The 144,179-nt window shown below is 40.0% G+C and overlaps 1 protein-coding gene and 1 long non-coding RNA gene across 4 annotated transcripts; both read left to right on the top strand.

Moving 5' to 3' along the window:
• Window positions 1-50,324: 50,324 nt before the first annotated feature.
• On the top strand, window positions 50,325-117,687 carry SLC38A4 (solute carrier family 38 member 4). 3 transcript variants are annotated; one of them, XM_059682657.1, is made up of 17 exons: window positions 50,325-50,345; window positions 80,966-81,022; window positions 88,999-89,229; window positions 93,926-94,016; window positions 94,529-94,644; window positions 97,387-97,460; window positions 97,917-98,009; window positions 101,776-101,857; window positions 101,948-102,030; window positions 102,128-102,186; window positions 103,057-103,332; window positions 103,465-103,544; window positions 104,800-104,900; window positions 106,791-106,915; window positions 112,428-112,572; window positions 113,882-113,979; window positions 115,462-117,687. In XM_059682657.1, the coding sequence occupies exons 3-17, from the start codon at window positions 89,111-89,113 to the stop codon at window positions 115,561-115,563; spliced, it is 1,644 nt and encodes a 547-aa protein (XP_059538640.1). In that variant the 5' UTR covers window positions 50,325-50,345; window positions 80,966-81,022; window positions 88,999-89,110; the 3' UTR covers window positions 115,564-117,687. The 3 variants fall into 3 exon arrangements, with proteins under 3 accessions (XP_059538640.1, XP_059538641.1, XP_059538639.1); XM_059682656.1 differs by lacking the exon at window positions 50,325-50,345 and adding an exon at window positions 56,755-56,992; XM_059682658.1 differs by lacking the exons at window positions 50,325-50,345; window positions 80,966-81,022 and adding an exon at window positions 56,754-56,992.
• Window positions 65,993-67,206, top strand: LOC132226092 (uncharacterized). The gene is made up of 2 exons (XR_009451006.1): window positions 65,993-66,948; window positions 67,008-67,206. It is a non-coding gene; the product is annotated as an uncharacterized LOC132226092 (long non-coding RNA).
• Window positions 117,688-144,179: the final 26,492 nt, after the last annotated feature.

The following is a 144,179-nucleotide window of genomic DNA, read 5'->3' as shown; positions in this document are numbered from 1 at the left end:
AGTTGTTTGTTTTCTTACTGTTGAGTTTTTAGAGTTCTTTGTAAGTTGTGGATAACAGATCTTTATCAGATATGTCTTTAATAAATATTTTCTCCCAGTCTGTGGCCATACTTTATTTCTCCTTACAGTTCTATTAGTTTTTGTCCTATGTATTTTCACTCTGTTGTTTGGTACATATACATTAAGGATTTTATGTCTTCTTGGAAAATTGCTCCCTCTATCATTATGTAATTCCTCTTTTTATCCCTCAAAACATTCCTTCTCTGAAATCTGCTGTCTAAAACAAATACAGCTACTCCCTTTCTTTTGATTAATGTTAGCATAGTATAGCTTCTCCGTACCTTTATTTTTACTTTATATGTATCTATATACTTAAAATGAGTTTCTTGTAGACAACATATAGGTAAGTCTCATTTTTCTTAACAATTCTGACAACTTCTGTCTTTTAATAAGTGTACTTAGATAATTGATGTTTAAAGTGACTATTGATATAGTTGGATTAATTTCTACCATATTTGTTACTGTTTTCTATTCATTTTCTTTGTTCTTTATTCCTATTTTTTTCTGTCCATTGTGTATGTGTTTTTAAAATATATTTTTAATCGTTTCAGAGAAGAAGGGAGAGGGAGAGAAAGATAGAAACATCAATGATGAGAGAGAATCATTGTTTGACTGCTTCCTGAACTGAGCCGGCAACCGAGGCATGAGCCTGACTAGGAATCAAACCGTGACCTTCTGGTTCATAGGTCGACGCTCAACCACTGAGTCATGCCAGTTGGGCTGCCCATTGTGGTTTTAAGTGAGCATTTTACATGATTCCATTTTGTCTCCTTTCTTAGCATATCAGTTCTATTTGTTGTTGTTGTGGTTTTTAAGTGGCTGCCCTGGGGTTTGCAATGTGCACTTACAATTAATCCAAATCCATTTTCAAATAACAGTATACTGTACCTCTTCATGGGTAGTTCCGTACCTTATAATAACAAATAATCCTAATTCAACCCTCCCCTCTCTTATAAAATGGCTGTTATTAATTTCACTTATATAGAAGTATACATATTTAAATATATCATTGATATTATTTTGAACAATTTTTTATCAGGTCAATGAAGACTAAGAATGTTATAAAAAATAAGAAAAGTAAAAGTTTTTATTTTATTTTCACTTATTTTTACTCCACCAATGCTCTTTCCTTTTTTTTTTTTTTTAAATGTTTTTATTGATTTTTAGAGAGAGAGGAAGGGAGAGGAGAAGAGAGATAGAAACATCAATGAAGACATAAATTGGCTGCCTCCTGCGTGCCCCCTACTGGGGAGCGAGTCCATAAGCCAGGCATATGCTCTGACTGGGAATCCAACCAGTGACCTCTTAGCGCATGGGTTGACACTGAACCACTGAGCCATGCCGTTTGGATTGCTCTTCCTTTCTTTATGCAAACCTGAGTTTCTGACCTATATAATTTTCTTTCCCTCTCAAGGACTTTTAAAATAATTTCTTGCAGGCTTACTGGCAACAATTTTTGTTTGTCTTAGAAAGTCTTCATTTCTCCTTTATTTTTGAAGGAGAATTTTGTAGGGCTTTAGAATTCTAGGTTGGTGTTTACTAATCTTAACATTTTAAAAATGTCATTGCAACTTAGAAGACTTGACTTGAGGTGGTGAACAAACAACACAATATGCAGATGATTTCTTATAGAATTGTACACTTGAAACCTATATAATTTTATTAACCAGTATTACCCCAATAAATTTAATGAAAAAAATAAAATAAAAATTTACTCCACTTTCTTCTTGCTTGTATGATTTCTGAGAAATTGGGTGTAATTCTTATCTTTGTTCCTAAATAGGTAAGATATTTTTCCCTCTGGATTCTTTCAAGATTTTTTCTTTGTTTTTAATTTTCTGCATTTGAATATGATATACCTAGGTAGAGGGTTTTTGGTTTTTTTTGTTTTGTCTTGTTTTCACCCCCCTCCCCTTAATTTATCTTCTTGGTATTCTGAGCTTCCCGAATCTGTGGTTTGATATCTAACATTAATTAGGGAGAAATTATCAGTCATTATTGCTTCAAATATTTTCTGTTTCTTTCTCTCTCTCTCTTTTTTTCCTTCTGGTATTCCCAGTGTGAGTATGAGTAGTTGTCCCATATTTCCTGGATATCCTGTTCTTTTTTCCCCCCAGTCTTTTTTTTCTCCTTGGCTTGCAATTTTGGAAGTTTATTTTGACATATCTTCAAGCTCAGAGAATCTTTCCTCAGCTGTGTTCAGTCTACTAGTGAGCCCATTAAAAACACTCTTTTGTTACAGTGTTTTTTAATCTCTACCATCTCTTTTTTATTCTTCTTTGGATTTTCATCCCTCTGCTTACATTTCCCATCTGTTCTCACATTTATTTACTTTATCCATTACAGCCCTTACAATATTAATCATAGTTGTTTTAAATTTCTAGTTCTGATAAGTACAACATTCCTGTCATAGCTCAGTCTGGTTCTAATGCTTGTGCTGTCTATTCAAACTGTATTAATTAATTAATTTATTTTTTTTGCTTTTTAGTATTCCTTGTAATTTTTTGTTGAAAACTAACACGGTGTACTGGTATTCTGGTAATGGGCCTTTAGTGGTGTAGTGGGGTGGGGGTGGGGGGATGTTCTTTAATCTTATGATCGCGTCTCAGTCTTTTAGTGAGCCTATGCCACTGAGCTCTGAATTTCACGAGCGCATCTTGGTTACCTCCTTAAGGTTGAGGATGGAGAGAGGTGGCTGGAATTGGGTATTTTCCTTCTCCCACGTGGAAGGCTAGGGGTAGGTATTTCTCTTCCCTCAGGTCATTCGGACTCTGATAAAATCTCAATCGTTTATGCTCTGATAAAGTAGTTTCTCTCTTGAGGACAGACTTATGAAGAAAGACAATTCTGGAGTATTTTCCCATCCATCTGCAGGAAGCACAAAGGTGTGTGTGTGTGTGTGTGTGTGTGTGTGTGTGTGTGTGTGTGTGTGTGTGTGTGTGTGACGGGGGAGGTTCTCTGATCTTCACTAAGAACCTGGGAGAGCTCTTGCAGGTACAATTCACACAAGTGTGTGCACATGGGGAGCAGCTCCCCTATAACTGGGCCCCTCCCACTGGAGAGGACCACACTGATCCTTCAGCAGTTTAAGTTCTCCCACCCTGGCATTGGTTCCCAGGGAGGTTTCTGCTCTCTACTCATAGGTGTGTTTGTTGTTGTTGTTCCAGAACGTTGTGAGTCTCTGTATCCACCTGTCTGTCTCTCCAGTTTTAGGTGCAGCACATTGCCTTTGATCTCACTTCTGACAGGTATAAGAAGGACTGTTGATTTTTCCATTTGTTTAGCCCTTTACCTGTCACTAGAATGGAGTGACAACTTCCGGCCTCTTCACATGCCTGACAAACACCGGGAAGTCCTTCTTATACTTTTAAAGCATTTGCCTTTATTGATGTCTGCACTGTAGAATTATTTACTCTGAGAGGCAGCCTCCCAAATACCATGTTGTTCATTTTATTTATTTTTATAGAGAGCATAGTAAATAGCGATTACAGGCTAATAAGCTATTAATATTGGAAGTGATCTTAGAAACCACCTAGGTCAACTCTTAGTTTTGTAGGTGAAAAATTAATGAGGGCTAGAAAAAGCTCAAGGTCATTCAATGTAGAGCCCAATCTCTTGGTTGGTCTTGTGCTTTGTAAACTATACTCCACGTCTCTCAGTTTTTAAGTTGCTTTATTTGCCAGTCTTTCTACTTGGACTTCATGTTCACACGGTCCACTGTTTTATGTAAAAGTCTGATTTAATCTCAGAGAAATGTCTGATTAAAAACAGTTTGTTTTTGCAGACTCGACTGTTTGATTACTTAATGCTCATTTCCCACCTCCACCCCAGTGTGGAGCAGCACCCAGCCTGTCTCTCATGTCTCAGGACGGTGACCCCGTCCTCCAGGCAGATACTGTTTCCTCCTAGAGGTCCTACTTTCTTTCCAATGTGTAGCTTAGGAATGAACATGTGGCCAATTTAGGGCACTGGGACATAGGGGAAGAGGTTTGTGGAAAAGGTCTCCTTATTCCTGGAGGTAAAAACAAGAACGACTGGTTGCTACATCTGAGCGTGAGGCCCAGAACTTCTGCTGGCCTTTTGGGGTGTAAGGAGAGCTAGCCAGAGGGCAAAGGTGACCCCTGAAGAAGGTGGGACAGGGAGATGAAAAGAACCCAGCTCCGTAAGGACATCATTAAGCTAGATTTCCTGTTATGTCAGATACTGAATTGCCTTATTGTTTAAACCAGTTTATATGGAGGTTTTTTGTAGTTTGCAGCCAGTTCGCCTAGTGAAACAATTATCAAATGTATATTATCTTACTTTCAAATTTATCTTCAATACATACTTTTGTTAAATTTACTGTAAACCTAATGCCTAAATATAGTGACTGGTCCACAATAGGGCTATTTTCAGAGAATTCTAAGCACTAATTTTTATGCTTACAAATCACGGCCATAGTTCTCTGCTCTTCCACGTCCAGATGGTCCAATCTGAAGACCCACTGTCCCCAAATCAACCTGCCAATTTTGGACTGTTCAGGAGAATATTTTAAAATCTGAATTATATGGCCTTAAAAAAATACATATTCCCACCATACCCTGTTATCTTATGTTTGCTGCTTTACAAAGTTATATAACTTGCTGGACCCTTGAAATATCTGTATCTTGGACCTTAGTAAACTGCTTTTCTCAGAGATGCTTTTAAAATACACACACTCGATCCTAATGCCCTTCACTCCAACAAGTTACCACAGTGATGGGTAAGTGATGGGTTCAGCCCTGAGTGCACATGAGAATCAAAGGAGAGTTTCAAGTCCTGAAGCCCACACCTTTGATGAAGTAAGTCAGAACCCTGGGAATGGGAACCAGGCACCAGGACTTTAAATTTAAAACCATTTTTTAATTTTAAAATAATATAACAATTTCAAAAAAAGTTGCAAAAGTAGTATAAGTATTTCCTGGATTTCACCCATCCAGGTTTTCCATAGGACCTTTATATTCTCTTCTCCCCTCTCTCTATATCTCTCTAAATATACATATTTATACTTCTCTCTATAAATGCATATTTTTTCTGAAATATTTGAAAGTAAGTTTGAGGACACAACTCCCCTCTACCTCAAAACATTCTCATGTGTATTTCAGTGCACATTCCCAAAAAACAAGAACATTCTCTTACATAATCATAGTACTATTATCAACATCAAGAAATCCACAGTGATATAACTACATTATATAATCCACCAACCTCATTCAGATTTCTCCAAATGTCCCACTGATGTCATTTTCTGGCCCAGTGTCTAGTCTAGGATCCAATTCAACATCACCATTGCATTTAGTTATCATGTCTCTTTAGTCTCCTTTAATACGAAATGTTTCTTCATATTTTTTTTATGACCTGGAAAAATTTAAATAACAAATTTGTTACTTTTTTATTTACAACATTTTTTAAAGTTACATTTTACACTTAATATTATTTTGTATAAGTTTCAGGAGTGCAGCATGGTGGTTAGATGATCATATACTTTAAAAATATTCCCCTTAATATTTCCAGTACCCACCTGGCACCATGCACAATTATTACAAAATTATCGACTGTATTTCCCATGCTGTACTTTATATTCCCATGACTATTTTGTAACTACCAACAGATTCGTCAATTTGGGTTTTTCATACATTTTCTTATGATTCAATTCAGGTTCTACATTTTTGGCAGAAATACCCCCAAGTGATACTGTGTCCTCAGTGCATGATTACCAGGAGGCAAATGACAGGTGTCATATTTTTTAAGTTTCCCCATGTGATTTCAACATGGGGGAACTTAAAAAATAAAGACTCCTCAGCTTGAAATATAAAGATCTGCATATATTTGGCCAACTCATTTAATTTTTAAGCTGAGTAGCCTTTTAATAGGTGGGACCAGAAAGCAACCAGGAAAGAATTTTTACCTCTGCAAGGGGCAAGTCAAACCAACAAGTCAAGTGGTGATGTCAAAATGCGGGGAAGGTTGGTGACAAGACTGAAGGAGAGATAAGGGATGAAGGAGTAATGACCTGTCTTCATTTTCTATCCAACTTAAGTCTGGTCCTTAAACTGGATACATTACATTCTCAAAGGTGCTGAAGTACATTTGGGTCCTTCTCTCAATCATCCAGTCCTTCCACAGTTATAAAGCCCCTTCCCTCCTGTGTGCCCATAGACTGTGTTCTTTTCAGGTTGTACTTATCATACATTCTCTTGTATTTGACGTACTTACCTATGATAAGTACAACTAGTGCACAGCTTTCCAGGGTATGAAAATTTCATTTTACTAAAATTTTACCCCCTATACCATATAGATCAGTGGTTCTCAACCTTCCTAATGCTGCGACCCTTTAATACAGTTCCTCATGTTGTGGTGACCCCCAACCATAAAATTATTTTCATTGCTACTTCATAACTGTAATGTTGCTACTGTTATGAATCGTAATGTAAATATCTGATATGCAGGGTGTATTTTCATTGTTACAAATTGAACATAATTAAAGCATAGTGATTAATCACAAAAACAATATGTAATTATATATGTGTTTTCTGATGGTCTTAGGTGACCCCTGTGAAAGGGTCGTTTGACCCCCAAAGGGGTCATTACCCACAGGTTGAGAACCGCTGATATAGATGATTGTTAGATTATTAGACATTCAATAACTGCTTGTTAAGATAGATTACAAGAGTTGCTAGCTCATATTTTCTTTTCTTTTTCATTTAAACAAGAAGTTTATTTAAACAACAGAACACTTGACTTGAAGGGAAAACTGTCTAGGATTCATTTCTTGTAGAGTAATTTATCCTATTTACATACAGATTGTTCTGCATTAAATAGCTACATACAAAAAAGTTATAACATTTTCCAGGGATTCACAATGATAAATGAAAAATATTAAAATTCTCTAATCAAATATAGTACACAAGGATTTTATTATTATTATTATTATTGTTAAACTCTGAGTGCAAAATAACTTACTGGAATCTATATATATAAAAGCCTAAGCTACCAAACAAGCAGTCGACCGGTCGCTATCACACGCACTGACCACCAGGGGGCAGATGCTCAATGCAGGAGCTGCCCCCTGGTGGTCAGTGCACTCCCACAGCAGGAGTGCCGCTCAGCTGACCATTGGGTGCCAGACGCTGGGCTCAATGCTGGCAAGTGCAGCTGTGGCGGCACGAGCCTCTCCCGCCTCCACGGCAGTGGTACTGAGTGGTGGTGGCAGGTGCAGCAGGGCAAGATGAGCAGGAGCAGCGTGGCACCTGGCCTGGGCTTGGGCTCCTCCGGGCCGCCTGCCGCTTCACGCACTACTACTTCCCTTGGGGGATATTGGACTGCTGGTTTCGGCCTGATCCCCAACCTGGCCTGCGGGGATCAGGCTGAAACCGGCAGTCCAACATCCTCCGAGGGGTCCTGGATTGCGAGAGGGTACAGGCCAGGCTGAGGGACTGCACCAGTGCATGAATCTATGCACCGGGCCTCTAGTATAAAGATAAAAGTTGAATGAGCAAGCCACTAGTGGATAAAGGGGTATTTTCACAGAAGCAGTATTTTCCCCATCCCATCTCCATATGATGTTGATCAATACGTACCATTGGTCATTTGGGAAAAAAACAATTCACTTGTGCACATACATGAGTTATTTTATTTATAGTAAAAGAATGAGGAGGGAGAAAATGAAAGAATAGAGAAAACTGTACTGTTGTTGTCAGGATGTGATGAAACTAAATTGTAATTTTTTAATTGAGAATGTCTTCTTGGTTAGTAGGAACAAAGTTCTGGAGTAAAATAGCAGGTTCCCTTTTTACTGGACACCTCCTGCCTGCTGCTGGAACACACCAATTGTATCTCCAGCCTCCATTCCCACCTGTGCAGTGTCTTTGCTTCATGGTTTGCCTACCTGCCCATTTGGAATCTGATCTGCTTCACTGACAATTCACAATAGGTTTTCATTAGTTTATTAAGTAGTGTAACCCTCTTAATCTCAAACTGTGCCACAAAAACATCTGCCCTACCACCTAAAATGCCTAGCTGCAGGCATTCGTGGTACGCCCTACCCCTTGCCTGGATTCATATCAAGAACTGAGGGTTACAAATAGTGTCCAAGGATAAGTAACTAGAGGCAGGAACAAGGAGAGATGAGAGTCTTCTCTTCCAGTGATTGTTTCCTGTCTGCACCTTCCCACTGAGATGACAATGATCTTTGTTCCCATTGTCTAAACAGGTTGGATGGCTCTCTGTGGCTTCCATATCACAGGACTTGATTATAAAGCAAATTATGTCTCTATATTGCCCCGGAGCCCAGGAGAGGCAAGTTTGGTTCACACATATTTTTGTGACAAGCAAAGCTTTTCACAACCTCCCATCCTCCCCCCAAAAGCCCCCAAACCCACAAAACACCCCAGCACCCATTTTGCCTTCAGTCAGGTCATGTGCTCTCTGGTTAGTCCCAGTTGCCACCACACCACATCTCAGTGGGAAGGTGCAGACAGGAAACAATCACTGGAAGAGAAGACTCTGACCTCTCCTTGTTCCTGCCTCTAGTTACTTATCCTTGGACTCTATTTATAACCCTCAGTTCTTGATATGAACCCAGGCAAAGGGTAGGACGTTCCATGAATGCCTGCAGCTAGGCTTCTCGACTGTCTCCATGTTAATTTGAAGGTGGTAGGGCAGATGTTTTTGTGGTACAGTTTGAGATTAAGAGGGTTACACTACTTAATAAACTAATGGAAACCTATTGTGAATTGTCAGTGAAGCAGATCAGATTCCAAATGGGCAAGTAGGCAAACAATGAAGCAAAGACACTGCACAGGTGGGAATGGAGGCAGGAGATACAATTGGTGTGTTCCAGCAGCGGACAGGAGGTGTCCACTCAAAAGGGAACCTGCTATTTTATATACGCACTTGACACATTGCATTCCTTCTTGGTCCTGAAGACACGTGACTCCCCCCTTGGCTCTCAGGCTTCAGCCCTCTCAGCACCTCCAGGAGTCAGAGTTTGGTCTTCTCTCCCCTGGAAACCGCAGACCCCTCTTCTCCCCTATCCTAGAGCCTGAAAGACCTTTTTGTCTCCAGGGAAGCATTCTTCCTTTAAGTCACCCTGGTTCTTCCTACACTTCATTCTCATTCTTCCACCTAACCCCACGGACCACCATCATCTACCGCTTCTGCATTTCTGCATATTGTTGCCTCCTTTTGTTTTCCATCCTATCACATTTATGTCCCAAGGCCGTGGGGTCTAATGCTGCCTTTCTCTTTGAATGGGAGGAAAATAATATAGTCAGAAAGACCAGGAGACAAAATTGTTTATATTTCAAAATGCTTTTCCACTATCCATCTATAGTTCACTTAGTGCAGGTTCCTATGCTGTAGGGTAACAATAAGTGAGTTATTTTTGTCTCCTACCTGAACTTGTCTACCGTCACATCATTACATCTAATGAGTCAAATGCACAAGCAGTTTTAAAAGATACAATATTTTGAAAATACAGTCAATCCTTGCACAACACGGGAATTAAAGGTGCTGACCCTGCCCTGCCCCAGTAAAAAATCTGCATATAACGTTTGACTCTACAGTTGGCCTTTTGCATCTGCAATTCAACCAACTGCAGACCTGAAACAGTATTTTGAGACTTTCCGTTTAGCTATCTCAAACCAAGGTCACCCTTCAAATCCCTGGTCAGCAAAAACTAAGCCTTATCTGCCAAAGGCTAAAAAGAATGGATGCGTGCAAAAAGGGAAAGCTTACCAGATTTTAAATGTACCGCTGACAAATGAACATGGATTGAACGGCACAGGTCAACATATAGGCGGATTTTTTAAATACGTACAGTCAGTCCTTCCTATCTGCAGTCTTGCAGCTGGGGATTCAACCAAACACTGAGGGAGAATGCCACTTTCACAGTCCCAGCCCTGGGTTCCCAGCCTCAGACTCCCAACCTTGAATGGAAAAGAGCATTTTTGCATTCCCAACCACAGATTCCAAACCGAACCTTGAAATGTCCATCTTTTATTCTTTAAAGCCTTGGCCTCTCCCATCAAGCCCTTCTGTGGCTGAGAAATCGGGGGGTTAGGAGACCCACCTGAGCTTCCTCTTTCTTGCTGCCTTTTTGGGCCCCTTAAAGTTGGAGTATATGGGAAGAGGAAGACATAATGGTGGAAATCTGTTCTAACTGTACTAGGATTAGTATTCTTTGGTCATAATCTGGTATTGGCATTCTCTGGATGTGTCAGATGCATAATTCCAGACTCTTAGGATGTGACCTTCCTTTGACCCAACCCCCCAACACTATTCTGAAGAGTTTCTCCCCTATGGTTCTTTGACTTGGGTGAAGATGCCTCCTTGACTGGCCACTGTCATTCCCCCAGATGCCTCCTGGATCCAAGGCAGCCCACATGTTGAGCCACCTTGGCCCTTCACACCATCCTTGAAATGGTCCACTCAGCTCCCTTCTGAAGGATCTACTCAGGCCCATGGCAAATACTTCTGAACTGGTGCCCATCCAAAACAACTATTTTGTTGTTTTTCAGCAATTTCAGCCACACAGTGTCTTCCCTCTAAATTTTCAAGTGTAAGTCTCTATGTCCTTGAATCTCTATGGGACTCACATAAAGTTCTCACATAAAGGTCTCATGAAATCTCTCATTTGACTTGGGGTAGGAGGGTAACACCCCCATCTGCACCCCCATGGAGAGGGGTGTCCTTAATACCAACAACCCCTCTAAGAAAATGCAAACTTCCAGATTTCCAACTTCCCAATCAATGCTAAACATTCAATTACAAAGTATAGATAGATATCTTGTAGTAACTGGATTACAGCTACATGACATTGATTGATACTTTTCCAAATGGATTATTAAGTGAAAAACACTGATCAGTAGTTTTTTATTCAACATGTGTATCAGTAGGAGTGCTTTTGGATGTAATCAGTGATGTGCTGGGACATGTTTAACAATCAGATTTCCAGTGAAGGAAAAATCTCCAGTTCACCGGATTGTAGTCAATTTCCAAGTTATACATGGTTTTGTCATGGTTAATCTCAGGCTAACAAGGTAACACCACTGAAGACACTTGGGAAGAGATGGACAGTGTCAGCTCTAGTGAGCCCATATGAGCTGGCTCCAGCACTTACTGGTAACAAATCAAACTGGCTTACATAATAAGGGCAGATACTGGTTTACATTACAGGAAATCTGGAGTAGGGTGAGATTTAGGGCTTTCTTATCTATTGGTTCATGGAACTCATAAAAGATCCAAGTTCTTTCTGGCTCTCTGTGCTGCTGGTGTGACTCTGAGGTTATTAATTTTAATAGAGTCAACTCACTCTGAATCTTTTCTTGGTCTGAGCTTTGAAACTTTAAAGTAACTTACATCAAAGACCTTCTAAGTAAATGTTCCCTTAGAGTCTAATTTTTATCTTCATCTCTTAGTCTCAATATAATTTTCAGGTGAAAAAAAAATTCTGTGCCGGATGATCTGCAAGGTCCTATCAGCTTTAAAAGAACCATGACCTGCTCCCCCAACTTGTTTCCACATATCCCTGTTTTTATGCATTCTTTTTCATGAGGATCGCATCTTCTCACATGGTTTTAATTATTGTTTCTACGTACTATAGATAATTCTCAAATATCTAACTTTAGTTCTAAAATATCCTCATAACTTCAGTATCTACATTTTCAAATGCCCAGTCAACATTTTTTACATAGCTATCCCAGTGGGTTTAAACTCAACCTATCTAATCCAAATAAATCACTCTTCCCTTGTCCATAGAAAATAAACAAAACAATGTAAAAGTTTTCCTGAAAGTGTCAGTTGCTGTTAAGGGCACCACTATTCTCCAAGGTATACAAATAAACTTGTCTATTGATAATAAAGGGTGGTGTTCATATAAAAATCTGATTAAAAAACGAGATGTCTGGGGGTTTACCTCACTGAGATAGGAGTGGAGAATAAAATGATAAAATGGTTCGTGATAGTAGGGTGGTGGAGAAGAGTAGAGTACCCATGATGAGTTTAGTTTGGGACATTTTAAATTTGAAGTGTGATTGTGATGTTCAAGACAGGGTGTGGGGGGACAATTATACTTGTTGGTCTGGTACTTAGGAGAGAGGTCCAGCCTGCAGAGAAAGGTGGACTTGGTGATATTGACATGGGTGAGCACACCCAGGCAGAGCAGGCAGGATAAGAAAAGGAGAGGAGCTGGGCTAGAGCCTGGAGTATGACATTAAAGGGAAGGCAAGAGGGGGTGGGGGGTGGAATCCTGAAAATTCAACTGAAAAGAAGCAAAGAGGTAACTTTTATATTTGAATTAGGCCATATCCTTTTCCTCCTTTCTCAAAAATTAGCAGAAAATGTAGTTTAAGTGGTTAATTTTAGGTCCTGATTGAGGCATTTAAGTCTTTGAAAGCATCCATCATTGTGCCACACTTCAATTCAAGAAATCTTTACTAAATACCTCCTAAGGGTAGGTGTGACCGTCTCCAAGACTTCCGAGCCATCCAGCATGTTCCCTGTGCCATATGGCACCCCGGTGAAATGTCCTAATCTGCCTCTAAGAGCTTCTGCCCTTCCTCTCTATCACTGGACCACACATCACTCTTCTTCAGTCAAGCTCATTTCTCTGCTTCTATTGAGTCCATTACAGAATTCTCTCCACATTATCAAATCATGGTCGTCCTTCAAGCCCCAACTCAGAACTTTCTCCTTGTGCCTTTCCTAAAATCCTAGGTGTTCACTGTTATTCATCGTCTTTGAACATTCAGAGTTTACAGCCTGTCACAGAACTTTGCTGTGTGTTGTTCATCCTTTCCTGTTGTAAGGCCTGACTCTCCACTGGACTGTAAACTCCAAAGAAGCTCATAGCAGGAGCTCCCTAAACTCTGAGTGACTCAGTATCCCCTGACTAAGTGGCCTGAGGGAGGTCTGAAGTTCAGAGTCATGTTCATGCAATATAATAGCAAAGGATCCTAAGGGCTCTTCTTAAAAACCTCATCATATTCTCCACCTACGCTAAGCAATGCTCTCCGGCATAGTCACAAAAGTCTCTTCTTCCATTATGGACAAACGTGCTCCATTTGGGATGGTCCAGTGACCCTGCGTACTCTCCCACTCTCTCCTCCTCCCACCCTCCAACATGCTGGGCCTATATCACCTATGATTAAATAGACAACCAAGTGTTGTCTATTTAAAATGACAAGATGGAGGAAAGGTGAGGAGGAAATGGGATGGTTTGGATACTTTTTTCATGTAGAGAAATGTGACAGTATATTAACTTATCCACTCTGCGTCTAACTTCTGAAAAAGATTTCAGTGGGAAAAGAAATGGGATTGCAACCCCTCTCATCTTTCACACATTCAGCACTGAACGTGTGTGTGTGTGTGTGTGTGTGTATGCGTGTGTGTGTTTCCTGTCTAAATTAACAGTGAACAAGGAAGGATTCCAAAGCTGTTGGTGTCATGATGCCAAAATATCCAGATGAAGAATTTAATCAATTGTGCAGATGTTCCAAATATATAATGCCAAACACCCCAATCTGTGGAACATCCAGTGACAGTTTTTTCATTTTGCTCTTGATACCTTGGCAGGGCACAGCTGCAGCCGGTTGGCCGAGCTTAAGAGCCAAAACCACATTTGCTCTCCGAAGTTGTTAGGTGGACACTCTGGAAAGGGTTTTCTGTGTCCTAAAGATTTGCGTTGTCTTTTCCTAGGGTACTCTTCAGGCAGGGATTATATTTCTGACTTTTATTACTTATTTAGTCAGAAGAGAGAAAAAAGATAGACAAAGCTTCAGAAATTGCTACAGAAATAAACAAACATTGTGTTCTCAAAAACCAATGGTATATATCAGGTCAAAAAATTTAAAAGAGAATAAAATAGTCCTAAGGGAAAAAATGTACAGGCTATTATGAATTAAGTTTTCTCACATCAGCATACTGAGTGTTAATAACACCACCTCTCTAAGCGCTGATCTGTTTCAGCAATGCTCTAATTTGGCTTTAACTGTCCAGGTCCTCAAATATCTAACAGGTCACTCTTGCTCCTACGAGAGCAACTCAACACCAGAGCTTCATTTGGAATTTTGTGTCCAGCTAATCCCACCCAGTTCACATGCTGGGTCACTGCCCAGACTGAAAGCCCTGTGGTCATCTGTCTCCTTCCTTCCTCACCCCTGTCTGCTCTTGGTTTTCTTCCTCCCGTCCCAACCTCCCAAAAGTCTCCTCCTACCTGAATCCTTGATTATATGGGGACAAGGGAGACAAAAAACAAAGGTTCTTCATGCTCACTTTTGAAACAGTGAAGGTTCTTTTTAATAATGTTACAATCTATTGTCACAATCTTTTAAAAAATATTTTATTGTCTTATGATTAGATAGACAATCAAGTGTTGTTTTTAAGACACCCATGGCTGTCTTAAGCAAGTGCCCAAATTTCCTGACAATTTTATTTTAATTTTCTTTCCAAAAATTGGGTCCTAAATCTCTAAGATGTAAAGCAAAAATTTTAAGCTATCTTTTATACCTAAAACTATCTTTGAGATTTCTAAGATGGCCCCTGAAAAATTAGCAATCCTGGTTCTTTCACCTTATAAAAAGAGGGGTGCTGGAAATAACTAGGTTTGTTTGATGAGTTGCATGGGGAGAGCTGTTGAATCAGAAGAGACAGTCAGCCATTCCTAAGTTAACTCTGTTGTAGATAAATTTTGATCAGAATTGAACGCTTTAATGGAAATCCTGGAGATTTGTCAGTATCTCCACTCTCCACATATATGTTAGCCTTCAGGGATAACACTGATCAAAACTCTAAGGCAGCAGTTCTCAACCTGTGGGTTGCGACCCCTTTGGTGGTCGAAGGACCCTTTCACGGGGGTCGCCTAAGACCATCCTGCATATCAGATATTTACATTACAATTCATAACAGTAGCAACATTATAGCTATGAAGTAGCAACGAAAATAATTTTATGGTTGGGTCACAACATGAGGAACTGTATTTAAAGGGCCAGAAGGTTGAGAACCACTGCTCTAAGAAATAGTTGTGTTGGGTTTTCCTGTACTTATGAGCCCTGCTATTAATGGTTGCCTGATGACCTGATGTTGTTAGTCAAACATAGTGTTATCAGCTATAACTTCAGTTACTGTTTCAATTTTTACTTGACTGCAACCCCACTTCTTTAATTTCAATGTAGTATCTTCTAGGTCAGTTGCTCTCAATTGAGTATGTACATCCAACTTAGTTATGGAGTTTTATAACAATACTAGAGGCCCAGTGCACAAAAATTTGTGCACTCGGGGGGGAGAGGGGTCCCTCAGCCCAGCCTGTGCCCTCTCGCAGTCTGGGACCCGCTGGCTTAGGCCTGCTCCCGGGTGGCAGAGGGCAGGCCCAATCCCTAGATGCAGACCCTGGTCGGGCTCAGAGCAGGGCTGATTGGGGAGTTGGGGCGCCGCCCCCTGTCATGCACAGAGCAGGGCGGATTGGGAGGTTGCAATGCCACCCTCAGTCACGCTCAGGGTAAGGCCAATTGGGGGGTTGGGGCACTGCCCCCTGTCACACTCAACGCAGGGTTGATGGGGAGGTTGCCGTGCTGCCCCCTGTCACGCACAGAGCAGGGCCAATCAGGAGGTTGGGGTGCTGCCTCCTGTCACTCACAGAGCAGGGCCCATCAGGGGGTTGGGGAGTTCCCCCCAGTCACGCACAGAGCAGGGCCGATCAGGGGGTTGAGGAGCTCCCCTCTGTCACTCACAGAGTAGGGCCGATAGGGGAGTTGGGGCACCGCCCCCTGTCATACACAGAGCCACAGGGTGATCAGGGGGTTTGGGCACTGCCCCCTGTCACGCTGATCCCAGTGCCGGGAGGCCTCATGGCTCTGGGGATCCCGGTGCTGGGAGGCATATTACCCTTTTACTATATAGGATAGAGGCCTGGTGCATGGGTGGGGGCCGGCTGGTTTTCCCTGAAGGGTGTCCTGGATCAGGGTGGGGGTCCCGCTTGGGTGCCTGGACAGCCTGGGTGAGGGGCTGAGGGCTGTTTTCAGGCTGGCGGGTGACTGAAGCTCCCAACCGCTCCTTTTTTTCTTTTTTTTTTTTTTATTCTGGGCAAGCTTTAGCTCTGAGGCTCGGCTCCAGCTCTGAGGCCTTGGCTGCTGAAAGCAGGTATCTGGTTTGTTTGGGTTCTATAATCAAAACACTGTTTCAACTCCAGCTCTGAGATCCCGGCTGGCTGAAAGCAGGTTTCTGGAGTTTGTTTAGATTCTATATTTGTAACAATGTTTCAAATGCAAGCTCAGAGGCCAGCAGCGACAGGCGGGGAACGTTGGCTTCCTCCGTCACTGAAGCAAGCAAGCCTCATGTTTGCTTCAAGCTGCCTGGCTGCCAGCCGCCATCTTGGCTGGCAGTTAATTTGCATATCGCCCTGATTAGCCAATGGGAAGGATAGTGGATGTACGGCTAATTACCATGTTTCTCTTTTATTAGATAGGATTGTCTATGCCCTACTTCAGACTTACTAAAACTCTCCAGTTGATATTCTTGGCATTATGGGTCAGGATTATTAAATATTATATCTCAAAAAGTTTTCCTCTATAAAAATTACATTAATCTATTTATGTATAAATCAGATGTAACATCCATTGACTTCATTGAAAATAGACTTTTTATCCTTAGAGATATTTTACCTAAAAGAAAAATTGTAATGACTATTATCTTTGCCACATAACTTAACCTAATCACAGAAGTGAGGTCCATCCTGCTCACAGGTCTCATCCACACGCAAGGGGAGGAAATTATGCAGGGCGTGTACACCAGTGAGCAGGAACCTTAGCAGCCAACTTCAAATTCTGCCTCCTCCATTTCTCAACCCATCTTCATCAATACTTAAGTTAGCAGAAACTTTTCTTTTTAATCCTTAATTGACAGTGCAACTGGCAGTGTTAAATTTATTTATTCAGTATTTATTTCTTTTTGTACCTTCTTGTACTTGGAGGTTGGAAGAGGCATACGTGACTTCAGGCTTGTCCCCTTGCTCTGGGAGAGTGTAGACACTGTTCTAGTTCCTCTCTCTGCTTCTGCCCGTCTCTGCTGCTCCAGCTCAGGCTCATTCATTGCTCTTCTTTCCATTCATTAATGTTGATATTCTCTAGGGTTCCACACTTATCTCTACTTTCTTCTCCCTGGATTTATTTTAACTGAATGATTTCATGTATTCCCATAGCTTCAACACCCACCTTCATGCAAACACTTCCCCAATTTATATCTCTTGCTCAGTCGTTTCTCCTGTTTAAACATTATCCTCATTTTCCTTAATAAAACCAAATTAGTTGTTAAAATGTTATTCATCATATTTACATGTTAGAGATTCAATAATCTGCACTTTTAATAAACCTTGACTTATTTTGAAATCTATTTCCTGTTACTGTTGGTTTTATTAATAAAGATGTAACTTTTTAAAATATTTTTATTGATTTTTTTACAGAGAGGAAGGGAGAGGGACAGAGAGTTAGTAACATCGATGAGAGAGAAACATCGATCAGCTGCCTCCTGCACACTTTCCACTGGGCATGTGCCCGCAACCAAGGTACATGCCCTTGACCGGAATCAAACCTGGGACCCTTGAGTCCGCAGGCCGACGCTCTATCCACTGAGCCAAACCAGTTAGGGCAAGATGTAACATTTTTAACCTATATTCGCTCAGGGGCTGATAAATGGGATAATTATCATATGAAAGCCATATTGCAAATTCAAGATCTTCAAGATAACTCTTGAATCATTGCAAGTATGTTTTATAACGGATGGTGGGGAATATTTTAATGGTTAAGATAGCTAAGTAACATTTTCACAGGAATATTTCATTTCTTGGAGTCTTTGTATCAGTCTCAAAATAGTCTGGTAGATGTTATCAATTCTAATAAAAAAGTCTGAAATAAAAGGTATATTTTGATAATATTACTGTCATCAAGATCATCATCATAACCACAATATATGCAGCTAGACTAAGGAAATATTTCTTCTGTTTTGAGAGTGGAGAGAGATGGGGGAATAAAAGGAGGAACATGTAAAAATGGAGGTAAAGAAGCAGAGAAAGAAGTAAAAATACCAACTGAGGACATTGGTAAGGATTCCTTCTCACTGAACTCTTTGCCTCATTGTTTGTGGCCGGGGAAACCCCTTCATTACTCAGGTGGAAACATAAGTTGCAATTTAGGAGGGTGTTTAACAGGCAGCTAGAAAAGGCAGTGTTTATGGAATTAGAACTGCCCAAGTATTTGGAGATAATGAGCAAATTGAGGTGGTGAGGGGAGATAAGGAGAGAACAAAAGAGAAGTAAAGAGGAGACACACTCAGAAAGAGGATCAGAGAACACGCCAGGCAAAGCCCACAGCAGAGTCACACAGGCAGGAATCTGGCTCAAAATTATGGTGTTCTGGGATGAGAAAGCCACCAGGAATTAAGGCCTCGTTATAACAAGCCCATCTCAAATGTGCTGGAAGGAATACCTGTCTTTCCAGTTTGCATGAAATAGAATATTTTTGTTAGTGCCGGGGTCCAGCCCCAGCGGGTCCAGGGGTCCCCAAAGGTGTGGACGGAGTCGGCGAAGAAGGAAGGGCACAGAGACAGCGTTCAGTTGATCAGCAGCCTAGCCAGGATCTCTAGCCCGGATCTCCTGCCAAGTTCTGGTCTGGATCTCCAGAGAGGTTCTGCTTCGGATCTCCAGCGAGGTTCTGTAGCCATGTTCCCTCGCTAGGTTCTCCAGCCAGGTTCTGTCCAGGCTCTCCAGTCAGGTTCAGTGTCCAGGTTCCAGTCAGGTTCTCCTGCCAATCTCTGTAGTCAGGTTCAGTCCAGGATCCCTTGCCATGTTCTCCTGCTAGGCTCTGTCTCTAGGCTCCGAGGCTCTGTCTCTGTCCAGGATCCTCCAGCATGCTCTCGCCAGCGAAGTTCTTCTGTCTCTAGAGAACGTTCTGTGTAGGTTCTGTGCCTAGGCTCTGTCTCTCTTGGTCCTGTCTTCCAAGCCCTGTGTCCTTAGTTCTGTGTTCTGAGTTCTGTCTTCTTGATTCTGTTCTAAGTTCTGAGTGTTTCTGTCTTGTTACAACTGTATTTATACCAGTTGATTCAATCCTATCAATCTCTATTACAAAGGTTAGGGCGTTTCTTATCTCCATTCCAGGGAGAAAAGATTATGTAGTTTAAGCATGATTGTTCGTAGTTAAAGGGATTAATTACCCGCCTGGCACTTAGTTGAGGGGTTTTATTCCCTCCCTAACTTCAGGGGAAAATCCCTACCTGGGGAAAACAACCTTTCTCAGAGACCTTGGTTAAAACACATAGTGCCAAGAAGGTGAGCAAACATATTAAGAACAGTATGCCATATATACCAGGTCCCTTGAAACAGCAAGCATGGACCGGCTCCCGGCATGTTAGCACATTTTTGTCCAACATTTTGAAAAATAAAATAACTAAAATTTTAATAAACAGCTTCAGATGTTAAAAACTTAATGCTTTTGTCATATGTAAAACTATACAAAGTGGATAATGATAGACCACACATCTATACAGTACCACTTCCAAAGGTCAAAGTATCCTTCAGACCCTGAGACCGCCTTGACCAATGGCAGCTTCCATAAAGTTTACTGTATTGAAGACCCTCTAAACTTGTTTGTAGTTTTGAAAATATGTTACTAGAACTAATGTGAACTATTGCATCAGAAACACAGGAAGTGAGTTATTAATCACAAAAATGTCCCAAGTTTTGAGTGACATTTTAAAAAAATACTACATTGTTCTACTGAAACTTGTTCTGGAAGTGCTCTGCTTCCCTCCCTAAAAATATATGCCAGTGGCTAAGTTTGTCAGCACTGACACTTTACATTTTCATATGTACAGAAAGACAACAACAACAATAATAGCCATTATGGACTGAGCACTTACTATGAAGCAGGTATTCCAAGCATTTCACATGTACTAGCTCATTTAATGCTTACAAAAGCCAACGTGTTTGATATTATCATTATCCCCATTTTACAGATATGAAAATCAAGACACAAAGAGGCTAAATAATTTGCCTCTCGTTACGCAGCTATGGTAAATGGCTAGGCTCTTGCTCATGCTGTTACACATGCCTACAATGCTCTCTCTTTTTTAGCATGTCTGCCCATCAGTATCCCACTTTTTTTCAAGGTCTAGTTAAAAAACCAATATTCTCAGTAAAGCTTTTCCTAGTACCTCCACCCTGACTCCCACCCCCAGGAGAAAGAATGATCTCCTCATCCTTAATCTCCCAGCACTTTTTCATCCTTGCAGCAGAACTTGTCTTTATACTTTCCATTTCCTCTGATACAGCCTTTGGCATAGCACTCAGCAGATGCTCCACACCTCCTGCATAAAATTATTTAATAAGCTCTGTACATACCTACTCCAACTAGATATAATTTATAGCCCCTCCAACCACCTTCTCTTATACATTTAGTGCTTCTCTTACATAACTTAACTTTAACCCATTTCTACCATTTTAACTCCTCATCCTTGTCCAGTCTCTTCCCACCGTTTATAGATTCCTTCACATTAGGGGCCTTATTTGATCCATAGCACACAAAACCTGCGTACAAGCAATGACTTGGAAACTGTGTGTTGAAGTGAATGGATGGGAGCATCATCCTGTCAGAGCATTCACAGTCTTAAAGAGATACATTTTTATGATCCATTTCTTAATTATATCTCCTAAGTCAGATTCTTAATGATCCTGTGCTCTACTTAGCTGGATAATTACACATACACTATACCAGGTATACCGGTTAATAATGCGAATTTTGTAATAAAAGAAAACATGATAATTTCAAGAGAAACATCAAAAGTGCTTTATTCAAAGTAATGTCCATCGCTAGCTACACATTTCCCCCATCTTCCAGGTAATTTGTGGATACCGTCCCAATAGAACTTTTGTTTTGAGGCAAACCATTCAGAGACCCAGTTTTCTACTTCTTCGTATGTTTTGAAGTGCTGCCCAGAAAGTGCCTGTGCCATCAATCGGAACAAGTGGTAATCTGAAGGAGCAAGGACTGGTGAATACAGCAGGTGAGTTAATACTTTCCAGGCAACATCTTTTAACATTTCTTTAACTGGTTTTGAAGTGTGTGATGGTGCGTCATCATGAAGCAAAATTACTTTGCTGCATCTATACCCCACACAGTGCTTTTTCAGTGCTATCATTAAAAATGGATTAAAAATGTTCATCCAAATTAATTCATGTGCATGGTTTAAAAAACCAAGCAATACTATAAACAGTTTATTAAAATCAGCAGTTGGTTAAGCCACTTTTTTCCATCCATCCCCCAAACAAATTTCAATTTCTTTAACTTTTTCTTATGGGTTTTATTTTTATGTTTGAAAATTATAACTTCTCCATCTTGATATTGCTCAACTTTAGCAATAGTTACTGACATTATTTAGCTCTTAAAGTCTCACCTTCTTATGCACTTTCCCTTGCCCATTGCCCCAGTGCAACTATAGCACAGTTTCTAAAATTAAATTATTAGTTCATGATTGCACTATTACCGCTATTTAAACCTAGCCACTGCTGAGTCAAACACCATAGTCTGAAGTTTTCATTCTTGTTTAAATAGCTCTTTAGTTTTCCTTCCCTTTTTTTTTGTAGTTTCTCATATGTCTATTCAACTGCTCCATGAGATCTGTAAAATACTTATTAAGTTACCCAAATGCCTACAGCACATATTTATTGATTTCATCCCTCATCCCACCCCAAATCTCCACCCCCAGGGCTTCTTTTCTCTGAACTAGTTTACATGAGTCACTTTCTAGTCTTGAGTGCAGTTCTCATCCTGATCCTCCCCTTTGCTGTTTTCCTGTGTCGGGCCTCTGGTGTCCTGGGTCACATAACTTCTTCTTTCTTGGTTTATTTCCTCATTTTTAAAGCATATTCTCCCATACATTCCTAAGAAAGGGTGTATGGGTGATTATTTCTCTGAGTCCTAGTATATCTAAAAATGGCTTTTGCCCTCATACTTTTGGCCTAAAGTCTTTTTCCCCTCTCAGATTTTAAAGGCATTGATTCATTGTCTTATAGTTTCCAGTGTTACAACTGAAAGGTCTATGACATGTCATTGATTTTATATGTATACTAGAGGCCCAGTGCACAAAATTCATGCACTGGTGGGGAGGTGTCCCTCAGCCTGGCCTGCGTCCTCTTGCAGTCTGGGAGCCCTCAGGGAATGTCTGCCTGCCGGCTTAGGCCCGCTCCTGGGGATTGGGCCTAAGCTGGCAGTCAGACATCGCTCTTGCAGTCTGGGACCCCTTGGTCCTTACCACCTGCCAGCTCGCTGCTCCTTACCACTTGGCTTGCTGCTCCTTAGTGCTGTTGTGGAGGTGGGAGAGGCTCCTGCCACCGCCACTGTGCCCACCAGCCTTAAGCCCAGCTGCTGGCTGAGCGGTGCTCCCCCTGTGGGAGCACACTGACCACCAGGGGGCAGCTCCTGCATTGAGTGTCTGCCCCCTGGTGGTCAGTGCGCATCATAGTGACTGGTTGTTCTGGTCGTTCTGCCATAATGGTTGCTTAGGCTTTTATTATATAGATTCATAGAAATGTATGTATGCTCATATGTGTACATGTTAAGATATATGTATGTTCAGGGAGTTTAAATCTTCTCTAGGAAATATATGTATGTTCTTAAATCTCAAAATGCCTTGAAGTAAACATTTTAATAATGTGTTATTCAAAGTGCTCTGTGATGTATTTAAATCTGGGAGCTCATGTCCTTTAGTCATAGGCATTATTATTATTGCTATTTTACCTTCCATTACTCCATATTCTCTGCTCTTTGGTTTTTAGAAATCTTATTATTGAAATTCTTGGGTTGATCCTCTATCAGGTTACAATTCTTTGTCTTTTTGTTTCACTTTCTGGGATAGTTCCTTTGATTTGATTGTAATCCTGTTTTGTTTTGTTTTCCAGGAGCATTTTCTTTATTTTATAGCTTGGTCTGCTATGAAATATTGAGATGCAATATTTTCTCATATCTTTCTGAGGATACTAATAAAGCATGTTTAATTTGACCTTTTGTTCTGTTTATTATATTGTATCTTCTTTCTCCAAGTTACCGTCTTTTGTGTTGTAGGCTTTCCACAGATGTTTGGTAATATGTGGCTGTCCATTAACAGTTTTCTAACAGCTCTCTTAAGATATACTGCACATGCCATACAATTCACCCATGTGAGGTATACACTTCAATGTCTTTTAGTGTAGTGTGACTACATCACCACAATAAGCTTTAGAACATTTTATCACCCCAAAAGGAACCCTATAACCATTGGTAGTCATTTACCATTTTCTCTCGATTAATCTGCTCTCTCCTGCCCACCCCTGACCCAGTGCTAGGAAACCACTAATTTACTTTCCATTTTTGTATATTTTTCCTATTCTGGACATTTCATATAAATGGAATTACACAATATGTGGTCTTTTGTGACTGACTTTTTTCTCTTACAATGTTTTCAAGAGTCATCTATGTTGCGGCCTGTATTAATACTTCATTCCTTTAAACTACTGAATAGTATTTCATCATATGGATATGCCACATTTTTAAATCCATTTATCAGTTTATGGACATTTGGATCCTTTCCACTTTTGACTATTATGACTAAAGCTGGTATAAATATCCATGTACAAGCTTTTATGTGGATATATGTTTTCATTTCTCTTAACTTTTTATCTAGGAGTGAAACTGCTGGATCATATGATAACTCTAAGAGTAATATTTTAAGGACCTGCCAGAAGTATTTCCAAAGTGCTGCACCATTTTACATTAATTTCTACCAGCAATGTATGAAGGTTTAAATTTTTTCTACATCCTTGCCAATAGCATTATTTTCTGTCCTTCTGATTAGAGCCAGTCTAGTGGGTATGAAGTGGTATCTCTTGGTTTTGATTTGAATTTCTCTAATTGCTAGTGATACTGAGCATCTTCTCACGTGTTTATTGGATATGTGTAATATTTATTTTGGAGAAATTTCTCTTGAGATCCCTTCTGCATCTTTAAAAATATGTTTTTATTGATTTTTAGAGAGAAAGGGAGAGGGATAGAGAGATAGAAACATTGATGAGGGAGAAACATCATCAATAGGCTGCCTCCTGTACAACCCCCACTGGGGACCAAGCCCATAACCTGGGCATGTACCCTGACCAGGAATCAAACCAGTGACTTCTTGGTTACTGGGTCAATGCTCAACTGCTGAGCAACACTGGCCAGGCCCTCGTTCATTTTTACTTTCTATTAATGAGTTACAAAAGTTTATTATATATTGTTAAGTCCCTTAACAAATATATGATTTGCAAGTCCCTCCCTCCCAATTCTGTGGGTTGTCTTTTTCACTTTCTTGATGGTATCCTTTGAAACACAAACGTTTTTAATTTTAATGAAATCTAATTTATTTTTTGTTTTATTTTGCTATCACATTTAAGAAGGCTTTGCCCAACCAATGGTTACAAAGATTTAATCCTATATTTTCTTCTATCAGTTTTATCGTTTATTCTTACATTTAGGGCCATGATCCATTTTGAGTTATTTTTGTGTGTGTGAAGAAGCAGTCCAATTTTATTCTTTTGCATGTAGATATAAATTGTCCCATCACCATTCTAAGGCTAATTGGGAATGCTCATTGAGAGGGGCTTTTCTCTAGGGTTATTATGCAGTGAGTTGGCCTTTTCCTTGAATTCCCTAAAAAGGGTAATATTCAGAGATATTTCATTTTGTCCTCAACCCTGCACCTTATCCCATTGTCTGTGTTACTTTCCGGTCCAGAACATTTCTTGCTTAATTTCTTAAGAATTAGCCTGTGGTCACTTAGAGAGAGATGATGGGTAGGTGGTTAGGAGAAGTTCGTCATGTGTACAGTGTGGGTTGGAGGAGAAGGTCTGTGGGTGTTCAACCACTTCAAATACAGACTTCCAACTTATTTTGCTAATTTTAACCGTTTGCTATAGTCACGCCTTGGTGCCTCCAAGTCTTGAGACTTTGTATGTTTCAGTGGAGCAAATTGATTCATTCCTCATCAGTGTCCCTTTCAGCGGGCACTTCAGTGGTGGCTTCTTGCACTCTGCCAAGTCACAACCATACCTCCTCTTAATGCTATCTTCTGAAAATCTATTGGAAGCCTTTGTCTTCTGATGTCTCATCTCCCTTTCTTGTTTCATGGTGTTCAGGAGCAAAAGAAGATAACCAAGTGATAAGTATGTTACATTTAACAGGCAATTTCTCTTCAGTTCTGATTGCACAGCTTTCAAGAGAACTTCATTTGAAATCAGAGGATAGCTAATTTCAGGAGGAGACTCTGAGTTAACAAATATAAACTTACAGTAAAAAAGAGAGTGACAGAGAATAATTTTCCTAAGTTAGAGTCCATATTCTGTATTAGATGCCATCTAATTGACAAGTTTAGTTTCCCTTGAAATAACATGTCTTTTTATTTCACCATTGATTTCTCAGAGTTTAACGCTGTTTAATTCACAGGGACCTCTCAATAAATGTTTGTAAATGAATAGAAGGATTAGTGAGTAACCAACCATATGACACCCATCAAAGTTTTCAATTACTTTTGGTAGTCTCCTGTTATACACCAACTTTGACTTTTACATCTTGACTTGGGAAGTAGATGAAGTGTATTAGTTTCTCAACTATAGCTCCAAAGCTAATCTGTATTTTACCCATATGCAAGTCAACCCAGACAGATGAGGTAAAAGAATATACTCTTAGTTCAAAGAACTCTGACTTCAAAGCAAGTTAAACTTACTCTTAAATCATCTTCCCACATTCTTCCTCCCACCAACTCCAGAAGACAAAGAGATATTATTCACCAATATGACACTGACATTTAATTTATTAATTCAATCCACTTTGGTGGTTATAAAGAGATAACTAAATTTGTAACAGCATACTAATATTTTAAAATTATTAATCTTTATAAGCCTATTGGGACATATAAGAGATAAAAGCAATATTTTCTTTTGAGTGAGATTTGCTTTCATTTTATTGTGAAGATTCATACCACCTTGAAACACTTGCTCTGAGTTTGATATTTTTCTTATAGGAGGTTATGAAGATACCATGATAGCTATAAATAAGTTATTGAAGTTGAGGAAGCAGGAGAAAAATAGGCAGAAAACATTATAATATATGATTATAATTTTATATGGTATTAGCCAATATGTTTACCACATCTTAATTTAATCTGTCTATTCTGTCAATTTATTTATTTTTTATTTTTTTAAAATATATTTTATTGATTTTTTACAGAGAGGAAGGGAGAAGGATAGAGAGTAGAAACATCGATCAGCTGCCTCCTGCACACCCTCTACTGGGGATGTGCCCACAACCCAGGCACATGCCCTTGACCAGAATTGAACCTGGGACCCTTGAGTCCCCAGGATGACGCTCTATCCACTGAGCCAAACAGGTTAGGGCTACTCTGTCAATTTAGATAGAGCACATCTAAATTGTTAAGTTGGTCTCAAGCCACAAGGAAATTGCTAGGATTACTGCCTAGCAATTTCCTTGTGGTGGCTGGGAGGTGTTGTTGCTTGTCTTTTTCAAGAATAGTTGAGACACTGTTCTTGAAAAAATTTGTTCTCATTATCTAGTAAAGAAAGAAAGAAAGAAAGAAAGAAAGAAAGAAAGAAAGAAAGAAAGAAAGAAAGAAAGAAAGAAAGGAAATGTAGAAGCAAAGTGTTTCCCACCCTTCCCAAAGTGGGGAAAGGTTGTTTGATTTCAGACAAATTCTGCTTGATAACTCTAATCTGTTTTGTTTGTGTTTTTGTTTTTTGGCTTAAATTTCTTTGTAACTAATGGTCCTCAGTGATTTTTTGTTGTTGTTATTAATTGGGTATTTTAAAAATTATATGAGCATTATTTTAAACTCATTTACATTAGATTAGTTACACTATGATTATGTAACTATTTTGCTGGTAGCACCAAATACTGATTAGAGGTAAATATATTTTTGTCTTTTTTTTTTTAAGAGAACTTTTCATAAGCCCCAGCCAAATGAATTCACTTTTAATTTTTTTCTGGAGTCTTTCATTTCTGAATCATCCTTAACTGCTGATGTTCCTTGTATCTCAAGTCCTCCTGTTTTTTAAGAATTAGTTTGCTATAGACTGAATGCTTTTGTCCCCCCCAAATTCATATGTTGAAACCTAATCCCCAAAGTGATGGTGTTGGAGGTGGGGCCTTTGGGAGGTGGTTAGGTCTTGAGGGTGGAGCCCCCCTGAATGGGATTAGTGCTCTTACAAAAGGCACCCTCAGAGCTCTCTCACCCCTTCTGCCATGTGAGGACACAGGGAGGAGACAGCTGTCTATGAATCAGGAATCAGGCTTATATGAGGTCACCAAGGCTCACCAGACAACGAATCTGCTGGCTCCTTGCTCCTGGACTTCCCAACCTCCAGGCTGTGAGAAAAAAATGTCTGTTGTCCATGGTATTGTGTTCCAAAGCCCAAGCTGACTAAGGCACATTTTATACTTTGTTGGTTTGTCTGTTTGAAGCAATGGATGCAAGATATCTGAATCTTGCATGTCCAAAATGTTTTTATTTTACCTACCAATTTGATTAATATCTATCTACATATACAGTTTTAAATCCAAAACTTCAGAATTTACAAACCATTATGCCATTGCTATATGTGAAACAGCTAATGTTAATTTGATTTACAGTACTCTGTAGCTAGCTATTTTTTCTCTTTACCTGGAGTTCTAAAGCTTTACAAGTGTCTGTTTTGATATGTTACTTATTTAAAAATTATTATATTTATATGTTATTTATATTTAAAATTATTATCTTCAGCACCTTTCAAATCTTTCTTCAGCTAAGTACATTTTCTACTATTGTTTCTCAATTAATTATTTCCTTTTACTTATCTTGTTTGTTTCTATTGCAACTCCAGACAAGTGGCTATTGGACTTCCTGAATATATCTTCCATCTCTTACATACTACTTTTTAAATAGACAATGTAGAATACTAGTTAACAGTAAGGTCTCTAGGGTCAGAGTCCCTGGATTTGAATTTCAGCTTTGCTATCTCATCAGCTGTGTGACTTTGGGCATGTTACTTAACATCTATGTGACTATAACTCTCAGCAGAGAGTTGTTATGAAAATTAAATAAGCTATTATCACTAAAGCGCTCAGAACACTCAGGATAGTATGACACATAGTAAGTGCTACTATTTTTTCCTACCTCATTGATTCTTTATGTTTTCTAAAGAGTTCCTTGAATTTCTTTCCATCCATACCATCAACTTTTCCAGTTATCCAATTCATTATTCAAATGACTCATTAATTTTTTCCATTGGGCAACTGTAATTTTTTAAATCTTCACCCAAGGACATGCTTAGAGAGAGAAATGGGAGAGAGAGAGAGAGAGAGAAACATCAATGTGAGAGAGAAACATCGATTGGTTGCCTTCCATATGTGCCCTGACCCGGACTGAACCCGAAACCCAGGGATGTGCCCTGGCTGGGAATCAGCCGGCAACCTTTTGGTGCATAGGACGAAGCTCAATCAACTGAGCCACTCCTGCCGGGCAGGGGAATGGTATTTTTAATGGCAACAACGTCTTTCCCATTTGCAGATTGCTTCATTTTCATAGCCGCTTGTTCTTATTTTGGCTGCAAAATCATCTTAATTCTAATTTTCTTTTTTTTAAGTGTACTAGTAAGCTCTTGTTTGTTCACCAAGTTATCTCCTTTTCTCTAGGGTGAGTGTTTCTTTTGTTCATCTTGGTCTTTTTCTCTCATGGTGTTGTTTTCCTCAAATGCCTAGTGACCCTCGGTCTTCTGCTTGTGTTTATGGGTATTGGTAAGTGCACATACTGAGCTCTAGTTTCCTTTATAGCTGTGTTCAGTCTGGCTCTGTATCCACCAGAGTCCAAACAGGAAAGGAGAAATCACACTAGGTATTTCCAACGTTAATTCAGATCAAATTTAATATAGACATTCTTTACGAGATTATTGAAAATTCTGGAGGAGCAAGAGACAGTAAGGTCAAGTTACCCGAAGATTAATAACTACAGGAAACTGCTGCCATCTCTGTGCTGAGGAGGGAAACTTGACCCAAAAGCCAGGTCAGATGTGCCGCTAAGGCTCCTGCTGGTGGAACCCAGTTGCCTGAGCGGGAACTCAGTAACTTGATCTAAATGGTTGGGATTGGGGTCCACAAACTTAAATGCCTTCAGGGGCTTGGCAAGCCCCATGATATGTGAAGCAGGTGGGCCAGTGGGCATGGAATTACAAGGGTGGTAGAAACCGAGGCTAGCTGGAGAATGCATGCCTGACCAAAGGCACTTGGATTTAATTTCTACAAAATATTATTCTGTCTAACAAGATTGATTTTCAGCTAGATTCTATGTCTGTTGGTTTTCTCTCACCCCAAACATGTTAAATACTTATTGTAAAGGAAAACTTATTTTAAGATTTAACAAAGGCTTAATGTATTCCACAGAGAGTGAGTTTATTATTATTTGTTAGTTGAATAAAAGCAATTTTTATCCTGCTTTATCATTTTGTTATAATCATATATCACAGTATAATTTTGGTCACACTGGCTTAATCATTTAGTTGCTTTATTGATTGGGTCCTTAAGAGTATAGGAAAAGAATTGTGTTCCTTTTAATATTTTATAGCCAGTTTTTTGGAGTCCTGTCTGACAAACATGAACTGAAGTGTCTTTATGATTTGGATGCTTTCCAGATATGACTATCACTTTTTAGGCCATAAAAGGAGTGATCAGATCCTTGGCAAATGGACTAGAACTGCCTGAACCTCAGGACTAACTTTATGCTGACTTGTAGCAGTGGAGGGGAAAAAAGGGGGAAAGCAAACAATCATAAATCACTTGGATTTTTTCATGCACTATTAAACTTATGGGGGAAAACTCATATCAAGATCAAGCAATTATCTTTCGTACTAGGAGAAAGAAACCAAGAGGCTTTTGTGCCAAATACATGCCAGGTGTGTACAGGTATTGTTTTGTTTTTCTCAGATTAACAACATAAAGCAGGGCTTTTAGCTCATGTTATGCATGGAAACCTGAGGCTTGGAGAATTTAAGTCACTTGACCGGTCAAACAGCTACTGAGTGGCAGTTCTGTTATTCAAACACAAATCTGTTTGATTCCAACACTCAGGTTCTTTCCTCTCCATGTTACTATCTCTTTATGAAGACAGCAGTTGTCAAGAAATTTCAGAAGATCTTAAGGAAGTTCCCGTAGAGGAAGGGAGAGGGAGAGAAAAATTAATTATGAGAATCAATGATTGGCTGCCTCCAGCCCCCACACTGGGGAATGGAGCCTGTAACCCGGACATGTGCCCTGACCAGGAATTGAACCCTGTGACCTCCTGGTTCATGGTTGATGCTCAACCACTGAGCCGTGCTGACTGGGCAAGAAAGGAGCGTTTTTTGAGAGCTGTCAATTTCCCCCTAAAATGTGTTGAAAAAGTGTTAAAAGTTTCAGACATTTTACCGGCTAATTTTCAAGCAGAGCAATACATGAGTAGAGTTATTTTAACTTAACATCACTTAGAAAGCCACTGCGCCAAGTCAGGCTTTGGAGACTCCCTTGCTCTTTGCCTCTAGCTCCACAAACAGAGTGGCGCGATGACTCTTGGGCGCAGACTCCATATCAAACCCACCCGCTCACACATGCACCCTGGCCTGTGGTCCCCAAGGACTTACGGCGTCTCTGAATGTTGACAGCCAGCCACGTCTAAGATCACAGCTAGGAATAGCAGGGAACCGAGAAACCGGATACTGCTCTCCACTTCCAGAACCCTCACAGCATCATGCAGAAACCAAAGCTGGTCTTCAACAGGCAGCTGAGAGATTAAGTTGTGAGATGGCAGAATGAAACCACCTGAAGCGTTTGAGAGGCATTTCATCCTATGACTCACTATAGGGACACCGAGAGCCTGCAGTTCATGCACACCTGGCTGTATTCCCTTCTCAGAGCAGCCTGTTGATATGTTTAAGAGCACATAATGGGCACGGCCTAATACCACTAATTGCCACTTCATGTTAATCTTGGGCTTTATTTTTCTTGCGTGCTCCATGATCCCTTAATTGGTTAATCAGACCAGCACTGGCTGTAGAGGAGAAAAGTTAGCGGGTAAGCCAGCACTGCCTCTGCATCCATTGGTAGGTGACTAGAGGCCCTACGCTATTCTAGAAAACTGCATCTCAATGTTTCCTTGGCCATATCTTGTTTTGAAGTTATGTATACCCAGGAGGACCTTCGCACTTGTTAGTTTTAACTAAAAAGGTCCTAAATGGCTCCTCAACATCCTGTCTTGCTGCCCTCTGGCCGAGTGACCATCAAACTTTAGCTGCATAAGAACCACCTGGTGGTCTTGTTAAAGCACAGATTGCAGGGCCCCGTTCTGAACGCTTCTTATGCATCAGGTGTAGGGTACAACCCCTAAATTTGCATTTCCAACAAGTTACCATGTGATGCTGATGCAAGGGGTATGGGGGGAGGGTACACCTTGAGCAACTACTGCTTTAACCAGTATTTCAGAGCTGCCCTAGAGGACAAAGGAGGGGGGCAGTCTTCATCCACCTAGCCTTGCAGGTGCCCAGCATGGAGACGCTGGGCTTTGCGAAAAGAAACACCGAGGAAAAGGCAAACTCTCTGGGTTATCCCCCCTCCCCCCGCAGCCACCTCTTTGAGATGAATAGAAATGGGGAAAAGCCACAGTCCCTCCTGAGGCTCCCCTTCCCTCCATAATTCTTTCAGGTGTTAGCTGCTCTACTATGGTGCCCCTTCGCTGTAGTCACCTGGAATATGTTTCTGTTTTCCCTGTTCTCTAAGCTCCCTGAAGGCAAGAACTCTTTCTTCATTGCTGTCTCTGCATTGCTCGTCAAAGTGCCCGCCACACAGGCTGCCGAGACCTGAGTCACCAGCTGCCCTGATGTGCAACCCTCCTCATAGGACCACCCACAAGGAAGGAAAAAATTAACCAAACTTTAGCTCTGAAATTAACATCACCCTCATCATCTCTGATCTGCTTTCAAAACATTCTGCAATTACAAAGAGACATTTATTGTTGAGCACTTGTGTGGCATAGTGTTTTGGCAAAGTGTTTTGTAATTAGCTCGTTGAGTATTTCTCAAAACGCTTAAGGAGAAATGTTCAGCCTCTCTCAGAGATTAGGGAACTGAGCTCAGAGAGATCAGAAAACCACATCTAAAGTCACGTGGCAGCTCATTAGCCTCACCACAAAGGGTCTGTCTCCTTGGCTTTGGCCCTGGTGTGTAAATGCTCACTGTACTGGGAAGTCCATGACACACAGGGGGTTATCCAATAGACTTTTCTTTTTGGACCATTCACAAAATTCAAATGACTATGGAATGTGCTTACTTTTTAAATGTGGAATTAAGTTTCTTGTTTAAAGAGTCAGGCTCATTATAAGGCGTGCTCATTAGCTCACTGAATAGTTTCTGGTTTACGGAATGGACTCCACAAAGCAGTACAATCATTCCTACAGCTTCTGTACTATTGGGAGTCGAGAAAAATATTCACAGATGGCATTGGTTCATTCTCTTTATTTTGCAAAGTCTCATCTGGATCTCTCGTCTAGTAAATAGTCGGAGTGAAATTCAAGACATCCATTGTAATCCACCCACATTGGCAGATCAACCTGAGCCTTCGATGCTGGGCCCTTAGAAAAGGAAGAAGGGCCTACTCGGAGGGAATAGTAGACAACAAAGAAAATTCCAGAAGAAGACTTTCTTCCTATATAGGAAGACTATCCCCTATATAGCCTGCTCTTTAGCTCTAAGGTAGTAAATTCTGAGTCTATATAGTTGCCTTTGGGCAGCTGTGGTTGGGACAAATGTAGTATTAGGGCTCCTTCTTAGACCAAGGCTAGATTGCTGCTGATCTCCATTCTTGCCCAGAGGGAGAAGGCATAGGGAACAGGCCAGTCTCAAAACATCACCTGGGCTAGTGAGCTGGCTACAACAGCAGCTGCAACCTGCCCAGGGCTAGGCCTCACCCCACACCCATCCATTAAACAGGACCTCCTCATTTCTGGTTGATCTGCCCCAGGACTATTGCACCAGGATCAGAAGTGTACTTCCCACAGACTTATTTTCTCCTAAACTCACTCAGAAGGAGATTATAGACTCAACAGTTTCATCTTGCTTATGAAGGTAACATTTAGCTAATACTAGGATTTAAGACATATTTGTAGTCTGATTCCACTGACCAATATAAAACTGTTGTTCATTTATTTATTCAACATATACTTACTGAGAGCTTTCTCTGTGCCAGGTACTATGTTTGGCACTGAGCACAGAGGCGTGAACAGCATAAGCAGGGGATCTACCTTCTTGGAGCTCACAGTTTAGCAGGGAAAGAGCCGTATATTAAAGGCAAACAAATGCACATACACATCCTTTACCTCCTTTAAAGCCAGCCTATGTATGCAGCATTGATTTGTTATAACACCATTTATATTTGAAACATTTTCCTTAAAACACACACACACACACATACACGCGCGCGCGCACACACACACAGCACATTATGAATAAAACGCTCTTGCAGTGCAGTGTGGGTGCATGTGCATGTGCTCAGTGAGAGCCAGCTCAGCCACTGGAGCATCAGGCGCCATCGGCAAAGACCCTCAGCCTGCAGGTTTTTCTTAGGACAGCAGCACTGTGCTGCCCACATCCACATGGGGCTGAATTCTGACAACAACTTGAATGAGCTTGAAAGTGGGTTCATGCCCAGAGCTTCCAGGAAGGAATGCTGCCCTGCTGACACGCTAGCCTTGGTAGGGCCTACCTAGATCGGAAAGCCCGCCAAGCTCATTGGGTTGCTATGGGACTGCGAGATTATAATTACTGTTGTTTTAAGATGCTGAGTTTTGATAGTTGTTATAGTAGCAACAGGAAACTACTAGAGGAATAAGGACATGCACACCAACAAGACATTACTGTAGGATTTTAGCAAACATTACTAGTCCGGGCAACAGCAGTATGGAAGTGATCGGTAAGAAGTGGTCAGATTCTGTATATATTTTGAAGGTAGAACCTGAACGATTTGGTGATTGGTGTGCGTTTAGGAGGAGCCAATGGTCACTCCAAATTAAAAGAATGGAGTTTTTGTTGAAACCAAGTCCACCTTGGGAGGAGCAGTTTGCAAAGAGGACTTTAGAGAGGTAAGTAGGAACCAAACTATACAGAACTTTCTAAGTTATATTAAGAATTTTGAACATGATCTCAAAAATAAAGGACAATTATTAAATACTTTTAAGTAGGCTAAGGTTAGAACAAGATTTGTGGGTTGTTTTTTTGTTTGTTTGTTTATTTATTTGTTTTTAGCACTCAGGAGCCCTCACAGTGATGAAACTTATGGAGTAAGGTACATACAACCCACCCATGTAGAAAACCCACACAAATAGGAAACCCACACATTTAGGAAGACCGGCAAAAGCAGGGTCCCCCAAGTGAGACTAAGGAGCATCTCCTATGTTGTTAGAACAGAATCTCTCAAATGTAAGTAATAAGATGAGACACTATTATAAAAGAAAAAAGCCCTCATAGTTGACTAGGCTTTATTAAACCTATTTTAATGACAATGTTACTTAAATATGAAACTAGGCATAATGTATAATTATAGTTCTTATACTACTATAAAACCAAATCAATTTACAAATTAAACACTAGGGAAAATGTAAGTCAAAATTAGAGTATGAATATACTATTATAGAAGGTTTTCTTTTGTGAAAAATAAATTGCTAAAGCTTATTTAGTAGTTGAAAGTGTGGTGTCTTTTTATTTTCTTTTTCTTTAGTTAAGGTCCTCTCTTATCCATGGGCTGACCTCTTCCAGCTGATTTAATAATATAAGTGCAAATGCATGTTCTCAAATGTGTTGTAAAAGTGATGCCACTAATATCAAAGCTTTACTTACTAGTTCAAGATAATCAGATATATTGGCCAATGGACAATCTTCAAATGGAATTTTTAATGCGGTACAATTTGATAGTTCTGTAAAGTTTACTTACTGGCATCAACATGATATAGCATTGCAACATCTTAGAAATCTTCATTAACATGACATTGAATAGTTTTGTTAAACATTCTATGTTATATATTTACCTATTCACTTACTACTGATGAACTATTACAAATGGGTACAAATAATGGTGGAATTTGTGTAATACATTACTTACAACAGCACGGTTCCTTTTTTTAAAAGTTATTTTTTGTTTGTTTTTTTAATCCTCACCCAAGGATATTTTCCCATTGATTTTTAGAGAGAGTGGAATAGAGAAGGAAAGACAGAGAGAAATATCGATGTGAAAGAAACACACAGATTGGTTGCCTCCTGCACGAGCCCAACCAGGGCTCTTGCCGGGGAGGAGCCTGCAAGTGAGGTATGTGCCCTTGACGGGACCCTTTGGTCCACTGAGCCAAACCGTCTAGGGCAGCACAGTTCATTTTGGAGCTTGCAAAGATGACAAGTAGAAATAAGCAAAACTATAAGAATTAGAAAGGAAGAAACAAAATTATTTGCAAATGATGTTATTTTGTGCATAAACATTCCAAAAGAAGCTTCAGAAGATTAGTAGAAATAAGAAGAGTTTAGCAAAAGTGCTGGAAATAAACTCAAAAGTGCTGGCAGAGCCGAGCACCTGCCAGGAGGGGGCACCTTTTCTTTCTCACACAAAGGCCTCAACAGGCTCACAGAGTCCTTGGGTGGACAATATGACGTGACCCCATCACGCCAGAGGGTGGGCCTCAGGAGGCCATTGCTGCCTCCTCCCTGAGCCCAGCACCCTGCAGGTGACAGAGCAGGCATTCCTGTCACTGCTGCCAGAGAGACAGTATCCTCCAAGTCCCCGAGTGGAGTGTGCTGGCAACACCTGAGCTACTTTGGGCTCTCACTTCAAAGGAGGTGGGGAAAGCAAGTCCCTGACATATTCCCCTTTAATGGTGAGCAGTGTCTGAACCACCCAGCAAGACTCAAAAGGTGAGGCATTCCCCAGACATGGGAAGGGGGTGTGGAGGCTGTGCAGCTAAGAAGACTGCCACACATTTATTTGCTGTTGCTGTTTCCTCTGTTTCTTTTTTAGCCTTTGTTTTGCCTTTCTGGCATTCTAAGCACAAACAAATGAGATGGAGCCCAAATGCAATAGAAGACTAAGGAAATCAGCTGGAAGAGGTCAGCCCATAACTAAAAAAAAAAAAAAAAAAAAAAAAAAGAAGAAGAAGAAGAAAGAAATATTTTTCTAATAATTGTACTGTCCTTCACTCTATTTACATGGATCATGTGTGACATGAGATGTGGCAATTAGGTATTAGTTTAAAATGAAAGGACTAGATATGATTAAGATTAACACTATTTCTTATTTATTAAAGTTTGCCCTTGGAATGTTATTGCTATAGGCACACACGAGGATGGAGAGTGTTACATTATACGTATATACATAAGGGCAGCAGTACGTACTAGTGTGTATGTATATGTGTGTAGTAGTGTATATATACTAAGTAACATCTATAGCATATATGCATCAGTCTCTGTGCTTGTGATCTTTTAAACTTGCTTCTATTTACTCACTTTGTCTTGTATTTTTCCTCCTTCCTTTCTCCCTCCCCTCCTCCCCCTGCCCCCAGCACTTTTGATTGAACCTGATACCAAAGCAATATATATTTCATAGCTCAGCCTCACGTCCTTGATCCTGGTTTGATTAATTCAATTGAATAAATATTTGTCTACTATGGTCAGATAGTTATTAGAAATTCAGCAACAGATTTTTTTTTCTCTCTTTGTCTCCTCCCCCTCACAGCTCATAACAGATCAACCTGCCCCAGATAGATACCCTATAAAAGCAAATGAGATGAATGAGGGAATATAGAAAAGATACACAGAGAACAAATGAATCAGTTATCCATAAACTATCAGTGTATCAGTAAAAAACTTCTCTTTGTCACAACTTTTTTGTTTTTATTCTTTAATGTCTGAAAATACCTGATTTTAGCACAATCATTGAAAAGCAAATTCTGCATACAGTTAGAAATTCACTATATAGAAGATAAAACCTGTGATGGGTAAATTTAAAGTAAGCTATTTTACACTATTTCATACAAGAGAAAAATGTTAGAGATGTCTGTCTTATTTTTGATTCACTTTTTCAATATTCAGTAAATATATTCTCATAAGTTAGTAAATGATATTAAGAACTGTGCATTTGAGATTGAGAAAAAAATGTCCTGAGACACATACAATTTACCAGAATTTAATTAGATATATTTGTTAAATATGCTGGATACAGTTGGAGCCAGCTAATTAGTAATACTTTTGAAGCCTAAACAGGCTGCGTGCGTTGCCTCCGCCCATCTGAGGAAGGCAATGGCATAATGGCCCTCCCCATAAGCCCAGGGGAAGAGGCTGGATGACTCCTAAGAGCAGCGCATTAACATCTAATTAAGAACCTAATGAGGACTTAGACAGTTGTATTGCTTGTGATCTAAACATCTATCTTGTCACTTAACAGTCCTGAAGACATCGATTTACCTATCACTGGTACAATTACTGTGAATTGGAGTTACTTCTACAAAAGGAAATTGTTGTTGGCCACATTAAAAAGATAGCAGTAACTAACAGATTCTGAAAGAAAGAGGATTTGCTTTCAAAAGCAAATATGTGACGCTGCCAGCTTCAAGTCAAGTTCTGGGACTTGAATTTAGAGAGATGCAAGCAAAAAGTTCTGCCAAATTCTGTTCTTGTTTACATATGTCTGGTCTGCCTGTTTCCTCTTTCCCTACAACTCCTGTTCTAACCTTCATCTCTTTCAAGCCTCCTGCTCAACTCCATCCCCTTTCGCAGCAAGTAACCTTGCCTTCCACCTTTCAGTGAAAGAAGAAGGTCAGCTCTCCCAGAGTCCCAACCTTCGTACTGACGTAAATAGGTGTGTAATTATTTGCTTAATGTCTGCACACATTTCCTGCTAAATAGAAAGAGCTCCCTGTGATATTGGGGATGGAGCCCGTTCCCCAGTGTCCTCAGCACCCAGCACATGGTCTGAATAAACATACTTCCTTCTCCTCATTTATAAGTTTTGTTTTTAACATACATAATTACGGTAAAAAAACAAAATAGTACTGAATTCTGTGGAAGGAAATGTCTAAGTTGCCTTCCTGGGTAAATTCCACTTGCACCTTCCTCACCCCCTTCTCTGCAGCCCCAGAAGCAAACTCCCGAGTCCCCGATTTCACCCTCTGTGATCTCTTAGGAACCACTTCTCCACGTGGACAAGTCAGGGAGGGGCTCGGTGGGGTGGTTGCTTACCCAACTCTTGGCCAAGAGTTGCAACAGCTGAGGATGAGGGCAGTAGGATGGCCAAGAAGAAAGTGGCCGGGTGCCAGAGCAGCTAAATGAGTCATCAAGTCTTAAGGGTGAGTGCAGGCAAAAGAAAATATGAGGCAAAGTTAAAGGTCGGGGGATTCAGTAGTAGGCTAGGAATGGAAACACAACTCGAGACCCACTGAGAGGACTCAGAGATATAAAGGACTAACTTCACAGTCATTTAAAAGGAAAACATTTTCTGAAGAAATTTATGCACTTCTTAAAATAAAATTTCTCTTAACAAAATTTTAAAATATTGACATCAATAAGAAGGTTAAAAAAATAACCCTGTGCCCATTTGACCCCAAATACATTTGTAATGTTCATTTATTTTTATTTATTTATTTATTTATTTTTAAATTTATTTATTTTTTAATTCCAAAGCATACAAGATACTGGCATTCCTTTAAATCTAGGGGTAGGTACATGGGTGTTTGTTATATGTTTCTGTATTTTTTTGTATGAATGAAATATTTCAAAATGAAACAACAACAGCAAACATGAAATATTCCAGGAAATAAGCCAATAAATAAGCCAATAAGCCAATAAAAAGTCAAGTCAGAAAATTAAATAACAGAAGCAGTATAAGATCAGCAATATTGCCAAGGAGTCTCAAAAGGAAAGGTTATAGTCTCAACTTAATAAAATGCACCTTGAAATATTCTGCTGATATTTTGTAGGAATTTCCAATATTGTAGAGACAATAACAAATAAAATCTTGGCTCTATTTATATTTCAGGATAATGAGAAGCAGGGAGTTGGCCAATATCATTTGCCTTGGCCGCACATAAAAGCCATTAGTCTGGTTTAATGAGTGGATATTACTCTTGTGAGACAACATAAACAGAAATATTATTTAAGATTTGGAAGCAAACTATGTCTGAAACAAGAGTGGTGATCAACAAGTGATCGCTAATCAGACATGGCTTTGGTCATTGGTATGGAGAATAATGAAACCACTTCTCCCTCCCCAGCACTGCCTGCTATCACAACCACCATCCGGAGAGTTGGAGGCTGAGAGGAGGAGGAGGATGCAGGAGCCAGTGTGGCCTCTGCTTCCGCCCAGAGACCCAAGGATCAGAGAAGTCCCTTCCCCCCACCATTGTCCCCGCCCATCCAGGCCCTGGTGGACACTTGGGCATTCTGCAGGCCATACTGTGGGTGTGGCTCCTGGGACAGCACTGATGGAGGAGATACAGAGCAGGAAGGAGGCACAGGGTAGTGACTGCAGCTCACCACAGTGACTGGTATGTGGGCATGTGTGAGGTGCCCGCTTTGGACATACTTGGAAATAAGTAGGAGCACCTTGAAAAAGAAGAACCAGACCCCAGGCCCTCACAGAACTTTGATGGCTGATCATATCTATAATAATAAAAGCATAATATGCTAATTAGACTAGACAGCTGAATGACCTTCTCGACGTCATTCCAGACGTCCTTCCAGACTAAGCCGCGGTGGTGGCAGGGGCTGAGGCAGAGGTGATCAGGCAGGCAGGCAGAGTGGTTAGGGGTGATCAGGCAGGCAGGCAGGTGAGTGGTTAGAAGCCAGAGGTCCCGGATTTTGAGAGGGATGTCTGACTGCCGATTTAGGCCTGATCCCATAGGACATCCCCCAAGGGGTCCTGGATTGCAAGAGGGTGCAGGCCGGGCTGAGGGACACTCCCCCTCCACCCCCCTCCCCCCCCCCCGCATGAATTTTGTGCACCAGGCCTCTAATATATATATATATATATATGTAAATAACATATAGTACTATGTGATGTTATGTGATATTATATATATCATATATTGTGTCAGATCATTTGATATTGTATTATCCTCCATTCAATATAAACTTATATAGGAGTAGAATTTTGTATCTTAGAATAAAGAGGCAATAAATACTTATGACTGAAAAAACCCCATACATTTTCAGGACATTAAAGTTCTGAATAATGCCTGTATACAATAAATAGACATGCAGAAAGAGATAGGGAATGAGTTTATCCTTTGGCCTAATTTTACATTTTAAAAATTTATTTGTTTCAATTCAAATAATACAAATTGTTGGTGAAATATTTTTTTAAAAGCACCTCCAGAATGGGATTTCCCCCCAGCCCCACCCAGTTTTTGTTAATCCTTGCCCGAGAATATTTTTCCATTGACTTTTTTAAGGAGAGTGGAAGAGAGAGGGAAAAACAGAGAGAAACACATTGACTGGTTGCTTCCCAGGCATGCAGGAGCCTGCAACCAAGGAGCCTGCAACCAAGGAGCCTGCAACCAAGAAACGTGCCGTTGACCAGAATTAAGCCTGGGATCCTTTGGTCCGCAGGCCAACACTCTATTCACTGAGCCAAACCAGCTAGGGCCAGAATGGGATGGTTTTAACAAAAGTCTATTTGTGTACTTCTCATAGTTATATACTCTCCTTTTCATTCTTTTATTTAATTTCCTTTTGTTATTAAAGTGGGCACAAGTTATGCAAATTAATATTATTGCTATATAAAGCAGCGCTTTTCATAAGTGAAAATAGAAGTAAATGCTTTTTTTTCCAATTCCTCTGGGTTCTATTTTCTTATAAGTATTTTCTTGTAGGACTGAAATTGTATAAAAAAAATGATTCACTGCAATGATTGCCTGAAGTTCAGTACCTGACTCTCTCCCAGCGTGAGGACACTGGGGCTGGCTTCTCTGGGCCCGGCCTTAGCAATAATTCCTCACCTTAAACTACCCTTCACTCACAGTGGCCACCTGATTTTCCATTTGCAGAATCAATTTCAACCCAGTTCAGAAGAATCTGATATTCAGGGCCTCTCCCTCCAGCCATTGGTGTACCCAGGGCCGACAGTGTGTTCCTACATCTTTCTTCCATTTAAATTCTTCCTTGGGAATCAGCCTTGGACTCCAATTTCCTTGAGAGACTGGTGTCCTGCCTTCACTTCCCAGTGCCACAACCACGGTCCTTCTGCTCAGAGAACCCTATGACCTAAGCCTGAGTCTCCTACATCAGGCCTCACTCCACCCTCCCCACACCATCCTCTGGAATTTCCTCTGCAGCTACTCCCATCACTTGGCCCTCTTGCGGCTTCATACTGCCCGAGTCATCACCAGGTCCTTCAGGCTGTGTTTGGCCTGCTGGGCCTGCCCCCCTCCCAGCACAGGCCTCAAATCTATCCTCAGTGGGGAGCCTGGTCTAGATGTTCTCAGACTCAGCAGCAGCAAGAACCACTGCTCATTCCAGAGCTTCTGATTCAGCAGGCCTGGGGTGGGATTAGGGAATTCGTCACAAGGTCCCTGAGGAATTCTCATTCAGGTGGCTGTCCAGGGACCCTGCTTTGCAAAACATTGATTTGGTTCCAGGCCCCGGCCCTTTGGTCCCGTCCTGCTGAAGTTCATGGACCAGGATTCCAGAGCAAGCAGCATCCTGTAATAGGTATGGACACTGAAACACAAGAACCCGATCCTACGTCACACTCTGGCATTAAGTGATGGCCCCAGGAAAGGGCGAGAGCTCGCTTTCCAATAGACATGCCCAACCTGGCATAACTTCAGGCATTTCAAGAGATAGCAGAGTAGTTTCCAAACTTGCTCACACACTGAAATGACCTGAGGTATGTGATTAAAATGTGGATTCAAAGACCACGGCTGACATTATTAAATAAAATTCTCCAGAGCGGAGAGAGTTTCCATTTCACCACGTACTCCGGGGGAAGCTGGCACACACCTGTGCGTGGACCCGTCGGCGAGGAGGGACTGCAAGGGACGTGGTTATGCTTCTTCCTGGCACCTGAAACTCCACAGTTAGAGATGCATACCTTTGGCCTAAAGGTTGTTTCGATTATTCTGCGAATATTAAACATCTCTAGGAAAAAGGACTCCTTCCAATGCTAAAGAACAGAAATAATTAACATTAAACACCACCAGTTATTTTGAGGAGGGTATTGAGATAGGTCCCAGCAATGTCCCAGCTGGAACCATGAGGCTACTGGGTTCAACATTTCTTCACACATGCTCCTCACCACTGTCCTCCACCCAACAACTACTGTCACTTAGAATAATTATTAGGCACACATACACTCCCAGCCACTAAGCCACACATGCCGAAGAACAGAGAACGCCTGATTTGTCTCTGTATCTTAGACATCGTCCAGCATGCAAATGTTCAATAAGGTGTTGCTTAATGAACACAAGATAGCACCTTACATCCTTACGCCTTAAAGCCAGGGAGTTTATCAGGCCTTTTCCTCTGAGCAGGATTTGATATGGACAAGGGTGAGACTATGAGGACACTGGGACCACCCCCATCTCCCCACACACACCACTTCCCCTGGGGCAAGGAAAAGCTGAAGACACATGAGATACATCAAATGGTTGTGCTTTGTGCTGAGGTTAGTTCTCGGAAGGCTGGTGCCTCTCCCGTCTCAGGAGACCTCTCACGCTGCCACTAGGTAGCTCTTTCCGGGGCCTGCTGTGCAAGCAGGCAGAGGGAGGGACTCTCTGAGGGTGTAGTTTAGGTTGCACCTGAAGGCTTGCTTGCCCTAAATATTCAGTCTGCCTCCTATCTCAATGAGAACAAGCTCCTGGTAAAATGAAGAAAATACATTAAGTTTGATGGGGTGTCGAGAGATTGGGACACTACACTAGGGAGCAAAGGAGGGTGTTTGCCTCCCTGGTTGGTCAGAATGCTCTTTCCAGTCCTGCAAAAATAGGAATAGGGTAGTGAACAGGCCTGCAGGGACCAGAGGACACTCCAAGGGGAAACAGGCCAGTGTGCCAATGTCCCATTCCATCTGACTCAGTCTCCTGTCCAAGGCCAACCTAAAGAGGGATGTGCTTAGGTGAAGGGTGGGGGCCCTGTGAAGTGGGGCTTTATTGAGAGAGCAAGCAAAACAATAGGTCTATGAGCAGAAGACCCAACTTGATAAAGATATTTGGAAACCAACTGTCTTGGCCATCTTGACCAACCCGTGCACTACCGCATACCTTTGAATCTGGATGACCATGTTTACCTGGTGGGATTTCCCCTTCACGCTGTAAGTTAAATGCTCAAGTGAAAATATGCTAGAGTGATGGTTACATTAAAAAACCCCCATAAAACCCAGAACTCATGATTGAAGTGTGACTCTGTGCTTTACACACTAAATATTGCAGAATATTGCGACACAACTTTCCTAACATACTACATGTTTCAATATGTCAATGAAGAATGTGGGAACTGACTATAAATTTCAGTTCAAATCAACTGTCCCACTTTTTTGTTTAAGGTTTATTTATTTATATATTTTTAAAAATATATTTTTATTGACCTCAGAGAGGAATGGAGAGGGAGAAATAGAAACATCAATGATGAGAGAGAATCATTGATCGGCTGTCTCCTGCATGCCCCACACTGGGGATTGAGCCCACAACCCTGGCACGTACCTTGACCAGGAATTGAACCATGACCTCCTGGTTCATAGATCAGTGCTCAACCACTGAGCCATGCCAGCTGGGCTTTATGTTTAAGGTTTAAAGGAACCTCTCTGTGTTTCCTGTACCAGACCCTCCTCAAAATGCTGGTGCTCGATGCCCCTGCATTTGAGGCTCATTCTTTACCAGCTCACTCAGACGCTGCCTTCAGTTTATAATCTGGCTTATTATAAGAACTAAACTCTTTTTTCCTTATGAACTCTTTGTGGCAAGTGGAACTAACAGATTTCTCCCTCCTCAACCTTGCTCATCAGCAGAAGACCCAGGATCAAAAAGATTCCATGAAGCTAGATTGTTCCTTCCAGACAGCAAAGGGAGCAAACTGACAAGCCGTGTACCAGTACTCAACAAAAAAGTGGGAAAGTTGATTTGAACTGAAATTTATAGTCAGTTCCCAGGCAGGACAGAGTCAAAAAAGTGGGAAAGTTGATTTGAACTGAAATTTATAGTCAGTTCCCAGGCAGGACAGAGTCAGAAGCACTGTATTGGGGGAGGGATGGGATCCTCTGTTATTTCTAAAGGATCAGGCAAAAGGAGGAGTACCTCTGGTTACCTGTAGAGGAGTAAAGCCTATCTCTGCAGGCCTGTTGATTGACAGGGGAATTAGGAACACAGACCAGCCAGCCATGGCTCCCACTAGCGGGAGACAAAACTGGAATCAGGGTCCGGTATTTATCCCAGCTGGAGAGAATGAGTAGAGAAGAACTGGGCAGGAAAGGGGACTTGCTGCCTAAGGCAATTGCTCCACCTGAGATGGATCCACCCTGCGGCCATCTCAGGAGCACCAGCTATGTCCCGCCTCAACCGCAGCCTGAGCTTTCCATAGGCGTATAAATATGTTGACGTCGCTACAGCCTTAAGAAACAAAACTTTCCTCTCACTCATCTTCAAGAGTCATTTCCCCAGGGGAGCCTTTGCCTAGGCCCAGTGCTTCCTTCCTTCACTGCAGTGTTTGTCATTTTATATTTTCTAGTCACATTTTGATTAAAACATTTCCTCCTGCCAAATTATAAACTCCACGGGGAAAGGGGTTGTGTCTATTTTATTCAGGATTCTGTCCCTAACACCCAGCACTTAGGAGGCCCTCCAAACTGTGTGTCAAGTCAGAGGATGCACAAATGTGGACTGAATTGGGTTTGCTGAGGGAGGAGATGGACTCACCAGATTTGAATAAGGGAGCTACCTGTGGGCATGCAGAGTCCAGAGCGGACAGGTGTCTCAAATGAAGTAGCACCCACCTGGCATCAGAGCCTTCCTTTGTGCAGTTCAATTATCCATAATTTCAACCTTGACTCTTCCACCTTGGAATACCCTTCTGAGACTGCCTCACTCTTCAGAACTTGGCATAGATCTACGCAGTCCTGCGGAGCCGCATGGAGTGGCGCAAAGGACCCGAAGAAGATCCAGCTTCTCCAATGGCCCACATAGGCTACGAAGATCCCCTCCAGACTGAAGTAAGATTAGGCTCCCAGTAATCCAAGTTATAACTGTAAAGCCGCTAAGTTCTAAACTCTCCTTCATGAGAGCATTTCACTCTGAAATGTTCTTGTTTGATTAAATTCCATCCTTATCTTTAAGGAAACGATCACTCAGCTTTTCAACTTCTTAAAAAAATAGGGAAGCACCAACTGATTTACCTGCTCATTCATTCATTTATTCAGAAAATACATTTGAAAAAGCATCTATAGAACTTACAGTCTCAAGAGGAACCCTGCAAACAACCTGTTATACAGTGAAAAAGACTGAAACAGTACCACAGCTTTGGAACATCCAGATGCCGGGGGAGTTGTAAGGACTAAATTCCAGGTCTGATGGACTTTGGTTCTCTTTTTCACCCTTCAAACTTCTCCACCACTCCATGCCCCCAGCCTACCAAGAGAAAATAATAGCTGGAGAAGTTGGGGAAGGTTTCATTCACTAAGTGGTGACATGTGAGCCGGGGCTTGAAAGATGAGTAACAGGTAAAGTTGACAGGCAGAGCCAGGAGCAAGAGCTTCCAGGAGGTGGGGACAGTGTGTTCAAAAGCACTAAGGCATGGAAGACCATGGTGTTGGGCGCAGGGATGGTGAGCGGCTTAAAATATGGGCTGTCCGAGGAGTGCAGTTGAGCGGTACCATGAGCATCAAGATGGAAAGGAAAGGTGGACGTGACTGGTTAACCCTCAACATGTAGTGCTATTTCCTGACCAGAGAAACAAAAGCCGACCTCCCTGAGGCTGGGTGTGGCTCGGGGTGCACAGGAAGCACCCTCTCCTCTCGGAGCTGTACCCAGGTACAGCGTGGCCCTGCTCTCCCCTTTCACCTCCTGGGTGGGACCTCAGAGTCTGGGCCCTGACATTCCAATCCTGAACTTTACAGTTGGGTCTTCTAAGATTCTAAATCTATTTTTGTTTTGAGACCCAATATCTAGTTGTTACATTATGTGTGAAACTGAGACGGCGAGTGATCTATTCAAGTATCTTTTTCCTGGTGCCAGTAAGAAATAGTAGCCCATTTAGAGAACCTGCACTGAAGAAACTCAACCATAATCATTAGTCGTGGTATTACTCAGTTTCTCACATAAATCAAATTCAAACCCACAGAAAAGAAAATCATTATGCTGACATTAGAGTTCATAGAGGCTTGTATAATTATGATAAGAAGATAATCACTTTTATAGTAGTTATTTTTAAAATCATAATTTTATAGGTAAGCATGCCATTTAGGGTTAGCTACACTGTAGGCACAAAAAATTAAACAATTCTAGTGAAGAAAATGCTCAGAAGAGAAGAGACGTGAGCTATGGAAATGGAGACATTGATTTTGAAGCCAGGAAACCTGGTTCATGAGACTGTCATTTGCTGGCTCTGTGTCTTTGGGGAAGCCACTTAAACTTCTCTGAATCTCAATTTCTCCTCCCATTGAATAGGGAAAATAATATCTATGTGGTTAGCTTATGTTAATATCAAGTAGCATGGCATATGTTAAGGTGCTTTGTAACCTAAAGCCATTTTACTAATTATAATAATTACTAGAGGCTCGATGCATGAAATTCATGCAAGGGATGCGGCTCGGCTGCCTGCTCACTGGTCCTTCCGGAAGGCATATTAGCTCTTTATTATGTAGGATTAGTTAGAAAAATAATCCAGGTTAAAATTCTCATATCAAAGAAAAATATTATACAAAAGCCTACTAAAATTACTGCTACCAAGCTTTGCAGTGATAATCCATAAACCAAAAAACTTCATACGAAAGGTGCTTGAATAATAATTGTATTCTTCTTCCTTTCTATGGTATTTGTTTATATTAAAATTAGGAATGGCTGTTCTCCAGACCATTAGACCTTAGAGATACTCCTCCAAAAAGGGCTCATGATCATACTGCACACTGCAACTCAACTTAGAGAGGCTGATTAAAACCTCTGAGGAACTCCACAATAACTTTTAATACAATGTTCTCTAAACTTCTTGGAGCATAAAGCTCCATTTTCAAGTATTAGCTTTAGTTCAAAAGAATATATTTTGGGAATTTTTAAAAATAATAGTTTATTAATTTTTAGAGAGAGAGGAAGGGAGAGGGAACGAGAGAGAGATAGAAACATCTATGTGAGAGCACATCATTGATCAGCTGCCTCCTGCATGCCCCTTACCAGGGATGGAGCCTGAAACCAGAGCATGTGCCCTGACCGGGAATTGAATTAGCAATCTCCTGGTCCATGGGAGGACGCCCAACCACCTGAGCCACACTGGCCAGAGCAGGAATATTTTTAATATAGAGTTTTCTTGAAACACAAGCATCCACAACAAAACTAATAACCAATTCTAGGACCAGTGTGTTAATATAATTTTAGAGTGGAGAGCCCCAATCAGTTCAGCTTTGTCAAAATGGTAATAAATTCTAACTGCTCTGTAAGCTTTTTCACTCGATTGCAAACAGTTTATGTTCCTCCTTCACTCTGTGAGTTTGCAGTTTTCTGAAAATAAGTCAGGAAAAAAATGTATTAAGAAACTGAGTCACTTAGAATTTAAGCGCCTTTGCCAAGGAGGTGGCTGTGAGATTCAAACTCAAGCCATTTGCTCGAGAGCCAGAGAATGATCTGATGATAAATCAAAATGTTTCACACACTGTGGTCCTGCCTGGATAATCATGTTGCTGGTTAGAGCTGCTTCGCATTCTTTCAAATGCCAGTTTAAAATAAACCCTTGAGTATTATTGTTGGGTAGATTCAGCATAGTCGTTAATGATTCAAGTTTTTTAAAAATTAATTTTAAAATATGTTTTTATTGAGAGAGAGGGATAAAAACATCAATGATGAGAGAGAATCATTGATCAGCTGTCTCCTGTTTGTCCCACATTCCGGGCATATGCCCTGACCAGAATTGAACCATGACCTCCTGGTTCATAGGTTGATGCTCAGCCGCTGAACCACACCAGCCAGGCAATGGCTCAAGTTTTTTATTGTAGCACAGAAGATAATGGATTATCAGTTGTCTCATATCACCCAGACATTGCTTTAGCTCTTCTAAAACTCTACTGATATAGCTACAAAAGATGACGATTCGAACTTTGCTCAGCACTTCATAGCTTTATGGATGAATGAAACTCATGTCACCTCACCCCACAACCTGTTAATAATTAATATTAACAGCATATATAGATGAGTAACCCATAGTTCTCTGGGAAAGGAACCCTTGTTTTTGATCTTTTCTGTACTAGCTAAGATAGAGATGGCAAGAACTGGTTAAATAAGCAGTGCTTTACAAAGTTGAGCAGTTGCATAGTAAACTAACATCTCTCTTAGAACTTCATTGATCCATCTTCATTTGTGCTTTTTTCCTGGAAGGGTTTTTAGAAATCTTGGTTTTACTTTTACTAAATCTCAGGTTAGGCAGAGAGAAATACATATCTGTCTTGATCTCTCATTAATCTTCTCCCAAACCTACTGTTTTTGACATTTTAGTAGTTTTATAAAAGATGCTTATATTTATTAAGAATCAAATGGAGAAGTGTGATAGTGTAGAGGTAACCTAGTTTTAACAAGTTTAAAGGACTTTCAAAATTATTCTGATGTGTTCTAATTTTACAAAATGGAAATCTTATGAGAAATTGAAGAGGCATATCGTGTTTGGTCAGATGGGGAATAATCAGCTTTCATAAAACAAATATTTCTCATATACTCCATTTAATAATTAATTTTAATTTGTTTTTAAGTTCCAAATAATAACTCCAGCGAAAATATTTATTACATCACCCTCTCCTGAATTGGTATTGTAGAATGGCTTTAGTACAACTTGATGTGTGTGTGTTAGTCATGTTTTTAATGTTCCTTACTATTATGCATTATCTGGATGGCTTTTTGTTGTTAATACCCTGTTTCTTAAAATGCTAAGGTGCTGGAATTTTAGTTAATGGGACCTGTGAAATGAAAGAGTTCTAGATATTCGTTTTATGAACAAGCAGTGAGACCCTCTGAATAAAGTTAAATTGGACATTTGAGAATTCAAAAAGTAATTTTTGTTGCCTGATGAGTTTGCTAAAGTGTGGAATCAGTCTCCATAGGGGAATATTTCCCCCCTAAAGAATGAGAAGTGAGTGCTAAATGAACAGGGGATCGTGAACATATGTGTTACATGGGCTTTCTTTGAAATAAGAACTGTGGTTAACATCAGAAAATGGTTTTAAATAGAAATATTTTTTCTTAAAATGGTAGTTAGTGCCTTCAACAAATAGAATTGAAATGTCATTTATTATATCCTAATTTCTTTTTTCACATGGAGGATTGTGCTTATACTGGACTCCCAGGGGGGGAAAAAAAACTACCCCTACAAAAGCCCCTCCCCACGGCTAAGTGTTACCCCCCACTTTCCTCTGGTCTAAGGAGACTGTAGCTGTGAATGACAGCTTTTTCATTTGTACCCCTTCCCCATGTGTTTATTTATTTTTCCCCCTGATGGGAAGTTCAGGAGTGACATCCCCAAACCCAGAGGAAGTTTGGTCCCCTACCAGAAAGACTGACAGACCGCAAAATGAAGACCAACATGTACCCCATAGAGAACAGGTCCAATAGATGCAGCCTTGACTCAGGAAACATAATCGCCCAAAAAACAAACAAAAAATCCCAGTCACACGAAGAGCTTCTCTCTCTGTTTGGGGGGACCCAGGAGAGAGGGAGCAGGGGCTCTTGCTCCCGGCTTCGCTCTTGGGGGACAAAGGACAACTCAGCCCCACCTGGGAGGATGCTGCTGTGTACAGATCAGGTTGCCGCCTGGCGATTGGCGGCTGGGCTGGAAGGGAAGGTCCTCAGGAAACGCGACACTGGGGATGCTGCCCCCGATCACATGACGGAAATTTCCACTCTGAGGCGAAAAGAAAAGGAATAGGGTCTCCCCGTCCGCCCTTTTCTGATACTTCCCCTGGAGCCCAGTCCCCAGGGGGCGGAAGAAGAGCCGGGTGAGTGGACGTTTTGATATTTTCTGTTCGCATTGGAGACTTGTCAGTGTGCAAACCTGTGGCTGGATCCCCGCGGGGATGAGTATGTGCGCGAGCGCGCGTGGAAACCCGCACACGTGTGCATCTCGTCTGGGGCTTAGCTCAGGCGTTGTGGCTCTTCACAATTTGTTGGTAGCCTCAAATTCTTATTATTTCCCCAAGGACCACACTCTGGGCGGGTCATTGCAGGCTAATGACCGGATTGAGTGGGAATTAAGTAACCAGGACGCACGGAGGTAGAGGAGTCTGGCAGAGGGAGCCCCTGGAGAGCTGGCTGTGCCAAGGCAGCCAGTTCCCGGGGGCGGGACGGGGTGGCAGAGCGTGGGGCGCTCCCCTCCCGGGATTCCCTCCGCGCCGGGATTTTGAGCTCCATGGCCAGCGGCCGAGCTAACTGCCCATCGGAGGAGTCCGACCCGCTGGGGAGCTGGCTCTGCCGCAGCTCAGGGTGGAGCTGGCAAGGTGTCACCCGAGTCGCGGGACTGGTGCCCAGGTCCTCAGGGCGGGAGCACTGGGTGCAGGACTTAAAATAGACCCGCCGTCCCTGACAGCTGGGCCACCCCAGCGGGGTTGGGAGGAGGGGGGGTGGCGGCACCTGGAGCCCTGGGGAGTCTCCTTCTAGGGAGGATGGAAGCCAGAGCAGTGCTGGGTCGGGACGGGTTGGAAGCCCGAGGCTGCGATTTCGAGGGAGGCCTGGTAGGGGTCTTGCTGGAAGGAAGGCAGGGCCGGTGCGAAGTGCCCAGCGGGAAAGGGGATGGAATTGTGGAGCCGAGAGAGGAGGTGGAGGGAGAGGGGGAAGGCAAGAGTGATAGGAGTCCAAACCCCAAGAGGGTGGGAGTGGGAGGAAAATGGAGAAAAGAGAATGAATGGAGCGGAGAGGAGGAAGCATGGACAGGGGGCCCCTGGGAGAGGGCGTTGGGAGCACCTCGGAGTCCAAGAGACTAGAGGTGAGGGGGGGGGGGGTGGCGCGCGGGGAGGGGCTCCTCCCTGTTGGAGGTACAGGTGGGCGCCGCGGAGGATGGATGCGCGGAGTGGGGGGACCCGCGAGTCCCCCTGTTCCTCTTAGTGATTCAGCAGGGCGTGTCCTAATGTGCGCGCCCGGACCCCTCCAGGGGCTGCATAGCGAGCTGCAGACTTGGTTAGAAGAAAGGGGCTGAATTTGCTAACCTGGGGAACCCAGGCCAAGGAGACTTAGCCTTGGGGTGCCAGGGCTGTGCAGGGAAGTGAGGGGCAAGCAGTTGGGAGCCTTGAGATTATTGCGAGGTCCCCAGCCGCAGTCCTCCCAGAGCCTTTAGGCCCTGAGGCTGGCCCCGGGAGGAAGGTTGGCTCCAGCTGTCTGAGCCTCAGTGCAAAAGGTGCCCCTCTACCTGTCTCGGGGATCTTACCTCCGAGAGCAGAGGTGAAGGGGCTGAGGCCCTAGAGCTGGGGGCTGACCCGGGCCAGGCCCTCCTTAAGGCTGCCCCTTCCCCAAGGCCCTCGACCTGCCTTCCCTGTTATTCACTTGGGAGAGATGCAGCTTCTCACCCTTAAATATGGGGAGGAGAGAGCGGCCAGGCCTTGGCCCTGGATGGCCTACTTCCCAATATTCACCTGTAGTTGCTTCTGCACAGCGCAGACAATCAATCATTCTGACTAAAATGTCTCACTTGTAGGGAGAGCATCCTACACCTAGAGCACAATCCCCTGGGCCTGGTAGCCAAGGTCATAGCTTGGGCTTGTTTCAGCTTTGGTTACAGACTTTTGTAGACATTTCCTTTTGGGGGCTGGGGTGAGGGTTGGAGTGGGAAAATTAGCCCATGGATGTGTTTCCCCTCAGTGCAAACAAGTCTCTAAAGAGTCAGTGAGATTGGGGGACTGTCTTAGATGGAACATAAGTGTGTGTGTGTGTGTGTGTGTGTGTGTGTGTGTGTGTAATAGATCCGCTCGCATTCTAACAAATGAAGCTACAGGAAAAAAATGTGTTCCTGGTAGAAGTCTATAAGGACAGAGATACTGAAGAAAACACCTGCTCTTCCCAAATTTCCCAATACCATCTGAGTTCAGAGACAGGAAGCTTTTAAGCTGATTTTATCCCCAACATCTAAAAGCAGGAAGACTGGCATCAGGGGATGAATAGCTTTCCAGGCTGCAGGCTGGGTAGGGAGCTCTGTGCTAGAGAGTGCCATCCATGCCCAGGGCTCTAGGAGCTAGGCTCTACCAGGTTACCAATCAGAGTGGTTCATATACACACACTATTCCTTCTATATTACTAGGTGCTTCTTTTACGTTATCACTTACTCTCATAACAACCTTATGAAATAGATTCCATTATTATACCTATTTTAAAGATCAGGAAATGGGGACACAGATCAGTGTGGGGACCAGAGAACATCTTTGGAAGTTCTATTTGGACACTAATTATTCTTAAATGTAAATGAACAATTCTCTTTCACTTTGTACTTTATCATGGACAGAACTGCACAGGTGACTTCTTAGGGCCCCTAAGCTGAGTTCTTGGTCTATTACAGACTAATCCTAGCCTAAGAAAGACAATAACACCATCATGTAGCTAAACACTAACTCTTTGCAGCCCCAAGACTGGATTGCTTGAACAAGTGGTTTTTGAGACATGCATAGTATAACTGTGGTTACCTGCCCATTTATCAAACGCTGAAAGCAAGCTTAATAAACACAGCAGCTTGTGGACTCTGTGTTAAATATTTTTCTTCTCTTATGTCATTGCCTTTGTTCATTTTCATCAGTGTTTATCAGGCATCTATTCCTTTTCTCCCTATTCTTTGTACCGACTTTCTGATATTTTCTATTTTTAAAACCTAAACTCCTCTTCTTCTCTCTCCTTCTTCTTCTTCTTCTTCTTCTTCTTCTTCTTCTTCTTCTTCTTCTTCTTCTTCTTCTTCCTCCTCCTCCTCCTCCTCCTCCTCCTCTTTTTCTTCTTTACTTTTTACATATCCAATGCAATGATTTCTATAAAAATCAAAAGTTTTATGGGGTTTAATGACTATTTACATATTTTAATACATATCAAAATAATCATACATTTTAAAAAATTGCTTCCATGTATCACCTGAGATTATTTCACATGCTGTCCTGCCTTGATGACACCCTGTAGGAAGGGTAAGGGGTGGGCACCAGGGAGAGACCAAAGGAAGCGAAGGAGGATGCTCTAAGTCACACTTTGCACTAAGCCCTTTACATATGTGAATCTCACTTCATCTTCATACTGTACCCCAGGCTGTTGGTTATCTCCATTTAACAGAGGAGGAAATTGAAACTCAGAAAAATCAAGGAAAGAGTCAAGCAAGGATCACACAGCTAGGAAGCAACAGTGCTGGCATCAGATATGTCTCTCCTGTGTCAACGTCTGCTTCCAATAAAGACAACAGGAGGAGAGACTACTATGAGAACAAACGCTTAAGAAAAGAAGAAGCTTAGAAAGGTGTTGCACAACAGAGTGTGATGTGAGAGATGGGAGAATGGAAAAGCCGAGTTACTTCCCTGTGACTGCTAATCTTCCTCTGGTCTTCCTTCCCCTATTTCTGTAATGACCTAATTCCATTCATTCATCCCACAGACAATCATCGAGTATCATTATCTTCCAGAAACAGTATTAGGAAGTTTCTTTCATCCCTGTCTCCCTGACACCTATCACAGTCCTGTGCAAATACTAGGTGCTCAACAAATGTTTGTGAAGTAAGTGACTTAGTCTAGTGGGGGAAAGAATAAACAGTTGCACTAACAGCATGTTAAGGGCCAGGGAAATCAGATTTGAGTACTCTGCCACTGAACCTGGCTTAGAAAAGGGATCAGAGAACACGTCAAGACTAGGTGATGCCTGAGCTAAGTTTTGAAGCAGAAATAAAAGTTAGTTGGACAAAGGAAGTGGGGGAGGATTCTCAACAAAGACACCAGTCTGAACAGAGAAAAGAAAAAAATGGGAGCCACTCTGGGAATACAGGAGTTCAGTTCTCAAAATGGAGAGTGCAAGGGAGGGGGCTGGGAGGGACATGCAGTCTAGGAGGTTTTTTGCACATTCTCTCTGCAAGTGTCTCATTGCTCTGCCCCTCCCTTGAAGCTCTGAAGAGAACTGTGCTATAGGGAACAAAATGACTGGATATAGTACGTCCTCACTTAACGTGGTCGATAGGCTCTGCAACTTTAAACAAAAAGGCATATAATAGAACCAATCTTAATGCTGGCTAACTGATATAAACAAGAGTTAAGTTCCTGCAAAATGACTTTGGACAAAAGCACATTATTTGAGTACCTGCAGTACAGGAATTAGCAATGCATTTTATTATTTTATCATTTTATTGTGGCCCTATAATAGAGAACTATAGTTATTTAGACTCCTAGATAGTGTTTTAAAACCCATACTCAAATGGACAGACTAGGTTTCATTGTCTCCTATGTGGAAAAACCTAATTATTTTTCTGTTTCTCCAGGGGATATTCTATTTTAGCATAGACACAATCCACGCAATTACGAAAAAAGACTTTCAAGCAAATGCTCTTCTGTGCTTTTCCTGGGGGGGTAACTGGAGGGAGGGGGAAAGATTTCTCTCCTTATTTTAGTTTTTAATAGTTTTATTTTATTTTCAGTGTGTTATAGAGGAGTCAGGAAGTAAAAAGGTATTAAAAATAAAGTGAGATGGGGAATGGAATAACAAATAGATATTTATGCCAGTTAAGATTCTGGCTTTTGATAATAGACTTTGAAAACTTAATGCCCCAATGTCGCTTTTTCTTTAGGAATCTTTTATAACAATTTTTCATTCCAGGCTCAGAGGGCTGCATGCCTTGTCACCCTTCCCACACTTGTACAATACTGTTAGCTACATTGTTATTAGGAAGGGAATTCAAAGGGTAAATGAAATCTGCAAATCACCCCAAGCCTAATTTCAGTTAATAGACTAAGTCCTCCACTCTTTAGCATTATATCCTTGCCTTATAGCCAAGTTCCTTAATCTTCCTGAGCTTCAATCTCTTCATCTATAAAATCAGGATCATAAGAGCATCTACCTCATGAGATTGTTATAAGGATGAAATGACTTAGCACGTGTAAGATGCTTAGACTGATGTCTGATGCATAGGAAGCACTCAATATGTGATAGCTGTTATTTGTGTTATTACTAGTACTTCTGCCACCCGCAGCCTTATTTGAAATGTTAACATATGTCCATGATAAACTTTCTTTGGTAATGTGTTTTCCTCTAGCTGTCGTAACTAAAATGAAGGAAACAGAAGAGAGGAAATGAAAAAAGGGCTGCATAACACATATGGAGAGCCATCCAGTCCACAACAGTGTCATTTCCTAAATAAGAAGATTGAACTGTTCCCTTATTTCCTGTTGGCTACTTGCCACTATTGCTCCTGATCAACCTAATGTGTGTCCATCATTGAAACGAACAGCATCTCCAGTTTCCTGTTTTCTCTTGTTTTTGTCTCTTTTGGTCACTGCTGTCACCCTGGTCCCTCATATCGTGCCTGGAATATACAGACACTCATGCCTGTTTGTAGAATGAAGGGAGGAAGGAAAACCTGTTTCATTTTTTTTCTTCAACTAGACACGTCTTCATTGCAGTGTTTAAGGGCTTTGCAGGGTGAATTTGTGCATTGTTGACCGTCAATATAAATATTTTCAAATTAAATTATTTCCTCAGTATTCACTGCTGCACCAGATTCCGTGTGCAGTCTTGGGTGTCAGGGCGTGTGGCTGTGAATCCCAGTGTCATCCTAGATCTGGTCTTCCTGGATGCAGACCTGGGCTCTATCTCTGGCCTTCCTGCGATCAAGTTTGGCGCTCCCACATTCTCTCCGAGTGACCTTAGGCAAGTCACTTAACCTGGCTGCCTCGTTCCATTCATCTGTAAAATGAGGGAAATAGTTCCTATTTCATAAGGATTTTTTTGAGGAAGAAATGAGTTAATATGTGTAAAGATTAACATTTGGCACTTTGGAAGCATTAGAAGTGTCTGTTAAACAGGTTTTTTAAAATCCTGGTTTTCTAATTAGGTATCATAATAGTACCTACCTTACAGAATTGATTCGATGATACTACATGATACGTAATAAACACTCAAAACATGTTACTTTTGCTATTGCTTTGCTTGCAAATATTTATTTCTTTTATCTGCTATGAGGAGTCGGGGCTCTGACCTGGCTTTTCCATTTTTTGGGTCCATTGAAGTCTTATCGATTCTATCTTACCTTTCACACGTATACCCTGTGTTTGTCCTGTCATTGTGCCTTGCGTCATTGGCACCTTTTACATCGCATACTCCTCAGGACAAGGACTTTGCCCTTTGTTTTGGCATAATTTTATAACATTGGGTACACTCACGGTACTATAAAAATGTTAAAGAAAAGAAATGTAGCTGACCAAGAGGCCGCTTTGGCTGGCAGCTGGCGGAGCTGCTGTTCTGTTTGCAGTGCTGGTCCTCCCGCCCAGCAGCATCCCGGCGGCGGCTGCTGGTGTCGCCTGGCTCTGGGTTGACGCGCGTGTCCTGCGGGCCACCACCGGGGCGTGCACGGGTGCCCGGAGCATGAGCTGCGTCCTGGCGCGCAGGGAGGACCACGGGAGGCCAGCGCCTTGGGACACAGCACTGCTCACAGGTTTGTCTGCGTTTGCTTGACTTTGCCAGAGAGGCCGGGCGAGTGAATGAGATGAGCTTGAAAGGAGAAGGAGCGAAGAACTGAAAAAGGAGGGAAGTGGGAGGCTCCATGAAGGAGGCTGTAGTAGCCCTTTCTGTTTTAAGCCACGTTTCCGGGTGGCCACACAGCCTCTGGTCCTTCTGGCATGTTTCCATATCAGAGGAATGTGGCGTATGGATGCGAATGCTCTTGTAAACTCTATGACCAAACCGACCTTGAGTGCTAAAGTTATCTAACGGGGCTCGTGTTTCAAGCCTGGCGCTGGGAATGCCTGAAAAGCAGCCACTGGTTCAGAGCATTACATAAGCAGGGCGGTGATAGTCCTGAGAGCACATTTCATCACTATTTTATTCCTTTCTGTCTTTGAAGCAGCCCTTTGGTAACAGCACATTTAAAAACGTACCTGACACTTGTTTGGCCTGTGTTGCTGTGCTGTAGTCACACCTGCTGTACAGCAGTCCTCACAGTTGGTTGGCATATGTATTTACCCTTATTATTTTGAAGTAATTGGAGATTCACAGGAGGTTGCAAAGGTAACTCAGAGAGGCTCCAAATGCCTTTTGCTCAGTTTCTTCTAATGATTCCTCAGACATAATTTTCTTACAATAACACTAGGAAATTGACTTTGGCACTATATGTATGTATAGTTTCTATGTCATTTTATCACATACAGTGTAACCACCACCACATCCAAGATATAGAAATTCTACAGCCACAAAGATCTCCCTCCTGCTACCCCTTTAGTCAAAACCACCTCCTTCTCCCTATCCTTGGCAACCAGATGTTTTCCATCTATGTATGTATATATGTATGTATGTATGTATGTATGTATGTATAGTATGTTACATAAATGGTATCATACTGCATGTAACCTTTCTGAGACACACCCCCCCCCATTAAGAATAATGTTTTTGAGATTCAGGTTGTATGAATAGCTGGGTCCTTTTTATTGCCAAGCAGTATTCCAGTTGCTTGACTTTATTCAATGGTATTTTTTTCTCTCTAAATTGATATACTTACATCACTTATGGTGATGTAAAAAGTGTGGGGACAAAGTTTGAATAAGTTTTTCCTCTTCAAAATGACAACTAGTGTGCGCTGGGGCAAAAGGGTGTACAAACTACACCTTCATTTAACACAGAGGCCAGTGGAGGATTGGGAAGAAGAAACAGAACAGGGCAGAGATAAGTATGTATTTGGACAATAAGGTATAAAATCTGGCACCTTTAAAAATTTCCACACCCATATGATAATCTATTCTGCGATCTTACCTTTAGTTAAGACAACTTATATTTCTTAAAAATTAATAAAAATAACGCCTCTGTTATAGGAAATTCCCTGCCAGTCTATGTTCAGTCACAGAGATGATAAGTCAGGGACAGGGGCATGGCTGGAAATGACAGCAAGTGGCTGTCCAGTTTGACACAGGTCTCAGAGAGTCAAGACAGCATCTTCAGTCCCAGGGCAACCATCACAGGTCCAGAGACTGTCAGTGCTATACTTTTCTGTCCTTTCAACCTACTTGCCAGTGGGAGAAGCCTCTCCCAGAGGTGGCTTAAGTTGGATTTTAAAATGAGAATGTTATTCTTCACCTGAATTCTCACAGGCATGGGGACTCTGGACTCTGGTGGCTGTAACCAGTCAGGGATGTGCATCAGTTCTGAATAGCTCCTGGAAAAGCTAGGTGCAAGCCCTCCCTTTAGCCAGCACCCATTGGAGAGCTCTCCCCCCACCATCCTGCCTCTCAAGCAGAGGAGAGGATAAGATACCCACTGCTATCAGCAAGTGTAAACACCCCTTAGAGTTTTTAGAATTTCACATTTTGAGCTTTCAGAGATGTATTGTCAATTCATGAAATCATATCAATCAGTCTGGAGCCCTTACTGGACCCAAGTCTAACTGAAGACACTGCCCTAGGTCTTCATTTTAGTGATGTTTGTTATTCGAAAAATGGCGCTTGTCCCAGACCCTTCCAGAGGATGGAGGGTAGGTAGGGGAAGCTGGTCCAAAGTCTAAACATTCGAAGAACTGACATAGCTAAAGTAATTTATAACTCCTTTCATAGGCAAAATTGCTTCTCTGAATCTTTTGAAACGGAATAGAATCATATGTGCTGTCTGTGTGATTTGTTTTGTGTAAACATTAGACACCTCAGGTCACTTTGCAGGCTGTTCTGGGTCTTCTCCCCCGGCTGTGGGCTGTAAGATCCCTCAGCATGTGGTGAGGCAGATGACACAGCCCTGTCATCTTGAAGGGCTGAACAGTTCTCTGTAAACGGGTGACTGAACAAAAGGCCCCCTGAATTTTGTGGACCTCGCTGATGTTATGCTGTTTACCTATTTGACTAACGGTGATAGTCAATAGCGGGGGTGGGGGTGGAGGTGGGGGAAGGTGACAGGAAATGTAAACATACTGGTTATGGCTTCCAACCTCACAGGCATTGTTTTTGTAAGGGGTAATGAGAAGGTTTATTTGCCTTTTGAACTTTTTCTTTAATGAGAAGAAATAGAGTTTTTCTGAAAGAAAAGTGAACCAGAAATGCCTTATGTACTATGTCAATGTAGACAAAAATCAAGTCCTAGCTTTACTTTCAAACAACTGGGTAATATAGCTGTATTCACACTTGCAAGAATGAAACCAAACACAATGCTTAACACTATTTTTTTTTAAATACCAGAATTCCATAAAGTTTAAACTCGTTTACCTGGCCGTCAAGGTCAACCTCAGCCAGACTCTCTACAAACATGCCATTTGCGCTAAAGCCAACTCTAGTTGTTTTGTGGCCAAACTTCTGCTCCCATTTCTCCTGCCCGGAACCCTCTCCTCGCTCTGAAGTCATACCATTCTTCCTCCATAAAACCTGCTGTTTGCCCTCGCTCTCATGCTGAGCTCTCAGTTCACTCCCATGTCTCCCAGATGGTGCTCCTGTTAGGAATCATGTCCAGCACAGAGAAGGTTCCCAATGGTAATGGAATATCATTAGGAGGGGGCTCTGCAGTCAGATATGGGGGTGTGAGTCCTAGCTCAGCTATTCGTTCACCAGCTTTGGTTTTCAGGCAAGTTACTCAATCTTTGAGTGTTAGTTGCCTCATTTGAAAAATGCGGATAATAATTCACTTCCCCGAAAGGTGAGGGTATTACTGATGTGATACATATGAAGTGCTTGGCACAGTGCTGGGCTATCATGAATATGATGATTACTCAAGAGAACTTTAAAAATGAGATTTCAGACTTTACAAAATTAACAGCACTATGGTCTGAGTGGAGGATGCAGATCATAAAACTTGATTGTTTAGGCTTCTCTGTGTCTGTCAACCCTAATTGCTGTCATAAGAAGGGGCAGGGTCCTCTACACCCATCGACCTGGAAGAGAGAATCTCCAGTTGCCACCCACTGAGATTGGACACAAACAGATTGAAATGGAATGATTCTTTCCAAATTAGACAGAATAGAAATATGTGTGGCTTGGCAGAGATTTTATTTTAGTAAGAGGTAATCAAATGATGAATGAGTTTCTATAAAGAAGGGAACAAATGCTAGATATTAGCATCTAAGAGTAATTAAAATAGCTTCATGATGAATCCTCTATCCTTGAAGTATTTACAAGCACAACCTGAAGGCTTAGAAGAGTGAAAATGTCACTTAACTGGTTGTTTGATCTACAAATACAAAATCATAGGTTTTCTGCTATTTCCCTACAAATTGGTTGATATTTCACTGAAGCATGGCTTCAATCAAACCAAGGGCATAACCATTAGCAGTTTTTTGGTAACACTGATGTCTAAACAAATCCCTTTTGTGTTTTGAATTACAGATCTAAAAATGACTGTCTGGGCCACAGCATGCAATTGCAAACAGAACAGGCAATACTTTAAATAGATAGCGAGGCGGCTTGGGTTTGGGATGAGGCGTGCAGTCCCATGCAGCTTCTGATTTCATCCTGTCCCAAGGCCACCCTTAAACAATCGCTCTTTGTTAGATGATTGGAGCTTTATGAGCAAGTGTTTCAGAACTTTTCAAAATTTCAGTGAGGTGCACATGTGCACATGGATATGTATAAATTTTACAGGCACAGAAAAGGGAAATTCTGCTTAAAAGTCTCCCTTGTCTAGCTGAGGATATAGAAAAACTCGTTGTTACATAATTTTTGGAACATAATTTAATCTTTTGATGTTTCAGAGTGCCTTAGGTTCACCATTGTTAAAGTCAACTATAATGGCAAAACTCAAAAGCTCTTGTTAATAGAAACTTCTAGTTGGCTGAAGGAATTTATAGGATCTTCCTTCTGCTTTCTAAGTTTTGGGAGGAATATTAAGAAATATATATGTTCTAAACTAGGAAGCTTAAACTTTTTTAATATGAAAAAATTCTAACATATTCCAAAGTAAAAAAATAGTATGAGACTCCATCTTCACCCATCTTCCAGAATTATTAATACTTGTCTGTTGTGTTTCTTCTCTACCCACACCTCTCTTCCCTGCTACTCCTATCATAATCATTACTAGATTATTTCCAAGTCACCATATAATTTGATCCATACATGATTCAGTATGAATCTCAAAAAGGTAAAGAAGTCTTGAAGAATACGTAACTAAAATATTATTACACCTTAAATAAATCAACATTTCCTTAATGTTATCACATTTCCAGGCAGTGTTCAGATATCTCTGATTGTCTCTATTTTTTTGTTTTACACTTAGTTTGTTTGAATCAGAATCCAAACAGGGTTCATAAACTCATTGGTTGATATGTCTCTTAAGTCTGTTTTAATCCATAGGTTCAACCAACCACCCCTCCTCTCTCTCTCTCTCTTGTTTTGTTTTACAATTTACTTGATGATGAAACCAAGTCATGTGTCCTATAGAATTTCCCATATTCTGAATTTTTTCTGTTTATACAACCTTTAAAATGTCATTCTCAAACTTGAATATTGTGTTTCTTCAATCTCATAAAATTGCTTCTCTTTTAAAGAAAAATTGTACCTTGTTGTCATTCCTTTGCCTGTTTCCTTGAGGATTTTCATTTTCTTGAGGGCCTACATTTTGCCCAAATATCCTTCCTCCTCAGTAAATCTTCAATGACTTACCTAACAGTTCTTCCTGATAGAACCTGACTGACCTGGAATGCCCCTTCAGTCAGGTTTCAAAATGTGTACTGGTCTACCCAGTGCTTACTCAGCTTTCTCTAAGTTTGAAAGGCATCACCAGTAAACAGTAGGGGTTGTTTTGATTTTAACAATTGTGCCACATGACTACTTTTTAAAAGTACTTTTCTGTTCCTATTATATAAGGATATATTTACTAGGAAATTATATATTTGGAATTTGCTTTAAAATAATGGTGGGAGGAGTGGTAGTTTAGATGTAATAAGATTGCCATGGTTAATAATTTTGAAGCTAGATATTACATATGTGAGGTTTCACTATAGTATTCCATCTACATTTGTATAAATCTGAAAATTTCCATAATAAGAAATAAAAATGAAGTTTATCATTCTACCTAAGCTAAGTAATGAAGCATTTCATTTTGGGGGTCTATATTGTAACACTTTTGCCAAGGATCATCAAAAATTATGTCTAAGGTGGTGAACACACAATACAACTGCAGATAATATATTATAGAATTGTACACCTTTATAATTTTACTAACCAATGCCACCCCAATAAACTCAATAAAAAACAATGTCTAAGGAACAACAAAGCACTTGCTTTTCTCATTTTGTAATTCTGGTTCGCCTAAAAACAAGTCAGTTTTGAAGTAAAAAAATTCAGCATGCAAATAATATTTTATGTTAAATATTATTTTCATTATTTTATATTATTCTTATTATTATATACGAAATATTTAATATTTGGGGAAATGGTTCGGAATGATTGAAAATACCACCCACGCAGAGGTGCTTCATAGGTTTTGTGATCTACCCAGGCTGCCTTTAAGGTTCTCATGTGGCAAAACTCTTTGACATGCACCTGTAGTCTACCCATAGCTGACAAGACTCCTAGAAGAGGAATGACCTAAACCCATGGTCAGCAAACTGCGGCTCGCGAGCCACATGCGGCTCTTTGGCCCCTTGAGTGTGGCTCTTCCTAAGCCTTAGGAGTACCCTAATTAAGTTAATAACAATGTACCTACCTATATAGTTTAAGTTTAAAAAATGTGGCTCTCAATAGAAATTTCAATTGTTGTACTGTTGATATTTGGCTCTGTTGACTAATGAGTTTGCTGACCACTGACCTAAACCATTCAGTTATCTCATAAGAAAATATGCTAGGATGGACTATGAAGGTCATACCTACAAGCATTCCCTGCTGTTATGTCAGATGAACATGCAGGCCCTATTTTCCAAGGTGAAAGTCTACTAGCTTTTAACTGTAGTCTGAGTTCTTTTTATTCTGTTCCATCACTGAAAAGACAGGAGAATTTAATGACTTATGCTTACACTAGCCGTAATACTAGAAAATAAATTTTAAGGATCTTGACCTTTGTGAATTATTTTCTATTATTTCATTAGTGTTGCATTTAAGTAATTTATTTAATAGTAATTAAATTTTAACTGCAGTTAGCTATGCAACAGCAAAATTTAAGACTCTAGAAGCATTTTAGTAAACTAAAGGTGAAAAGTTGAAATTTAATTGTATTTCTTATTACCAATTTAAAATATGTAGCAATATCATTGGTAATATTTTTCCTTCTATGAATGTAAAAATATTTTACAGATTCACACAAGCTTAGCCCCAACCCTATAACCATATCTCCCCATAAGCTGTTAAGTTACTCAACCTGGAATTCTCTTGTCATGGACTTTCAGGAATTTGATCCTCTCATCTGGTGAGAGGTTATTCTATATTCCCCATACCTTTGAGCTATTATTACCTGCACATAAATTTTGCTCAGAATTGAAATAAAAAGCTAATTTGTGCCACTTTGTATTTTTTTCAATAAAACTAATATTATATATATATGAATTTCTGAGTTTCTAAATTTGTATGTATTTTAAGTTTTGAAATATTTAGAAAAGCAATTAAAAAACACATGTACTTTTTTTACTCCTTCATTCTCTATCAGAATTAACTGAGAAAAATAAATGAAGGCAGCAACTTTTTGAATAGAAAAAGTAAGGAAATAGTCAAGTGTGGTGAGCTTCAAATTTTATGGGATTTAAGCCACCAAATATACCTACCTATAGGCCTGGTGCACGAATTCGTGCACCAGTGGGGTCCCTTGGTCTGGCTTGGGGATCGGGCCTAAACCAGCTCTCTGACATCCCTCGAGGGGTTCTGGATTGCGAGAAGGTGCAGGCCAGGCCGAGGGACCCCACTGGTGCATGATTGGGGCCAGGGAGGGATGCAGGAGGTTGGCCAGCTGGGGAGGGACCACAGGAGGGCCCCAGGGCATGTCTGGCCTGTCTCGCTCAGTCCTGATCGGCCAGACCCCAGCAGCAAGCTAACCTACCGGTTGGAGCGTCTGCACCCTGGTGGTCAGTGCACATCACAGTGAGCAGTTGAGCAGCCTTAGCATATCATTAGCATATTATGCTTTGATTGGTTGACCTGATGATTGGACACTTAGCATATTAGGCTTTTGTTATATATAGGATATTGAGACTGAAAGAAGACCTAGTCACCTGCCCACCTGATAATAGAATACTAATCACTTTGCACAGTAAAAATAGAAGAAATGTTTCATACTTGTTCTTTAGAAATAGGTATCTCAGAGTGGTTTTGTTTCAGGTTCCTCAAGGTTCAATTTTAACAAACATATTCAGAAAACATTAAGCAAAATAAAAATAAGGCATTATATTTACATATCATCCTATCTAATAATAGACAAACATGGTAATTGACCATACCTTCACTACGCCTCCCATTGGCTAATCAGCACAATATGCAAATTAACCCAACCAAGATGGCGGCCGGCAGCCACGCAGCTGAAGCGAGCAGGAGGCTTGTTTGCTCCAGTGATGGAGGAAGCCAAGGTTCCCTGCCTGCCGCAGCCTGACTCTGAGTTCCAAAAGCAACAAAGTTTCAATTACAGACACTAAACAAACCCCAGATACCTGCTTTCAGCAGGCCGTGGTCTCAGAGCTGGAGTGAGTAGGAGCCGGCTCTCAGCTCCAGTGACGGCAACAAAGTTTCAAGTATAGAAGGTAAATAAATCCCAGAATAAAAGAAAAAAAGGAGAGGCTGGGAGCTTCAGTCGCTGGCCAGCCTGAAAACGGCCCTCAGCCCCTCACCCAGACTGGCCAGGCACCCTAGTGGGAACCCCCAACCTAAAGGTGGTGTGGCCAGCCTGAAAACAGTCCTCAGTCACTCATCCAGACTGGCCAGGCACCCCAGTGGGGACCCCCACCCTGAAGGGGGTGTGGCCAGCTGCAAACAGCCATCATCCCCTCACCCAGGCTGGCCAGGCACCCAAGTGGGACCCCTACCCTGATCCGGGACACCCTTCAGGGAAAACCAGCCAGCCCCCACCTGTGCACCAGGACTCTATCCTATATAGTAAAAGGGTAATATGCAAACTGACCCTAACAGCAGAAAGACTGGGAATGACTGGGTCACTTTGACACATACTGACCACCAGGGGGCAGACGCTCAATGCAGGAACTGCCCTCTGGTGGTCAGTGCGCTCCCACATGGGGGAGCTCTGCTCAGCCACTAGCCAGGCTGATGGCTGCCAGTACAGCGGTGGTGTTGGAAACCTCTCCTGCCTCCTCAGCAGCGCTAAGGATGTCCAACTGCAGCTTAGGTCTGCTCCCCACTGGCAAGTGGACATCCCCCTAGGGCTGCTGGGCTGCCAGAGGAATGTCTGATTGCCAGCTTAGGCCCAATCCCCCGGGGAGCAGGCCTAAGCCAGCAGGTGGTCATCCCCCGGGGGGTCCCAGACTGTGAGAGGGCACAGGCCGGGCTGAGGGACACCCCCACCCCGAGTGCACAAATTTTTGTGCACCTGGCCTCTAGTATTTTTTATAAAGTGACAGTCTTTAACCCACATTCTTACTTTGCTATGGTTGTGCATTCTTTGCCAGAGTCACTGTTATGCATCCAAATATACTACACACTTAAGATTCCTTTTGTAAATAATAATAAGTACTTAGAAACATTATATTTACAAATATTCTTATGGTTTTTTATGGAAATGTTATTACCATACACATTTTCATTTTGCAAAATATCTAATTTGTACCTTTACAACTAACATATTTCTGTATGTTTCTTTTTTTAAAAAGGTTCTTTTTAACTTAAAAACACATATAAGACCATGTGGCAGTGGTTGCTATGGCAAGTTTGTATATTTTATTGAGTACCAGACCAGAATCAATAGACATTGCATCAGACTGAGGTAGCACTGGAGGTATCAAGACCGTATCATTATTTCTGCTATAAATATGTATATTTTCAGGATTCCATATACATGGAATGGTAACTTCATAACAAATTAACACAAGACAACAAATACTAATGTCCATGTGGATGAATATTTTAAGGGGCCCACTAAAGGAAGCTATATCTCCTGGGAATCTGTGAATATTGCAAATAACAGAAGTTTGGGAACCATTCCTGGAATGTTTGCCTAGGAATTAAATTTGTCATCTAGTTTTCAGCCAAGAATACAAAATGAAATTTTTGAATTGTGGTTTAGTTAATATATGATAATTATTCTTCTGAATAAAAACAACTGACTGTTTAAGAATAGATTTTTATAAAAATATTAAGTACCTAGGCTATTTCATGCGGTTCACTGATTTAAAAATATACATATAACCAACAACAGCAATTAATATTACTTAGTTCTTACTATATCCCAGGCCCTGTTGTAAGCTCTTTACATATACTATCTGACTTGCAGAAAAGGAAATAAAGAATACACTTTCCTTCTTTAATATGGTGCTTTTCTGTGCAAAATTAAGAAAATAGGAAGGTTGAGGACACATTTGTAATACCTTAACTAATAATAATAAAAAAAAAGAAAATAGGAAGGAAAGGAAGGAGGGAGGAGGGGAGGCAGGGAGGAAGGAAGAAAAGAGTAATAGAATAAAAAATAAAAATAGGCCTTAATTTATCAATCTACTCAAGATTCATAGAGCCACATATAGAGAGTAAGACAGATACCTTCTATCTACTTAAAATTCTTGAAAAGTTATCCTCCCACCCCACCCAAATGTACTCAATACAGGCATACCATCTCATGTACATCTGTGTCAATTATTCTCAAATAATTTCAGCGGTAACAACATAGAATACCTGAGTGTGATTAGATCATGCAGAGCTTTGAAAGTTATTTCTTAAACATTTTAGAAAACTGATGTGCCAGAGTCATGTGACCTCATCTATTTCTACACATTGAAAAGAAATAAATATATACCTAAATATTTCTCATGGGTATATCTAAATATTTGTGATAATACACATGAGCACTTTTATTTGCTGAAGTCCTAGGGCAGTGATGGCGAACCTATGACACGCATGTCAGAGGTGACACGCGAACTCATTTTTTTTGGTTGATTTTTCTTTGTTAAATGGCATTTAAATATATAAAATAAATATCAAAAATATAAGTCTTTGTTTTACTATGGTTGCAAATATAAAAAAATTTCTATATGTGACATGGCACCAGAGTTAAGTTAGGGTTTTTCCAAAATGCTGACATGCCGAGCTCAAAAGGTTCGCCATCACTGTCCTAGGGGGAAAAGAATAAACAGAGCCTCAAATTTTTCACTATAGCTGGGGTGACTTAGTTTACTGAGGTAATCCTGAGGTTTCTCTGTTGAGAGGACATCTAAAGATGTGTCTCATCTTTTTGCCACATATTTCTAAATCCTTATATTAATGTGATAAAAATAAGTAATGCTGACTAATAAAGAAATACTTAAATAATGTTTCCTGTGACCAAACTTTGACCAGAGGAAAATCCTAGGGGGTGTTTCAAGAGCCCACTGAAGCTCATTTTCTCTATTTCATATGCAGTTCTTGCTCCTGTCGATTGGGAGTAATAAAAATCTTGTTTACTTAATGATTGCCTCAGGAAAACTAGTCTAGATGATTACACATTAGACAATTGAATGATTCAGCAGACTAATTATTATTATCCAACCACCAAATTGTGTTACTGACTTTTTGAAACCAAATTTGCCTTATACCAATTAAGCTGGATTGTTGAAACCATGAATCTTAGTACTCTGGATAGGTACTAAGCCTAGAGACATCTGTACCTCCGTAATAAACGTACTTCAATATTATTCTGTTTAGGAGGAAAACAGGCACTTATTCATGTCAGTAGATTTACACTCCTGAGAGAACAATTCAGCATGTCAGCAACTACAAGACCAACTGTTTGAAAGGGGAAGAGATGAAAATGATGTAAAATCCCAGAGTGGACATCACCAATGTCCATCAGCATTATATTTATCCCCATTTTTACCCATACCACCTAATAGGTAAATAAACTGCTATATTTCTCAAATAGCATAAAATATTTTATAACAACACTAAAGGTTTTTAAGTAATGTTATTTTTAATTTCTATAAAGCTTCCTATTTGAAAACACCTGCATATGTGTCTCCTCATTTCTAAATTTTAGACAATGAATCGTGCTGGACCTAATAAAGGATTTAACACTACAGACTTTCAGACGTCAATTTGAATTCTAAGCAGTGTTGTCCAGGTTAACCTCAAATTAGTGAGAAGCAGTATATATGCATGCTCATAAGACTTCCTTATATTTAAGATACCTAAAGATGGAAAATGCCCATCAATTATACAGTCCTATTTGATCAGCAAGCTGCCCCAAAGAGAGCCAGTCATCCATTCATATTTCCAGTTTATCCATTCACTAATCCATGGATGATTCAAAGGGTTTTACACTTGAATAAACTATGATTAGATCAAAATTATGTGGCTGGCCAACTTGAAAATGAGTACTAAAATGCCCCGCAATCTGAAATCCTAGAGTGTAAGCAAAATGTAGGTCACTTACTTTGGCATTTGGAAAATGTGCCTTGGTACATCTTTGGGTCTTCGTGTTTGTCAATCTGACTGAAAAGAAAAATTACCATAGGGAGCCCAACCAAATCCCCCCGAATCTGCCAGCACATTTTCATGTTTAAACACTGGCTCTGAGGACAGGTTCAGGGGTAAATATGCACCATGGTGCTGTTCAACTTCACAGTTTGGTTAACGTTAAACAAACACATTGCAAACCATGTCTTATTACGTGGTTGTTTTCTGAGATTCCATGGGTCAGGGTCAAAATCTGTCGTTTTTCTAGCCTTTCTACAGCACTGGTCAATAGTTTAACAAATGAAATAATGGTCCATTGAACAGTGGCAATACACCTCCGGAGCAAAAGACTTTGAAACAAATTTAATTCTATGACCAATTTTGCTAATGCCATAATGCCCTTATGAATGAATGGTAATGAAAATACCTTTTATGTTTACAATGCGTAAATGTCCATGATCTCATTTAACCCTCACAGTAACTTTGTATAATGGCTTTTATTAGACCCAATTTTAAAGAGAAAACTGAATTCCAAAATATTTATATGATTTTACTTACTCAACGAAGACTTACTAAATAGGAACCATAATTAGGTTTTGATGTTGGAGACAATTCTTTAAATACACACGTGTAACAAATACATAATGTTTATGTGTGCCAGACACTCTTCTAAATGCTCTACAAATATTAACTTAGTTAGTCCTCATAATAGCAGAGTGAGGTAGGCACTATTATTATCTTCTTTTTACTGATGAGGAGGACACGGATGTGCAGAGATGGCAAACAACTAGCCCGAAGCCAGACAGCTAATAAGTGATGGGAATCAGAGTTAAGTCTAGTCACTTGAGCTCCAGAATCTATACTAGTTGACCCCGTGCTATACTGAACAAGACACGGTGTCTGCTCCTGAGGACTTCAAAGTCTAGAAGGCAGACCTATAGGCAAATGTTAGTTCAGCATGTTGCACAACAGCAAAGCGTGCAGGGGAGGGAGGGATTAATTCTGTCCTGTTTAACGACTCTCAGTAGGCAGCAGGATGAGAGTCACATCTGTACCCTTGAGTTTGAACTCCAATGTGCTCTCCATTTCACAGGGCAGCCCCATATTTGATAAAAAGAATTTGGAATCACAGTGAGAAAACAAACTGCACTTATTGGAACATAGCATATGAACCAAAGGATAAAGGCTGAGCTTCTTTGAATAGGAAAGACCCCCACTATTACTCCTAATAGATATAGATGTAGACAACAGTACAATCTCTTTCTTCATATATGTAACATATACTATGTAATATACTGTATACGTATGTAGATGTGGACAGAACTCTTTTGTGTGTCAAATCAACTTATAGCTCCCCAGTTATTCTAAAGCTTACGGCCAGACAGAAAAAAAACAGAGGCAGATGTCTCCAAGTAGAAGGAAAGCCTGAAGTCATAGAATCACTGGTAACCATCATACCAGACATAATAAATGCTCAGTAATTACTTATGGTGATTACTTGCTTGATTAACTGATTGAAACAGGAAAGGGAAAGAAAAAAAGACTAAAGATATTTCAGTCCATTGTTCACCTTTTAACTTTGGTGAAAATATTGATGAAGAAATATTTAGAATCAGAATTTTATGACAGTGTTATCAGAATTGTATGTCCAACATGCCTCTATTGGACAACCACTTCGTTGATTCTTTTACCACTATTAAGTGTAGCTATCACCTAATTACATTTCTAAGTTTTGTAGTCCAAACAGTGGCAAAAGAAGCTCCGCATGAATACAGAAATGATTATTTTGCCAGTTTGACCTATAGTGTTTATAAGTGTATTTTTGGCACATAGTAGATCCTCAATAAATGAATGAGTGAATTTCATTTCTTTCTCCCAATGGTTCTGTTTTTAACCCGGGAATTATATACTCTATAAATGAGAAAATGAAGGCCCAGAGAGTTGACCAAATTATTGATAGTTCCATAGCTAGTGAGTGACAGAGTTAGAACTTGAACTCAAATCTGTGGACTGGAAATCTACTGCTAAATGTTAGCATAGCGAAGGAGGAAGACCCTGTTCAGCCACTTAGAACCTTTGGGTGTTGGAAGATATCGATTAGAAGGGGTGAATAGAGAGACTATCAATATGAAAAAGTGAGCTCTCAGGCTTCCTCTGAAAAAGCTAATGTTAAAAATCTTAAGCAAGCTTCAAAGGATGTGCCATCAGCCTTTTAAACTCTAGGCAAGGGCATTAGCAAAACTATGTGCACCAATAAGATTGTCTTATGCACATGTAAAATCATACATCATTATAAAGCAAATACGTTTATAATGATGTATGATTTTACATAAGCATCAATCAGACCGTCAATCCTCAGAGGGAAGGTAGGGGAGGGTGGGGCTAAATGGGAGAGATCAACCAAAGGACTTATATGCAAGCATATAGGCCTAACCAATGGGCACAGACAACAGGGGAGTGAGGGCATGAATGAAGGGCGGGGGGATGGGGGGAAATGTGGGGATAAGAACACATATGTAATAACTTAATCAATTAAAAAATAATAAAAAATAAAGCAAATACTATTTTTCCAATTGTGACTTCTACTACATTAGACATTATAAAAAAGGTTTAGAGACTATAAATGCTTGCAAATTAAGACATTAATGTTATTCAGTAAATTACTCATGATTTACTTAGGCATCAATCTTTTTTTTTTTTTTTTTTTTTAATATATTTTATTGAGTTTTTACAGAGAGGAAAGGAGAAAGATAGAGAGTTAGAAACATCGATGAGAGAGAAACATCGACCAGCTGCCTCCTGCACATTCCCCACTGGGAATGTGCCCGCAACCAAGGTACATGCCCTTGACCGGAATCGAACCCGGGACCCTTCAGTCCGCAGGCCGACGCTCTATCCACTGAGCCAAACCGGCTTCGGCATCAATCTTTACTTAGATGTATTTTAAATCATGAAGAAAAGTTTAAATATGTTGAACCTTAGAGTCTAACTTAAAAATAACCTTCAAATATCTAGGAAGGACTAGAGAAAGAACCAAGATTTTTGTAGTTAAAAATTCAATTTTTTTTAGTCTTGTAATTAGCTCCTTTTTCATGTATTTTACATTATTTGAAGCAAAATACCTCATGACCTGAACTTTTCTGTCCGTAGCTAAATTATAATACAACAATTCTAAACGTCAAAGCACAAAGTAGAGACTCGGCCCATATAGATACTCTCTCCAAGGACTCGGTGCAGGCAAGAATTGCCTCTTGCTACCCTGATAATTTTTAGTTTGCAGTATCCTTTATTATCACAGTTGTTAACAAATAAGCACATTCTCTTCACCTATCTGCAATTTGGAGCTCTGTGTGGCACCCTAGCCTGGTCTTTTTTCTGAACTGATTTGAACTGACAGAACAAAGACAAGACATAGCACCCAAACACCCCGTGGTCCCGCCAGTGACCTCTCCAGTCGCATTTCTCAGCATTCCAGGAACACCAGGTGGCCAGGAGCTGCTTCCTTCTTCCTTGCCTTTGCTCTGCTGTCCCTCTAACATCTGATCTGCTCCCCAACCCTTTGCTCCTGGCCAGCTCTGTTTATTCTTATAGTCGGAGCCCAGCTGTCACCTTCCCCAGTAGTCTTCTCTGCACTGTTCACTCTGAGTTGGGTGCCACACTTCCTACCCGACAGTTCCCACAGGCATGTCACCTACCACACTCCAGCAGAGTGAGAGACCAGAGTTTCTTGAGAGCAGAGACTGTGTCTTATTTTTTTTTATTGTCTCTTTTGCCTTAGCCCCTCCGGTAAAGCCTGACACATAGGTGCTCAATAATACGTATTGAATGAATAAATGAGGATTATTCCTTATGCTATCATAAAAATTGATGATCTCACAGCATTATGAACAAATATTGAGGCTCCAAATATATTTTAAAATCTCCATTTTTCTCAACAATATTTTGAAATCTATTAGAGTACCTCTTGCTGATGGAAAAAACAATCCATCTTCCAGAACAAACTGGACATATATAATTTTATGTAGATTTTAAATAACTCATAAGTGCCCACTCAGAATTGAAGATGTTTTAAGAGAGTTGATTGTTGCTGGTCAAACATGTGAAGCATTCTCATTAAAAATAGGGATTTAGCTAGTTGCTCATGTCTGAGATTGATTAACAATTGTTATAAAACCTAAGAGAGGAACTCTTTGGTTTTGCTACTTTAAAAAAAAAATAACACTGTGGGTTTTTTTTTGGAGTAAAAGCAATTGATACTTTTTAAAGGTTAGTTGACAAATAAAGATGAGAAAAAAATAAAAAATTATCCACATTTCCACAATCTGGAAATAACCACTATTTATATTTTGATATGTGTTCTTTCAGGCATTTTTTCCTTTGCAAATGCTTTTATATATCGTATGCATAATTTTAAAAACAGCACAGGGATCATATTACTATTAGATTTTGTATCTTGCTTTTAAAATCTTACTATAATATAATTTTGCCATGCTTTTGTTATTCTTTGAATATTCTTTGAACACGTGATTGGTAATTACTGTCTAGGATTTCGGGAAGGCAGGTCTCTATACAGGGACTAGTGGCTCCTTGCATGTAGCATGAACTTTACCATCTCACAGTGGGCCCTGAGCCTAAGAAGGGACTACTTATACAAGGCGGGATCCACCAATTGGGATACTTATTAGAATGTTTCTTGTTGAAACCCTTAAATAAGTTCTAAAGAATTGTTTTGGAGGTACAGGTTGAATCAGTGCCTTTATTAAAGACTTGCATTATTCAACTTTTATAAAGTACCTACTATGAACCAGGCATGGCCTAATGCTAATCAAGGTAAACAGACAAAAGGTATTATTCACCACTAATCTAAATGGGCTGTCTGGAATGCTTGGATCCATCCCAAACCTACTAATATACCCTCTGCCCAGACATCCCCTCTGCTGTGGTCCTCCTGAATGAGGTCAAGACATTTACTTTTTCTGAGTCAGCTTTTCTATATTTAAAGAAAGAGTGTGCTACCAACTTTATCCCCAGCCCTCCAGGAATTGGACTTCCCAACTCATGCAACCCATAGGCAACACAAGCTCAGTTAACCTTGCCATGCTGGGCACTGCTGACCCTTGTAGCAAAGTGCCCCGGAGCTCTGACTACAGCAGGGCCCAGCCCTGGAACTGCTTACAGACCAGCAGGAGAGGCAAGCACCCCAGGCGGAAACCTACCTCCTCATTGGGAGACCTGACTCAGGAATCCTTCATTGCAGTCACCAAAAAGTCCATTAAGAAATTTTAATCTCTAATATACATATATACTATCTATTATATATTTCTCACTCTGGTCAAATTCCTTTGAAGACCACTTTATAGTCGACATGCATTTCTTATTTCAACATTCTGAGTAGGATACTGAAAATGCCAGCCTAGCAGACCACTCATTATCAGTGACACTGCTTCTTTCCCAGCATAGGTCTGTGGTATCACCTCCTAGGAGCGCCTCCCCTTACAGAGCCTGCTGAGTGCTCTTCTCCCTCGCTTGTGCCCTGTCTCATCCCAGTCTAGCCACTCAGCCTAGTGGGTCACAGCTCAAGATACTGTTGGGGGTCCGAGTTCAAGCAAGATGACAGGTTTACAAAAATACAATCACTGATGAACCTACAATATCAAAATGCAATGACACCACTCTGCTTGGGAATTTGTTTTTAAAGGAAAGGGATGGGTAGCAACATGAAAGAGAGCAATGGAAATGAATGTGCTATGGCCCAAAAGGAGGTAATTTTTAAAAAAATCATCAATTGCTATTATGAATTAGTAAGGCAGTTAAATCAACCCAGTACTGCCTTAATATTGCATTTTATATGAAGAACTCAACAGGATGATTTGATTGTTTAGGAATTTTTGTTATAGTTATCATTACAATTATATATCTCTTAGTGGTGCTATTTTCTCAAGCAGGCATTTTATTTTATTTTAAATGAAACATTTTTTAAAAATATATTTTTATTGATTTCAGAGAAGAAGGGAGAGGGAGAGAGAGCTAGAAACATCAATGATGAGAGAGAATCATTGATTGGCTGCCTCCTGCACACCCCCAACCGGGGATCGAGCCCGCAACCAAGGCATGTGCCCTTGACTGGAATCGAACCTTGGACCCTTCAGTCCGCAGTCCGATGCTCTATCCACTGAGCAAAACCAGCCAGGGCTCAAGCAGGCATTTTAAATGGAAGGAATCATTCTTTAAAGCAAGCTTCTAAAAGCTCTAATTTAACATTTAGAATCAGTACATTACTTCAGCCATGAGGCTTACAGACCTTGTTTTCCTTCTTCACCAGGAACTATCTGCTTAGGCAGAAGTTGGGAATGAACTTGTGATACTCATTCCTCTCCATCCTTTCGTTGTGGGATCAAGAAATGGAATTGACCAGAAGGATCTGAGTTGCTTGAAAAGGGAAAGGCAGAGAGCAGAGTATCATCAACAACATGAGCCGTTTTGTTTGTCAGCTGAGGCTAAAAGAAATTTTCTATTTAGGTCTGTGGCAAAGTCAGTAAATTTGTCAACCTGCACCAAACTTGTTTGCTAATTTTGCAACGTAGCAATTGACTATCCAAACATTTCCCAAATGCACCATTGTATAACTGTAAAGGTGGTGTGGGCTGGGCTACAGAGAGGGGATGCCATCAACTTTGCAATGTCCTCAGCACCCCTGGGTCATCACATTTCTCTTAGGGACGTTTACAGAACAGAAAAGCAGAGCCTCTCCCAAGGGGCCTGGGCAGGGAACCCCTTTGGGGCCTCATATTCAGGAAGGTCCCAAGTTTAGAATTTTTCAAAGTACCATCAAATGAGGTTATTCATAAAGTCATTTGTAGTTATGAGTGTGTTAAGGTGTTGTTTTGTTATGTAAGAACATTGAAAATGTACTACAACTTAGTAACCCTGTTTTGGATTTCCCCCCATTGATTTTTAAAAAGAGTGGGAGGGAAGGAGGAAGGGAAGGAAGGAGAGAGGGAGGGAGGGAGGGAGGGAGAGAGGGAGGAAGAGAGAGAGAGAGAGAGAGAGAGAGAGAGAGAGAGAGAGAGAGAGAGAGAAACATCTAGGTGAGAGAGACACATTGCCTCTTGCACTAGGCTGGACCTGGGCCCCGGGGTTTGAACCTGCAACCCAGGTATGTGCCCTTGGCCAGGAATAGAACCTGTGACCTTTTGGTGTGTGAGCTGACACTCTAACCACACTGGCCAGGTCTGGATTTTTTGTTATGTAAGTAGTTGAGGTTAATAACTACATAATCATGAAGAGAGATACCTATTAGCATACTAAGCTTTCATCACTCTGAAAATCATATAGTAACACAAGTATGTAAGTACTCAATTCACTTTCAGAATAACATGGGATTCTGCTATTTGAATGATTTGGGAAGATTTCTGTAATATTTCTGTATGGATTTTCTCCTCCTACTCCTCCTCTTCCTCCTAGTCCTTTTTGTCCATATCCATATTAAGAGGGATAAAATAAAGGATTTGGAGTGCCAAAGTAGGTCATTAAAAGAAATCACAAATTCTCTTCATCACTGTAAGTCTGAAACCCAAAAGGCCAGAGGGTAAATCCTAGGATAACAAGGAATCATCAAAATATTGTTCTTAATTGCAGTTGTGCTAGTGTCTTCCAATTTTAGGAGTAACTTGGTAGGTCAGATAGACATTTACCTATCTATACTAATAAAAGGATAATATGCTAATTTGGGCAGACGTCCATCCAGACAAAGCCACAGCGGCTGCGAGGCCTGGGCTCATGGCAGCCATGGGCTCAGGCAGCTGCGAGGCCCGGGGCTCAGACCTCACAGCTGCCGTGGCTGGCAGTGGCAGCAGCAGCAGGGTGATGGGGGTGACGCCTTCCCCTGATCAGCCCGGTCGCCTCCCACAGAGACATCAGGAGGACATCCCCTGAGGGCTCCTGGACTGTGAGAGGGGGCAGGCTGGGCTGAGGGACCCCCTTTCCCCCAGTGAACAAATTTTCATGCACTGGGCCTCTAGTAATACTATAAAAACAGTTGGATCAATGTAAGTGTTTTTTATATTGGGAAGCACTTATAGGCTATAGGATGAAGACAGACATATACTCTTGGAACTTGATTTACTTCATTATATTCCGAGTTTAGAAATCTGAAGGCTGAAAATGATAAAAGGTAACTAACTCTTCTTAGAGAATAAGGCATAATAAAAGCAGGATAGTATAGAAAGGTTAAAAAGAAACAGAAAGGAGAAAAAAGGAAGGTGACCTAATGGGTATTTGAAGTGGGAACAAAAAAATAAATAAAAAAGTAAGTGAATGCAGGTACAAAGGGAATATGAGAGTTCTAAAAATTAGGGAATTTGGTTTCTTAGTTATCACTATTTCTACCTGTTTTCTTCTAATTTGCCTATAACTAGATTCTATTTCCAAGTATTATTTTGTCCTGTGACTAAAATTAGAAATTTGGGTACACTCATCATTAGAACAAGAGGTTATCTTTCCCTGTGTCATTGCAAAATGCCATGATGGTCTGGCTAAGGGATTTTTTTTTTTAATTGTTGACTCATTTTGACTTGGTCCAGCTGGCATGTTCTCTTTGAGGACATCATTGAAGGTAGAAATTTTAAACAAAGATGATTAGTAATTTTAAAATATGGGCATAAGTATGATCTGAATCACTTTGTTTATTTTGAGCAAACAATTTTGTACATTCAATAGATAGTATATTGGAATGTACCTTCTAGGACCTTCTCTGGACTATGTGAAAACAACAGCCACAGACAGAGGAATGGAGTGATGAAGTGCATGAATCATACCAGATATTCTCTTTCTCTGTGTCAATAAAAATGAAGGTCTTATTGCAAGTTTCTGTTTCTCATTGAATGATTACATAGAAGTTTTTATAGCATGTACTAGTATTGTTAGCTAGTGAGAGTGATAAACAGAAACAGTACTACAAGAAAGAATCAAACGACCTTTGACCCCAATTAAAATTCTTTCCATGTGCCTTTTCCTCGGCCATCATTCTCAGACAGGCAAACATTGCCAAGGCCAACCTCCTCACTGTCCTCCTTGTCCCGGCCTTCGTCTCGAACCCATCATCCCACTTGCACTCCTTCCCTGCTGATTTCTCCTAGAAGCTTTCAAGAAGAGATCCTCATGACTAAACACCTGGGTTTCCTGGACTTAATGCCTTTTATGGTCTGGATGATTCCATTTGGTTCTGTTTTGGTCCAGAAAGTCTCCCCTGCAGCCAGACTGGTTCTCTTTGTTGCCAGAATATCTTTTTAGCATATCTGCATTTTTCATCCAGGATGCCTCTCTCTTTCCTCTCTGCCTATCGGAATTTCACCTGGACTTTAAGGCCCTCCTCAAGGTACATGGGCTCCCTGAAGGCTTTGTGAATGGCCTCAGCCCTTGGGGGACTCTTTTCGAGTCCTGGGCATATTGTGCAATTCTACTAACATTAATTGTTATAGTTTGAAAAGCCAGCTATCCCTGTATGTGTATATCTCTTACCCCCTACAACCTACTGTGCCCCTCTCTGGACCAAGTCTCATATACCTATTCTTGGTGGCACTTACATGAATGCCTTATATGAAGGATCAGTTAAAGTGTTTGTCATCTCATTGCTCAGACTTCCTTCTTTGTTCACTACTGACGTATTTTTCATTTTGTAATGGATGTATTTTGGTCCATTACCTCTTTCTACATTTGCCATGTTTTAAATATCAAAACAGCATACACCTATTACCAAATGTACATGAAATTACATTATGGTATGATTTTAAGAAATATTCAGAACATTAAACTATAATGTTTTAGCTTGTGTTTTCCTTATGGAAGAAAAATTACTGTGAGTTTTGTCAAGACCATACCTTCCTTCATTAATTTTGGCATATCTAAATAAACAAGTTCCTGAGCTATTTTAATTCAGCTAACTTTTGTCAAGATAGTTTTCATGTGTATATTCAATTTGTGAATCAAAATTAGGAAAGTTTTATGATAAAAATTTTGCAATTAGAGTAGGTTCAAAAGAAATAGAAATCCCTTTGTGTGCTTTTTATTTTAATCCAATATGCTAACCTACTATAATTATTTAGTACACTTGAAGAAGATCAGAATTACAAGGAATTTAAAACTTTAAAGAGGTAAAATTTGAGGTATATATACATTTATCTCCATCCTATTTTATATGAGGGTATTATAGTATGAAATTCACATTTTGTAGTACATTCATTCTTTTTCAGTCGATCCACTATCAAGTGGGATTTTACTAGGATAAAAGTATTTAATTTTCTAACAATTATTTCAGGACTGTGCTTGATTAATCTTATACTCATCTGGTAACTTTGCAAACAGAAGGACATTTTAAGTTGAAAAGATCACAGTTAAATGACAAAAATTATTTGAAAAGAAATATTCTTCAAATTTCCTATATATTAAAGTAGCATATTTGTTATTATTTTTCGCTAGACCATAATACTTTTCATCTGATAAAGAACAAAACTACAGGATAACTCTGAAAAATAAAGAACAAGTTAACTAAAAGACAAATAAAAGGAAATATATAAAACTTAAGACCAAATGGGCACACTTGATAAGGAAAAGAGAAATGGGTACTGGGCATTGTGTTTACTGTTTAATATCTTGCATTAACTTAATAATTTCTTGCTCTAAGAACAATGTTTAGTTGTTTTTTTCTAGAAACGGAATTAACACAACTCTTGTAATGTAGCATTTCTTTGAACAGCTTATCAGATTGTTCATTCATGTTATAAAAATTGATTTTCATTCTATATATTTTCAATGTTTAAAATTGAAAAAATATAACATTTTTCAACATACAGTATAAAGATATATTGAAAAGGCAAAATTTTTATCATAAAACTTTCTTAATTCTGGATGATTTGGGGGTGTTGTTTTGTTGTTAATCCTCACCTGAGGATATTTTTTCCATTGCTTTTTTTAAGAGTGAGTGGAAGGGAAGGAGGGAGGAGAGAGAGAGAAAGAAACATCAATGTGAGAGAGACGAATTGATTGGTTGTCTCTTACACTCGCCCCAACCCGGCCTGGATTGAAACTACAAAGCAGGTACCTGCCCTGTGGACCGACACTCTAACCACTTAGCACACTGGCCAGGGCACAGATGATTTCTAATATGTTTTTCTCATTTTACTTTCGGACCAAGTCTATTTGATCATTTTTCATAACAGAATAAATTATTTGCTAACACATTTTAATTCTTTCTCTGATAGGTGGAAAGCTAAGTAGTTTTTTAAAAAATGTCTGTTTAAAAATTCTTTAAAAACTCCAAGTAGAGTTTTGCTTACTCAGCACACTTCCTTTGGAATGGTAGCAGCAGTGACAGGGCTTATTTCCAACTTCAGGGCACCTTGAGTAATTTGGTGTGAATTGGAAGTGTCTGTCATTCTACTACATTTTCTCTAAATAAGTCAACCATTCAAAAGAAAACAATTCTTCTGCTGTGTAATTAATTTTTTCTGTGTATTTGGATTATAATATTTCATTTAACAGTCTAACTCCACAACTATAATTAGTGTGTTGTTTTACTTTGACTTTAGTTCAAAAACCTTTTGAAAAATTAACATTTCTAGATTTATCAGTCAACCAGAGTACAGAATCTTGATACAGAATGACACCGATCAAGGTAGAACTTTTAGTAAATGGGTATTTTGTTGAATAAAAGCCAAAAATCCTAAAAGCAAATAGAAATTGGTGTAACATGTTTAATCCAAATGAAAAACAGTAAACTGATTTAGCTTTTCTTTTTTTTTTTTTAAAGAACTGACGCAAGTTGCCAGAGGGAGGTGTTGGGGCAAGGTGGTGGTGGTGATTGGCTTGTCTCCTTTACGCCCTCTGGTCTTTAAATCATTGTCTAGATGCCCAAAGGTTCATATAAGTCAACTCTGTTTCAGGGTTCTGCATTCCAAACAATTCTGGAAAGACTGCCCAGGACTGGATGAATAATTAAGGTAAAGCTGTTTTTACATGAATATATGCAGTGTTGAAATAATGCTGCCTTTCTTCTTTTTATAGTGTTTATTGTTTACTACAAACTTAAAAGTTTAAAAATACTATTTGGGTCGCTTTTTTCTCAATATGAAAAAAAGGACCAATTTAATATAATGTCAGACACTGGAATTATTTACTCGGATTCTGATTGCAGTTTTCTTTCGCAGATAATTTTAGGTTTGAGCATAAAATCAGGACAGTGGACGATAGGAAAGGAAAACAGCCCAAACCCAGCGGTAGAAAGGCTTAGTTATTTACATATTTTGGTTAATCACTGAATAAAGTGAAGGGTTAACATAATTTGTTTTAGGGAAAAATATAAAGTTTTAAAAATATGTTCTCAATTTATAACATTGAAGATTTTATCTTGAAAAACAAAAAGAGTAACCGAGAAGGAACATCACATGCAGCAGATGGGAAAGGCTAAAGGTTTGGGCTGTGTCACTGTTAAGTGTAAAAGAGAGAGTGTGTCTCACCTTGTCTTCTTGTGTGACCATTTTAATATAGTATTTTTAGAGCTATTTACTGGAGGAAATGGATAAATTGAATAGAATAGAAGCACAGCTTTAGATTGTGAAGGACTGAAATTAATTATCTAAAAATAGAGCTATACTCACATTTATTAATTAGACAGGGAGAATTCTCAGGGGATGTGGGTATCCTTGCATTTGGGGCATCTTGCAGTGGGTATCCTTGCATTTGGAACATATGGTGATGGTTTTTATTAAATGCCCAGGTGATAAGATGAACAGTGCTTTATAAGTTAGTGAAAATTTAATTTGACTGATGACATAGATCATATTCATGGACAGTTGGTTGAGAGTTTTATTTTTGACAAACTAAAGAAATTTAGGTGTGTGTTCTAAAAAAATTGGCATTTATTTTACAGGTCAACCTCTTCTAGTCATTCAGATTTATATTTCAATAATGTTTTGGTTTTTTTCTTGACAGTCTTTCTATTTATATTTTTAAGAAGTATAAACACTTCAATGTTTAAGTATTGAGAAATGTAGTATTGGGGCTAAACTCTTGAGTTTTCTTTAACCATGTTATTTAATTTATTTTCATAAAGAAAACGTACCTCTAGGGGTGGCTCACTGTCAATTATATACAATGTACACATTTTGGAATTTACTGTACCCACAATTCATTATAAGTTATTAAATATCATGCATTAGCATGTATAGCATAAAGAGGTCACTATGTTAATATCATATATGCTACATATCCCTGTACATTTATGGAAACTACTGTTTGGGGTAATAGGAACGACAATTAAGCAGGAATTTAAGATGTTTCTTCATGTTTAAGATGACAAGAGAATCCATGTTTCTGAAGAGCAGAGCTAGAAAGTTCGTAAGCAAAATAACATATTCAGATTTTATGAAGAGTCCTTTATACCTCTTCATAGGTTGCTTTAAATCTTATATTAGCAAGCATGTAATATTCTTAGCAAAGAGAAAAGACCTCACTATGGGGTTATTTTAACTTTTCTAGTTCTCCCTAGATATTATTTCTAAGCTGTGTCTAAGTAGAGGAAAGGAATGAAAATGCTATAATATTAGCACTAGCAATAGGGAGTAGTCAAGTAAACACAGTTCTGCTGTTACTGGCCGTCATTTCTTCTAAGATGTACCTCAGACTGACTGTAGTGAATGTTTCTCTGGAAGTTAATTTCTGTGAGAAATCATGCCAGAGACTAAGAAGCCATCTGATTATCAATGTGCGACTAGAATGGTATTGTTTGGAAGGTTAAGAGAATTTAATAAAAAAAATGATATTAGATTGATTTCATTGCCAAAGCTATGTTCATAGATCTCAGATACATTTTGTATGTGGATTTAAATCAGTTCCTTGGATCCAACGTAGTTGGCTTTTAGAAGTTGCATGACCAGCTACACCCTGTTTGCTCAACCAAAGAGTAGATTCGTCAGAGCTGGTTGGCATGAAAGACAGAACAGATAGGGATGGTGGGAAATGCTCTGACCATGTTAGCTCCCTTCTCACTCTCATTTATCAGGCAAAATAAATGTTTGCAGTAACTAGGGAAGGTCATAACTTTTGTCTCTTGACTCAAGGACAGTTTTGCTTCCAGGTTGTTGATGTTCTTCTTTGAACAACATAAGTAAAAATTAGAGAAATTTGCTTTTTTGAGGATCTTCTATACTGAGTTTCTTAGATACATTTTCAAAGAACAGGATAGTATAGTGTTTAAAAAACAAGAAGTTGGATATAAGGAATTAGCTAGTTGGAATATTTAGACATCTCTTAATAAATGTCATGAAACAAGATCTTCTAATGCTGATAATATTCTAAATACTTTTCTTTCAAGTTTTGATTTTGCATCTTCGTGAATGAATGAACTGAAGCAATAATTCTGCACTGGAATATGTTCTGCAAAACATCTTTGTATCACAGAATAACAACCTCATCAGAAAGAAAGGCTAGACTACACAAAGTTCCGCAAATCAAATTTGATTTTTCTTTTAGAATAATTTTGAATATTCATTGTGCAACAAAGCTATTCTTCTGGTAACCAGAGGAACACTTTCCATTTCACTTTGAAATATTAACCCATGCATACTTGTATCTACAAAGGAAATCATATAAAGGTGCATTGGTCTTAGTAGAATATAACACCAGGCAACGTGGTAGATGTTGGGAATATGTAGAGTCTACAAACTGGACATCGTTTCCGTCTTCATGAAGCTTTCTGCCTACTGGAAGAAACAGTTTTTTGTTGTTGTTTTTTTATCAAACAAGCACAACTAAACATGTAGGTGCAAAATGTGACAAGCACTCTGAGGCAGAGGAGAACATGCTGTGTGAACATGTAACAGGGGAGTTAGTTTCAATGTGGGGCCTCTGTGACCACATGGCATTTAAAGATTTTCAGGTTTTTTAAATTAACTCTGGGAGAAACCTGGGTTCAGAAGAGCATCCCAGGCAGGGGGGACAGAATGTTAAAAGGTCCTGAGGTGGAATGGGAAAATCCAGTTTCTGGCTCATGTTTCATTCTCAATATTTGTTGAATGAATGAATAAATGCCACCTGCAAAATACTTCTGCATTGAAGCAGAATAGTGTAATTAATCATGAAAATAAATTTTAGCCATTATGATGTAGTGTAGATGCTTCAAAGCATGTACTTTGTGCTGCAGGCAAATGGTTCAGAATATCTAGTTTCTCATAATGTTCAATTTTTTTAAATTTTGCTTTTAGCTGTTGTTCCCTTAAAATAGATCAGTAATAGAATCTTCAGAGCTAAATATGTGAGCTCTGCAAAAGCGTTCCAACGTTTGTGAGAAGATGTCTCTTGACTGGGGCCAAAATTAGGATGAGGGGCCCAGGTCTTAATCCACTACAAGGGTCATAACATCATGTTATATCACCTCAACAGGGAGTGGAATAAGTATTTTAGATATGGAAAAGTAGCTTTAAGTTTAGGTCTCAATTTCCTTATTTGTGAAGGGTACCTACCTTTCCTACAATGTTTGTGAGGAACAAACATAATATAAAGTTCTCTTTTGTAATTGCCTACTTATATGCATGTGTAGATATGGGTATAAAATACTGATTATTGGAAGAGGGAAAAGGGATTTAAAATTATTAAGGGCCCACTACACACCAAACGTTGACATGCATAGTATAATTTAAACCCTCATGGTACTGCTTCGTGGTAAATGGTATTTTCCTCATTTTACATGTCGAAAGACATAAGTAAGAAGTTAGCTAATTTGGCCAGGATTTATACCCACTTTTATCATCAAAACCAGAGTTTCTATTCCCCATGTGGGCTTGAGTTCTCTGTAGCAGAGATAGCAAGCAGTCCAGAGGTGGCAGAGCATGCAGGCTACTTAATCTCTCTGTGACTCCATTACCTCATCTGTAAAATGGGAATAAGGACAAAAATAGTACCGGCCAAGAGTGATGGTGGAAGGAATTCAAGTAGACTAATTTAAGATATACTTTAGTTATTTGTAAAGTCAATCAGACTTTGTAAAGGACTGGATGCCAGGGGGGAGAAAGAAAACATTATAATGGGAGACTGACATTTCTTGGTTTGAGTAGCTGGATAAGGGGTGACAACATTCTTTGGATAGGAAACATTGGAAGGAGAGGAAACTGGCACCAGTTAGATTTTGGACACATGGAATTTAAAGTACCTTTGAGACATGCAAGTGTATACATCAGTTAGGCCACAGGACACATGGAACTAGAGACAAGAGTAGAGGCCTGGGCTGAAGATGACCTTGAGGAATCCTTGGTGTATAAAATCTTAGGAGTGGATTGGAAGAGGGGGGGCTCAGGACCTAGCCTTGAGGAATTCAAGCAGTGAAACTTCAAACAAACTGATACTTTTAAAAAGAAAAACAAAACAAAAGCTCTGAAAAATAACAGCAGTGTTATTAACAAACAGAAAATTTGAAGACTTCCTAGGAGCCAGAAAGCAGATAGGGCTGGGAAATCTATGAAAGAAAAAACCAGGGTAAACCAGGGTATGGAGTGGGAGGGACCATGGGAGCCTGGTAGCAGTTCAAGTTAAGTCAATATGTACAAAGAGGAGGATTGGACCGCAGGCAACCAGTGACCGGTATTCACCAAGCAAGCTCAGTTTGGACCTCTTGGTCAGTTTGGGCTGCCACTGGTGCCCATCGGATAAGGCTGGTTATAAAGAAAATCTGAAGATGGACTCTAGAATAGGTCTGAGGGCCACCACAGCAGACAGAGATGGGTGACAAGCAGGGCTGGAAGCTCCACCAAGAGAAAATGCATCGCAGCATTTTGCTCCCAGAGGAACCTCTCTGTCCCGGAGGGCCAGCTGTGTCTGGGCGTGGGCTCCTCTGAGGGCACCCAGACAGGCCCTCCAAGAGAGCAAGCCATCAGTGACCAGCCTGCAAGACATCAGAGCAACCCTGAGAACTAACTGCCGAAGTTAGCCAATATACTCTCCATTCATAAATATGACTAGACAACTGAGGATTGCTAAGACTGTAAGGAAAACCAGCAACATGAAAGAGAAGAGCCAAGAATGAACGAGCAGAATAACTAACTCCAGAGAAAAAATACATAATTTAAGGAACAAAAGGAACCCTTGAAAACTTCCAATCAATATTCTGAGAAAGAGTTAAGAAAATAATTACATCTGAAAACAAACAACAAAGGTAATACGAAAAAATAGGAACGGGATAGGACCACATTATTAGAAGTTAAAATATGATTAACTAATTAGTGGACAAGTTGAAAAATAAAATGGATACAGGCTAAAAGTAAATAATGTTTATCTACTCTATTCTCAATACTCCCGTCTGATACTAAGTGTGTGTGTGTGTGTGTGTGTGTGTGTGTGTGTTTTCCCACACTCACCAATTCTTCAACACCAGCTGGATATCCTACAATTCAATTCAAATCTGATACTATCTACTAGGCGTTACTGTCAGATCCCCAGGTTAAGGGCTCAGTTCCACAAGGCTGCCCCTATGTCAGATGATATGGCAAGTCCAGACATCCTGTACTTCTGACAAAGTAAATTGAATGGAATAATTTGCTAGAGTTGCTTACAGAAACTCCGGAAAGCAGTTTACTTACTAGGTTACCGGTTTATTATAAAAAGATAGAACGCAGGAACAGCTGGATGGCAGAGATGCATGGAGAAGGCATGGGGAAAAGGTGTAAGCTTCCACACTCTCTCCTGGTGTACCGCCCTCGCAACAATTCTGTTAAGATTTTTGTGGAGACTTCATTACTTAGGCAGGATCAAATCATGGACCACTAGTGATTAACTCAACCTTCAGTCCCTTCCCGCACCCAGGAGGTTGAGGGTGTGGTGCTGAATGTTCCAACCCTCTCACTTCTATTCTGGGTGGTTTTGAAGATGTTTCTCTATATCTTTGACGTCTTGAACTACCTCATATTAATGAATATATTCATTTTCACTCCTCCTGCTTGAAGTACTACGCACTTTTTTGAAACCCTAAGAACTACCATCTTTTTTCCAGTTCCAGAGAATTCTCTACCATCATGTCTTTCTATTTTGTGACTCCCTAGTCTCACAATTCTCTCCTATTAGAATAACTATTACAGTGTGTTTAAACTTCTTATTCTTGTTTTCCCCCATGTCTCTTAACGTCATATTTTTCTTTATCTCCTTGTGATATAACTTGAGTGATTCCCACAGATCTATCTTCCAGTTTCATTACTCTACCTTCAGTGGAATTTTCTTTATTTCAATGACTATGTTTTTTATTTTTAGAATTCTCTCTTGGCCTTTTTGAAAACCAGCCTGGTCTTCTATTCTAAAGATGCTATTTATTATTTTGAATCTTTTTATTATATTAATTTTAAAGTCCCTTTTTAATTGCTTTGCTGTAGTTAACTCAGGTGTGAATGTTATTCTCATGCCTATGACACTCTCCCAAGGAGTTTCCATATGTGTTTGGTAGCTTTTGTAATTTGGAGTACAAGTTGCCTTCCACAAATATGCTGCATCAACACCAGATTGTGTAAGCCTTTGTATATATATATATATATATATATATATATATATATATATATATATATATATATATATTTGTAAGGGGGTTTATGGATTTAATGAGTTCTGAAGTATTTTTTTGTTTGTTTCTCTGCTCAGGATTTTATTACCAAGAACCACATCTTCCAAGAGTGATAGTATTTCCCCCAATATGGTTCAACAAGAAATGAATGATTCTAATAGCAGAAATTTCGTATGAAATTGTAGTGATAACATGATGGATTCATAGCATGTTTTCTTTTTTTTTTACTCAATTCCAGTCCACCCTTTTTCAGTTACAACTGAGAAAACTAAGGGGCAAATAGTTAAATAACTTGTGCTGAGATCTCATGAATTAAAGATAGAGGGGAGTCTAAAAGCTAAATATCTTCGTTGTTAAAATGTATTTTAATTTTATGTAGGTGGTGACTGATACTGATTCAAAGATAAACCTGAACTTCCTTTTGTTTCTATTCTTATCATTGGCATCATGATCCAAGTGCCTAGAAAGTAGCTCCCTGAGCTCCAATCCTACCCTGGGTTGCATGTTATCAAGCATTTTGGTGGTGTTAATTCTTTCATGCACAATTAGCAAATTAAAGTGGTAAGATCTGGATGTTACTCTAGTAGAGACCCTGATAGATTCTGCATTGGTAGATCTTATTTGTCATCAACTTACTTTTGTATCCCTTTCTTTTAAGTCTTGCAATCTGCTTACAAATACCTAAAGGTTTGGAGGTAGAAGAGGGTTAAGGGAGGATAAGTGGTGACAGAAGGAGCCTTGACTTTAGGTGGTAAACACACAAGCAATATACAGATGATGTATTATAGAATTGTACACTCAAAACCTATATAATTTTATTAGCCAATGTCACCCCAATAAGCTCAATAAATATAAAAAACATAGCTAAACCTTCTTGAAGACTGTTGCTACATCTTAAGATTTATTTTTTTCTTCTCACGGTTACTAGCAAAGCACCTGCTAAGTTCACATACACAGGCACTACATAAACATGTGCTTGCCCTAACCCATTTGGCTCAGTGGATAGAGTGTCAGCCTACGGACTGAAAGGTCCCAGGTTTGCTTCTGGTCAAGGGCATGTACCTTGGTTGCGGGCACATCTCCAGTAGGGGATGTGCAGGAGGCAGCTGATCGATGTTTCTAACTCTCTATCCCTCTCCCTTCCTCTCAGTAGAAAATCAATAAAATGCATTTTTTTAAAAATGTGCTGATTTGGCAATTTACTAATAATTTTCTTTCTTCCTGCAATTCAATTCAATCTTTCTGTGAATATTTATGTGAAGTTTTCAGGAGTTTATTTCCTTCCCATGTTTGTATAGAGAACATACACAAAATAGGTGGTTCATATTCGTTTATCATTTAAAGAAAACCATAATGATTTATTTTATGTTCTATTTGCAGAACAGAGTGTACTGAACACCAACACAAAGTGGAAGAGCCTTGAGCTGAAGGTACAGTATACTGTTTACACTGAAGGAGCTCGTGTGTGGACAAGGAAGCGCTGACGGCTCAAATGGATCCTGTGGAACTGGCAAATGTCAACATGGGACCCGATGATGAGAGCAGCAGTGGAGAAAGCGCTCAGGACAGCTACTCCGGGATGGAAAACTTAGAAAAGGCAGCAATGAGCAGGTATGAGGTTAAAAATGGCCAGGTTCCATGGGAGAATTAGACAGGTTTGTGGACATGGACAACAAGGTGTTTGTTGGGAAGAATTGAATGCATTACCTGTTTGAGAGATAACAATGATATTGATGTTAGCACATCAACTCCCTGATCCTGAAGTACTGATTATTACACCATTTTTATATGTCAATCCTTTGTGTGGCTAATTTAGAATTAAAGTGACGTTGTTCCTATCCTCATTAATAATATAGAATAACTGAAATGATATTAGCCTATCACTTCTCTCACCTATCGGACCATTCTATCTTAGAGTCTTCTTCCTTGACTCCCTTTTAACATTTGCTCCATCTCCAGAGTGCTGTAGGGATTCTTTTCTCACTACAAGTGCCCTATCAGGAAGCTCATTCATAACTATCATGGCGTTTACTCACTAAATATATGCTGTATCTTTAGCCTGTTAGACTTCTTAACTGAAGTCCAAATCATTACATGCCCTGTCTATTACCCATCTCGACTGGATGACTCGTGTATCTGAACTGCCTCATTTATGAAGTCTAAGTTGTAATGTCTAACATGGAACTCCTGTGATTCCCTTCAAACCCTGCTCCTCTCCCAGTAATTCCCACGTTGGTGAAAGTCCCCAGTGTCATTCAATAACTCAACCAAAAGTCTCAGTTGTAAAACCACACATCTCCTACCCCAAACAACACATCCAGTTGGGTCCACCTCATTAATGTTTCAAATTCACTCTCTTCTCTGTATGCATTCTATTGCTACCTACTATAGGCCCTCATCCTCTCTCACCTGTCTATCACCTGATTGGGCTCCCTGTTAATACATTTTGTTCTCCTCCAACGAGCCCTCCACCTTCTTGCAAAAGTAATCTTTTTTTAAAAAAAAATATTTTTATTGATTTCAGAGAGGGAGAGAGAGATAGAAACATCAATGATGAGAGAGAATCATTGATTGGCTGCCTCCTGTACGTCCCCCACTGGGGATCAAGCCCACAAGCTGGTCATGTGCCCTTGACAGGAATTGAATAACTGAAATGGAACCCTTCAGTCTGCAGACCAATGCTCTATCCACTGAAGCAAACCAGCTAGGGCAAAAGTAATATTTTACAAATGCAAGTTGACTCATGTTCCATTCTTGGGTAAAATCTTTCCATGGCTCCCCATTAACTATAAGATAAATATGAGACTATACATTGTTTGGCATATAAGCCCCTTCATGATCTGTCCCTTACTTCACTCTGCTGTCCTATCTCTTGCCTGCTCCCTGTGTTACCCTCCTATCTTGCCTTGATGAGCCGCTCACAGATCCTTGTGCCTTCACGCATTCTTCTCGGTCTCTCTGGAATGCCCTCTTTTAGTGCCACCTACCCACCTATCCCTTTCTCTCTAGTGACTCCACTCACCTCCAAGATTCAGCTTAATGGCAGGTCTCCTATGAAGCCTTCCCCCAGGTAGAAGTGGCACCCCCTCCTTTGCACACCCTCTCCCCATCCAGATACTCATCATGCCACTACAGCAGGCTAATGGCTTCTGTGGCCCCAGCATATGTCCCACTGCCTGGTACATAGCAGGTGCACAATAGTTACTTGATAAGTAAATTAATTTCTCACGCAATGTTGTATAATACAAGTTATGCATGACTTAAGATACCCAGAAGGGGATTTTTGAAGTAAGGAATATTATCTTCATGGGAGCTTGTCCTGGAGGTGGGAGAGGCCGGGGGGAGGGGGTGTCAATCGGGGAAAAAGGAGACATATGTAATACTTTAAACAAACAAACAAAAAGAATATTATCTTCAAACAAGGATGTCTCATTTTATTCACAACACCCAGGAAGGGCCATCAGGAGGGAGCACTGCTCTTCCTCTAAAGAGTCAGTGCAGTGAAGTTTAGTTGGTGAGCTAGAAAGGCCCTGGAACCCTAGCCAGTGGGACCAGTGGTTAGAATGTTGGCTTGTACACCAAAGGATCTTGGGTTTGATTCCTGGTCAAGGGCCCATACCTGATTGCAGGTTCTATCCCCAGCCCTAGTCGGGGCATGTGCGGAAGGCAATCAATTGATGTGTCTCTTTCATATTGATATTTCTCTCTCTTTCTCTCTCTCTCTCTCTCTCTCTCTCTCTCTCTCTCTCTCTCTCTCCCATTCCTCCCTCCCTCCCTCTCACCCTCTCTCCTTTTCTCTCTCTCTAAAAATCAATGGAAAAATATCCTTGGGTGAGGATTAATAATAAATAAATAAATAAGAAAGACCTCAGAGATGTAAATAATGGTATCTTCTACAGCAGGAAAAACAAGGTGGTAAAACATGGGGCTTTGGAGTCTGCATAGTGGTTGCCTAACGCTGGAGAAGGTATTTTCTTCTTTGGGTGTTAGTAGAAAATGCAGACTGCAAACCAGCACCCACTTTTCTGAGAATAAAGTGATACTCAGTAAACGTGTTCTTTCTCCTCTACTACATCACCCTGGGTAAACTGACCCAAGTCTGAGGGCTCTTTTGTTCCTGAGAAGGACGCACACAGAGAGGAGCTCTGCAGAGGTGGCCAAGCTGGAGGAGACACGCCCCAAGATCAGTCCTGTGGAGCCGCCCCAGTGCTCCTCTAAACGCCATAATGGGAAGGGGAAGGACGGTTTGTTAGGCTTCATACAGCATGTTCTGGACCATTCACAGTGCCCTACCTTTCACTTCTGATTCAAACATGGGTCATTAGTTTCCAACTTTATAATCACCTTAAAATGGGTTTTGTTTTTATTTGGTTTGAAATGTAAATTTTTGAGAAATTCAACATAATGCATTTATTTGGAATCACTACACTGTGTTTTCAATACATGCTGGGTTCAGTATCAAAACACTGAAGACACTGGGGACATTCCTCATAGTTTGTACAATCTTGGCATGTTTCTTGAGCACAACTCATCCCATGCCAAAATAAGAGCATGCAAATGCCTTGGAGAAAAATCTAATTACTTCCACATTCTAAATTTTAAAAACTACTCATGGACTAAAGGATTCTAGTTTATTGACTAAGGTAAAAAGTAGAATGCTGGGTATTCCAGAGTTTAAATCACTTTTGTTTTTATCCTTAGGCCCATTTTAGGCTCCATTTCATCTTATTGTGTCATATTCCAATTATGAATATTATATGCCAGTCTCCACATAGCAAGTATATTAACTACAGACTAAATAAAACACAAAGGCGTGCAGTGCAGAGATGGAAGAAGGCGGCGCCTGAGGGCGTTACGCTTCCTAAGGGAAATAGGAGGAGGATGGCAGGAAATGTTCCAACCTGGATGTACACTTGAGGGTCTTGAAAACCCACACCTCAGGTTCTAGAAAGCACATAGAACTTTGTGATCTTGTCTGCTGGTTCTGTCGACACCTGTGAGAATTGTTCTCCATTCTCAAAAAGTAACCTTGTCATCCCTCTTCCTCACAAGGTTCCTTTCAGGATTAGTTCCTATTATTAAATATAATCGGCACAGATCTCCCATATTAATTATTTTCCACTTTTTTATTTATAAGGGTCATTTTAATAAAATGTCCTCCAATTGTTTTATCTTACTCTGTCATGTAAGAAATGCCCTAAAAATTCCAATCTATCTCATTATAAAGCACTTCGAAGAAGCATGCATAGGTGAGCATTTCATATGACCAAAAGAAAGCCTGTGTGATACTGTGCAGTGTCCATAGGCAATGGTGGCAGCTGGACTCATTAGTCAAGCCTTTGGAAATGGGGCTGGTACTAGGTTCATACCCTCAGAGCCCCTGGCCAGCAACTACAGGAACCAACCAGCACAGTGAGGGGTGTGTAGCTTCCAGCCTGCGCACAAGTAGACCATAATCACATGTTCTGTCAAGAGTGACATTTTAATGTCACGCTTTCCTCTCAACTCTTCTCATAAATCATTGGGTTTCTTCAATGTTTTCTTAGTTTCATCCATTGTCTAATCACCCAAGCCTATTTGCAGAGTGACTCAAATAGACAAACTCACACAACAAAAACAACCAAACACAACATCGAGCTACCACTGAACTACTTTCTAGAGAGGGTTATGTGAATAAACAGATGGAGACCAAAAAAAAGAGGAAAATATCAGCTATAGGCCCCTGCCTGGGACGCCATGTGGAAGATGCTGGACTTGGGTGTGGTGGGTGTAAGCATGTGACTTCACTTATATGAGCCATAGTCACCTTGTCCTTAGACTCAGGGCACAGAAGGCCCTCTCATGGGGATATTTGAGCATCAAGTGAGATAAGGACCACAGTGCCTAGTCTGTTAATAAGCATTTATTGAATTAATAAAATTATCTGATTATAGTGTGGGAGTAGTTGAGAAACCTCCATGACGAGTCTTTATCTTTCCTTTGGAAGAGCTCTAAGTGGAAACAAAATGAGCTCTAATTATTCTCTTTATTGCATAATTAATATGAGGAGAAGAAATGTGGTTTTAAAAATTCCAACTAAAGCGTCAATACTTTCTTCTTTCATAACTTCCTCCTTCCCTCCCCTAACTGGAGCTCAGTCACTGGGCTGGAAGGGACACTCCTATGGAGGAAAAGGGAAAAAAGTTTTAGGCGTCCTGTTTTTCCTCCCCTTATTCCATCACTTAAATCACCTGAAACATAGATATAATTCAGAGCATTTGCTTAGATGTATTTACTTTCTTATTTTCCTTTTTCTATTCTCATTCAGTCAATTTACTAATGAAGATGATGAAAGTCAGAAATTCCTGACAAATGGATTTTTGGGGAAAAAGAAGCTGGCAGATTATGATGATGAACATGTAAGTGAATCTCTGCTTTCAGGCAATAAACAGGACTTGAGGGTGTCTGATCTACCCAGGTCTCTGTGGGAAAACAGTGTGACTGAAATTTTCCAAGCCTTGATCAGCACATTCTCTGTTTATTCAGGCCCTTACTGGAATAAGGGCTTGTTTTTCCTGTTCGCCATATGGCTACATAAATCATTTATGAAATTTATTTGTTTTTTGGAGAAATCATTCTAACCCAAATGCAATCTGCAATCATACATGTTTTCCCTTCTTTGTGATACTCAACCTGTATTTTTTTTTAAACCGAGATCCTTGCTAGAGCTAAGCACTGAATTCCATTGACAATTACATGCTTTTATTGAAGTTGAGTCAATAAAAAAGCTTTTATTCACTGTGATGTTATCTTAGTCTTCAAGCTCAGACTATAATCTCTTCCAGTAAAGATAATGTGAAAATAAGAATAATCCCCAACTGGCTCATTCTCTGGGAGTTATTTGCTGATAATGTGTCCCTTTTTCTTCAAGCATCCTGGAAACACCTCGTTTGGAATGTCTTCATTTAACCTGAGTAATGCCATCATGGGCAGTGGAATCTTGGGCCTGTCCTATGCCATGGCCAACACAGGGATCATACTGTTTGTGTAAGTGAACGGACATGTCCACATCTGGTTTGAGCCCATATATACCTGGTGTTCTTTTAATTAACAATCTGAAGTTTGGTCTTTGAGAACAGAAATAATCTGAGACCATAGCATATTCCTCTTGCTTTTAGATAAAACAGCAACCTGAGGAAGAATGAGAGTAGTCAAATCATAGTACGTGTTCAACCAACTGTCCCTAATCAAATGGCAGAAACTGTATGCTCTCAACCAACCACAGTGATGGAGAAGCCCCCCACCACAGCCTATAGGACCATTAAAAAAAACTAATTCATTATTTAGTGGATGCTTAAAATAATTGGTGTTTAGTAGTCAAAAGATCTTTCTCAGAAGCAAAGCTGACTTTATAAGGCTTTTGGGAAAAAGACCCACTTTAAATCAGGGCCCTGCCTACCCTGGTTCTATGTCACACCTCATCTCTCATGTCCCTGGGCACCAGATATACTGGGCACACTAGCCTTTTCTCCATTCTATGAAGGCGCCATGTTTCCTCTTACCACAGGGCCTTTGCACATGCTCTTGGAAATCCTATTTCCTTTTCATGTAGTAACTCCTGATATCTCAGCTCAGCCTCACACCTGTGCTGCCTTCCCTGACCTCCATGACTGGGACAAACCACCTTACCACCTTTATTATGCACTTACTTACCATTTTTAATGTTTCAGTATAGTTGTGTGACTTATTTGATAAATGTATATCTCCCTTGCTACACTGTAACCTCCAGAGAGTAGAGTCCAGGTCTGATTTTACTCATCACATGTTTGTATCCCCAAGACCTAGTACAGGCTTGGCACAGGGAATATTTGTGGAGCGGCCCAAGTTTATTCCTAAACCTATGCACTGTAATCAAATGTGGTCAAATGCTGCCTGAGATTAGTAACGTCACACAGCTGACCTGGAGGAAGGATACTGCATTGTCAGTGACAGACAGCCACAGGTGCTTGTGTGCATTACGTCCTGCCTGGTATTTTCCAAGACACAGTTGGCAGCACTGGAATTCTTCACAGGAATCAAGTCTGATATTAGTCAGGCATCAGTGTGAATGCAGATCACAATCTCTAATGCAATGCTAGAGCATTAAATAACTGTCTAAGAATGCAATATTTATATTACAAATATATGCTATTTATGTTCTGAACATCACTTATGATTAGATAATCACACAGCTATTTGAGGGCTAAGGATCAAGCAGGACTATAAATATTTATATTGAGTTAGTGCTTTCGTTGAAGTGTTTTAGCTATAAGATTTTTTAGCTGAATGGGTTTTTATATCAACTTTACTTTTATAAGCCATGTTTGAAATAAACTCATTTTTTAAATTCTCTGAATCTTCCTAGCTAGAGATGTATTCACATATGTAGCTGCATATATAATGTCTTCTCATTAATTACACATACTATCAATAATTAGGAAGTTAGCATAGATTACTGGTGAACAGAAAAACTAAACATTTTCCCCAATGCTAGAGCCACAGGTCATTTCCAGTTTTAGAATCAAGGGCCTCACTTCAGGCTTACAAACATGCGGCAGGTTAATCTGGCCAGAGAAGCTAAATTGCTCTACATTGTGGGTATGTTTTATGTGTAAGCAGCTCAGGCTGGAGTCAGCTCTCGCCCTTAATTCACAGCAAGTGACACAGTGTTTCATTGGTTTTACTCTGTTTGCCAAAGCAAGCTTGTGTTTAGAATACTGGGAATGTCCAGTATTTTTCCAAGTGACAAAATGATGTCATCTGAAATATATAATTCTTTAAGAACAGGTAAGCTCATGAGGCATGCAGAACACATGAACAAGTCATTGATTAGTCAGTTCTGGCACAACAAAGTTAGAGTCATTATAAAATTAGTAACTTGTGGTCCAAATGTACAGTTGCAACACTGACTGCAGAGGGAGTTGCCAAAGGACATGATCAACTGTGGGAAAATGTTTAGTGTGCTCTCTTCATGTGAAAACAGACAAAGAATGTGAGTTTTTGTTTTTAAATGTCAGGCAACATTTAATATTGCTCTTTAAGTTATTACATAAATGCCTCTATTCTTGTTTTTCAAGTCTTGTTTTTGGAGAGACACTGATAACTATCTAGATAAAGAAATCATATATGCATGTGGACATGTGGAGGGTCCTGAACCAGGAATGATTTTTGTTTTAATACAAGACAGAATTTCCCTGCACCCTGCACTTACCTTTCTGTTTCTCTATTGCCTGACCCTCTCGTTCACCACTTGACCCCAATGTGCTGGGATAGTAGTAATGGAGCTCAGACTCTGCTCGCTTTGGCTTTTCTATTTCTAGGTTTTAGAATAAGGTTTAGCGCGACTCCTGAATAGCCCTATATATGTAGGTACAATTATCATGCAAATATGATGTATGTAGACCCATGTGCTGAGTAAGCAGATATGGTATTTGCTAATTTTGCTATACATTTAGCACCTAAGTTATGAACCAGATTTTACTACTGGGTAACACACACACAAAAAAAGAGAGAGAGAGAGAGATTAGGAACTTCAGGTAGTAGGTTTTGGTGCATAAATAATAGCACATTCCAGCTCTGTAACATTAAAGAGTATGTGTGGAGTTCTGAAAAGAATTTCTCAGCTTCCCCCAAATCCATATTTTTGGAAAGTTAATGACTGAAAAGACCAATGTGATCATTTATTGTAACATCTGTTATTATGTATTATGTATTATAGAAACTTATTTCTATTCTCTGTTCCCCTCACAGAATCATGCTGCTTACTGTGGCAATATTATCACTCTATTCAGTTCACCTTTTATTAAAGACTTCAAAGGAAGGAGGTATGCTACCCATTAAGTCCAAATGTCCTATTTTGATTCTCTTTAAAGGGTATTTCAGTCTATAGCTCCATAACTATAGGATGATTTTGGTCAGTTTCACATTTTATTTTCTTCTGAGCCCAATGACATGGTCTCTCAATATTTTTAGTTATTTGAGCAACTGAGAGAAGTGAAAGTCAACTGGCTCAAGTTGAAGCCAAATAGATAAAAAGGTTTTAGTAAATAATAAGAGTTTCAACTTGCTGCATGGAGCTCACATGAATGAAGCCACTGCTTCTTGTGTAGGGAATATTTTAACATATTTTGCATTGGTTTTTGATATCGCATCTTTTGAGTTTATAATTTATATATGGTTCTTACTCATACATTTGAGACTCCAGTGTAGAATTATATTACAGAAATATTTTAGTCATTAAAACAATCTTTTTAACAAGGTTATTTTATCTCTGATTGTAGGGTCTTTGATTTATGAAAAATTGGGGGAAAAGGCATTTGGATGGCCTGGGAAAATCGCAGCTTTTATTTCCATTACAATGCAGAACATTGGAGGTAAGGAGATATAGCCTTCAACAGGCTACTTAAACTTTCTAAAGAATGTTTAATATATAAGAAAACTCTTACACAATACATGAGCACTTTAAATACAGAAAAATAGCTGCTTTGTAGTTTTTAAATTAAAAAAAATAAGTTTTAAAAATAGACTTGCTGCCCCTCTTTAATTAAAAATAACAATATGTAACAATGAAATGCTATATAAAACCCTACCAATGACTTCTAGAATTAAAATATAGAGTAAAACCTTCCTTGAAATCTGGGTGTCAGCCTAAATTTTCACTCTCTCCCTAACCCTGAACATCCAATCAAATACCAACTGGCTCCTGTTCATGTTATCTCTTACTTACCTCTTCAATCTTTCCTCTCATTCTGTTCTCACCACTACAGTGATAACCCGAACTTGAATTTCCCCTGCTCCTATCTCTAATTCATCCTACAGATTAACTTTCTCAAATCAAATCTATTCTTGCTTCTACTGTGCATAAAATTCTTCCTTATTATTTTCAAGGTAAAATTTAAACTCTTTGGCCTGATATGTAAGGGCCTTCATCATCTTTCCTCCACCTACCTTTCTGATAACTTTCCTAACAACCCCCTCAAATCTATCTATCTATCTATCTAGTCATCTATCTATCTCACCTATCTCTCTACTATGTGTCCTGTGTCATCTCATAACAAATTATATTCCGTTCCCCTGTTCTTGTAGTTCTCCACCCTAACAAACACAATTACACAGATTTGCTCTCTCTCTCTCTCTCTCTCTCTCTCTCTCTCTCTCTATCTATCTCTATCTCTATCTCTATCATCTCTCTCCCCTCCCACAACCCACCACTTCTCTCGGCTTTTAGAAACTAGTGTTCCCTACTTCCTCTGGGCTCCCTTAGACCTCTTTGTAGGTATCTTGTCTGTTACTATTTTTAAAAGGCACTTAAAACCCTTGCATGGATGGAAGGCTTTTGGATTCAGATGCACCTCAGTTTGAGTCCATTTCTGTCACTATCTGTGACCTTGGGAAAGTCACGTTGCTCCTTTGAGTCTAATTTTCCATCTATGAAAGTGGGAGTAATATTCCATCCTCACAAGGTCGCTGCAAGGATGAAATAAGACAACATATGGCACATGCTTCCTTCCGCCCTGGCTCTCAGATCCAATGTCCATGTCTCTGGAGCCCTTCTGATTATTTTTTAAATGGACATTTTTATAATTCTAAGACAAATGCTAACTGTGAACAACTAAAACATTACTTAAAAATATAGATGACAAAGAAATGTTTATGTAAGTCACCCTTAGAAATAACAACTTCAGGTTTTTCTCTGCCAAATTTAATAAGTATATTTTTTCTGTTAAAATTGGACCTTCTTTTAATACTGATTTGCAGTTTGCTTTTTTAAAATTTAACAATATGCCCTGACTGTATCCACGCATTGTCCTTTTTAATGGCTTTTGCATTTTTTATCGTGCCAGTGTAGCGTAATTGGCTTACTGAATCCCTTATTGATAGGCAATTGGATTGTTTCCCGTTTTTCACTCTTACAGACGATGCTGCAGTAAATAAACTTGCACAGAGATCTTGCAAATAGGTAACCCTTTTAACAAATAAAATCACTGGAATTATCTAGGATTTCTGGAATGCAGCAATTCTTTTAATAACCTTATCTAACTATATCTGCTCCTGATGATGGATAGTTGTTAAGCAGATAAAATCCAGGCATATATGGATTTATATTTGTTTCTTCTCGTGTTTTTATATGTTAAGACTGCAATCTTGGGCAGAATTTGGCAGTATTGACAGGATTGCTTCATTCATTTTACTGGTTTGGGGTCATAAGCATGTCAGCCCCCATCCTCCACCAAATAGACTGCTCTACATTTGGTTCAAATTTTCAGCCTTATCAGGATTTAAAGTATCAAGCATTTCATAGGATTATCTACAGTTGATCTATTTTGTTTGGACAACTGAAATGACCATACACATATTTAGCCCTGACTACAACAGGCTAAGTGGCAATAGCACCGTCTATTGTTCAAAGTATAGCTACTATTATGCTTCTAAATAATGGCATAAACTATAAAGTGGTGTCTCGATGAAGCCACACACATGACAAGAAGTGTGGCTTTAAGGTAGAAAGATAAAATTTTATATATAGTTCCTAAAAATGCTCTCACTTTGGTTACTCTACTTGATGAGTGGTTATTTTGCCCTAAGGGGAATCACTTGTATTTCTGTATTTAGCAACTCCACATTTAGAATGTTTAATTTCCTCAGTCCCCTGAAAATTAACATTTACCATGGATGTTTCAACACTGGCAGAATCATGTTGACATTACCCAGACAGGTCGGGATCATTCTGAATTTTTGAAGACCAAACACATTAACAGTGGTAACGTCACTGAAAGTCAGCAATAATAGCTCTCTAAAATTGAATGGTACTGCACGAAGCCAGTTAATCAGAAATATCTCGTCTGTTTACTCTTTGTAAGATTTTGCTTTAGCCAAGCTTTGTAAAGATTAACCAGATAGTGTTTGCAGAAGATACAGCAGGGATTGTAAGAATCACTTCACTCCACAAGAGAGGAGGAGCACTGGCCTGAAAGCAGGGAACGTGCATTCGGGATGAGGTCTGTCGTGTTCAAGCTGCATGATCTTGGACATGCTATGGAAGCCCTCTGCCCTCAGCTGAGGAATGAAGATAATAACGTGCCTCTTGCTGTTTAGATGAGTGATGTGCAGAACTAAAAGTGTGGGGGATTATTATCACCGTTATTACTTCCATTTGAGGTTAAGGAAGCATCTGTAATATTCATTAGTTTAATGTTAATAGTTCAACTTACAACTTAGTATCTGCTTTAAAATGTGTTAGCAAAAATTCGCCAGGAGGATGTAGCATTCAGCTGAATTCTACATTCAGTTTCAATGTAAAACCCGCCAGTTTATTTTTAATCGAGACTTTTGACGGTGTATCAAATAACAAATCACTGAGTGGATGGAACTGAGAAAGGGATGTTGCATAAATCCCTACAGTTGTAGGCAAAATTATATAGTATGCATATATACACATGTACTGAACGTTTTTCCAGGGATTGGGTTTATAGATTTCATCTGGTTTTTAGAAGAGTGCATGATCACACATCTATCACGTATCTAAATGCTCAAGAAATGTTGCCACTTCGTATAATTTCTTATTCGGCCAAAGGAAGGCCAGGACGCAGAGGAGGAAAATTTCATTGACCACGGGAGGAGGAGCGATCCACTCCTGGATTCTTTTATCAATCAAGAATGACACCAGGTTAGACAGTGGACTGAGATTTGGTGTGCCCCTCAGGGAGATACAGAGGACTACACTGGCCCCCACCTGGAGAGAGCTAGAGGGACACGGAGTCTACCCTGGTGCACCCAGGCCTTTTGTTACCAGGCCCTTTCTCGAGTTATAGACACTAAGACAGGATCACCCAGCACAGTTCCTGATGACTTATAACTAATGAGGGGAAAACATTCAAAGTGCAGCTTCACTGAAAACCTCAGAGCAGGAGTGAACACAGAATCGTTATTGATAGTGAGAGCCAAAGGGCCAAACGGCTATTTTTGGAAAGAACTTGGAAGCAGTACAGAATACACAGTGGGGAACTTTCCTTGCCATTTGGGGGACTAAACGTGCACCTTCCTGGGAAGAATGTGTATCTCAAATGCAAGGACTTCTCACAACTTGCCCATGACTTTATTGCTGTGCACTCTACTAAGCTCTCATGCTTTTCATTTTAGCAATGTCAAGCTACCTCTTTATCATTAAATACGAACTACCTGAAGTAATCAAAGCATTCATGGGACTTGAAGAAAATACTGGGTATGTCTTATGTTCTCTCTGTAATAGCAAGTGACTCATTCTAGTTGGTCTTTTCCAATCCCAATATTCTGGTCTGTCTTTCTCTTCTAGAGAATGGTACCTCAATGGCAACTACCTCGTCATATTTGTGTCTGTTGGAATCATTCTCCCACTTTCTCTACTTAAAAATTTAGGTAAAGTTGTTTTTTATTTTTATTTTTGTTTTGTATTTATAGTAAGCTGATTGTAGATGCCATATTCACCTTCCAGAATTTCTCTGCTAACTTCTAGGTTACCTTGGTTATACCAGTGGATTTTCTCTTACCTGCATGGTGTTTTTTGTCAGTGTGGTAAGTGATTTATCGACATGATTCGTATAGCATGAGATGCGTTTAGTGCCTGAATTAGTCTTCTTTTTTGTTGTTGTTCAAGCACCTCACTAGCATGAAATAGTTCTTGCATCACAAACAATATTTTTTTTTGTATTCTAATTTGGAATGAGAAAAGAACAGTCATGAGTTTAAAAATAGTTGAGTTAGAATGTCAAGACCATTGCTAATAGTATGTTTTAGGCACACAATATATATTTGGACCAAAAGAATACTTCAAGTGGGAACATGACAATAACCTAGTATTTAGAAGGTGGTAGAAGAAGGTAAGATTCCTAGAAGAGAAATGAGTAGGCTACCGATTAACCATATCCACATGAATTAGCCATTTTCTCTTAATCATTCTACCTATGAAGAGAGGGCAACCACAGTGGGATTAAAGAAGAAATCCCTCCCCTCACCTGTCCTCAATCCCCACCAAAAAGGAATTTCTTGTAATATCATGGGTGCCAGATTTTATACAGCATTTCTCCAAAAAGGTAAAGGAGAAGAATGGAGTTTTTAATAACCCATATTATTATTAGTTTGAAAAAATAAAAGACATGAGGCAGAGCAAGGAAATGATCATCTTTTAATGGAAGAGTATGAATGAAGCTTAGGATGGATTCGTGCAGAATACTGTCTTGTTGACTTTAAGGGGTAGGGCTTCCAACTATAGCTCCAGCTCTTTCCTAGGACAGAGGCTAGATAGAGGGAGTCTCCATTGTCCATTAGTCTAAAAGCAATCATCAGCAGAGGCCCCTCACCTTCATCCCATAAGGCACACATACAGATTTTCATATCATTGTATTCAAAAGGCTAACGCTGTTGTTTTTTTATGATTGGGTCTAGGTGATTTATAAGAAATTCCAAATACCCTGCCCTCTGCCCAATCTGGATCACAATGTTGGAAATCTGACATTCAACAATACATTTCCAATGCACGTGGTAATGTTACCCAACAACTCTGAGAGCAGTGGTGTGAACTTCATGATGGATTACGCCCACCAGAATCCTGCAGGGCTTGACGACAACCCGGCCAAGGACTCTCTTCATGGCAGCGGAGTAGAGTATGAAGCACACAGTGATGACAAGTGTCAACCCAAATACTTTGTATTCAACTCCCGGGTAAGTGCGAGGCCTGGGTCTCTAATGAGCCTAGTAGTGTGGCCTCTGAGCATTTATTTCATAAGCTGAGGTGGCCAGGGATTGCCATCCGTGTTGGAATGCTAAACATGCGGTGTTGTCTTTGTTTTTCAGACGGCCTATGCAATTCCTATCCTAGCATTTGCTTTTGTTTGCCACCCTGAGGTCCTTCCCATCTACAGTGAACTTAAAGAGTAAGGCAGCCATCATTTTAGCATTCTAATTTGCTTTGAAAATGGGCTCATATGTTCAATGGTGCTTTATTCAGTAGCATGGTTTATAGCTTTCTCTTCAGAGAATTTGTGCTGTAACTACTCTTCAGTAATGTGCTTTAACCAGAAAGGTGTGAGTCAGACCCATCACCGCACTACCTTCTCTACGTCCGTCTCTTCTATTCCTCCACCCTAATGGTCCAGGGGAGGGTCCAGGGAAGGGGAGAAGCCAGTGGCTGTAAGGATTTTGGCAGGCATGGAGAATTCAAATTTTAATTTTGGTGGAAAGAAGTGATGTCACTTGAACTGGAAACTACCACACTCATAAAGATAAAAAATTATGGTTAGGGTGACCTTACTAGGCCACTGAGGTCTCCTGTAGTCAGTCCCTAACCCTTGTCTAGAAGAATTGACCACAGAGATGTGCCAATATCTGACCTCCATTGTCTTACCTGTACAATGGAGACACTAGCTAGACAATCTTGTTTCTTCCAGCTGATATTCTATGTCATTAATACTCTTTGCCCTTTGAGGTTGTTGCATCCACTTGAGGATGAGTTGGGTCTGAGCCCACTACAATAGCAGCTTCCCTCTTTGGCCTTAAGGGATAATGTCATATAATAAGTTCAACTTCTTTAACACAGACATGAACAATCTCAGTCTTCATTTTTACTAAGTAGCAATAACTTTCCCCATAAATTCTGATTTATTTCATAAAAATTTTTTGGAATTTTAAATTACTTTTATGTCTTGGAAAATCACATGTAGCAGTTACTCTAGAGGCCTGACAATTGGCTTCAAGCCACTGTGTGCCTTCCTGGCTTCTAGAAGCTGTCCAGGTAATAATATCAAGTATCCTGGTAATAACAGAACTCCTAGAGGTAGGGTTTTGCTGATTCACGTAGGTACTTGTCCTCATTAAACCCACCCCACTATGAAATATTAAGGCTTTCATGTTAATTACATTGTTAAATACTCAGTAGACAAGTTTACTTGTCAACAGGAAATAAACTTGTCTTCTTTTAGGAAGGTAGTTGTTTCTAAGACTGAAGGAGTAATGTTTTAGAAAAATGGAAAGAAATCCTTTATAAGACAAATTTAAATAAGCTATGCTTTTGCATCAGGAATGAGGTTTTATAATGACATCCATCCTTTCATGATTTTCTTATTTTCATTTTAAAAAGTGACTTGTTCGTAAATTTAAAGAAACAAAACTCAGTGTTCATTTTATTTCCAGTCGGTCCCGGAGGAAGATGCAGTCAGTGTCAAATATTTCCATCACGGGGATGCTCATCATGTACCTGCTTGCTGCCCTCTTTGGTTACCTAACATTTTATGGTAGGTCACTCTGTCAAAGTCATTCTCTGTGCAAATCCTGGCTGAACTGATCATTAACCCCAGTAGGTATCATTCTTTTAGTTACCTTCTTAAGCAGCATGAATTGTAGATACAAGTACTTGGTTAACATGCTCTCTTAATCATGTCACTTGACCCAAGAAAATAGGACCTGAACCAGCTTGGCTAACAAATTACAACAATTTGTAAATTCACACTTTTTAAAAAAATGTATTTTATTGATTTTTTACAGAGAGGAAGAGAGAGGAATAGAGTTAGAACCATCGATGAGAGAGAAACATAGATCAGCTGCCTCCTGCACACCCCCCACCGGGGATGTGCCCGCAACCAAGGTACATGCCCTTGACCGGAATTGAACCCGGGACCCTTGAGTTTGCAGGCCGACACTCTATCCACTGAGCCAAACTGGTTAGGGCCATACTCTTTTTTAATTCCTCAAATTTAAGTATTTTCCTTCTGGGATAGGTGGTATTTCTTTGGCTTGACTCCCTAGTCCATCTCAGGCTAGAAGCAATGAGAGTGAATCCAATTGCGTGTTGTAAAGCTCTATTGGTTGAAAACTACCTACCAAGCAAATGGCAGAAAAAGTACAACATTCTAGAGTTAGAACCTGTTTTTTATTTACCAGTCAAGTCAAATCTGAGGGCTTGGAGCATTAGGCAACATTTTTTGCTCACCCTATTCTATTCTGTTATAATGAATGGTTTCCTAAAGAAAGAAAAGTACATGCCAGAATTCCCTTCAATCTGGGAATGTACTATCAAAACAAAATGTGACATGGCCCCATTAGATTATGTATGCCTAAAACACTTCCTCTATGGCATCTTAACGGGACACAAAAGGAGTAGGATTGTCATTCCCTTCTCCGAAGCATGGCCCTACAGACAAATTTCAGGGAGTCAAGCATTGGCCTGCTAGTATTTGTTCACACTAATCATAAATATACTTTTTGTATAAACTTAACTTTTTGCATTTTTCTGAGTGACTTGGTAAATTAAATTGTTTGCAAGACAAGTTGAGGGGAAAGACTGGGTGAGGGAAAGCACCATTTGATTGACTTTTATTCTATTTGACCAATATTTGGCTATTAACCAAGTACTTGCTTTAGAGTGGGCATTAAATCCTTGCTGGCTGTGAGTTAATGAAAGTCCGGTCAATACCACTGAAGATATTTTTTATCCTCTTTGTCTGATTTTGAGGGGAGTAATGGGACAAACAGACTGCATCTGATTCTGTTAGCACCTCCTTGTCATTTGTGCTTGAAATTCTAAATGACTGTGTTTTCCAGGAGGGCAGCATCTTAGTCTTAGCACAATATTCATTGAGAGACCCTGTAAAACTCATACTAACTCATCCTTGCATGTTACTTATATTGACTCTGAGTTTCATAAGACAAGCAAAACTTGAAAAATCCAAATGTATGTGTATCCGTGTTGTCATGGAGTCATAATCGTTGAGCTTGAAGAAATGTTGTAGATCAATTGTACTAGGGCTTCCATACTGGGTTAGGAGAAGCTGCCTCAGGCTGACCTGGCAAGTGTGGGTAGAGGGGGTGGTGGTGACAGGATGTGAGGGACAACTGGTGGTGCTTGGGCCTTTCATGACCTTGAACCAGGGCACCTCAGTCTATCATCTGTTTGTGATGCTTCAGAGGAGCAGAGATAGATGTATCACCATGCATAATAGCATCTGCAACGTGTAAGCTTCAGGGCCCCTTTGTTCAATGGCCACACAGCTAATAAGCTCAGAGACACAGTGAAAACAGAAGTGTCTGGATTCGCCGACATGAGTTGTTTCTACTGTACTATGTTCCCTCTGTAGAATGTTGCCAGAGGTAACCAAATGGACTCCTTCTATTCTTCCTCTTTGTAGGAGAAGTTGAAGATGAATTGCTTCATGCTTACATCAAAGTGTACACATTTGACACCCCTCTCCTCATGGTACGCCTGGCGGTCCTTGTGGCAGTAACACTAACAGTGCCCATCGTCCTGTTCCCAGTAAGTACATGGAGCTTTGAGGAAAGAATCCTGCTTGAATCCGTAGATTAGTGCATATGTTCTGACTTGATATGGGCTTAATTATAATGTGAGTTTGCAATTGCAATGCCCGAGGAATATTATTATTTTTATACAGCATTTTGGAGTCACTTAAAATTGACTATAGAGCAAGTATTTTTAGATGTTAGGTATTTTTAAAGTGTAGGGGGAAAAATTATAAAATTTATTTTTATTTATTTTCCAGCCTTATTGAGGCTGAAATTTATTTTTAAATTTAAAATTAAAAAACAGATCTTGACCTTCTATCTTGTGCATTAGTAGAAATGAGTAGGAGTTCATATAACTTCTGACACTTGAAAGCCAAAACCACAATAATTTTCAACTCATATTACATTTCACCACAGTTTTGAAGGTATTTCATCCCCCCACCCCAGTTTATTGTGCCACAGTAACATCCAAAAGTCGTATTATTTAACCTAATTCCTTGAAGACTAATTAAAAGGGGTTCATGTGAAGTATATGGCATCCTAAAACCAAATTTTTGGGAAAAGTTACGTTACCCATCATATATCTCTTCTACTGCCCCCCAAGCGGACACATGTCCTCATTGGCGTGCCCCTTCCTGGCATTTGCTTTGGCGTCAGTTTTGCTGGGATCACAGAGCGGGGCTGGTTGTAGAGATTTGGGCTGCGTGAGTTAAAACCACCACCTATGGATAAACATAGGTCTGTGCTCTCCTGCCAACTCTTCTCCTTTCATAAACACTGAATTTACTCATTCATTTTAGGGGGGGAAATAAGCGACACAGTAACCGGCACTGTCCTGTACAGAATGTTCCATACAGGGCCAAGCAGAGGAGGACTGCTCATGTAATGACTCTGTGGTCACTTTAAATGCAGTGTGTGTGCTGAAATATTTTTTGGCACATTCCTTTTACATGAGTGCATGAAATCAGATCCTTATTGCTATGTTGGCTAATATTTACTGTTAAATAATGTCTTGCCTCTCATATATCTGAAAGTATTTCAAATGACATGTACACAGCTTTAGCCTAAAATCAGCTCCAGCATGGATACAAGGCAGAAGACAGCTGTAGACAGAAAGTGTATTATAGGGTAGAATTTCTAAGCAAATCACATCACTGGGAAAAGAATATTGGGAGCCCTTCTTTTTGTATGTAAAGATCACTAACTACATTTTGGTACACCGTAGGCACATCACTGTTGAATCAAAGCATTTTGTAAAAGAAATCTGGTATGTGCTTCTGTATTGCTTTATTCATAAACCCTGAATACAGTGCTTTTAAGTCTTGGTGTCAGGGGATTAACAGACTTGGCTGTGGTCACACAGCTAATCCGTACCAGGTAAACTAATGTAGCACTCATAGCATGACAGTGATGGCTGGATCATGGCAATGGAAAGTTAAAGTCAGCTTTTCATATACTGGGGACCATTTCACCTTGACATTTATAATCCCAACATCCCCATGGAAATTCTCCCTCTATGTGATAGATACGGCACCACTACCATCAGGAAGGGCAGTAGGTTGGAAATACCCCCCATTAGATGTCTGTTAGAACCAAAGTTGACCATTAGAAACAAATTTCAGAAAAATAACTGCTATCCTTCACTATTTATTTTCACTCAACCTTTGCATTGATGAAACACGATGCCTGTAATTCTGTTTTGCCCTTACAATGTTACGCTGAGATGATCTGTACACTTGTCCACCTTTCTCCTGGTTGTAAACCCCTGGAGGTTAGGGCATGACTGGCGTAGGACAATATCAGCAATGTTTTCCAAGGAAAAGCGTCTTCAAATGAATCTGCCTTTTCCTGAGATGTACAAGCTCCCTTTTCTAGCAAAAGTGTTAGGCCAGTCCCCTTGCTGGCATTTGTCAGCAATTCCAGTTTGGGTGACGATCTGGGCTGAATAAACCCAGCTCTGTGGATGTGATGGATGGGTCAGCCTGCTTGTCCCAGCCAAGAGCCACAAGGCGACATTCACTTCCCCCCAAGGTGACAGAGGACGTTGTTAGTGTTGTTTTTGTTTATTTCTTACAATTTAGAGCCAGGATTTTCAATGTGTCAAATGCCGAGTCTCAGCATGGTTCTCTTGGCAGGTTTCTATGTGTTACCAGAAGTGTATTTAGTTTGCCTCAATATCCCCATATAAACAATAAAACAAACAAGCAAATAAAACCTAATCTGGATTAAAATATGTCACTTTTAGGGGATGGGTTTTTTGTTTTGTGGGTTTTTTACTCTTTTTCTTTCAACATGTAACTGGGCTCTCTTTCTTACAAACCCAGGAAGATATGAGAATGGTTTTGTTCCTGTAAGATGGTTGGATGGTTTTCCCTTTGATTAATCCATTTATTATCTTTCTTTTCTCCAGTAAGATTAGTTTTTTTCCTTCTTAGTCAAACGCATATAGTGAGAGCTTGCAATGTTTGTTGGGCAGATGAATAAATGAAGTGAATTAAGATGCGAGCTTTTTCACTGGCAGCCCAACATTTCTCTTTCTTAGTAGTAGAAGGGAGATGATAGGGGGCAGGGGTGTCTGCTAGTCCTCCCCAAGGACTAATAATGCATATTAGCTTATACTTCCCTTTACATAGTACAATTCACACAACACCATGAAAAACAGAAAGGCAAATAATTCTAACAGGTTTATCAAGAACACAGAGACTCAAATTCCATCTGCCACACCTTACAAAAAAGAGATCAAGTTCCAGACTTTCTAGCTATTTCTATTTCATTATATCACAGTAAAGTCATTCTTTTCATGTCTGTTGCCTTCAGATGTGTTTTTAAGTGTATGTAGAGGTAGGCATAGAAATATGGCAGATGTTGCTATGTAAACTGGAATAGAATCGTGATCCATAGATATTGTCCTAAGCAATCCTACAAAGTGAAACTGTGATTTACTCCTAAGCAATAGAATTCACTTTTTTTTTTTTTTTTTTTTTTTTTAGAATGTAGACCTAAGGCTCCCACTTTCTCCTCTCCCTCTGCATTTCTGACTTTCACGTTGGGTCCTACATTAGAACATAGCACCTCCTAAGTAAGGTTCCTGTTCAGAACACGCTCTCTGGAAATAACAAGTTTTCTCTAGAGCTCTGGAGCTTTTCTGGAATCATTCATGGTTGGAAGCTATGGCGGTTGCTGGGGACTTCCCCCACCCACAGCATCTGACCCACATTTCCAGGTTCTTATCAGCTTGTGTCTGTAGAGAAAAGGGCACCTAGATAAGTGGAACAGCAGGCAGTGCTTTGTGGGTAATAAGCCAGAGTGATCTCTATGCTGACATAGGTAAACAGACTTGCTGAGGATCTTTTGATCCCAGGCTTACATCTCAAGGCTGCATTTTAACATGGAATGACCAGCAGGTTTCCTTCCATTCTTTTCCACCTCCCCCTACCATCACCAGCAGCCTGCTGACTCCCTGCTTGCCCTATCGCCCTCTTCAGGAATACACTGGCAACTCAACATCTTCAGTTCCGTTTGGCTTTTGTTATTCCTTATTCACCATGAGGAACAAGCTTTCACCATTTACTCCAACCAGTGCTCATTATGCTAAACCTTCATCCTTCTGGGAGCGATATGACCTTAAGAAACCACTTATACTGTACATACAGGATTGCCTCTAACTCAGCTTATTCAGTTAAATGCGTTATTTTAACAAAGGACTAAAAAGCACTTAGATGTGACCTCTGCCCGGAAATGCCTATATTCTAGTTGTTTATTCTATAAATGTAGCACTTCAGACAAATGAACCCTTCAGCACTCTGTATGTACCATAGAAAGCTCATTCCAAGCCCACTGATGAGACCAGATTGGACAGCATTAAACAGGACATAATGTAGAATTTATAAGCTGCTGGGAAAACAAAATAAAGGCATTTGCTTTCCTCAGTCCTTTTCACAATGACTTTCATAATTTTTGCTAATCCAATTTTTAAAATCCGTTACAAAGTCGCTCTTAAACCATTTCCAGAGACTCTCTGGTTTGTCATTCTGGAAATGAAATTGCTTTATAAACCTGAACAGATGGCCTTAATTTTGGTGGAGTGGTATGAAAGGAATGTCACATTAGAAACTGCAAGCAATTCAGTTTGAAGTTTTTGTCGTTCATACATGTGTTTCAAAATACTATATTTTACATTTTCTCTTTTAAGTAAATTCCCATCCCCATGCCATTAAGAGACTTCAGAAGTAAAATTTTAAAGTGCAAATCAATCCCAGCATTTCTAAAAATGTGATGTCCCAGCTTAAATGAAGTGCTCACTTATTGAAAAGCCAATAGACTAATTCCACAAAGTCAAAAGCGTCTTCTAAGAGTCCAAAGATAAGAGTATTTCCAACTTTGTTAAGCTGTTCAAACATAACTGGCGCTCCCTCTGCTCCAAAGGGCCTTTTCATCCAGTTACAGCGCTAACTTGAGCAGCTGCTGCCAGAGGAGCCTCTCCTGACCCTTCACCTACTTATTTCAGTCACTAAAACAGGGCTGAAATCTGTCAAGGACGCTGAAGGGAGGGGGAAGGTTTGTTCTGTTCCGTTTAATTCAACATTTACTGAGTGCCTGCTGTGTGCAAGACTCTAAGCTACAAACTCTGAGGAATGTTGGCATTATTAGGTCCTGTTCTTTGTCTTTTGTGTATTTATCATCTATAATTGGGGGGGGGGGGGCGCGGGGGGCGGTGTTCCTAAACGGGTAAGCAGAGAAAGGAGTAAACACAGTATCATTTAAAAAAAATCAGGTGGATAAAAAAAACCATGTTAAGTACAAAGCAAAATTAAGAAAAACCCAGGTTTGTAAAGATTCCATTTGCAATCCCATGCAAAGCAATTCAGTGCTCACCCTTAACACTTGCTCCAGTCTGACAAGACATAATTAGAAATCAACAAGGGTTTTACTGTCTCTGATTTATATCTCTTATCTGCTATTTTATCTCTTTCTGAGAGATTTTAAGAAAAAATTATTATACTGTACTTATACTGTATGTACATATGAAAAATATGAATTTACTTATTACCACTGAACTGTACACTTAAAAATGGTTAAGATGGTGAATTTTGTGTTATGTGTATTTTATCACAGTAAGGAAATTCTAAAAAAAAAAAAATCAGCATCAAGGTATTTTCTGGGAGAAAAAGGAGAAACAAAGAAAATGCTCCAGAGCAATGAGAATATCTATACATATCAAAGCCGAAGTGACGGTTACAACTGGCTGACTGAACGACCAGTCGCTATGACACCACCAGGGGGCAGATGTCCAATGCAGGAGCTGCCCCCTGGTGGTCAGCACGCTCCCTCAGCCAACCTCCCCTGGCCAGTCAACCTCCTGCAGTCCCTCCACCTGGACTGGGCGAGACGGCCCTGATTGGCCTCGATTGCCAGCCAGGATGAGGGACCCCACCCGTGCACGAATTTGTGCATCAGGCCTCTATTTTTAAATAATAAAGTAAAAAACAAAGCAGTGACCTTGCCTTCGAACTTTCTTGTTGCAGATTCGTACATCAGTGACAACACTGTTATTTCCCAAAAGGCCCTTCAGCTGGATAAGACATATCCTGATTGCAGCCATGCTTATTGCACTTAACAATCTTTTGGTCATCCTTGTGCCAAATATAAAATACATCTTTGGATTCATAGGTAAGTTTCAGAAAGGCTTTTTTTTCCCATCTACTTTTTTAAAAAAATTTTGTTGTTCAATTACAGTTTACATTCACTATTAATTCGTATTAGTTTCAGGTGTACCGTATACTGATTAGATAACCATATACTTTATGAAGTGTTCCCCCGGAAATTTCCAGCACCCGTCTGAAATCATACCTAGTTATCACAATATTTTTCACTTTATTCCCTAGGCTGTACTTTACATCCCGGTGACTATTTTGTAACTACCGACTTGTACTTCTTAATCCCTCCACCTTTTCATGTAGTCAACTCAAGCTGATAGCCCCTTAAATGGCAGACGGGGAGCCTCTGCTGGGAGGCCGAGAATCCCCATCTGTCTGAGGCTCCCAGGCTTCCAAATAGTCCCATGGGGCTCCAGCTATCACCCTCCCTTTCTCCCAGATGACACTGGAAGTTACTCACACAATCCGAAAATGTTAGTGCCAAAAGCTACCTTACAGGTCATCTAGTCCAGCTGCCTTTTCTGACAGACGAGGAAACTGAGCCCCACAGAAGTCAAGTCCTATACCTTGGAGTAGACCCTGGGTTTGCACTTAGGTCTTAACTCTGCAGCAAAAAATAAGGGAGACAGATTTTACCCTCAGGATGCTCTCTCGGGTCTGTGATTAGCTGAGAATTAAGGATATCTTTGGAGGAGGAGGAGATTGATTTTGTAAAGCATATTATTTCCCTTTACTGTGTGGCCTGCTAATATATTTAATATTTTTATTCTGCTGATTTGGGGGTTTACTACAACTTTAAATACAATACTGTATAAAACTTCTAAAACTTAGGTAAAAGCAACTTGAAAAGTTAGAAGTAAATAGGAAGGGTGTGTGATGAGTTCAGCCTCCTTAGTAGATGCTTATTGTATTACTAGAGGCCCAGTGCACAAATTTGTGCACTGGTGGGGTCCAGTTGGCCCGCCGCAATGGGGGCCGATTGGGGGTGGGGCCAGCCAGGGTGAGGGGCCTCAGTTGTTCCTGTCCTCCTGGTCATTCTGCCATTCGGTCGCGGGGCTTTTATTATATAGGATTAATTTCCTGTAAATTTGTAACATTTGGTCGTTTTATTATTGATTATAGGTTATGTGTACTTAGTATGCAGCTATGATGTTAGGTGTAGTTTAATTTTCCTTATAAACATATCTCCTTTGAATAAGCAACACAGAGGATCTTAGTGGATTTAGTGCTAAGATTAGGGCAGCTTCAGATCTGGTGTCTTTGCTTTGCTGAGTCAGATCTGCTATGTAAGACGTTGACCTGTCTGGTGTTTCTCTCCTCAGGGGCTTCTTCTGCCACTATGCTGATCTTCATTCTCCCAGCAGCTTTTTATCTTAAACTTGTCAAGAAAGAACCTCTTCGGTCACCCCAAAAGGTTGGGGTAAGTAAGACTTGCAATTTTCCCCATTATAAGTTGTTCTTTGACTACTCAGAATAAACCAGAAAATACACATGGTTCAAAAAAAATATGAATTGCTGAACAGGAATAAACAATTAAAGGTGAATTGGAATTCTCTGGTGGAGAGAAAGAAGGCTGGAGTTCTGGCTCAGATGATTCCGGGATTTCTTCTCTTCAAATACCTAATATCTTGGGCTGAGTTCTTCCTACCTGTCAGAGGCTAATGGAGCTCTCCCACAGGCACACATGCATCCCATCTCCCCCACTCAGCGTTTGTGGCACTATTTTATGGGAAATTACGCAGGAAGGACAGTGTTCATAAACACTTTGGCCATATCCGTTAGGTATAAGGCCCAAAGAAAAGAGGTTGCTTTTGTTTTCCCCTCCGCAGGAGCTTGCTGTCCTCTGGTGTGGACGGACATCCAGAGCAGAAGCACTCCTTTCCCGGTTAGCCACTTAGGATATGAAACATAGTTTTATGAAACCAGAGAGTATGTACTTCTCTTCTGTAATATAACTACAGAAAAATACACTAGAAATAATTGTTTTCCCAATAATTACATATTATCCATGACTGCTTAATAAAGTCTTATATTAAGACTTGAAAAGAAGCCTCTAACTGAATTACACTGAATTTTGCCTGGGAGTCATTCACCTCTTGGGGTTTTTCGGGACAATTTGGTATCAAAAGCTCCTCCAGTCATCTCACCTCCAAGTTTCTACTCTGTGTAGTCTTCCTTGGGCTTTATAACAGTGTGACCTTAGCAAGTTACTTGATCTTTTTGTGACCTATTTTCAGTTTATCAGGTGTAAAAATGAGTAAAATTATATTCTAGATTCTTTCAAGTTAAAAAGAAATTAGCAGCTGCTTCCTAGTATGTAGAATTGGGAGATTGACCTGTGTGGTACTAAATAAGGCTGTTTCTGGTGTTACTATTCTAAAGCATTGTATTACACACATACACACACACACACACACACACACACACACACACACACACACACACTCTTCGTTTTTTCCCCCAAGGAATATGCAACATATATTAGGATTTTATTTTTGTTTGCTTTATAAATTTTTATCACACCTACTACTCTCTTATGACCTGCTTTTTTTCACCTAAAAGACTGTGAGCTCTCCCCTGGTCATTAAATTGTCTTTTGTTGCTTGGCTTTTTAATGATTCCAGGGTATTCCATCATTTTGATGTACCAAATCAATGAACCATTACCGTATTTTGAACATTTGGGTTACAATCTCTCTAATGTATTCACCCTCTTTCCTGAACTAGGCTTCTAAATTGACTGAATTGCTAGGCATGGATAGCTGAGCTATAAGAATAATACAATTCAATAGGCAAATCAGATTGCCGACTTAGGTGAACAATTTACTGTTTACTGACTTAGCACAAGCTTTGCTAAGTAAGGATGGTTTCTGTGTTCCTCACAAGTTCTCTCTGACTTACAGGCTTTAATTTTCCTCGTGGTTGGCATCATCTTCATGAGTGGAAGCATGGCGCTCATTATCACGGACTGGATTTACAATCCCCCGAATTCCAAGCATCACTAACCCAAAGAAAAATACTTTCTTTTTCCACTGGAAGTGGTTACAAATTAAGCTCCAAAGGACATGTGAGCTATTTTACCCCGATGATTGGAATGTTATTCATAGGAAGTAACAAGAAGATTCCAAAGATATTCACCAGTAACATCACCAGGCACCTTCAGAAGAGAAAATCATCATTTTTGTCAAGAGTAGCTGTTTATGTGTTTAAAATCTGTGGTGCACATTTCTATGCAGGTTTTGCCAGAGGAGTATAAGATGATGTATTTTTGCTGTTGTACAAACAGAATAAGGGTAGCTGAGTGTAATGGTCATCAGAGAGTCCCCTCCCCCTTTCCATAGTACCAAATACTTGTATTCTCAGAATATCAAATGAAATGCCCTGGTGGCAAAGCTATCACCACTTAATGCCTTCCCCTAATCTTGCACTAAACACTTTGGATCTATTTAATAACAGAGGCAAAAGGCATGTCTTACAAACTTGTCCCTGTAAGATATATGAATGATCAGACACCAGGCTAGAAGATCTTATTGTCAACAGTAAAAGAATATTTTGCCCATCCTATTTGTGACATTGAATTAATGACTTCTTCATTTAGACTTTTTTTTTAAACATTAAGAGAGGGGTCTTATTTAAATTATAGAGCAACAACAAAAATAATGCTTATAGCTAAACTGCCTGTTCTGGAAGCATTTGCTTTTTCATATTAGTCTTAGTCCTCTTATCATACTTTTATTATTGAACAATGCTCTCCCTCTCGTCTTCCATTCTCATTCAGAATTTTTAGAAGACCACAATTCATGTGGAGGTACACTACCCAGTATTGTTTGATACATTTTTATTTGATAAACATTCAGTGCAGGAAACTGTGATTGCTATATGTTTGTGTATATAATCTTATTCTGTAGTCACCAGAATTTTAATGTCTGGTACATCTGATTTTTATTTTTTACATGTGTAGTTTGTCTCTCATTACAGTCAAAACATTTATATTATTTGGGGTGAGGGCAGGGAATTAAGTTGATGGGCTCAAAAATCCTTTTGTATGTATCTGTCTATTGGGGATATTTTAAATTTGAAACCTAAGTTATACATAGCTCAGTAATGTTCTTTTTCAATGTTTACAGTAATATCATAATCACCTACAAGAAAATAAGTTCTTATTTGCAAATAATTATTAATAATACTGTTCATTTAATTTAGCATAACTACAATAGCGTTTAGTTCATTATATCTTAGACAGGTGTTTGCTGACATTTATTTGCCATTTACTACAATGTTGAGTAGTTCTCCATAAAAATAAATGCTAACACTACAAGGAGAAGCAAACTATTATTTTTGCTCACTTCTACAACATACATGAAATGGATTTAAAAAATAGTACTTACCGCCTGGAATTTCTGGAGTTTGCTACTTTTTTTTCAAATCAGTAGCAAGAACATTTGTTCTATATTTTATATTTTAGTAAAGCCAAGTATGAAATACAAGTATCATATAAGTATGATAATATTAAATCATATTCTAATAGTTTTTCTGGAATGTGCTATAAGAAAATATATTTGTTTTATATATTATTTTCTAGAGGCACAATACTGTAAAATGGTGCACTTTTTTATGGAAATTGAACATTACTAGAAACTATCATAACTTTTAAGTTACTATTATTGGAAAAAATTTTCCAAACAGCATCTTTAAGATGTATTTTCATTCATCTAAAGAGATAGCAGGTGGAAAAGTTGCTTTCTGAGTGTTAAAAAAAGTTTAATCTGAATGTTTTTAAATGTAAATATCAATAATTAACAAAAAAGTGGAAAACTGTAAAATCTGTATATATTTTGAATGTTTTACATTTGAAATGACTAACTTAAAAATGTCAACATATGTAATTATATAAATACTCAAGAGCAATACTACAATGCCCCATAATGAAGCACCATTTCTTTCTCATGGCCATTTCGGGATGAATTCAGACTGCAGGGCAGACATACATATGGTTAATTTAACCCCATTTGTAAACAGATAAAAATTTTATTTTCTTATTTCATTTATAAGATGGTTCAATGCATTGGGAGGCTTTTTTATTACAGAAAGTGTATATTGGTATATAATAAATGAACTTTTCAAAATGACTATGATGTGATTTTTTTCCATTGCTAAAGACTCTGAATTATACAAGAAAAGAATTTTAAATCTAAATATTGTCTTTCTTTGTTCTATTATCATTGTTAATATTGACATAGAACTAACATCTGTAGCTGTCAAAAATAGTTGCCATCTTATTTAGGCAAAATACACAGCTAATCCTAAATCATCTTTATTTTATATCATCACATACATACCTCTTAGAATAAATGTGGAAGAAGTTAATCCCTTTATGGTTAATTAGGGAGAATTCATTTGAGATGGGAAAAAAAGAGGGACTAGCAGAAACATGAGAATAGTAAGATAAAGACATGGAAGATTTTGGAGAGGAAAGCAACATGCGCGTGTTGAGGATTGGGCAGAAATGGACTCTTAGTGGGAATGGCAGGTCATATGGTAAAGTGTTGGCTTAATTTTCTAAAAAACTTCCAAATAGCTCTTCAAAGTGGTTCTACCATTTTCATTTTCCCCAGTAAGTATACAAGCTCCTGTTGTGCCACATCCCTGACATTCGCTGTTGTATTTTATACTTGATAGCCTTTCTAGTAAGTGTGAAATATAGGGCGTCCCCAAAACATTTTTGGTATTTTAACAGCTGATAGTTGAATTGATGTTTCTTTATTTTCAGCCAGATTAAGCTTTGAACAAAGGAAATTCATCCTAAAATGCTACTGGAAGTTTGAAAGCACAGTTGAAGTACAAACACTGCCTTTATAATTATAACAAATGCTGATAACTCACTCAATTTTCACTCCTTTTCAGGTTTAACTGGTTGAAATAATGGGGGAAGCTAGACTAAGCTTTGAACAAAGAAAATTTATCCACTAGACTTTTTTATGGGGATACATAAAAGATAAAGTTTATGGTATAAAACTGGCAACAGTTGATTAATTGAGGGTCACAAATACTGAAGGAAAAGATTCTTGATGTTTGCAATTCCATTGCTTCATGTTATTTGCAGTGCTTGGACCAGAGCGGTCACCAGTTGAAAGCAGACATTAACAAAAAAAAAATATTCATATTCATTACTGTAGATTCTTTTAAATTTTGAAAATGAACTATATGTTAATAAACACTGACTTTAGTCATTCAAAGTGTGTATACATTTTTGGGGGGACACCTATAGTATCTTGTGATTTTCATTTGCATTTCCCTGATGACTAGTGTTGGCAACTTCCACGTGTTTCATGCCCACTCATGCTTCCTTTTCTAAAGTGCCTTTTCGAATATTTTGTTTATTTTTAAAATTAGGTGGCTTGTCTTTTGATTGTTGATTTGCCAAGGTTCTTTTTATATTCTGGATATATGTTCTTTGTCAGACTGCACATATATTTCCTCAGTATATAGCATGCTACTCATTTTCCTAATGTGTCTTAATTACATCTTTCTGGGGCTAGGTGTTTACAGCTTAGAGCTCTACAATTCCTGCCTAACCAGGATACGATTAATTGGAATGGTATTGTTGTAATTAATGTTGAAATTTTCAAATTTGGAGTGTAAGAGTCTTCTTTTTTCTGTTGGTTTTTCTTTTTTGCTTTATTAGTATATGGCAATATAACTCTTGTCTTATGCAGATATTTCCTTAAAAGTAACTTTTTCTAAATCACTTTGAATCTTAGTTGAGATCCAGTACTACATAGACAGGCCAAGGATAGCAAAAAAAACCTTACTGGCTGCTTGTAATCAACTTTATTAGCTTTCTCAGCCTTTGTTGGAGATACATATAAATGAAACAGGAGAAATTGTTCCGTTTGATTTTTATTTACCAGATTGGAAGTTCTGCCATTTTCTCTTGACTCAGCATTCTGCCTCCTGTGCAGAAGCCGTATGTACAGCATTGGCCTCTTCAGGATGCACCTTCCTGACTGTCTTTTCCCAATAAAAATTTTGCACTAACTATTTAATGGACAATATTGAAGAAACTGATTGAAAAAGGAAATAAGTTTAGAAATAAGCTTTTGGGGCCTGGAATTATAAATATATATTATATTTTAATTGAAATTATTTTGACGTATTTCTTTCATATGTAAAGAGTTGCCATTTTCTCTTGCATCACACACCAAAATGAAAAAATTCAATATGAAAGCCAAAACATAACCAGTAGACAGTTTAGAAAGAACTATTTGATAGGTACCTATGAAAGTAAAACACTATGGAAGAAGTCACAAAAGTAATTATGAATACACTTGTCAAAATTAATAGGATGCACTTTATGCAGTGTTGAGAAGGAAATTAAAGCACTAAATGCTAACATTACAAAGAGGATAGCTCTCAGATCCATATTTTAAATTCTTACATTAAGAAACCAGAAAAAGAAGAACAAGATAAACCCAGAGCAAGCAGAAGAAAAAAATTAATAAAGTTAAGAGCATATATCAAGGAAACAGAAAATAGGAAAACAACTGAGAAAACCAATGAAGCAAAAGTTTTCTTTGGAAAACTTAATAAAATTGATAAACCTCTACCAAGACTGACAAAAATAAAAAAGACAGCATTTTATATCATTTTAATTGGCAGCAGTTTTCCTCTTCTAGTGGCATATAAAATAATGGTTCATCTTAAAATAAAAATTCTTAAAGTCAATTAAAAAAACGTATTAGCTTTCTGTGGTCAAAAGGATATGGGGCTCATTTTTTCTAGAGTTTCTGAGCACAGAAATACAAAATGGTATGGTAACCATCACCATATGCCACTCTAATTCTAGAGTGTGTGTGTGTGTGTGTGTGTGTGTGTGTGTGTGTGTGTGTGTGTGTGTTGGAGGTGGGATTGAGGAGGCCAGGCCAGACCAAAGGAGGGTTACAGAAGGTAACCAAATAAAACACGAACTCACTGCAATTGGAATTATTTTCCAAATCAATCTGATTTCAGTTTAATTGATTAGCTTAGTAGAAAGAAATGATTATATCCATTAGGAAGAAATTATTATATCCATTTTATAAGAGGGAAATGGAGGCCCCAAAAATAAATGGTCACCACACTGCAATTGACCTCCTGGTCTCCTAAGCTCGAGCCTGGCCACAGCAGCGGGTAGTTCTAGCCATAGGCTCCTCAGACGCAATCGTTACTCTTAGTTTTGTTACTGGATGGGGACGGGACCCAGAGCAGGAATGCCTCGGGCTGGCCAGCAATGTGTGGGTTCTTGTCTTTATGCAGGAAAGATTTCATAAGATGAGTCCATGTGACTTTGAGAGGATGCTTATTAAAGCTGGGGACAGTGAAACAAAGAAAAGGCTTAAGACAGAAGAAGCAATAGGGGAGACCCTAGGTGGGGCTGCTTTGGCCCACTGAGAAGTAAAAGTCAGTGAAAAAAGTGAGCCAGGGCAGGGCTGCTGTCACCTCATTGGAAAGTCAGAGAAAAAGGGGGCCTTGAAGACAGGTTCAGGGGGTCAGCCTGGATGAGCTGCTCCCCTGGTTGCAAGTCTCATGGGGCCCCTTAGAGTTCAGGAGAAAGAGCAGAGATACAAGGTGGATGTATCACTAGTAAGAGCTACACCGTGATTCTTGGTCTTGAGGCCTGTGGGAATCTTAGGGGAGGTGGCAGGGAGGTTTTAGCAGAATATTCATTCGCTTTTCAGGTATGTCCTTTCATATGTTGATTCATTATAATGTGTGTATAGAGGGATCAGGGTTATTTTATGATTAGTTTTTAAAGAAGGATACTGAAGAGGGACCTGACCAAGGCTGGTCTGCCCTGAGAGAGTGGAATATGTAAACCATTTGCTCCTTATGTCCTTGGAAGATAAAACCTTGTGATTCATTAGCAGGCTGTAAATTGCTCAAATTGTTTGGCTTTGTTTAATTATTTTGTCTCAGTTTCTCTTATTCCAATGTCAAGAAATTTTCCTAGCTTCTTACTATCCTGCCTCAGTTTGATGTTAAGTTTGTGTCACTAAGTTGGAGTTTTTCCACCAGCCCTGGAGGGATAAGAACAGAAACCCAATTCTTTCTTGTCAATCTTCCCTGGCACAGGGTCATGGAGCATTTTATCAGGATTATCTGTGAATAAGTCACATGAGAGTGATTACTTTATAGTCAGGTTCTGGTATTATCATCTCAAGAGGAAAACGTGACTGTTCTCCTCAAAGTGATGGGCATATTTCTTCCATTATTGTCAGCTTTTTAACTTAACATTTTGGAAACTCACCAAGTTTTACTTGGTGAGTAAGAGGTTGTCTAAACCTGGTCTGCAGCCCAAACCTCTGTTCCCAGATGTATAATCAGCATTTCTTTCAGCCTGTGCGAACTCGGCAATTTAAAGAAGGCCCAAAATAGTTGCCATTTTGCATTATCTTTTTTTCTAAAGGTATAAATCTTGGCCAGCCACTGATAGGTTGTTGAAAGGGTATAGTTTCTAAGATGACTAGTCCTCACCTTGCCTTGCAGGAAAGAAAGGATAAGATAGTCTATGTCATCAGATGATTGTATATCTATGAAGGATGCTTATCACATGGATCATTTTCTATTTAATAATGCTATTAAATAAAGTACTGTTTAGTAGAGTGTTAGGAAGAATTTGGGCTATTTATTTAGCATGATCTAATCAAATTACATTATTTTCCTTCCAACCCCAACTCTCATGGGAGAGTTGCAAGTTTGAGAACTATCTACCTACCTACCTACCTACCTACCTACTTACCTACCTACCTACCTACCTATCTATCTCTATCACTCTCTCTCCTCCCTGCCAGGTGACCTGGGAGAGGCCCTCCCTGCATCAAAGCCCTTCCCACAGGAAACACAAATGAACTGAGCTGGATCCTCCCTAGGAACCCTCTGAGTCTACAGAGGAGCCTTCAGCTGGAGGAAAACTTACCAAGTGACAGTTGTAAAATTGCTGGGTTCTCGTGATATCAAAATCTCCCTGAAAGACAGGTGGCCCCACAATTTGGACAGAATCTTGTATTAAAGTCAAGGGCCAGGATATAGCTTCCTGGTTTATACAACTCTTCAAATCCCAGTCCCATGTTTCTTTCATCAGCAACACACATACTGCTGTGGACTGAATGTATCCCTGCCAAATTCACATGCTGAAAAGCCAACTCCCAATCTGATGGTATTTGGAGGTTAGACCTTTGGGAGGTAATTAGGTTTAGATGAGGTGTTTTGTATTGGTCTCAGCCTATCAGTAACCAAAGTAGTGGCCAGCCCAGCCCTTGTGATTCTTATTATGACTGCAAGATGCCTTTCAGAAATAACCATCAGGAAACTTAAAAAAAAAGGTTTATTATCATGGGATCTGGAAATTACATAGCACACCTGGGGCCACACAGTGAGGTGGCAGGGAGGAGGGAGAGTGATAGAGATAGGTAGGTAGGTAGGTAGGTAGGTAGATGATAGATAGATAGATAGATAGATAGATAGATAGATAGATAGATAGATAGAACATGAGCCTGGGATTCTGTTTTTATTAGGGTGAAGGGTGGAGAACTAAGTTTTTGTGAGGTCATTCTCTATTGTGAATTTAAAACATAAGAGTGGGAATTTAAAGCATGGGAAGAGAGAGAAAACTACACAAGTATCCATATGATCAGTTATTTTTTTAAAAAATATATATATATTATTGATTTTTTACAGAGAGGAAGGGAGAGGGATAGAGAGTTAGAAACATTGATGAGAGAGAAATATCAATCAGCTGCCTCTTGCACACCCCCTACTGGGATGTGCCCGCAACCAAGGTACATGCCCTTGACCAGAATCGAACCTGGGACCCTTCAGTCTGCAGACCGAGGCTCTATCCACTGAGCCAAACCGGTTAGGCCGATATGATCAGTTACTGGAATTGTCCAAGATCTCTGAAACAAAGGATCCTCAGTGCAGGGAGGTAGCCTGGCTCTTTTTTAGCGCATGGCTTGTGTGTGTTTGAGATACCTGTCTTAGAAGTGGATACCTCTTTGAAATATTAGTAGATGCTTTGGCAATTAAAGTTTTAAATCAGCTATTTGCATTACAAAACAAACAAACAAACAAACAAAAACAACTCTCAGGGCTTACACTACTGAGGTCATGAGGATGACCTCATTACACCATAAAGAGATTAGTGCCTTTAGAAGAGGAGATAGAGAACAGGGCTCTTTCTCTCTCTCTTACATGTGAGGGCCCAGCAAGAAGGCAGCCTTCTGCAAGCCAGGAAGAGGGTCCTTCCCAGATACCAAATTTGCAGAAACCTTAATCTTGGACTTCCCAACCTCCAGAACTGTGAGAAATAAATGTCTACTGTTTAAGCCACCCAGTATTTTGCTAGAGCCAAGACACACACACACACACACACACACACACACACACACGTTACTGTACCATGTACACATACATTTGCCACACAACACCCATGCATACACATGCACACAGATACATACATGGACACACCACACCATGAATGTGTACACACCACACTGCACACAACACATGCACACGTGCCCCTTCCCTCCCTGACCCACACATACATACTACTCAGTACTATGCCCTTGATCCACATTGATCCTCTGTAATTCTCGAGTGTGCCGTGCCCTCTCTCACCTTTCAGGCCTTGACACACGCCGTCCCCTCTATATGGAACATTTCTCTGTGATTCTCTTCATCTGGTTTATTCTTCCCCATCCTACAGTTCTCACCTTAGATGGTTCTACCTCCAGAGAGCCTTTCTGGCATCTGAAATCCCTCTCCCCCACCCCAACTCATTTAGATCCAGTGGAGTAGTGCAGTGGTCTTGTGCTGGCTTTCAAGGGCTGTACCTCTTTACAATTCCATCAGTGACATCATGATGGCTGCTTGAAACTGGTTGGAGTCTTTAGACCATGGAAATTGACAAACACTACAAATGATTTGGGGCATTTGTTTTGTTTTGTCTTTTTGGTAGAGCCAGATGTTAAACACCAGCACACCACTGTTTAGATCCCTCTGTGGTCTTCCCATAGCACTTTATAATTTCCCTTTATTTGTACTTGACACGTATTACTCTTGTTGTTTCCTTGCCTCTATATCTCATGAGACTATAAGCTCTGTGAGAGCTGACTCTGACTGTCTTGTTCACTTCTGGTACACTCAGTGCCTTGTATAGTGTCCAGCTACATTGACCTCAACAAATAGTTTTGAGTAGATGACTCACTGACTTCTTGTCCCTCCCTTCCCATTTGATATCTGACATGGCCAATAACTAACTAACTGTGGCTCAGCAAGCCATGGGAAAGTGGTTACAGTATGCTTCTGTTTCAGGTAACAACGAACACCTTTCAGAAGCTCAGAGCCAAGTTCTGGGCAGCATCCGTGAATGGAGAACTCAGTCCCTGCAGGATAATATTACCCTTTTATCCCCAGCCAGCTTTTAAGAAGGTGCAGGAGGTGAAGCACTTAGAAAACCATGAGGTGTGACTCAAATGCAAAACTCCGAAAAGCACTTTCCCCTCTTGTTAGTGCCCGAACTTGTCTTAAGAAAGATAAATCATTTCTTGCCATAATCAGAGAGAGATGTAAAATGTAAATGTTCCATCAGAATGGCTTATCTTGTTTCAAGTTAACAATTAAAGTAAAAGAATCCTATAAAATCTTCTTAAAAGCTAGCTTGGATGGAGATATAGGGGAGAGTTAAAGAGCCAAGAACTGGAGGATATTAACTTCTTAAAAGAGGGAAAAGAAAATATGGTAGATAGTCTCCAAAGATGGTTCCCATGAATTCCACCACCACCACCACCACTGCCCATACACTTGCCACTCCTCCCATCAAGGAATGAAGTCCCTTTGAATCTGAGCTGGCCTTGAGACTTTCTTTGACCAATAGTTGAAATGACCCTATGCCAGTTCTGGACACTTAAGAGACCTGGGAGCTTTTTTTCACATTCTCTGTGAATCTTTCCAGACCTTTTTCTATATTATACCATAAATAAAACATAAAATTCTTTTGTGTTCTTTTAAAATGTAAGTTTATATGATCTATTTATTCTATAACTTTTTATTATTAAATATAATTTTTTAAAATATATTTTATTGATTTTTTACAGAGAGGAAGGAAGAGGGATAGAGAGTCAGAAACATCGATGAGCGAGAAATATTGATCAGCTGCCTCCTGAACACCCGCCACCGGGGATGTGCCTGCAACCAAGGTACATGCCCTTGACTGGAATCGAACCTGGGACCCTTCAGTCTGCAGGCCGACGCTCTATCCACTTAGCCAACCTGGTCAGGGCTCAATATAATTTTTAAGATATATTTTGTTGATTTATATAAAGATTTCATTTATTGCTTTAATTATGGTAACTCCAGTGTATGAATTATCACATTTCATTTAGCTACTCCTCAAGTCAGGGTCATCTGTTGTTTCTAATATGTTTATTATCACAAAAATGCTGCAGTAAATTATGCAGCTATCATTCACATCTTCTCATATACATATGCAAATATTTTTCTAGCTGGGTCATACAGCCTGCACATTATTAATCTAATAGAAACTGTCAAATTACTGTCAAAATCACTGCATCAATTTATTTGCTCACTGGTAGTACACAAGAGTACTCATTTTCCTATAATTTGATAACTTCTTGATAGTCTCATTATTTAATAATTGCCTTTATGTGAGAAAATATAGTATTCCATTATTTTATTTAGCATAAATCTGACTATATATTTAGTGATATACTTTTAACCTTTGGATGGTTGTTTGCTTATATTCTTTGCCCATTTTTGTGAGAATGTTTCTTTTCTACACATTAATATGTATTATCAGTTTCTTATAGACATTGTGCTGATGTGAACCCTAAATGACCTGAACAAAGTCTTCTGATATCAGATATCTCAGCACCGGTAGTCACCTGATTTGATAACAGGGAGAATATATTTATAAAGTAAATATTCACAATAACAAAGAGGGCAGACCACATAAGCAAGACCCTTTTGAAATAAAATGTTACTTTTTGAATAGTTTGTTCTGAGGTATTTAAAACTGGTAACTTTTTGTAAAAATAATTCTGCTCCAAATAAAGTTACAGCTTAAAAATTTGAGTGTATTTTTTCATAATCTTTCATCAAATTATAACATTAGTATTTCATAATTTTTATAGTTTATTTGGAATTTTCTCCTTAGTGCTTAGTGTGATGTTACCGTCTGTGAACTTGAAAATACATGGGTGAAGTATGAAGTAATCCTACAATACGGAGGGTTTGTTTTTTAAAAATTTAGCTTTTATAAAGTTAGGTGACTGGGAATATAAAAAAGAAAAGCAGGTCAAAAGAATTTCATCATGATTAATACCAATCTTGCATAGTTTTAGCTCTTCACAGTACATTCGCATATATAATACAATCTGCAAAAGAAGTTCATAACTTCATGAACTACACACAGGATTCCATGGGAAATTCATTTTCCAAACATTCTTTGACTTCTTGAAAGAATGTTGTAGGAACATAATCTACAAGCAAACTTGTCCTGGGAAGCCCTAAATGTGCCCCCATCATCAGAACACCGGTCACATTTTTGTCTAACATTTTGGCATCACTTTGTGCTCCTCCTTCAGAAACCCCAAAGATTCAAGCCTTTCAAGAAACCTATCCATCACACAGGACCACCCACTATAGAGCCAAGCCCCAACATTTAAGAAAAAAAAGCCAATTAGTGGAATAAACAGAGGAATTACTTTCAAGGGAAGCACAATTAATGCAAGAAATTAAGTAAATACTAAAAAGTTATTTACAGAAATGTCTTCTGAGAATTCAAGAAAATCATATCTATTAAATGATAAAAAATAGTATGAAATTCAAGCATGAGAACACTAAATAATTCTTTGGGAGTTAAAAAATCTGGTTGCTCAAATGAAAATTCAGTAGAAGGATTGAATAGAAGAATGGAGAGGACTAGAGGCATACTTAGCAACCTGGAAGTTTAAGATAAGAAGTTTACCAAGAACACAGAAAAAGAAAGAAAAATGAAAACAATGAGAGAAGAGTTAATAATTATGGAGCTCTATCCAGAGGACTAATATTTCCCCAATAAAATGAGAGAACAGAGAGCATAGAGGAAATATAATATCAAAGAAAAAATGGAAGAAATGTCCATATGCTGAAGAAAGATATGTGTGTTCAGATTAAAAGGGCTGATCATGTGCTTTCTAAAAAAATATTAAGAAACAATGCATTTTGGTGATTTTTATGACTTCCAAGGATAAAAAGAAAATGCCACAAAGTTTCAAAATCAGAGAGGGTAGAAGGAAAGAAAAATTAGAAATTAGAATGAGTCTGGCATCAGACTTCTGATTGGCAAGAGGAAAAGCTAGAAAGCCATAAAGAAATAGCCAAAATATTCTGAGTGAAAAGCATTTGGAAAGTTCTCCTAGGCAAATTACCATTTAAGTATGAAGGCAAAATGAAGATAATTTCAAATATGCAAGCAATTTAAAATTTTTTCCACCCACATAACCTTCTGAAGATATTACTCAACGTAAAAATGTAATTCAAGAAACAGGATGACATAGGATACAAGAAACAGAACAAGACTAGAAGAAATAGAACAAGTAACCAGTAAAGCATATACTTAAGACAATTTCTAACATGCAGCTGTATTATGTATTCCAATTCTTGGGCAAAGATTCCTAAAATAGAAAATGCAATTTAAAAACTACTAGAGGAAATCGGTGTGAGAAATCCCCTTGGTCTTGCTCCCTGAAATTTCAACAATCTGAACAGCTATAACTCAACAAGGATCCCCTGCTCAACATACAGGTATGCCTCAGAGGTCCCTGCATTGAAGCATCTAAAAGTGGGCAAGGGAACAAACAAGGGAGGGGGACAGGGAGGAGGGACCAGACTAGCCACAGATGCAGCCCTGCAGCCAGGAGCTCATGGCAGGGCTCAGCCCAGAGACGGGAGGAAGCTGGTTGGGGTTGGTGCTTCCTTCAGCCAGGAAGAGCAGAAAACCTCAATGAGCACACCTGCAGGAGTGAGCAGTGCAAGGTGCAGTTGTGTCCTTGCCAAGAGACCTGGGCAAGAACACAGCACAGGGGTTCTGCCGTGGTTGTCAAGTGGCATTCTGAACAAAGAAAAAAAGCCAGGGCACCCTGTCATCCTATAGACCCCCAAAACTCACCTCCTGTCACCCTCAGTATTGGGTTGTAGAGTACATAATCTGCAAGCCCAAGAAGTGTTACTACAGAATCACTATTTTCCCTGAGCAAAGGGTCCACTCTTTGACTGATCTTTGGTTGGGGCACATGGGGGAGGGAGGACCCCCACAGAAATCTAAGATCACCATTACTGAGAGGACAAAACAAAAAAAGCAGCTGGTTCCCACCGAGACAACCCCACTCCCAAGCATTGTGGCTACACTGACCATCGATAGCAGTCAATTGAGGGGGGAGTCTGTCAGCTTTTGGATTTCACAGAGCTAAAAAACTGTGATTCAGTGCCACTTTTTGAAAAAGAATAGAAAGACCACTTTGTAATAATCTGCTAGACTAATGCCACTTATACATAGATGCCTAGACTGAGAAGGAACCCATCAAATATCATGAATAACCAAGGTAGCAAGGCAGCTCAAAAAGAAAATGAAAAGTCTCCAGAAAGTAAATTTGAATAAATGGAAATATCAACACTAATAAAAGAGAAAAATGGTAATTGGCGTACGGCGATACCCTTTTCATTGGCTAACCAGGGCTATATGCAAATTAACTGTCAACTAAGATGGCAGTTAACTGCCAACAAGATGGCGGTTAATTTGCATATGTAGGCACAATGCAGGGAGGCGAAAGGGAAAGCAGGAAGAAGCCCCCTGCCACTGACAGTGATCGGAAACCCAGGGGGGAGCTAAGAGCTGGGGAGCAGGGCAAAGGCGGCCCTGGGGCCGCCTTTGCCCTGCCCCCAGCCATGATTGGAGAATCAGGTGCCTTTTCCGCCCTGGCCAGTGATAGCAGGAAGTACGGGTGGAGCCAGCGATGGGAGCTGGGCACGGTCAAAGCTGGCAGTCCCAGGAGCTAGGGGTCCCTTGCCTGGGCCTAAAGCGAAGCCCACGATCGTGGGGCCGCTGCAGCTGCAGGTCCCCGCTGCCCAGGCCGGACGCCTAGGCCAGAGGCGTCAGGCCTGGGCAAGTGGCCGATCCTGCGATTGGAGGGTGATGGGGGTCAACGCCTGAGGGCTCCCAGTATGTGAGAGGGGGCAGGCTGGGCTGAGGGACACTCCCCCCCACACACACACCCAGTGCACGAATTTTGTGCACCGGGCCCCTAGTGTGATATAAATGACAGAGAATTCAAGATTGCAGTTCTGAAAATACTCGATAAGATGCGATAAAATACAGACAGGTGATTTAATGTACTCAGAAGACAAATTAATAAACAAAATGAGTACTTTACCAAAGATATTGAAACTTAAAAAGAAAACCAAACAGAAATTCGGGAAATGAAGAACTCAACAAAAAAGATCAGGAATGGACTAGAGAGCATAGGAAATAGAGCCAGCCATATGGAGGAAAGAATTAATGATATTGAAGATAGGAATCTAGAAATGATACAAAGGGAATAAGAGAGAGAGTTGAGCATAAAGAAATGTGAACGAGCTCTATAAGAACTATCTAACTCCATCAGAAAAATCAAAATAAGATTAATAGTCATATCAGAAAAAGAAGAGAAGGAGAAGGAAACAGAGAGCTTTTTCAAGCAAAGAGTAGATGGGAACTTCCCAAAGCTATGGAAAGAGTAGATCCTCAGATCCAAGAAGCAAACAGAACACCTAGTTACCTCAATCCAAAGAGGCCTTCTCCGAGGCACATTGTATTAAAACTGCCAAAAATTAATGACAAAAGAATTCTCAAGGCAGACAGAGAAAAGAAGAAAGTAACCTATAAAGGAAAGTCCATTAGGTTATCATAGAACTTCTCAACAGAAATTCCACAAGTCAGAAGATAGTGGAACCAAATACTGAGAGAAATTACAAGCCAAGAATAATATATAGAGAGTAAAGTTATCCTTTAAATATGAAGGATAAATAAAGGTTTTTTTCAGACATACAGACACTGAGGGGATTTATCACCAACAGACTTCCATTGCAGGAAATATTCAAGGAGGTTATTCTATCTGAAACATAGAATGAAAGGTCACAACACTATAAGTAAGACTACCAACAAACTTACAAGATAATTTGTGACAACAAAAACATAAAAGGGGAAGGGATAAAGGTCAGAATTTGTAAAGGAGAGTGAAGATCAGATGCATTCAAAAGGAAAAAAAACTACTGTACATATGAAACTTCTTTTTCATAAACCTAATGGTATCCACACACAAAACACCCAGAACTGAGGGAAGGAGTATGGAATATCACTAAACAAAAATTACAGATAAGAACACAAAGGAAAAGAACCAATGAAGGCACAGAGTTACCAGAAAACAAAAGATAAAATGACTATAGGAAATCCTCATACTGACCAAAACACAATCATAGTTGAGGAATTTAATCCTCCATTGACAGCTCTAGACAGATCATCCAAACAGAAAATCAATAAAGAAATATCAGCCTTAAATGACACATTAGACCAAATTGACATTTACAGAGCCTTTCATCCCAGAACATCAGATTATACATTCTTCTCCTGAGTACATGGAACATTCTCAAGGACAGACTATATGTTGGGTCATAAAACTAGTCTCAACAAATTCAAGAAGATTGAAATTATGCTAAGCATATCCTCTGAGCACAAAGCCTTGAAATTAGAAATCAACTTCAAAATTGGAAGTAAAGAAACCCACAAATATGTGGAGACTAAACAACATACTACTAAGAAATGACTGGGAAAGAAGAAATAAAAGGTAAGATCAAAAATATATAGAGACAACCTGGCTGAGTGACTCAATTAGTTGGAGTGCCATCCTATACACAAAAACTTCTGGATTTGATTCCTGGTCATGGCATATACCTAAGTTGCAGGTTCAATCCCTGGTCAGGGCATGTACAGGAGGCAGCCCATCGATGTTTCTCTCTCTGTGTGTCTCTCTCTCCATCTCTTTAAAATCAATAAACATATCCTCAAATGAGGATTTAAAAAAGATATATAGAGACAAATGATAATGACAATACAACACAAAAACTTCTGAGATGCAGCAAAAGCAGTACTGAGAGGGGAATTTATATCATGATGGGCCTACCTCAAGAAACAAGAGAAATCCCAAGTAAATAACCTAACATGATGTATTAAAGCACTTGAAAAAGAAGAATTAAAGCAACCAAAAGACATCAAAAGAAAGGAAATAATAAAAATTAGAGCAGAATTGAATAAAATAGAAAAGAAAAAGACCACACAAAAAAATTAATACAACAAAGAGCTGATTCTTTGAAAAAGATTAATAAAATTGACAAACTCCTGGCTAGACTCATTAAGGAAAAAAGAAAAAAATGACCCATATAAACAAAATCAGAAATGAAAGAGGAAAAGTTATCATAGACATCACAGATATACAAAGGATCATACCAGAATATTATGAAGATTATATTCAACCAAATTTAATAACCTAAAATAAATGGATAAGTTTCTAGAAATATATTACCTTCCTAGACTGAATCATGAAGAACTGGGAAATCTAAGTAGACTGATCAGCAGCAAGGAAATTGAAACAACCATCAAAAACGTCTCAAAAAATAGAAGTCCAGGACCAGATGGCTTTACTGGTGAATTCTACCAAACATTCAAAGATTTGAAATCTATCCTCAAACTCTTCCAAAAAAATTGAAGAAGAGGTAATACTTCCTAACACATGTTATGAGGCCAACATAACTGATACTACAATCTGGCAAGGATAACATCAAAAAAGAAAACTGCAGACCAATATCACTGATAAATACAGATGAAACATAATGATCTTGTATCATAAAAATGTACACTTGAATCCGATATGATCCTATTAACCAATGCCACCCTAATATATTTAATTTTAAAAAATAAACTAAATAAATAGCCCGGGTGATGTTCTCAGTGGTTAGATCACTGGCCCACACACCAAATGGTAGAGGGTTTGATTCCAAGTCAGGGGCCCTTGCCTAGGTTGCAGGTTTAATCCCTGGCCCTGGTCAGGGATGCATACAGGAGGCAACCAGTAAATATGTCTCTTTCACATTGATCTCTCTCTCTCTGTCTGTCTTTCTCTCTCTCTCACTCTGTTCCCTCTCCCGCTCCCTTAACTGTCTAAACATCAATGGAAAAATATCCTCTGGTGAAGATTAATATAAAGTTAAAATCAATAAAAATAAAAACAATCTGTAACAATTGAGAAGAAGGAAGAAAAGGAAGAGAAAGAGTAGGAAGGAAGCAAAATGATGCCAATGGTCTTGTTGATATAGCTTTAAGGCAGCGGTTCTCAACCGGTGGGTTGCGACCCCTTTGGTCATCGAACGACCCTTTCACAGGGGTCGCCTAAGACCATCCTGCATATCAGATATTTACATTGCGATTCATAACAGTAGCAACATTACAGTTATGAAGTAGCAACGAAAATAATTCTATGGTTGGGTCACAACATGAGGGACTGTATTTAAAGGGCCAGAAGGTTGAGAACCACTGCTTTAAGCAGAGGATACAGTGCTCAGTAGAGTACAGATTGGTGGGAAGGACCCACCCCATGGTGTCCCTGATGTTTCCATTAAGTTCCTAATTCAATGAGCAGAAATCACAATTTATCAAAACTCCAAAAATCCTGTAGGACAAGAGCAGATGCTACATATCCTGATGTAACTTTTTCTTGACCTCTTGTGTGTTTATAAATAAGTTGTCCATTAAGTTTATTATCCAAATCTGAACATGCTCGGGAGTGAAAGGGCTGTTAACTAGACAGATGTGGAAGCAATATGCATAAACCAGGACTGCCCTAGCAAATGGGGACATATGGTCATCCTACCTGTGAGGTAGTCATCTGTCAGTCACACTCACTTTGCCGGATAGGGCCCTGTCAGATTGGAGGAAACAGCTGGATCCTTGCTTGGCCACAAATCATTTATGGGCTTTCATCAGCATTGCTGAAGAATTTACATAGCAAATTATGTACTTCCACGCGAAGGACGGTTTACAAACATCAGGGTCGGTTAAATTCTTGAATTAAGCTCTGCTAATGGTCATTCTTGATGAGAGCTCCCACTCTTCCATCCTGTTTACTCCTAAACCGGTTACATCTAACAAAGAAGGTGTCAAATTTGAGGTCTATTGCAACCCTTGTTTAAAATGATCATTTCCTCACACTCAAAAGCTGAGAGGCAGAGGTTGTAAAATACTCCTTTGAAGGAACTTCAGAGGTAAATTGCCACCTTGGCGGCTGAGAGCTCTGCACATAATATCCATATGGGCTGGTCATAGCTCAGGAAGACCTAGGGAAGCATGTGTAGATGAAAAGACCATCAAATAAATGTATTAACCAATTGTGTTTGAAGTGCAGGAAAACAAAGCAGCTGAGAGCTGTAAGGGCCCAGGTGAGCCTGAGTCAGGGTTTCCCACCACATCCTGTCTCCACATCCTGCAAGTATTCAACATCTTTTACAGGCCAGGCTTTCCGGGTTATGAGCTTCCTAGGATGTGGGCCCTGAATGCATGTTCCGGTACATCCTCTCTGACTTGGAAGTGTTTACTCTCTGTAAATATATCTCTACTCTCATACTATCTTTAAAGTCCTTTAAAAAAATCCCCACACTTAGGTTATAATTAAAATTGTCCCAAATACATATATGTATGTGATAAATAGGTGTGTAGTTCCTTTCAATTATTCCTGAGTTTTTCTGGAAAACCAGTATCCAGTCTTGTTAGACAGAAATATATGTGTGAAGCTGGGTATTAAAATAAATGCAAAACTGAGCATCTAAAACAACAGGGTTGTTTTTATGCATAATATTTAAGTTTAATCACATGAAATTAGACCTAATGTTCAGCATCAGGTGATTTTCCCTGCACTATACCAACTACAGCATTAATGATGTTTCGGATCTTTATCATGGTAGTATTAAAATCATCCTCTAATCACACTCAAGAGCAAGATTTAGTATAAAATAAGTCCATCTTGCAACATTTACGACAACATGGATGAATCTTGGGGGCATTGTGCTAAGTGAAATAAGTCAGACAGAGAAAGACAGTCCTGTATGATCTCCCTATGCATGTAATCCAAAAAACAGAACCATAGATACAGAGAACATATTAGCAGTTGCCTGAATCAGGGAGAGACAAATTTTATAACTATGTGAGGTGACACCTGTTGACTAAAACTGTGGTAAACATGTTGCAATATATATATACATAGGAAATCACTATGTTGTACACCTTAAACCAATACAATGTTGTATATCACCTAGAGGCCTGTTGCATGAAATTTGTACATGGGTGTGGTCCCTGGGCCTGGCTGGCAATCGAAGAGCTAGCATCTGGCATGGAAGGGCAGGTCCCAGCTGACCTCTGGGCCCTGGGCAGCACTTGGGCCCCCACACACCACCCTCCACCTGAATCATGGCGCCGAGTCCCCACATGGAGATGCAGTGAGCACAGCCAGACGCCAAGGTCTGGGGCGCAGAGTGGGCCTCTGGGCTTCCTGGCAGTGCTACATGGAAGCCGGGCAGGCAGCGTGCTCTCTCCCGGCCGGCCTTGCACACTGTCTCCTGTGTGAACCCATGGGGAGCCCGACCAGCCCCTGCAGTCCTGGCAGCTGTGGCCAGTCTCACCTGGAAGAGGCCGCACGGGCGCAGGGTGGGCTCCTTGTGGGCGCCTGGCACCTGAGCATGGGGGTGGGGGGGGGGCTCCCCACATTCTCACAGCACCTCCATCCCTATCACTCCTGCCCCCAGGTAGCCAGCAAGAGTCGCAGTGCGTCGCAGTGCATCACCAATGCCCGCCATGTTCCACACCGCCCCCTGGTGGTCAGCACATGTCATAGCAAGTGGTCGAATGCCCAGTCTCCTGGTCCAACTTCCAGTAGAACCCCCCAAGGGGACAATTTGCATATTAGGCTTTTATTATATAGGATTACATCTCAATGAAACTGAGAAGAAGTAGGACCATCTTGGATCCCATCCAGAGTGGTTTAATTCCTGAAGTTTTAAAAAGAAATCACTGTAAAGCAGGATGGGCCCCAGAGTATATTCATATTTTTAAATTAGTAAATAAATAAAAATGAATAACAAAAAATGCTTACTATATGTCTGGAACTATTTTAAGTCCTTTATAAATACTAACTCACTATAGTGAAGTCAAAAGGGCTTTATTCTAGAAAGGAATAATATGAAATGTTTCTAATAATGCAAATATCCTATTCTTAAGGCAGAAAAGGAAGGCAAAGAGTGCAGGAATGGCAAGAAAGAGGGGAGGGAGACCAGGGAATTGAGAAACAGAAACAGGAAGGTGAGGAAAGGAGAGACAGAAAGTGGAACCTGTTTCAATAGGAGAGATAATTGATAAAGAGGGTTAATGATGAGAGAGAGAGAGAGAGAGAGAGAGAGAGAGAGAGAGAGAGAGAGAGAGAGAGAATGAATGAAAAGTTACTCATCAAAGACTAGCCCCCTTCCAGCACTGGTATTTGGAGAAAGCCTTTATTAAGAGCATCGCACTGGTAGCTAATGTGAGGATTTAGTACACAGATGAGGCATTTCTGCTAAATGAAGGCCAAATTATGTCACTGTGTACCTTATAAGAAAAGTTTCTCATATTTTGAATGAAGAAAAGGGATGGGAAACTTGAGTAATCCTTTGACGCAAGAGAGCTTAGGTAGAGCAAGCTCAGAAGACCCAAACAACACCTCATTCACATTTCAAATTGCAGCTTAGCCAAGGAAAACAATTTTCCATCACACTGAAATAATATTAATTTTGAATATTATGGTTTTTACTGCATTATTGATTTTTAGCAGATAAATTCATTTTTTTCTTATGCTTGTATAGATTTTATGGGCTGTAGGAATTTATAACTAATTTTTCTTTTTTATTTATAAGAAACATTAAAATTTTATATGAGAAACACCCTATCAACAAACCTTTACACACATAAACATACACACAAAATCCAGGTTCAGTGTTCTCACCTGTAAACTCTTATACACATTAAAGGAGAAATAACAATACCTTTACAGAAACTCTCCCAGAGAAGAGAACATAAGCATTCCCAACTCATTTCCTTAGGCCAGTATAACCTTGATACACACAAAAAAATTGTTTAAAATAGTACAATAAAGAAAATTGTAAATTAATCTCTCTTACAAATAGTGATGTGAACCTCCACAAAATAGTAGTAAAATGTATAAAAGGAGGCTTTTTACTAGAGTTTATGAATTATTGATATACAGAGGTGGACATTCATATTAGAACAGCACTATGTAGCATTTGTCAATTGTAATATAGTGCATTTAATGAGATAAAACTTATTTTAAAAGTCAACAGCAGCATTTTTTTGAGAGAGAATTATTTTTTTACTTAATAATCCTGATAGGCCATGGTTAGTGGGACGTGGGGTCTAAAACAAAGATGGAGTTTCTTTGGCAGCCAGGAAAGAGGACATGAGGAGACAAGGCTAAAAAGGAAGAGAGTTGAAGAAGTGTGAGCTGAAAAAGAGAGGAAGAGGCTCGGTAACTTGGCCATGTGGGACAAAGCGGTGGCCAGGAACGCATTCCTGGCCATGGAAATATCCAATGGACCTTCAAACACACAGGCGTTCCATGCGAGTCCACAGTAAGTGGCAGTGCTGTGGCATAGCTGCTGCTGTTACAGCCTTGGATAAAATTCTTCTACCTTGCCTTGTGATGAAGATACTTTGGGGCAACCTAGGACAAGAGATTGTGGTCTACATTTGGACCAACAAAGTTGGAAAAAAGAGAACAGCCACAGGACATGAGAAATGAGCAGAAGAGTTTAGTGAGCAAGAGCCGCTATAATCTACAGGAAAGTATTAAAATCTAGGAGAGGGGGCACTGTATATAGGACCAGACCCTGGGCCATTTTCATATTAATACCAAGAACAAGATGATTCTTTGAGATGAGGCCATTTGGGTTAAATATATACCAATATTTATTGAGTTTTTAATATGTATCGGGCAGGCAGTTTTCCCAAGCCCTTTAATGTATTAACCTATTTAATTCTCACAACAACCATATAACCAAGTAAGATTATGATTTCCACTTTATAGAAGAGGATTAGGTAAGTTGTTGAAGATCGCACAACTCTAGCGGGACAGGGTTGGCATCTGAACCCAGGGAGCTGATTTACCGGCACCTGTGGTTTTACCTGCCAAAGCATACTGCCTCTTAAAAACGATATATCCTGCATGTTTTATCTTTTAAGGATTCAATCATACATTAACTCAGACAAACAAATAAATAAAAAGCAAAAAGCTACACAGAAATCCATCTTTCTGTTGATGTCATAAAGTCTTGAGTTATATCTCAACCAACACTGCCTGAGGCCAGAACCTTGTCTTCTGCCCTGCCTGCTCTCCTGTTCTCCCTTCCTCCAGGCACAGCTCCCTTCAGTCTTCCTCACACCAATTACTCTAAGCATATTGTTTTACACGGTGATTCATTTAAAACACAAATTGTTTGGGGCAGTATTTGGCCTCAGTAGGTGGTACCTGTCTGTCTCAGGCAAGATTTTGGTGATCAGAATATGCTAAACCAAGTAATCTCGTGTCTTACAGAATGTCTCCATATCTCCTATGCCTATTGTTGCCACCCTCTGCTCTCTCCTCTAACAGCTGGGCGGTTGACGCTGCTGGAGAAAATCACACTGTCCTGCCAGGCTGTCTTCTCCAGGCTCTGAGTCCTCAGTTCCGCCCTTCACTTCTAGTTACCTGTGGTCAGCATCTTCTCTATATTCACTTACCATTGTAAATCTTCATCATTCTCGATAAAGAGGGCTGGCATCTTGAAACTCTTTGGTTAGATTATCTTTTTTTTCTTTCCCAAAAAAGCTGGAGGACTCACATTTATTGATTTCAAAAACATACTACAAAGCTATGGTAATTAAAGCAGTGTGGTACTAGCATAAATACAGACCAATAATCAATGAAATAGAAATGCAAGTCCAGAAATGCATCTATAATCTACAATCATAATTTTTTTTACTTTAATATTTCAATTACAGTAGATTACAGCACAGGGAACATAGTCAATAATATCGAGATAACTATCTATGGAGCCAGATGGGTACTTGAAGCAGCAGGGGCACCACTCTGTAAAGTACATGATTTCTAACCACTTTGCTGTTCATCTGAAAGTAACACAGAATAATAGTGATTGTACATTGTAATTGAAAAATAAAAAATAGATTTTCTTTGATCATCAGTTTATTTGGCTCATTAGATTCCACATATTGAGTGATTGTTGAACCTCAAAGGGAAGATAGGGGAGGGTGGGTGGGAAGAGATCATATATGCATAACCCACAGACACAGACAATGGGGTGGTGAGGGCCTGGGGGGCAGGGAGGGAGGAGGATGGGAGCAGGCTGGAAGAGGTTAATGGTGGGGGGGGAAGGAGGACCTATGTAAACCTTTCACAATAAAGATTTAAAGAAAAATATATTTTAAAAATAGATTCTCTTAATGGCTCTCAGCCCTCTGCTTCAGAATGAGAGAGGAAAAGCAGCAGGAATTGAAAAGTATTTTTTCATTTCTTTGTTTTAGGCTCCTCATTTTCTGGAACTCGGGATCCAAAAATGGTGGACTAGACATGGTGCCTTGGGCTCCTTATCTAATTACTTACACACCTGGCGCACAACAAACAGGCTAATGAGACACAGTTAAGTAAAAACATGGCATATGATAAGAGAGAGTTACCAAACAAATTATTTTCTTTTACAGGAGCCATGTAATATTCAAGTTAAGCTGCTTTTGTGGTGTTTTCATGTGTTTTGGCACAATTGGGTGAGGGTATCTCTTTGTTCCCGAGCTGGTTCGCACACGCCTGTACAGTCGCAAGCTGTGCTAGATGCGCACTGTTGGAGTTAACACCGCATATTTTGGGAGCTCGTCATGTCTGAAAGCAGGAGCTTCCTCTCCTGGATTGAGGCATGTACTTGCTTGTTTTGCTCACTTCTTCCTTCCCCAAAGGCTTAGCAACCCAGGGGAGCTGACAACTCATAATTTTGGAACTTGGAAGAAGTGTTGGAGTTGGCAAGCGTGAGCCTGTCCTCCCCACGAGGGCTGCCTCCCTGATCCTCGATTCGGTGACATTCAATTACACAAATATTTACCAACTGACTTAGGCACAAGGGACAAGGCTGGACACCCAAGGAAAAGGAACATGATACAATTTCTCCTACCAGACAGACGTCTTGTCACTGGGACATTGCACAGACACCTGCACTGTAAGGTACGGCCAAGCTTCCTGAGAGATGCACAGAGTGCTAAGTGAGAGCAACAAGGAAAAGAGAGGACACGCCCAGTGCCCACAATGCCCCTGGGCACAGGCTGCAGTCAGGGCCACTCTGCCCTTTACTCATCTCAGAGCCATTCTTACCTATCCCATGCCAAAGGGTTAGACTGAGTATTAATTAAAATATTTTATTTCAATGTCCTTCCTCAAAAGAGAGTAGGAAGTTAGCAAATGTTCATTTCTTTTGCTTCGATAATATCCTTGAGATGAACTCTGCCTAAAAACAGGTGTGAGATGTCAGGCAGAGAGGGAGTGCAGAGACACGCATGTTAGGCAGAGAAAAACTCCTGAAAGAACACAGAGAATGGATTTTGTTTAGAAAATGCCCCAGTTCTCTTACAGAAAAGGAAAGAGAGGGACTTGGACAGGTAAATTGGGGCCACTCTGAAGAGGTGGCAGGATCTGGAAAGGCAGGGTGGTACAATGCTTAGGCCTGGGCTTTGGAGTCAAATTACGTAGGTCCCATTCCTGGTTCTGCCATACCTATTCACCGAGTGACCCAGAGCAGGATACTAACTCCCGGTGCCCCTATTCTGTCATCTGTAAAACAGAGTTTATACAAGTGCCTTTGCCACACAGCTGTCCTGTTCTGTGGATTAAAGGGGTTAAAATGTGTAAAGCAATTAGAAATATGACTGCAAGTAGTGAACACCCAATAAACACTAACCAGTCCTTATTAGCAGGCTGACATTGTCATCATGAAGTGTCACAGCCAGGAAGCATGCCCAAATGCTTACCCTTCAGAGGAAACATGACCTGCCTTTACTAAGGTAGATGAGGCACTCTGATCTGAGAAAAGGCTCTGCCTCCTTACCTGGTTGAGATAACACAGTGTTTTCTTAGCAAATGATCAGGAACAGGTGTGAACTATTCCCTTAGACTGCCTGTACTTGGGACGATGCCTGTATGCCCCTCATCTCCATGGGGTTCCCTAGTTCCACCCCAGGAGGGAGACTGCCAGCCGCCACCCCGGAACCTTCAGTCAGTAGCAGACATCACCCTTTCTTGCTTGCTGGCGATTGGAGGATCAACTGTATCATGGCGGACAGACGGCCAGAAACCAGCTTGAATAACAATAGTTCAGTTTCTTGGGAACTAAAAGCCTCACCTTCCAGAACCCTTAAGTTCACAGATTAAAATCTGCCTAGACAAGCACCAGCCCCTGATCCCTGCTTGGCTGCTCTCCAAAGGCAGGTGGATGGACTAGCCACCCAAAGAGTTCCGTTCTGGAAGCCTGGGGAGGCCTGACTTCTTCCCCCAGACATTACCTCCAGCCAGCAGGCAAACTTAGAGATAACAGTGTGTCCTTGGGGTCAAGAACATGTATCACCTCCTGATGAAGGTTGGAATTAATACTTCGGCTTTAAGAAAAACCAATAAGTGAAAAATATAACCCACATGGCTTAAAGAACAGAATTTACATCTAATGCTAAAACGTCAACCTCATCCCTCAGTAAAGGGAAGAAATTAGGAGAGGAACCTCGGTTGCGTGTATGTGTGTGTGTGTGTGTGTGTGTGTGTGTGTGTGTGTGTGTGTGTGTTGTGTGTGAGTGGGTGGGGGAGTGGGGGTGGGAGGACTCTGCGGTGAAGTGGATGAAGGTGAACTCTACAACTTCAACTTCAGAATAGGCATCAGGTGCAAGATTTACTGGGGAAACAAGTAACCAGAGGGGGCTTGAAGCGCCCTGCTCTCCTGATCGTCTAAACTGGAAAGTGAACTTTGTAGTGGATGAGACCATCACTTTTGCACTCACGTGTTGAGCCAACTGAAGTCAAGTGCCTGCTGATTAGGGAAATACTGACAATGATAGCTGCTGGGGGGGGGGGTGTAGATAAGACCTTGAGGGCCTATGGGAATTAGCCGCCCCTCCTGCTGTGGGAAAGAAGCCGGCAGTCCCTGAGGCCACCCTATCCTTGGCAAGTTGGGGTCAGGTGCAGCCCCTCCCACTGGGAAAATGGGACCTTCAGTCCCAGCCAGCTAAGTTGTTAACAGTCCACAGAGAGCTCCTGGGCGATTCCACCAGCCTCATCCCTGAAGAACCACAGGTTTTGATCAAGGAGTTAGAGTCTGAACTGTGTGCTCGCTCCATCAGCAATGGAAGGGTGTGGGGGGGAGGAAGGGTGTGGAAGAGCCTGGGGCTGTCCCAGCAGCATTCAGATATTCACAAAACTGCACCCATTGTGCTCTGGATACGCAAGATGAAGAAGGGTACAAAACCCACATCCTCAGAAAACAGTTAAAATACTTTAGAATGGTTAGCTGATAGGGACTAGACACAAGTTTTACAGTCATGCAGATAAAACGCAGCCTTAGACAGTGTAATTCCAGACAGCAGACCTGAAAATAATGAGTAGATTTTACCTCAACATAAAAGCAAATGAAAACACAATTAGAGCTGCCCGGCAATGGATGCAGTGGGATCCTTCAAGAGAACGAGTTCCCTATCACTGGGGGTATTGAAGCACAGACTGGGGGCCATCTGTCAACTGTTATGTAGGTGGTATTTCTGCACTGGGAGGTGGTTGAAGTAAACAAAGGAGCTTTCCCTTGACCAACACTTACCAAGGCTGTTTTTGCTCTTTCAATGACCCAACTCTGATGTTGCTTTAATTTTGCTTCATAGAACCCAGAGTGCTAAAGAGTTTTGCTTTGGTTTTTCAGGCTCTACAAAGGACTGTAGGGATATTATAAGTCAACATCACTTCATTTTACTGATGAAGAGGTGGAGGTGCCATTGTTAGGTTTCTATGGTTACAAGGTTGATAAGTGATAGAACAGGCATATGAACTCATGACCTGGAGTACACTAGTCTCCCCTTATCCGTAGGGTACACATTCCAAGATCTCCAATTGATGCCTGAAACTGTGGATAGTACCAAACCCTATAAATAGTGCTTTTTCTATATATACATACCTACGATTTATAAATTAGACATAGTAAGGGCTTACCAACAACAATAATAAAATAGAAAATTATCATAATACTAGAGGCCTGGTGCATGAATTCATGCATGGGTGGGGTCCATCCACCTGGCTGGCAATCAGGGCGATCAGGGCCAACTCGCCCAGTCCTGTTCAGGGTCGATAGGGGCCAGGGTGGGACCACAGGAGGGCTCCAGGGCTTGTCCGGCCCTCTTGCCCAATCCCAATTTGCCAGACCCCAGCAGCAAGCTAAACTACCGGTCAGAGCGTCTGCCCCCTGGTGGTCAGTGTGCGTCATAGCCACTGGTCGAGCGGTCAACCAAATGGTCGGACACTTAGCATATGGCTTTGGGATCATAATTAAGTAAAATAAGAGTTACTTGATACTAAGACAATTATCTGATAACACAGGCGGCTACTAAGTGACTAACGGGCAGTGTGAATACACTGGATAAAGGGATGATTCAAGCCTGGGTGGGATGGAGCAGACAATGTGAGATTTCATCATGCTACTAAGAACAGCAAGCAATTTAAAACATGAATTGTTTATTTATTGCAATTTCTATTTCATACTTTTGGATCACTGTTGACAGTAGGTAACTGAAACCATGGAAAGTGAAAACATGGATAAGGGGGGAAATACTGTACTGTGATGGTTTCCTAACTGTTCTTCCATCTATTATTTTCCCAATACTACTTATCCTACCCACATACCGTACTGATATACCTAAAACACAGTCCTGATTATGTCATTGCTGTATTTAAACCATTTCCAAAGCTCCCTGTGCTCTTTAAAAATATACTTATAATTATTTATTATACCATTTAAGGTTCAACTTTCTTGGTTTTATCTCTAATTCCAGCCCTCAACCCAGTTCATTTTATACACCAAGATGTATGTTAAATGTGTACTGAATACAATTGGTTGTGGGAATAAAAATTTTATTTTTTCAGACTATTTCTTGCCATATTCCTCCTTTGCTGATCATCTGGTTGTTGGCTAGCATGTGACAAACCTCAGTATTTCAAAACACTGTTCTTCAGGAAAATAACACAAGATACCATGGAGCATGTTTTGAGCAATGTTTCACTAAGGGAACTTCAAATGAAAGCCTGTGTATGTAGGAGGGGGAAAACCCCAGTCATAGCCCACTTCCAAGAATTTCCTAATAATTCCTCTTTCTTTCACCAGAAAAATAAATCAGAGC

This window comes from Myotis daubentonii, chromosome 2 (genome assembly GCF_963259705.1).
Source record: "Myotis daubentonii chromosome 2, mMyoDau2.1, whole genome shotgun sequence".
NCBI lineage: Eukaryota > Metazoa > Chordata > Mammalia > Chiroptera > Vespertilionidae > Myotis > Myotis daubentonii.
Note: the sequence above shows the minus strand (reverse complement) of the source record. Positions and strands in the feature narration are given on the sequence as shown.

What these genes read in the sequence shown, in the direction of transcription:
- SLC38A4 (XM_059682657.1), top strand. Translation starts at nt 89,111, where the DNA reads ATGGATCCTGTGGAACTGGCAAATGTCAACATGGGACCCGATGATGAG. An exon ending in TTCTCTACTTAAAAATTTAG is followed by an intron (nt 102,031 to 102,127) that starts GTAAAGTTGTTT and finishes GCTAACTTCTAG; the next exon opens with GTTACCTTGGTTATACCAGT. An exon ending in GGTCACCCCAAAAGGTTGGG is followed by an intron (nt 113,980 to 115,461) that starts GTAAGTAAGACT and finishes TCTGACTTACAG; the next exon opens with GCTTTAATTTTCCTCGTGGT.